The sequence below is a fragment of the Chaetodon trifascialis genome, chromosome 21 (genome assembly GCF_039877785.1).
Source record: "Chaetodon trifascialis isolate fChaTrf1 chromosome 21, fChaTrf1.hap1, whole genome shotgun sequence".
NCBI lineage: Eukaryota > Metazoa > Chordata > Actinopteri > Chaetodontiformes > Chaetodontidae > Chaetodon > Chaetodon trifascialis.
Window position 1 is genome coordinate 5,956,642 of NC_092076.1, and position 121,160 is coordinate 6,077,801.

The 121,160-nt window shown below is 43.8% G+C and overlaps 4 protein-coding genes across 7 annotated transcripts; 3 read left to right on the forward strand and 1 right to left on the reverse strand.

Annotated features, from left to right (window-relative positions):
* Nucleotides 1–1,304: 1,304 nt before the first annotated feature.
* On the forward strand, nucleotides 1,305–7,691 carry myoz1b (myozenin 1b). Its single transcript, XM_070991010.1, has 5 exons — nucleotides 1,305–1,386; nucleotides 4,571–4,737; nucleotides 4,826–4,895; nucleotides 4,985–5,171; nucleotides 7,000–7,691. Exons 1-5 carry the CDS (start codon nucleotides 1,305–1,307, stop codon nucleotides 7,232–7,234), a joined length of 741 nt encoding a protein of 246 aa, XP_070847111.1. The 3' UTR covers nucleotides 7,235–7,691.
* A 1,342-nt stretch (nucleotides 7,692–9,033) lies between these two features.
* On the forward strand, nucleotides 9,034–60,321 carry usp54b (ubiquitin specific peptidase 54b). Of its 3 annotated transcripts, XR_011603456.1 has the most exons (21): nucleotides 9,034–9,180; nucleotides 18,508–19,100; nucleotides 27,927–28,019; nucleotides 33,922–34,056; nucleotides 35,451–35,564; nucleotides 36,150–36,232; nucleotides 38,035–38,140; nucleotides 41,504–41,650; nucleotides 46,063–46,212; nucleotides 46,858–47,050; nucleotides 47,253–47,435; nucleotides 47,744–47,963; nucleotides 48,536–48,922; nucleotides 49,220–49,347; nucleotides 49,435–49,593; nucleotides 53,489–53,636; nucleotides 56,045–56,868; nucleotides 57,046–57,173; nucleotides 57,256–57,387; nucleotides 57,605–57,744; nucleotides 59,329–60,321. XR_011603456.1 is itself a non-coding variant. In XM_070990143.1 (20 exons), exons 2-20 carry the CDS (start codon nucleotides 18,945–18,947, stop codon nucleotides 59,413–59,415), a joined length of 3,573 nt encoding a protein of 1,190 aa, XP_070846244.1. In that variant the 5' UTR covers nucleotides 9,034–9,180; nucleotides 18,508–18,944; the 3' UTR covers nucleotides 59,416–60,321. The 3 variants fall into 3 exon arrangements, 2 of the variants coding, with proteins under 2 accessions (XP_070846244.1, XP_070846245.1); XM_070990143.1 differs by lacking the exon at nucleotides 57,605–57,744; XM_070990144.1 differs by lacking the exons at nucleotides 9,034–9,180; nucleotides 18,508–19,100; nucleotides 57,605–57,744 and adding an exon at nucleotides 20,511–20,723.
* Nucleotides 60,322–80,695: 20,374 nt separating this feature from the next.
* Nucleotides 80,696–84,581, reverse strand: LOC139349784 (GTPase IMAP family member 8-like). The gene is made up of 5 exons (XM_070990773.1): nucleotides 84,505–84,581; nucleotides 83,715–84,392; nucleotides 82,367–83,128; nucleotides 81,503–81,736; nucleotides 80,696–81,410 (listed from the first exon to the last, which is right to left on the reverse strand). Exons 1-5 carry the CDS (start codon nucleotides 84,527–84,529, stop codon nucleotides 81,208–81,210), a joined length of 1,902 nt encoding a protein of 633 aa, XP_070846874.1. The 5' UTR covers nucleotides 84,530–84,581; the 3' UTR covers nucleotides 80,696–81,207.
* An 8,232-nt stretch (nucleotides 84,582–92,813) lies between these two features.
* On the forward strand, nucleotides 92,814–118,589 carry LOC139349977 (melanopsin-A-like). 2 transcript variants are annotated; one of them, XM_070991063.1, is made up of 11 exons: nucleotides 92,814–93,029; nucleotides 99,462–99,598; nucleotides 99,829–99,962; nucleotides 103,291–103,494; nucleotides 105,497–105,668; nucleotides 106,092–106,253; nucleotides 107,424–107,531; nucleotides 109,644–109,815; nucleotides 109,929–110,120; nucleotides 113,079–113,150; nucleotides 115,942–118,589. In XM_070991063.1, the coding sequence occupies exons 1-11, from the start codon at nucleotides 92,907–92,909 to the stop codon at nucleotides 116,137–116,139; spliced, it is 1,674 nt and encodes a 557-aa protein (XP_070847164.1). In that variant the 5' UTR covers nucleotides 92,814–92,906; the 3' UTR covers nucleotides 116,140–118,589. The 2 variants fall into 2 exon arrangements, with proteins under 2 accessions (XP_070847164.1, XP_070847166.1); XM_070991065.1 differs by lacking the exon at nucleotides 113,079–113,150.
* Nucleotides 118,590–121,160: the final 2,571 nt, after the last annotated feature.

Sequence of the window (121,160 nt, forward strand, 5' to 3'; positions counted from 1 at the left end):
CTGAGACTTGACATATTTAAGCATTGGGGGAATAATGCTTATTGATTATTTAAGTTTCTCTTGTAATATAAATTAAAGTGAGGCCAATTATGTAGAAATAATAGAGTGTATTTAAATAACTCATATTGAAGTGCTTTAGAAACAATTAAAGATACAATACACAGTGCAATGTAATATACAAAGTATTTACATTAGGTTGTAATGATAATATTGAGTGAGTGCTACAAACCCATTTGGGGTGTTTTCACACTGAAAATGTGACATGCTGGTGCATTTAATGCAGATTAGTCAACCAAAAAGTTTGAAAAAGCCTCACTTTGGATCTGAAGACAGCATCGATGGGCAAAAGCTGAAGCGAGATTACCAAGAAATTGTTGTTACCAGGCTAATTTATTATGTGTATGTCTGCATTAATTGATTTTTTGGCCACTTGGGGGCAGTGCAACAAGCAAGTCCTCCATATTAAATTTCAAATGTTTATTATAGTCCAATATTTTGTTGACTACTTCGACTATGTGGACTTTGTCACCTGACTTCCTCTCGCTCCCATTGAACTTCCTGTGGCCATGGCTTTGTCATTAGAATGTGAACATATCGTGTTTCAGAGCACTTGCTGAAATGAACGACGCTGTCGTTATTCTTGGGAGGACAGTTTCCTGTAAACACAACGCTTAAATATCATCACCTCATAAAGATGCCTATTTACACCTCCAACATACATGAAACAACTTAAAGCCAACATTTCCTCTCCTTTGCTTTTGGTCTCCACCAACTCCTGAGGGAAATATCTGACTGCTTAGCTACAAACCGCCCCACTCTTCTTCTTCCACGCTGTACAAGCTAGCTGCTAACTTTGACAAAAAAGATTCGAATGTCAAGATTTTTCTCACCCTCTACCCAATAGGAGCACAGAATGCTGTAAACAATATTTCAGGCTTTTCTGAATAACTTATATCACAAACGCCACCGTTGTTTGTTTACATTCTTGTTCCTGGAAGTCAGTCCCTAACGCCTCCTTCCCAGTGACATCACAGATGTCATAAAAGACCACAAGCTATGATTGGTCGAGGACCAACAAGTAGTCTGTCCTGTCTCAGCAAGAATTCATGACTCTATAACTGCCTAATCTGACATGTTGAGCATCGCAACAGATGAAACGATGGACTTTTATCAGTAGCAATGCTGATGAAGAAGGTGAGGTGCTCTTGAAAGATCCAGAAAAAAGCTGGACCCTGCCTTCTCTTTTCGGACTGGAAAGGTTTATTTTCTTGTAATTCTTCATTTCTCTGGTCTGTCCCTTAGCCATGTCTTTCACAACTCCTGCCCCTTCTAACAAGAGGAAGGCCAACAAGATAATCACCGACCTGTCCAACATCTCCCAGAATGGTAAAACGCACACACTCACACACAAACAGCATACCAACCACACACCATAAAAACATGAAACACTTTGCCGGTCATCTTCTTCTCAAAGAGCTTCCTCTGTCCCCCGTATGTTCTCATTATCCAGCTCAGCAAATGTCAAATCCATTTGTATGTTTTGCTTTTTGGCGTCTGTGTGTGTACATTGAATTATGTGGGTGTAAATCGTTGCATGTGGTCTTATGATACTACAAATCAAGTAAGAACACACACACACACACACACACACACACACACACACACACACACACACACACACACACACACACACACACACACACACACTTGTTCCAAGCAGTAACAGAATATCTAACATGCATGTGGCATCTCCTGCAGGGATGTGGGTCATTATCAGATGGCAGAGAAGCCACAAATCTGTCACCATTAGAGGCAACACAAAATACCAGATGGTGACTCAGCTCCCACTATATTTGTTTGAGGCTGCGTGTAAGCGGCAACTGAAGTGGAATCAATGCAACTTGTGAAGCTGTGGGAAACGGTTCACATCTCGGCATTAAATCCGCAAATGCAAAATATATTTATATAGTCTGTTATTCCAGCCACATCTTAAGATCCGAGGAGTTAAGTGTAATCTTTTTATATGCTGTTCTTTGTTGATATGGTGACTGTCAGGGGTGCACTTAACTTTTTTAGTCAGGAAATGGTATCTCCCTCACTGTCCTCCACTTCAGCTTCCTGCAGATAGATGATGAAGATGCACCTCATTGTTCCTGGTTGAACTTCTGATTAGCCGTCTGCATCCAAAGGTCAACAGCTTTTGGTCAAATGTCTCTGTGGTCATCTTTGATGGTGTGATAGATCTAGCGGATTAAGATCTTTATGGCACGCAGTGGAGGAAACATGACCACTTTTGTCCATAGGGGGCGCCAAAATCAACACAAAAATGAAAGTTCCTTGTAGTTATAATGTTATAAAAACTACTGAATGGATTGCCCCGAAGTTTGGTAGATATTATGTCTACTATGTCCATTTGAGGATGATCTGCAATAACTTTTCTTGTCTAACTTTACATCTAGCACCACTGTTATGCTTATCTAACATTAGCATGTTAGCATTATCATTGTGGACATGTTAGCATTTAGCTCAAAAGCAGTGCTGAGCCTGAGCAGAGCCTCACTGAGCTGCTGGCATGGCTGTAGACTTTTCTTATTGTTGTAATAGGATGTCGTGTTTTTCTCAGCAAAATTGACATTAACTTGTTGCATAAGAGATTATTTCATAAAAAATGCCGGCAAGGTATTATCTACCAATCTCTGAGCAAACTGTTCGTCTTTAGCCATTTGCGTCCTTTGCTCTTTGACCATGACCACTCTGACACTCCTTCTGCTGTCATATCTGCACATCTGTATCTTTCCACCAGTTTGTTTTCAGTCAGTCAGTCATTCAGGAGCTTATCCCGCTTATCCCTTATTTTGCTCCAGTTAATGCCCACTCATCTACCCATCATCCCCGCCACTGTCGCTCTGTCCTGTGTCCCATGCCTCTGTCCCACTCTATTCTGTCTGTCTGTCCTCCCCTGCCTCTGTCAGTCTGTCCACTTTCCTCCCAGTCAGCAGCCAGCTCCAGTTTCACATACTTCTGAATTAACGCTCTAATCAATATCCCCATGGGAGAGTTCGCTCTGCTCAGCAGCCTCAATTACTCTCACACACACACACACACACACACACACACACACACACACACACACACACACACACTTAACACACACCCACTTGCGCAAGTCTGATTTACGAGGCACTGCTAACAGCTCTCCGCAGCATCGCAATGCCAACTCCCTGCTTTATAGATGTGATCGTGGGAGTGTGTGTGCGTGTGTGTTGGTTTATGGCTGGACTCCAGGTGTTATGAGTGATATCAGAGTGTATGTGGTGGATGAGGAGAGTGTTTTATGAGGAGGTCCGTGGAGCAGTAAAATCCATCAGATCTCTCCATCTCTCTCTCCGAGAGCGAGGCGGTGTGTTACAAGGATTTCCCTCCATAAACAGTCCTACCAGACAACCTGCAGTGGCATTCCCCAGTGCCCTTTTCCTCCATAATGCTTTGCCCTAGTAACCCCTACGACTCCCCTGGTCTCACACACACGTCCTTTAACACCGCACGACAGGTTTCAAGACTGTAATTCATCACAACAGGGAAAGTATGGTAGCCAGGGGATAAAAATACACCCTTTACAGTCTTATACATCTCTCATTCAATATCAGACATGTAGTGGAAGGTAAACCCACCTTTTAATTTGCCAAATGGATTCAGCTGATAAGAGAGAGCACATTTCAGAGAGTGTACACCACCTCCGCCAAGGCTTTAATAACAAAAAATGCTTAAAAAATCTTAGCCCGCACAGTGATAAATCAGCATGGGATACATGAGCCAGATTTCTTTCATTCAGGTAAGTGAAGTAGTTGAGAAAATGTTTAAAAAACGGATTTTAATGTTAGCAGGTAATGTTTAAAGGAATAGTTAGGAAATATGCTTATTTCTTCTTTATTGAGGGTTAGATGAGGCAGTTGATACCACTTTCACAGTTGTCTGATTGTCTAAAGATGATGCTGCACCCAGAAAACATTTAGCTTAGCTTAGCTTAGCATAAATTCACTGTAAAACCATACCTTCTCATTTTTGTACTTTGGCTTCTGTACACATGATTTACCAGGTTAATCAGCGAGTTCAGAGGTTCTGGTAGGTGTATTTTATAGAGAGACCCAGGTTAGCTGCTTTTCCAAACCTTTATGCTAAGCTAAGCTAACCAGCTGCTATTAGTAGCTTCATATTTACTGCACAGAAATTAGAGTGGTATCGATCTTTGTATCTAACTTACAGCAAAGAAACCAAACTACTGCTTTAAAATATTTTTCAATTTGCACCAAAAATCACTGCAGAATTTCCCTCCACCTAAGTTTGTCTTTTTTAAAATGACAGAAGTCTTAAATCGGTCTTAAAGTCACGGTGTATCATATCGTCACAGGATGTCTTATCAAATAGGATTGTAGGTGTTTCTATGTGAATAAAAGCTCTTACTGTAAACAACCTTCCACCATTACCGTTTGCAGCTCATTATCCAATACACTTTATGCCACATCACGGTTTTACCACCAACCGTGACAGTTTCCCCTCCTCTCCATGTCAGATGAGGAGTTGGACCCTGAGGCCTCTGAGCTCGACCTGGGCACCAAGATCAAGACGCCCAAGGACGTGATGCTGGAGGAGCTGTCCCTGCTCAATAACAAGGGCTCCAAGATGTTCAAGATGAGGCAGCAGAGAGTTGAGAAGTTCGTTGTGACCAACGAGAACACAGTAAGAGTGAGGAAGAGGAGTGTGTGTGCATTGGTTTTGTGTATATGCGTGTTCTGATCAGACTATATTTTGCTCTTTTGTCTTCTAGCAGAACCTCCAGAACCTGCTGATGTCCCCTCCCCCTGTTCCACCAAAGCCTGAGATGCCAAAGGAAGAAGGTAGCTTGTATTCAAGATGTGTTCCTTCTGCTGAGATTTTGCATTATTCTCTCTGGTCCTCCCCTCATCCGTGTCCCTGTGTGTCTCAGTGGTGGAGGAGACAGTGGACGAGGAGGCGCAGAGGGAGAAGAGGAGGGCGGAGTATGTACGCACCTACATATCGCCATGGGAAAGAGCCATGAAGGGCAACGAGGAGCTGACAGCCACCATGAAGGCCTGCATGCCGGGACCCATCAAGATGCATGCAGATCTGCCTCTGTACAAGAGCTTCAACAGGTACACACTGAATTCATTTGTTAGTATGTTTTTTCCAACCGTTCAGCCTTTGAAGAGTCAGAATGAACACATTCAGTTCAAAGTGATTTAAAACATAGAAAAGCAGCATAATCTCTCTATTTTAGTTGTATCTTCAATGCATAAAGTCATTTAACTTTAAATTGAAAGTTAAGGGGGTGCTATTTTGACGCTGCAGTAGCTTTATAGTACATTTATTCGCTTATGTCCGAGCGATGCAGAAATGAGGTGCAATCCAAGCCACAGGAGATCAGACAGCAGCCATGGAGAATAACTTTCAATTTCCACCAAGAGCTACAACATCGCATTGCATAAAGAAAAACACAAGCGCAAAGGAAATTAGAAGGAAATATTCAAGTGACCTCGGCTAGAACATTGTCACTTGATTCTCAGAAAATACCGTTGTTGGTGAAGCAGCGCAGGAAAAATTATCTCACCGCTCTGGGAAACCATTTCATTTGTCTTAAAGGGACACTCGTGCAATTCAACTTCCATAAAGTTGGGCGACCAGCGAGAAAAGAATTATGAACTACATCAGCTCACTTACCCACATCACAGACAAGCTCAAGTTTGCTGCTCGATCAGCAGTAAAAGCGGCTTCCTCCCTGGCTGAGTTTCAGTGGCTTTACTCAGCACTGACGCAGACTTCACATGCTGTTCCACATCACAGAAATGCGCTGTTACACTTAGACAACATTTCATTCCAGATGTAATCATATTAATCCTATTTGAAGCCGACAGTGGACGTCCGTCTGTTGTACTGTTAGTGGTTGTTGGAAGAGTAAGAGCAGCTGTCTCCTTTGTAATTACTAATCAGTCTGAACAAGCAATAAACAACTAGCCAGATGGATTATTAGACCACGGGCCCCTGGGCACACATATGTAAAAGGCCCCCACCCCTCCTGCATAGTAAGACACCCGAAGTGAAGGAAACACTACAGTAACTTTTTGAAGCTAAACCAGGACTCTCCCAGAGAAACAAAAATCACTCAGAGATGTTGTTTGTAGTCATTTTGCATTTCTTTGCAGTTGTTTTGTGTCTCTTTGTGGTTGTTTTTTTTTTTTTTTAAATCTCTATGAGGTTGTTCGTGTTTTGTTGTAGTAATTTTCTGTTTCTTTGTCGTTGTTTTGCATGTATCTCCAATCATCGTGAGTCTGTTTGTGATTGTTTTGTGTCTCTCTGAGATCATTTTGAATCTCTTTGTGGTTATTTTGTGTTTCGTTATAGTAATTTTGTGTCTCTGTAGCTGTTTTGAATATCCTTGTGGCTGTTTTACCTGCCTTTGTGGTCATTTGCATCAATTTGTGGTTGTTTTGTGCCTCTTTGTAGTCGTTTTGCATCTCTTTGTGGCTGCGTTTCTTCTCTTTGTTGCTATTGGGTCTCTTTGTGGTTGTTTTGTATCTGTTTGTGACTGTTTTGTGGCCCTCTCTGGTCATGCTGCATCTAATTCTAGTCATATTTTGGCTGTTTACAGTTGATTTGCATTTCCTTGTGCAGCTTTCAAATTGAGTTTCGCGTAGTCATTTTATTGACTCTCTTCATACCGCAGTGATTCATCCACGCAACCAGCAAACCCTGTTCCCAAACCATGGGAAATAGTCTTTGATCAAGCACGTTTGTCAAACTTCATCTTCTGGTAATTTGTAGAAAATCACAGGCAGTATGTTGATGTTTTGTGTGTCCTTGTAGCAAAATCTGAAAGCTGAAAATTATTATGCTGCATGTTATGCTTACACAGCACCAGAGATGTTCGTCATGGGAATACCTTGTGTCTCCTCAGCTTCCTATTTCGTCCTCTTTTCTCCGCAGGACGGCGCTGCCATACGGCGGCCAAGACAAGGCGTCCAAGATGCTGACCTTCGAACTCCCAGAGCTCAACCTCGACAACGAGGAGCCGGAGCCTCTTCCCAGCCTGCAGGCCGACATCCGCTCACGCCCCTCATTCAACCGCACGCCCATCGGCTGGGTCTGCAGTGAGGAGAACTCACACATCCACATGGACCTGGACAACATGCCCTTCGACGGAGAGACAGACGACCTGTGAAAACGCATGCACACACAGGCAAACTGACAGTACACGTAGTCTGAAACACACAAACATCAAAGTGCATGCACTGGAACTCATGAACACACACACATACACCCTCATATGAGTGTATATATGAGAGCATTAGGCACAGTTCATAATTTACACCACAACCACTGACTACATAAACTCTGTTAGAACTGCTGAGACTCCTGTGAACACGTGCTGAAACGTACTTTAATTACATGCAGAAGAAAGAAACAAAAATGATTTCAAAATGACTTGAAATGATTGAAAACAACAAAGTGTCTCCCCTTGTCTCTTGTGTCCTTTCTTACATTTTCCTCCCCAACTATGATTGAGTCTTACTATAATTTTGCATACTGTGAGCTAATGCAAGACCTGTGTGAATAGATATAGATAAGCACTCTGCACTCTTAAAACAATGTATTTATGCAATAAAGCTCCCCTTTACAGAATGCCTGTCTGATTCTCATTCTAACACTGCATATACCTGGACCACCTGATTAGCTTAGCTTAGCATAATGACTGGAAACAATGGGAAGCAGCTAGCCTTGGACACAAACTACACGTGGTTATGTACTGGACTAACTCCAGGAAGTTACTGCTCCTGGATTTCGTTATCTTTGGATAGGCTAGCTTTTCTTCTCTTGTTTGCAGTGTGAATAAGAAGCTAAGCTAGTGGTATCGATCTTCTTGACTTCTTGAATTATTTCTGTAATGGCTAAGCCAAATAATGTTTAGCTGGAGACAGTAGACTGGTAGACAGAATGAATGAACTCAGGATTTATTTTAACAGCAAAGGAACCAGTAAACAGCAAACAGAAAACACACTCTAACAGAGCAGATCTATTTAATAAACAAACTGCAGGTCAGAGGCAGAGCCTGACACTGGAAGTGGCTGGAAGGCACTGAAAGAGAGAGAGCGCCACCTTATATACTGCTGGTCTTAATGAGGCCCATGTGCAGCAGGTGCACAGGTAATTAGGACACCAGCAGAGAGTGAATGTGGCCACACCCAGCCTCAGACAAACAGGGGGACAGATAGACAAATAACATGAAGGGAAAACACTGGGGACACAGAGGTGAGCACCCTGACAATTTCACAGTTGTTCCATCTGTACAAAAAGTGTAAAGATACCACATTGCGACAGGAGGCTATTTTCTGGACTATTTCTTGGACGGGAGCAGTCACTGTGGACCACGCCAGCCTAAATGTTCCACCTGTTTCCAGCCTTTGTGCTAAGCTAATTAACTGCTGGCTGTAGCTTCATATTTACCATACAGGCCTCAAAGGGATATCAATCTTCTCATTTAACTCTTGGCAACAAAGTGAATAAGGGTATTTTCCAAAATGTCAACCTAATTATGCTGCTCTGTTGTGTTACTTTTCGGTACTTTTTATTTCTAAAGCCACCCTCTCTCACTTACAGTGGTATTAAAAATCACTGCCAAACTAACAATGTCCCCTTGACCTCTCTCACCTGCTCTATGAATAGCCGTGAGTTCAGGCTGTGACTGTAAACTGATTCTGGCGGGTCTCCAATGACACCAATTAAACAGATGTCCTCTACGTGTTGGTGGCAGCGGGTTACACCTGACAGCGGAGGTGTGTGCGCGAGAGAGGCTGAGAGCACGAGACAAAACAGGTAAGGCCGCCCGGTCAGCTACGGGATGACATCACCACCACCCCTCGCGCTCTCTTCGCCTCGTGCCCAGAAGGCGGCGGCATCGGGCCGAGCAAGCCGCCTGATAAAACCGCTACGTCACACACTGGGTCGGAGAGCTGGAAGATGGCACGGTATCGCGAGAGCGGCGTGCCGCGACCGCAGCGCTGGATGGCGCTGGTGGGGGCTGGATGCGCCCACGGCTCGCCCTCTCTGCCGTTAAATCACACGGTAGGACACGCGATCGGACGGAGACTGGCGGCGACAGCACCCGGGGTGAGTAGAAAGCCTGCACGGTACGCACTGCACGGGCTCCATCACAGATAGAGAGGCCAGGGGGGGACGCGCATGTGACCGGGCAGAATACACCGTCAGTAGGTGTGAGTGTGTGTATGGCGTGTGTGCGTGTGTTTATGGGGGGGCAGTCAGCGTGTCGGCCAGATGTGATCCTCAACAGATGTGTTCTCGTGGCAGGCACTGGATCATCTTCCTCTCTGTCATCATCATCTCCATCACTGTCATCATACTCTCATCAGCAGCACAAGCAGCGCCTTTTCCTCGTGCTGTGTCCCCCCCCCTGTTGCTCTGTATCTCGTCAGTTTTAGTATTTTATCAGGTGGTCTCGGGTCGGTAATCCCCCCCTACGCAGCAACTCTCCCTCGTGCTGTACACTGGTTGCTCTTTAACGGACGTCAGCATCCCTTCCCTTGAAGTTCACCCCGGTTGCAGCACAGTTACAGGTGTTATTGCTCGGGCCGTCCCATCCAGCCAACCAGGTGCGTGCCACTGCTGCGCTCGTGGCCCCTGCCCCGTAATGCGCGTTTTGGTCTCGCGCGGAGCGGAGCGGCGTTTGGCGGACCGTGCGCTGTGTTGGACTTGTTGATGGATGGCCGAGGGACCGCAGGCTTTTACCGAGGCGGATTCACGCTCCGCTGTCATCGCTCCCGGGGGCCGCTATCGATTCAGCGTTGCGGTTTCGATCCGCGTGATTGATGGCTTTGGCCCCTTACCGGGCCCGCATCACCGCCAGCCTTGTGCCGTCACATCAGCGATGGTGACACAGCCCTCCGCCTCCTGTCTCACGCGCGCGCTCACACGTGAATACCCCCCCCCCCCCCAAAAAAAACAAAAAAGGATGGGGCAGCCGCCATCCCCTCATTCTCCTCATTAAGCAGCAGCATATTTTGTTTTTGGACACTTCTGAGGACGCTGCACAGGCTCACAGTGATTCCTTAAGCCTGAACCCAAATCAAATCCAGAGCCTGACCTTTCCCCAAAACCAGATATTAACCCCAAAAGAAATCCTTAACCTTGCAGAGACTCCAGATGGGAGATAAAAAGTGGCTGGTGGAGCAGGTTTATTCCCCAGCAACATTTATGCACACAGAAAACACACACACAAGGACACACAGCGGCTACAGCAGCACCTCCACCCTCTAAACCGAGCTGAAATGTCCGCTTGGCATTTAAGTTGGGCTTGTCATCAGTTTTGGTTTTTGGAGATGAAACCCTCCGGAAGGTTTGCTTTGTTCTCCCTCTTTTTGTAGCTCCCATGCTTTGTGTGAGCATATGGGTGTGTGCATTCATTTTGCTTATCTGCTGCCTGCAAATGTGCAGTACCCACTCACCCTGTTTCAGCCTAAAAACGCTATTTGTGCTGTATTTAATATGTCCTCATATACAGTGCTGTTTCCATATTTCATGACCTGTCACTGTAGCTCTGGCATGGCGTTCTTGTCCCACAGCCTTTTATACTGTGTGAGTAGGAGGGATGTCCTGGAAGGTAATCTCACATTACCCTTGTCTATAGAATAGTTTGTTCTCCGCCTCAGTCCAGTCGACCACACTGCCAGAAAAGCCTCCTCTCTCCTCTCAGAGCGAGTTTACCTAGGGGGTGTTTCTACCAACATCACTTGAATAGCCACACCGCTGTTAAAATGGTTTCAGTGGAACCAATCTGGAAGATTTATGCAGCTTGATGCTCCTCAGGATTTTGGGTCTTGGATCTACTTTCATGTTCTTGTTTTTAAATCAGTTATCAGTCTGTATGTGATTTCATATGATAAAGACCAATTTATTTCCTGTATTTCAGTCTGATCTGTTGGAAACATCCAGGCTCTTAACTCACATCCTCCAGAGAACCGCCTCATCATCCTCATGCAGGGCCACATGCGCTGATCTTTGAGAAACAATCAGTCTCAAGGTCTCATTGAGTTATTTGCGCGTATTTGTGGACAAACCATCATGTGGGGAAACAATAAGTCTATTAAATTCTGCTTAAATTGACTTAATTGGTTTAAATCCTCGGAGTATTCCTTTATAGACGAGATCATGTGTGAATAATCGGCTTGTGTCTCGGTTTCCCAGGGCGTTCATCTATTGTTGATGCTTCAGTATTTCCTGCCTCAGTGGTCAGGCTTGGGTCCACATGTACGGGATTATAAGAGGGTCGAGGTATAAAGATGAGCAGATTATCTTCTTCATCACGGAGGATGAAGGAGGAGGAGAGGGAAAGAAAGGCACGCTCATATGTCTCCTTTGACCTTTACCATCCGCTGTACTGCTCTTTCTCTTTTTCCTGTGACTGGTCGTCTTTGACATGTGGTTGTTTATTCAGTGTAATGTGCTGCTTATTCCTCTCCTCTTTTTCTTTCCTTCCCTTCCGTTTGCTCCCTTTCCCCTTTTTGACTGCCCTGCTCTCCTCTTTTCTCTTATTTTTTCTTTGTCTCTAATCTCTTCTTCTCTCCTTTCTCCTCTTTTCTCATTTTCTTTCCAATCCTTTCCTTTCCCTTTTCACTCTAATCTCATTTATTTCCATTTCCTTTCATTTTCTCGCCTCTTTTCTCCTTCCCGCTCCTCTTCTCTTCTCTTTTCTTTCCTTTCTTCTCCTCTCCTCAGCTCTTCTTTTCTTTCCTTTCCTTTCTTTCCTCTACTCTCTTCTCCATTCCTTTCTTATTCCTTCCCCTCTCCACGCTCCTCTCCTTTTTCCCCTTTTCTTTCCTTTATTCTCCCCTCCTCATCACTTTTTCTCTTTCTTCCTTCACTTCTTTTCTCTCCTCTTTTTTCCTTTCCTTTTGCTTTCCTCTCCTTTCCTCTTTTCCCTCTGTTTCCCTCTGTTTTCCTTTCCTTTCCTTTCCTTTCCTTTCCCTTCCTTTCCTTTCCTTTCTCTCCCTCAACACTCCTTCCTTGTACTCTCCTTTCCATTCCCCTGCTCTCCTCTTTTCTCCTTTCCTTTCCTTTCCTTTCCTTTCCTTTCCTTTCCTTTCCTTTCCTTTCCTTTCCTTTCCTTTCCTTTCGCTCACCCCTCCTCTGTTCTCCTTTCCTCTTCACCATCTTTCTCTCCACCACCCCAAAACCCCTGTTTCTCCTCCTCTCCTCTCTCTCTGTACACTGACTTAAACTGTAAAAATCTCACATGATTCCCAGCATGCATCGTAAATAAGGATGGTTATGTAATAGCCTAAACATTAAGCAAATATTCACCCCTCTTTATATTTTCTGCTAATAGGATTGAGTGTGCACATGTGCCACGGCGATAATGGGTTGCATCTAGGTTATAACGTGCGTGTGTGTGTTTGCCTGTGTGCATGCAATTAAGTGTGTGTGTTCACATGTATACTTTAATTTTACAGAGTGTGAGCAGGGAAATGACCTTGAATCGTGCAACAAAAAAAAGATCTGTCTCGGTAATATGCTCACACATGCTGCTGCACGTGCGCCTACTGTATGTTCACACATTCACACACACACACACACACACACACAAAACGCGAAACACGCACGCACATATATGTATAACTTCTCTTTAGATTCAAAGTGGGAAGAAGAGGAGAACGAGAGGCACAGAGGGGAGGATGAACTCTGGGCTCTCCCTATTGTCAACTAAGGCTATTTGAAGTTACACATAACCTAGTTCCAGGGAAAATACTGTGTGTGTGTGTGTGTGTTTGTGTGTGTGTATGAGAGCACATGCATAAGAGGTGAAGTTTTTCGGAAACAGAAAGGAAATAGACAGAGATGAATGGGGAAGAAGTGGAGAGAGTGAATGAGAATGGAAAATAGAGGTCAGTGGAAGAAAGTGAGAGACAAGAGAGCAGGAATGAAGTGAATGGGAGGGGGAGAGGAAAGTGCAGCCATAGGAGACGGAAAGAGAGAGCGCCGTTTGTGAAAGGGAAGATCAAGACTTCTCTGTTGTTCAGGGATATATAAATATACTTCTCGCCTTTATGTTTGCTTGAGAGGGAGGGAGACAGCGTGAGAGACGGGCTATTGTCCTCGGGGACAGTATCAGCTCTTTGTTCAGCTTGCATGACACCGGTGTCACTGTCACCAAGCCACACTAACCCACAGCAGAGGGAGAGAGAGAGAGAGAGAGAGAGAGAGAGAGAGAGACGGTAAACTCAAATCACAAAACGCCGTCATTGACAGCATTTTATTTCCATCCAGCTCTGAGGCCGGTTGTTGAATTCCAAAGAGTTTTCCCCTCAGCTGAAGGGAATAAACGGGATTATACAATGAGCAAGGCGCTGATTCGTCATACGGTGTCTGACGATGAAAACAATCAAACTTGACCTTTCTTGGAGGTCAGATTTTAGATGTTGGACATACACAACATGGCCAAAAGTATATGGACACACCCTGCCCACATGCTTTTCTGTAGTTTGATCTCTGCCCTTTGCTTCCAATCCCAAAGAGGTATGGATTTGAACACTGAACAACCCCATGATTACCTGCTGAAGAAGATCACGTGATAACATCAAGCTCCCGAACCTTATGGTCAACCAGCATATAATGGTGTGCTTCCAACTTAGTAGCAACGGTTTGGGAAAGACAGTTTCTTATTTCAACAGGACCGTGCCCTTGTGCACAAACCAGGTCCATAAAGATGGGATTTTCCCAGTTTGGTGTGGAAGAACCTGACTGGAGCAAACTCCCCAAACCCAAACCCCAAAATCTGGAAGGCTTGAACGCCTGCATGGGTTTAATAGTCACTTTGTTTGGGTGTCCACATACTTTTGGCCATACACTGTATTTTGGACCAGTGGTTCCTGACCCCAGGACTCAGGAGCTCCCAATGGGCTGCGAGATAAATCAATGAAAGACAAGACAGGATTTTAGAACTTACAGTCATTCTGCTTCTCAAATTATGTTTAGTTTTTCTCCAACTTTGCTTTTTTGGTGAAATACTGGATAGAAAAACAATCCAAGTAAAACAATCTGACAGCAGAACATCACTATTTGTCTTGGCTGCTCACAACTCATAGATTTATGAAACCTGTGAAACAGTGTCGCAATGAGACGTTACTTTAAAGGGTCACCAGCCAAAATGTTACCACCCTAATGTTCCCATCCTCATTTATGGGGTAATTGTATTTGTAACATGTGCAGGAGATCCCAGCTTTTCCGATATGATAACATCATGCTCGGAATACTTGGATGGAAACCCAGCTGTTCCATTAAAGACCACAGTCTCATACTAAAACCAAACCCAAGGAGAGATGAAATGAATTAATGTAAGAATGTACCACCAAAACATCCTTCTCATGTTCTTTCCACAGCACAGAGAGACATGATAGCAGGGGGTGAGAGAGAGAGTGAAAAACATGAAAAATAAATCACGGAAGATGGAAAGAACGCTCGATCCGTGTGTCCTCTGTGGTGCCACGGCTCTCAAATGTTGATTTGACGTGGCGGCGGAAAGACTGATGTTTTCGCTGAATGTTTACATTAATCGCAGAGATGTGGTTCAGAGAGGAAGCGTCACAGTGCCCCCGGGGATCAAACAGGCGTCCAGCCATCCTTCAGATTCCAGACGTTCTGAAGAGAAGAGGTGAAAGGGGAAGCAGCGGGTTGGATAATGAAAAGGTAAAAGTGAGAAACGCAGTAGTAGTAGTAGCAGTGGTGACAGATTAGTGGAACCATGAAAACAGCTGTCTGTCCTCCATGCTCCCAGCTGTGCCCTCCCTGACTCGTATCGATCCACAAGTAATCATCTGCTGTCACACTGACACACACATTCATTTAGATACAAACTGAGAGAGACCCCCACCCATCCCTTTGAAGTTCGACATAACACCAGAGTCAGAACTCTAACTTTATTAAATATTTTAAGAGTCAGATAAAATGTTCTTTCGGTCAGTAATTTCCAAAAACAGCAGGGCACTGTCATTTTTAGCAAGTGTTACTCAGATGTCTGTAAATAGTGCATTTGTTGGGGACTATTTTGAGCGGTGGATTAATACACATTTTGGTGCTCTAGTGAGTGTTTCCAGCAGCAGGATGGTGTGTTAGGGATTGACTTAAAGTAAACTACAGTGGCTTTGTTCATTGTAATGAAGGAACATGTCACCCAGTGCAACGATGTTGCTCATTGATGTTTTTTTAATAGTTTTTGGGCAACAATGGGGCTCTGTGGCCTCGAGGAATAAGTTATATCAGGCTTTGGCTACACTCACAATACTTTTTTGGATCGATCTGCTGATGGTTTTGGTCTTTTCAAGGGCTTTATTGGCAAGACGAAAAATATGAGTCATCCTGTAATTAGTAAATCATCGTCGTGGTCATTTTGAGCTTGTAGTTGTTGTTGCACTGATTAGCGTGAATAGAGTAAAAGGGGACAAAGTGTTAGAAATACCTGTCAATGTAATGCATGCACGTCAAAGAAGCCAGAAACCTTAAGATCTTAAGAAAAGTGTAAAATAAAGTTCTGAGGGTTTAAATAATGCTGGTTTTTCCTCCTTACTGCTGAAGTATGTAACCATGTTAATAGTTTCTGTTTTACTTGCCAAGATTGCGATCTGGAATTTCATTTGTGGTGCGAAGAGCAGTGAAAATGACATTTAAAAGCCTCTGAGCTGCTCCTGTCTGCTGTCTTTATAGAGATGTTTCTTAAGCAGAGTGTTTCCAATGAAGACTGTGGACAGTGAGGTCTGCGAATTATCCAGGCCAACACACACTTCTGTCTTTCAAACATAATTTATGCTGTGAGCACCACAAACAAAATTCAGTTCACCTTGATTGTACCAAGTTGGCAGCAGGAAGTGAATTTTTCTTCCTAATTTAGGTGCATCAGCCCTTATAATCTAAACTAAACTTGGTCCTGATTCTAAACCTGACCCTCCATCCACATCCTGACCCTTGAAGAAGTCAGGGCCTCCCTTTGTGACACCTTCCCCGTGCTTAAAGTTAAACTGGCATTGATTTCCGTCGGCTGAGAAGATGCAGCCACATACGTGAAGGCACGCAAATGTTGTGTCTGAGTCTGGACGTACAACCGGCGTCCTCACCTCAACGTCTCACGTGGAAAATGTCTTTCATGTGCGGTGGCTGTCTGGACTGCGACCACAGGTTCTGGTTTCCTTATGCCTGCCAGCGCAGGGTCAGGGAGTTTGATTGACTTGTGCCTTGACTCACTCTGGCTTCCAGGAACTCTCCACCATCAATACACATCATCATCACTCGCCAGCCGTGTGTGTGTGTGTGTGTGTGCGTGTGTGCGTCTGTCTGTGTGTGCTTTCTCAACCAGTGCAGCACAGTGTGTCTCTCAGTTAGATCACATGGTTCGGCTTTTCCCCCGCGTGCCTGCTGCTTGGCCTATTTCCATGGTAACTAGCCGAAGATGTGGGGACACACACACACACACACATAAACACACACATTAACACACACACACACACACACACACACACATGCAGGCCACATAAACAGCGCTTGTGCAAGGGCTTGCCAGAGCAATCTCGGTTGTGTGTGGCTGTAGGGTGCAGTCAGAGAGAGGATGTGTGATCACACACTCCACACAGGCTCAGCGGGAGACACACACTCGCACGCATACACACAAACACATGCACACACACTGTATGCTGAGACAGAAGCTCAGGATGCTGTGCTGTAGAGGAAAAATGGCACACAGGGGCATGCCAGCCAAATCCCTTTATAAATCCTCTGGCAATTTGGATTTGTTTGTTTATAGATGAATATATTGAATGTGAATTTATGTTTTTTCATGTGCATCGACCGATAGATAGATAGATAGATAGATAGATAGATAGATAGATAGATAGATAGATAGATAGATAGATAGATAGATAGATAGATGCTGGGATTTGTCAGTATGCGGTAGGAGTGTGTGACAAGTGGATGAACTGACATTGCAATGTTGCAGTTGCATAATGTTTCCTTCCTGCCTTTCCCTCGCCATCCTCGTCACGATGTCGCCCCTACCTCCATCCCACCCCCTCGTCACCTCACCCTGCCACCCCAGTCCCATGTGGCCATCACCATAGCGACAGCCCACGCTGCCCGCCGCAGCATCCCTGCGCCCTCTGGCCTTTCGCCAAGGGGGTGCTGTGGCGGCAACGCAGCCCGGCAAACAGGCGAGGGAGCCATGCCAAAAGTGGGGAAGATATAGGGGAGGAGAGGGAGGGAAGGGTGGCGGGGTTGAGGGGTGGGGGGGCACTGCGGATCTGTTCGCTACTGCCCTGTGGTGTTATGCAACTTCATGTACGCACACCCACGCACGCTTACTGTAGGGTGACAAACACACACAGGCTGCCTCTTTTTTTCTCGTTTTCCCTCAGATAAACACACTCTCTCTCACACACACACACACACACACACACACACACACACACACACACACATCCGGAAGCTCTATAGCAAGCATAAGCTCTAGATAATGTCCCAAAGTACCGATTACGACATAACAGATTTCTCCGAGCAGTCCCCGTGTCATATCACTGATGCAATGTTACCCTGACTAACGATGTTGTGTTGATGTGATGATTTCACGAATCTTTATGTGAAAGCGATGAATTATAAGTTTAAATGAATCAATTTGTGGCCACTAGGGGGCAGAAGAACACCAAAACATCCTTTGCTTTAATATTTTTAATGGATAATTTGTTAGCAAACTCAAACATCAAACAGACACAGGGCAACATAAGCTTCCCTTTAGTGTTGTCTTTACCTCCAACAAACCAATGAAAGTCCAGTATTCACGCCTTTTGGTCTCCACCAACTTCTGAGAAAATCATCTCTTTAACTGTTTAACGTTCAGCTATCTCATTGCTGACTGTGTGTGCTGTTTCGTGTACAGTAGGTTTACCAGAGCTTGTCTGTGTAAACAGGGGCCGTGAGACTAAACTGCACAGGGAATGTGCAACAAAACCAAAACAATGAGCTAAAAAGGCTAAAAGGCAACAGAAACTTAATAAATTAATGCAGGTTTAATGTTTGTTTGACTTCTTTCTTAAAGAAATATTTAAGAGACAATATCCCTGCCTGCCAAATGCATTTGAAAATTAACCATGTTTTTGGGCTAGGCTAGTTCAGTAGCCCACACAGTTAGCCAGCTAACACTATGGTGATGAAGATAAATGTTTCTTGCAATTTTGAGTTTTTATCTGTGTTGCTAACAACGTTTGCACTACTGCTGGAACTCCCCATATGTGGTTTATTGTGCAGAATATACAGTTAATATTAATTAAATAATTTTTTTGTGTTTAAGCAGTTTTTGCTAATACTGTTGTTTCAACCTGCTAAAGGTAGCTCTTGCTAGCTGTTTTGGTTGAGGCGACCTAACGTGTTGGTCTTTGTGTCTTACAGGCAAAGTGAAAGAGGAGAAGCACTGAAGGAGTCCCCACATGGGACATCGACGTTTATCTGACGAATCTGCCAAAGGACGCTTTGGACACGCTCTCATGTCCTCTAACACAAACTGCTAAATCCAAGGAGCTAAATAAAGACAAACAAAAAGCCGACCGCTGGCTCCAGCAAGTGGACAGATTTTAAAGTAAAAACACGGCTGGAGAGGGGGAGGGTTGTATGGGTGCCAAATCCCCATCCAAGACACACCGCATCTCCCCGATCTGCCACTGCCGCCTCCCTCCTCTTCCTCCCTCCATTTCCTCCTCCTCCTCGTCAGCCTGTCTCTCATTCTCCCTCGTTCTCTCTCATGGGAGTGACATAGAGGCCGTCGCTTGGTCTGCTGCCCCGCCCCTTCCCCGCCCCGCCGTGGAAACACCGGGGACGTCCAGGTAGTGATGTCGTGGAAGAGGAACTACTTTGCGTCGGGTGGCGGAGCGGTAGGCGGGGTGCAGGGGCTGGTGACCCCGAGAACCATGACCTCTATCGCACCCAGCAAAGGCCTGAGCAACGAGCCGGGACAGAACAGCTGCTTCCTGAACAGCGCTCTGCAGGTCAGTCGGATAACCACACACACACATGCGTGCGTGCACACACACTGTGTCAGGGCAGTCAGCATTAATGCAGGTAACATGTTTTAAGTAACATTTTTAGGTCTTTACTGGTCAAGACTGAACTATTTGTAGTTGGGCGTGTTTAACCAAAGCAAATTTCATGAAAGTGAAAGAAAAGCATGGCGTAGTTTCGGCATATTTTATTGCCAGTTTTATTATCTATTTTATTACCGTTTTTATTTGCCAATAAAAATGTCAAAGCTACAGTATTCTGAGCCTTTCGGACAGTTAAGCGAGTGCAAACGTTTTCTTAGCTTGAAGACCAGATGAAGGCCAGAAAGCGTCTGACAGACGCGAGAAGCGAGGGTGGCTGCGGTGCAGGCCTCACAAGAGGAAACCAAGCGTCGGCTGAAGTCTGTGGACCAGAGAGTCACTGAAATATTAAAGATGATGACTTAATTTGATTTTATGTCACTTTAACTTGTCCAATTACTTTCTATCCCCTGAAAGTGGACAAATGTGGAAAAAAGGGACACAGTTCCTGAACTGATTATCTGATGAGGGTGTGAATATGCTGAAAATCAGGATTCTCATCATTGTTTCACTACATGCCCTATGCGCTGGAGCTAAAAACACACCCTTCCACGCAAAAACGACGTCAAAATAGAAGCTTTTACACATGAAACTGCGCATTTTCAGGCCTCTGCCAATGGTATTGGGCTTTATAGTGACAGTTATAGTGTTGGGCTGAAGCTGTGTGTCTCATACTCTTCATACTTGCATATTTAATTTAAAAAGATGTAATTTTGTCATTGTAATGTTGAAGACTCTGGTGTGTGTGTGTGTGTGTGTGTGTGCATTGTCGCAAAGTAAACTGATGCTACTTTCTAATAAGGCAAGTTTCAAAAAGGGTTAGTGTCCATCCCATGTCCATAGTGTGGTGATTTGCACAAAATGCACTATGCTAGCACACACTCATGCACCCACAGTTCACATGCCCCCCCCCCCCCCCCCCCAACACACACACACATACACACACACTGCAGTAATTTGATATTTAAGCACGGCAGGGATGAGATTAGGACCATATTAAGGGGTGTTTGCGTGTTTCGGTGGGTTTTGGCACTGCTGCCGGTCTGGCTTCAGTGTGGACATCAGTCTGTGTGTGGAGATGCTTACACTGCGCTGCTACTGCTGCATCTCCTCTCTCTCTTTACACACACACGAACACTCGCTTCCCTCCTCCCAAGACTTCCAGCTGGCACAGACGTACCTTCTGTACACACACACACACACACACACACACACACACACACACACACACACACACACACACACACACACATAAATGCCTCTTGACTACTGGCTTGAGAGAGAGAGAGAGAGAGAGAGAGAGAGAGAGAGAAAGGGAAGAGGAGAGAGCAGTTGGGGTAGGCTGAGGAGGGAGGGGGTGATGAAGCAGAAGCTTAGGGAGAGTTGAAGCGAGCAGATGAGAAGAAGAAAAGTTGCTGAAGGAGGAGACGAGAAGAAAGAGGGATGAGGAGTATACAGTATGAAAAAACTGAGGAGAGGACCAAAGGGGATACCGTCGGGAGAAAGAGTGGAATTAAAGAGTCGAATAAGGTAGGAGCAAAAAAAAAAAAGAAAAAAAAAAGAGTGTTTGTGTTAAGGGGGAGGAGGGAGGGAAGAGTGCGGAGGAGGAGGGAGGGACGCATGAAAAGACAAAGAGAAGGACACAAAGTTTATTTGTGAGATGAAGAAAACGTCTCAACAAAGGCATGCAAGGTGGCTTCAACGGGGAGAGAAGTGGGCCACTTCAAGGACAGACACACACATGTACACACACATGCACATACACACACACACACACACAGAGGACAGAGGATGCAGGACACCTGACGACAAGCCGAGGGGACGGTTTGAGATGCTATTTGATGCTGCTGATATGCATATTTCTGTGTGTGTGTTCATGTGTGCATGTTTGCTTATATTATATTAATAGATTTAAACAGCGTGTGTGTGTGAGCACTTAGCATGAGGTGAAGTAAATGGGGTCAAAGTTCAAGCTTAGGGTCGACTCGCTCTGTCAGCAGTACAGCTGCGACTAAAAAGACTTTAATTGCTGATTTATTTGTTCACTTTGTCTATAAAATGTGTAAATGTTAAACAGTGAAATATGTCACATTTTCCCAGAGCCCAAGGTGACGTCTTGAAATTGCTTGATTTGTCAAACAGTCCAAAACCTAAAGATATTCAATTTACAGCGATGCAAAACCAGAAAACAGCAAACCCTCACATTTGAGAAGCCGTGAGCATCTAATATTTTCTGTTTTTCCTTGAAAAATGACTTTTTGGTGATTAATCGAATATCAAAATTGCTGTCAACAATCCACAGTTTCTAAGAAGGCTCTGCAGTGTTTCCACCTCAGTGCACTTATTGATAGTAAGTGAAACACTCTCTGCTTCCTCCAAGGGCCCCTGAGGGGCCCTTGGGCAAGGCATTTAACCCCCCCGCTGCTGCAGTGGAGCTGCAGGGTGGCAGCAGCAGCAGCAGCAGCAGCAGCAGCAGCAGCAGCAGTGATGGTTGTTCTGTGTGAACGTGTGAAATTTAATGAGAGCGAAGGAAGGTGCTGCGAGGCGATGCGTGTGTCGCTCAGCAACTTTTCACTGTGTAAACACAGGTGAAAATAAAATCGCTAAAGGAGTCATGGAGTACGCAGAAACACATGGGCTCACTCACCCAGCAGCATCTGTGTGTGTGTGTGTGTGTGTGTGTGTGTGTGTGTGTGTGTGTGTGTGTGTGTGTGTGTGTGTGTCTGCGGAGAGGGCTTGAAAACGGAAAATGAGCATGAAAATCAGCAAGAATACCTCGTTCACTTAAGCTCAACAAGATGAACTGTTAGCATCCAAAGTTTTCTGGAGTGTCTTGTTACCCAAAGCGAATCTTAACTTAACTGAAAAGTTTAACAGTCGTATGCATTTAGCTGTGCTTTTAATCATAAATACAGGTTAAAGGACATTAGAAAAAGAGGTGTTGATGAATCTGGATTGACTTGGGCACAATCACACGACAGAGGAAGCTACAATCTCCCGCAGTGAGCAAATAAACAGAAGTCTGAATTATCTGACAGAGCAAAAGAGACTCAAAGATGAGGCCGGATCATTTTCATTATACAGCACGTTCGCAGCTGTCAGGCTCCACTGCAGCAATCCTGTCTCCAAGAAATTGCATTTAAAGGCGTTTATATGGTGTTAAAGAACGCACCTGACACGTCTCAAGATCGTTGATACTGAATGCGAAGTGCTCATCGTCATCATTTGTTTTTATTTATGACAAAATGTCCCAATTTTGTTGCCTGAACCCTGGAGGCTAAACTCTGGTGTCAAATCCTGCACTGTGCACGTCCACCATCCTCTCCAGCTTCCCTCCTTGTGACTTGCAGCATGATACATAAATGCAGCTCTGCATTAATTAGAAACAACCGCGCCTCTGAACATAATCCAGGCGGAGATTACGCTTGCCATCACGGCGTAATTGGGAAAACAGCTTCAGTAATATGGAAACATCATTTCTAGGAGACGGGGTTGCGCTGCAGCTGAATGAACGCCAAGAAAACACTGATTGACATTTTCTAGCCTTATTGCTGATGGTCTGCATTAATGTTTCTGTGAGAGACACAGTGGAGGGTTCAGCACTGTGCACTGCTTAGTCTGAGCAGCAGTGCAGGATTGAGCAGGAAGTTAAGAAAATCAGTTGTAATGTTTCTGGTGGGTGATGCAGGTTGCAGGGAGAGGCTGTTTTATATATACTCAGCAGTCAGGGGTGCAATGTAGCTAAGTACATGTACTCATGTACTTAAGTATACTTTTGAGGTACATTTTGGAGGCAAATATTGCACTTTTCCACTTTCCACTTCATTTATTTGGTAACTTCAGTTGCTAGGTACTGTGCAGCTTCAGATTATATTATACAAACAAATGAACTAGTTAATTATGATGTACAGTACTAATGAGCCCCACCTTTACCAGGTGCAGCATTGACAAACATGTGAATGCATCAGTCATTATAATCCAGTCCTATTTTATTCTGAAAGGGGCCATTCTGCGCTTTTGCTTTTGGGTGCTTTAAGTATGTTTTGTGCTGTTCCTTAAGTAGGATTTTGAATGCAAGACTTTTATTTCTTCCACCTCTGTTAGCAGAGGAAGAAGATACTGGGAGCAGGTGCAAAGGTCGGGGGGGGGGGTCAGGTGATGATGGGGGAATAGCAGGAAAGCCATTAAATATGGACCGAAGACATTTTGACATTAGGAAAGTAGGAAAAAGCGCATGCGTGAATAATCAAATGAGTGACGGCTGAGTTCTGTTGAGCTGCTTCAGTGTCAGGGTCCTGGTGTAGAGCATGCTGGCTCTGAGTCGCTGTTCATGCTATGTGCTTTTCCCAGCATGACAAGTCAAAATGTCTGCTGTGAAAACCTGCTGTCAGGTACCTGAGGTCAGAAAAGTTAAGAACTGACGCCATGACAGTCATATCGTGATCCATGAAACGCACAGAGATGCGGACGCCATGTGGGGTGATAGGAGAGCAGAACAGAGGGCAGATATCAACCAGCGCAGCCAGTGGCAGCAGTGTGAGGCAGGCGGAGCAGATTATGACTGAGAGGGAGAGCTTGTCAGATCAGACAGATGCCCTTATTGTATTAATACAAGCGGTGGCTTGTTAGAATGGGATTTCTGCAGCGAGAGCGATCTGAGGCTGATCAGCTGATGCACACGACCTCAGTAATGTGCCAGAAATCACACCTGAACGTGACAGCAGTAATGTTTCCTGTCATTGATGATGGAAACCTTGTCTCTAACTGTGTTCATGCTCGTTCTCTGAAATGCTGAAAGAAAAATGTCCTTTTAGATTAATCTATCTATATAATATCTATGTAATAAGGCAATAAGACTTTGTATTAAGGGACACATATTCACCATTAACTAGTTATATATTAGCTTGAATATTAGTAGCATTGTCTCTTTATTAGTGCAGAATAATGCCTTATTTTTCTCTCAATAAGCTCCTAATTACTTCTTATTGATAGTAATAAAGGCAGTTATTGGACATGAATTACAACCTTAACCCCTAAAAAAAGGCATTAATAAGTGCTTTGGAATGACTCATAGTGTCAATATGCTGCTAATACACATGCTAATAAACAACTGGTAACTAATATAAAGTTTTACAATAAAGCTATATAATAAAGGGTTTATAAGCGTCAAACTAATGGCTGTATTTATGTGTATTAACATATGTATCATATTGATGTATTTATGCTATTATGAAGCCATTAATTGAAATAAATGTTTTTTTTTTAGCTCTTTATCAGGATGGTACCTCCAATGAACAGTTTTTACTTAACATATTTGACCTGCAGAGCATCAGGAGCAAAATCTCTTCACTGCTGACAATTAACAACCTCTAAATCCTTCATAATGTGTGCAGAACTGAATCTGCAGGTTAGTTAAGCTCCACTTTTGCAAGAGAAGCCTGAAAACAAACAACTGTAGATAATACATAATAAATATGATCAATAAATCTGTGTGACCTGTAGCTTGTGTTGGCTAATGTTAGCAAACTTTAGGACTCTTCTCTGCTTGTGCCACTCTCAGAGGAATGAAGATCTCTATCTTCTGGGTGTTTGCGGTCGTACCTCTCCCTCAATCCGGTCTTTGTTACTGTATGTGTCTAAGCAAGTCTCGCTCAAGCAGAAGTCTCGTTCTGAAGTCTCGCGAGAGTTGAGTTGTTATAGGAAGACATTGATGGAAATGTGACTGAGAGTTGGAGAGCGGGAAGATGTTTGCGACAACGAATACACTGAAAATCACAAATACTTAAGACGCAAAAAAGTGAAGAGTTTGTTGTGTTGGAGTGCAGAAAGCATGACTTAATGTTCTCTTAAAGTATTTCAGTCTCATGGCTCAATATTCAGGTTTGGCAAGTCTCTTCTCGCGAGACTTCAGAGCCGTAGGGACGTTTCCATAATGTTGTCCAACACTTAGCATAACAGTCGGCGTCTGTCAGTGGTAAAATCAAACACTTTAATGGACGTACATTGACGCCTGGAGGGATTACTTTGCTGGCCATTCTGCGGCTGCAGACCATACTGGACCAGTTTCAAAAATTGTCGTCCCCTTTAGTCACTTATATATATTTGAAAATAGATTCCAGGTTTAAAGATAGGTCGCTTATAAAGAGAGTGAACAGTGAGGCTGTTATACACCTTTAAATATCTCTGCAACTTCCACGACCACCACCTCCAATCAGACGCTGACTTTTCTATATCAGTATCATTGTTCAGATTTGCCTTCAGCTCAAATTACAGTGAGGAAAAGCTGCTGGAAGACGATGACTTCCTAAAAACATGAGCAGATGAGCTCAATTTCCATGCCAGCTATGCTTCCATCACTTTCTGCGTTTGCTAGTCAGACAAACTCTTCTTCTTCTCTCCGAGATGCTCCTGCAGATAAAACGAGAGGGGGAGGAGGAGGAGAGAGAGAGTGAGGGAGGGAGAGAGACGGGTGATACAAATGGAAGAAGAGAAAGAGATAGAGGGATGTGTTTAGAGGAGGAGAAAAAGAGATAAATAGACAGACAGCTGCTGATAAAGAGAGATGGGCATGGAGCGAGTGTGCCCTCCTTGTGGCTGCTGCAGTGCTGTGCAGGGAGCCGATTCATCACGACCAAATAAACTACAGCGAGAGAGGAGGGGGGAACAGAGGAGGGGGGGAAAGGTAGAGCGCATACACCCGCGTCAGCATGCAGTCTGTCATCCTCCGCCCCCTCTTTCCTCCACCTATCACTCTCTCCTTAACACACACACTGTGCAGACTTGTATTGCTACAGTCGCCGAACATATTGGTTTTGTGTGTGTATGTGTGTGTGAGTGTGTGTGTGGTCTTGTGCACCAGTGCTGCAGATCTCAGTCGAAGCCTTAGGGACAGTGTTGTGTCAATATTATCTTTCAGCATGCTGAATGAATGTACTAAGAGCTCTCTCCTCTAATTGTGCACTAGAGAGAGAGAGGAGGACGGGAGGAGGTCTGCCTCATGCAGTCCACTTCTACTTCTGCTAGTTTTCATGTGCTCTTCCTCTTCTGTTCTGGTCGTTTTCCACTCGCTGAAAATACACAAAGTAGAAAACGCACTCAGCGGGAGCTGCTGGGAAAACAACAGTTAGCTGAAAATGGATGAAAGCCGCACTGAGCTGCAGACTCGATTGTCTGCAACCGTCTCGCATTACAGGAAGTCATTTGATTCAGTGTTTGTGTAGCAAAAAAAAACTTCAAGCCACAGGGAATTGATTAAGCGTCGTGGTTGTCCCTCTAAATCTGCATATGAATGTGAGTCACTGTCCATCCAAAGTTAGACACAGCATCAAATTAAACTCGTGAGCAAGCCACAGCTGCCATGGCAGCACCTGAACCTTGGTACGCAGCGTTAACGTAGCCTTGAGCTGTTTGTTTGAGCTTTTAACCCCCCAGAACTGAAATATCACAGAGCGGCTTCACCATTTTCAGCCTTACATGTGACTTAATGGAGCTTTGTGATCTCAGTTACTGTGTAGATTGAATTCATGCTGCTTGTTTGCTCAGCGGCTGAGCGGCTGAGCAGAGGAGCTGAATTTGATTTTGACGATGACATCTGAGATTTGACATTTGAAGTATTCACATGCTTTACTGAAGTAAAAGTACTAGTACTGCACTACAAGAAAAGTCCTGCTTTCAAAACCTTACTTAAGTGAAAGTATCTAAGTATTATCAGCAACATTTAGTCAAAGTATCAAAGTAAAAGTACTCATTCTGCAGTAAAATGTGCCCTGTCAGAGTTTTACTGTTATTTCTGATGCTTTTGGATTAATATTACTGCTGCATTAATGTTGCATTTTACTGCTGTAGATGTTTAAGGATGAGCTGCTTTATATGCTGATGGCCAGTTTAATCTACAGCAGTGCATCATCTTCTACAAGATCATCACATGTGTGTAGTGTTGCTGTCCTGTGAGAACCATGTACCTCTAAAAAGTCATAAAAACAGCCTGTTTTCAGCTTTGTGACGACGCATTTTCCAGCTAATCTGAGACGGTTTTTAATAGTTTATTCATCTTAAGAAGAAGGAGAATTTATTTTTTTTAATCCTTCAGTTTGTCAGAAGATTTCAAATTAAAATCAACAAATTTGGAGATACGTGGTTTTCACTTGTCAGGAAATATTGGAATCTGAAGAGCAACTAAAGCTTTCAGACAAATGTTGTGGAGCACAAAGTACAATATTTGCCTCTTAGATGTAATGAAGTAGAAGTATAAAGCTGCAGAAAATGGACATGTTCAAGCAAAGGACAAGTACCTCGAATTTGTACACAAGCGCAGAGCTTTAGTAAACATGGTTACATTTCACTCCTGCACGGCCCCTCGTCATGATAACTTTTCCTCTCAGATCTCGTCTGTCAGTCGCTATTTCTGACTGCCGCGCGCCCGGAAAGCATGCTGTGTTGCCGTGGCAACCATGAGCTGTCATGTCACCAATCTCAGCTACACGGCTGCATATTTAACAGGGTGTTTAAAATGGCGATTCCAACGTTTATTGCTTATTTCTGGTTGAAAACGTGATATAAAATCATCGCTAGCGACAGAAGCTGACATGTCCTGTGTCACCGTTGGACTGAGGGAACCACTGATCCAGATTCAGGGCGTGTTTTTAATGTGTAAACTCATAAAACTGCATTGAAATCCCAGCTGAAGTGTGCGTTTTTCTCTGTGTGTAAACGTGTGTGTGTTTCGTCTCTCAGGTTCTTTGGCATCTCGACATCTTCCGCAGAAGCTTTCGACAGCTGACCACACACAAGTGCATGGAGGACTCGTGTATCTTCTGCGCTTTAAAGGTAAAAAGCACACTTCACGCTCAGACGTGTTCAGCCTTTTTCCCTTCGTTCCCTCCATCTCTTCATCCTGGATACGCCCGCTGCTAGGTGAGACCGACCTCCTAATAAACACGGCAGGGGAGATTCTTGCCGCGGGTTATGCAGCCGCTCTCCAATACTTTCGATTGCTTGTTTCAAGAAAGGAGAAACAGCATTCCCACACGAAATGAAGAAGAGTGCCGGCTTCGTTTATACACTGCAAACAGTAAATTATATATGTATGCATATTATAGCGTGCTGCTGCGTCTCTATCTGCTATTAATCCCTTTGTTCTAGCTTTCCTTTTCTTCCCTCTCTCTGCTTTCTTACTTTATTTCTTCATTCTTTAACATCTTCACTTCTCTTTCCCCTTTTTTCTAAACTAAACTCTCCTCTCCCTCTTGTGCTATTATTCAAAATACTCTATTTCAATGCAGGAGGAAGACTTTTTCTCTTCCTCCGCCATTGTCACACACATCATGCGCTGTGCATCGGACGTGTTTTCCCGGTAAAGAGCGACCTCACAGGAAGCGTTCAGAAGCAGCGCGTGTAATTGCTTTCATAATGTCGTCGCAGGTTGAATGGCTGCTGTGTTCCCGCGGCCGCTCGGAGAAAATAACCAAACAGAAGATGAAGATCTGTAGCATCATGAGACCCTCATAATGAACGAGCCTTAAGCAGCTCTGTTCCAGCCATTTGTTGCATCAATGATGACAAATATACGTCTGAGCGAAGGGAGGTGTTGTGTGTAATGTGCTGTGTAGTAGCGTGTGTGCGTGCGTGCGTCTGTGTGTAGCAGTGTTGATGTGTGTGTTCTACACGCTGTTCTGTCTCCAGCGCTTCTCTGTAATTAATTGGCTGACTGAAAGCGCTGAGCTAGCAGAGCCCACGCTGGGAAGCTACACACACACACACACACACACACACATGCACACAGATCTTACTTGCATGCTGCACACGTTAGGCTGCTACACACATGCACCTTGTCTTACAATGCTGGGAGGCTACGCACACACGCAGGCTTGTGGGTGTGTTGCGTGTGAGTCAGCTGTGTGTGGGTGTACGTATCAAAGGTATTGTCACCGTGTTAAGTGTTCACATTTTCCTGTCAGTTTTCATTAACCGTCCTGTCACTGACTCTCACAAACCAGCAGATGTAACGTTGTTCCTGCAGTCTGTTTGTAGCTGCGGTCCCCTCGGCAAAGCAGATAAAACTCTCTGAATAACCGGGCGAGACGCGCACCAAATGAACTTTAATGCCGTGTTAAATTTTCAAACGCCCATTTCAGAGAACCGAAGAGATAAATGTTGATCGTGGGTTCTTTTATTTTGGAGGGATTGTGTGTGAATTTGGGTTTATCTGCAGCAGATAAAGACGCCCGCCATTGTAGTAAACATAAGTTCAGAGGCTGCCTGTGGCTATCCCTCTAGAAATCACTGCAACACTTTATCTCTCTCAACAGCAAAGCACTCTCACACACACACACACACACACACACGCACACACACGACGCAGATACCTGAACACACACACTGCAAGGAATAGGAAGAGAGAAGAAGAAAAGGAGAGGAAGTGGGAGAGAGGAAAAGAGAAAGATGAATGAATGTTGGAGTTGGTGTAGATTGCTCCTGTCTTCACACTTAGACTCGTGCGCGCACACACACACACACACACACACACACACACACACACACACACACACACACACACACACACACACCTCCCTCTCTTACTCACTCTGCCTCATCCCTCCCCGTTCTCCTCCCTCCTCCTCCTCTCCTCTCCTCCCTCCCTCTCTCTGTAGGGTATATTCCCCCTCCATTCTCCTTGGCGCATTGCTGCAGTCAGCACAGCCACCATAACACACACTCACACACACTTTCACACACACTCACAGACACACACCCTATTGCTCACACAGTCCCTTTTTCCTCTTCTCTCTTTCTTTGTTTCCCTTTCTCTCTCTCTCTCTCTCTCTCTCTCTCTATCCCTCTCTCTCTCAAACACACACACACACACACACACACACACACACACACACACACACACACACACACACACACACACACACACAGAACTCCCTGTCAGAACGACTGCATTACCTTTCCCATTGCCAACCCTCAGCCTGCTCACGCTCAGCTGAAGCTTACTGCTTTATAGCACTTCCTCTCCATATGATCACAGCCATCTTCTTAAACTGCTTCAAAAATGTCAAATGTGGCTTCTGAGATTTTAAAATAACCAATAATAAAATAAAATAAAACAGCCGGGAAGCAACTCCAGGAATTGTTGACTCGGAAGCTCCTCGTGAACCTCGTGATCCTCGCCGCCACAACAGGTGCTTCAGCCCCGCCTCCTCCACAACGTGGTCACATGCTAAAAATCTGCTTTATGTCAAAGTGTGTTTCCACATCTTGGAGAGCGCCGCTGCCTCCAACATACATCTCTGAGGTTGGAGATGTATGCTGTTGTCGTAATAGCATATGTGCAAAAAGTCATATGAACCCTTTTGTGGCTCCGGAGGCATTGCCTCAAGTGATGTCACATGAGTCAGCATCTGTCGGGGCTGAAGAGAAATTAAGTTAAGAAGCTCAGCAGCCCGCCGCTCCTCAGCTCTGCTTTAGGATAGCGGCTCGATGCTACATTAGCCGCTACTAGCATAATAATGTCTTACTGAAATGTCTGTGGCTGAGTTGCATTGTGGGTAATGTAGACGCCAGGTAAGATTTGGTAAACAGCTACATCTCTGGTTTGTCTGCATTGATTTTTTTAATTTTTTTAAATACTCCATTGTGAGTCTGATGAAATTATTGCAGTGCGATGCTAATTTGGTAGAACTTTGTGTTCATGTGTTGTTTTTAGGTGAAGAAGAATTTGGTGCGTGTCATCTCTTTGCTGTAAAGCTGTTAGAGCGGCAGTTCTTGCGTAAATTTAACATAAAGGACTAAGTTTTGGTCCTTAACATCACTCACTGTGGCCTGTTTCCTCAGCACTGACTGGCTTCAGGATTAATGCACTGTGTTTTTACAACTACTGCTAATTAGGCGCCTTTTCTTAACACAAGGCCATTGTGTTAACTACTGAGAGCCCTCTTGTCACCAGACGTGACTGAGCCATTATTTTCCATCAGCGCTGCTGTCTGACTTCCACATCAGCACACTCACAGTCTCTGACCTGCAACATTTTTTTTCACATTTTTTATGTTTCTGAACCATTTAAATGCCAGTTTATGGGTGTTTCCCTCTGTTACCCTCTGCATGTAATTCTTTCCTTGTTCAGCTTAGTTATTGTTTTATTTATTAATCACAAACCCACAATCGTTAGTATATATTCTTATTTCTCCATAAAGTTTGAGTCTTGTAAGTATCAGACACTCGCTTCTTTGAAAGTGCTGCTAAAAGTTGGCGGTTTTGAAATGTTTTAATGCTCGTATTCTTTTCTCACATCACCCCTGCAGCATAACCTGCTCCTCCACCGTCCAACCAAATGTTCACTGTGTCCCAAATGTTCACATTTTCTCTGAAACATGCCTAAAAGCTCCTCTTCCTGTGTGGTTCAGTGAGCTGCTTCCATTGCTTGCTTGTGACAAACAGTCATGAGCGAGAAAAACAAATGTCGATTAATGTCTGTTTTAACTTATTTTAGCATGTTATAAGAAGTTTATCACACGTTATGCTTCTGTGGATCCATTAATCAGTATCTGGTTAAAAATAGTGATCCTAGCTTTGAATCACGCTTGATTTCAGGCTCCACGCTGATGAAGTGTGACTGTGTTTGAATATCTGTCACTTAATTCGGTGTTTCTCAGTCTTCAGGACACCTGCTGGCTTCCAGTCCAGCCGTCTAATCAGTGATTGAATTACCGCTGGGACAGAACACCAGCGGAGCACCGACCGCTGCTCCGTCATGTCACACTGACTTGTGTTTATTTCCGTCCGGGGCTGTTTTAGCGCTGGTCAAAAAATAGTTGCTCGGTTTTGCTTTTTCCAGCTGAGAATTCTTACCAACAAAAAAATTAGGTCATTTTTATCCGTTGGCAATCTGGAGAAAGTTGTCCATGCTTTTATCTCTCCCTCTTTAGACGTCTGCAGCTCTCTTCAGTCCTGGCTCAGGCAGTTACTCCCGCTGCCTCTGCCTGAACCCAGTGCTACTTTTTGTCCTCATGTTTGGACTTAAATAACCACATTTGAAGCACAGATTAATCTGGATCAACCCACATGAGCCGCACAGTAATTTCCAAGACTACTACTGCTACTAAAGCTATTATTACTACTCGTGCAAGTGCAGCTGCTGTTAAGACAATAACAATAACTTCAAAGCAGTCAGAGAGCACACACCTCCAGCAAGGCAACAACACAGCAAGCTAAATGTGTCGAAAGATTGAGAAATTTATATCCTGCAGCTGCATTCAGATCTACAGTGAGAGTGCTGTTGTTTTGGAGAAAATCTAAATCCTGTGCGGGAATATTGTTATGACCATATTGTGAGTTAATATGATACCTCTCAACCAAATTTTCTTCTAAGTATGCAGTGCACTCAACAGCTGAGGCGGTGATAAAGGAAACTTTTTTTTTTTCACGTCATCCAAATGTTTTACTGTGTAAAATCTGCAGAATTTGTAATTTCGCAGTGTTACTTGAGCACCTCACAGTTCAGGACAGTGATTTCCAACCTGTGGGTCGGGACCTCTCCGGTGGATAAATCTGAGGGTTCTCGAGGTGATTGAAGGGAAAGAAAAGAGCTAAATTTTGTGTTTATCTCAAATGTAGTATCATAGAATTTCTTAAACGTTTCAGGGCAACATTTTATGCCTTTTTTGGACATGACAGGAAAGGAAAGGCCCCTAATCGGACTCTGGGGACCGGCGATGTTGCTGATTGTTACTGTCTTAACCCCAAAGCCACCGAGGCTGCTCATGACTTAATCTGTTTTCTGGATGGCTTTACCTCTTCAGGATGTGAATGTTTACTCAAATGACACAATCTGTTGTGAGTTTTAGAGGTGGAAACTCAAACTCATTACGGTTTCAGGTGGACACAGCTTTATTTTAAGAGGTCATCAGCAAAAAAGTTGGGACTAAGTGGTTTTGGAGATCTGAGCTGCTGTGAAGTGCTTTATAAATAAGCACATGCTGCGTCCCTCCTCTCAGCACCCAATTAGTGTGAATAAATGTTCCTCCTTGCTTTGCTTTTCACCAGATGTCACATATGTGTGTCATCTAGATTCTGAGATATCCTGTTAACTAATTGGAGAAACAAATAGGACTCAAATCACAACCTCCGTAGCAGGTGTAATGATAATCATAATAATACTAATAAGGGGTCATAATCTGCCTGTTAACAGTGTAAACAGCTCTGTCTTCTCCAAACTGACTGATCCTCCCCTTCACGCTCCCAACGCTGCCCTCAAAACACACTTCAGTGGCCTAGCTTTCTCCCTGAGCCCCCTGCAACAGTTTGATTTGGTTCCTATTTTACTGCTACAAAGCACTCTGAGAGCTGTTTTTGTCGGAGAAAAGTGCACTACAAATGCCATTTATTATTGATATGGTCTGATATCGAGGCCAGCTGTGCTGTGGCGTTTGCTTTAGTCCAGTCTGGGTTTGTTGTGCAGCACTTTAGTTGCTGACAAGTCGTCAACTAGTTCCCCTGCTTCTGTTTTATGGGTCAGTTGACAGAACACGGTGCCGATTTGCAGGACAAATGTGTTTGGAGAGTTTTGTTGAAATAAACACACAAAGACATCAATGTGTGCATGGATGCATACAGTGAGTTTAAGGGAAAGCATTTATGGCCCAGTGTGTATTTGTAGCAGTGAGGTAATTAATGCATTTCTGTGTGTGTATGTGTGTGTGTGCATGTGTGTGCGTGTGTGTGCGTGCAGAGTATCTTTGCTCAGTTCCAGTTCAGCAGTGAGCGTGTGCTGCCGTCAGATGCACTGCGGAGCGCTCTGGCCAAGACTTTCCAAGACGAACAACGCTTTCAGCTGGGCATCATGGACGACGCCGCCGAGTGCTTCGTGAGTCTGAGACACAACATGGCCACGCATGTGCGCGCGCGCGCACACACACACACACAAATACAGGAGGGTGAGGGGTTTGCCTTAAGGTTTATCTGAGTGAGTGTCTGAGGAACTCTGAGGAAATCTTCCTCTTTTTCCAGAGCAACCGCAGAGAAACATGTCTTTCACCCAGCGTCCCATCATGATCACGGCATTGCATTTAGCCGCTTTCTATTTCGAGCTGGAGGAGACCAAAAACAGAGTTAAAGAGAGTGAATATTGGACAATTATGGATAAATATTGGAAAATGAATGGTGATGATGTTTAGCAACTGGACACATAAACAAGCAGCTGTATCACCTTTCTAAGGCGATGACACGTCAGTGCTGTGTTCACACGTCTCCAGTGCCCTGAAAGAGAGTTGAAGTGTCAGGTGTTACTTGCATATTATTTAATCTCACTACCCACAAGGCTGCAGATATCACACGCATTCACACAGATGGCAGTAAGGACTTCATCCCAGCTGCAACAATTAGTCGATTAATTGTGAGTGAAAATAAAAATGAGGTTTTTCTTGCTTTTACTGTAAATTCAGTACTTTTATAATTTAATGATTTAATTAATTTAATTTAATGATTTAATGATGATTTAATGTTGGTCAAATAAAGCATTTAATGACATTTTCTGGCTCATTTATAGTATTTTTTTTACTTTAAGATATGTTTTGCAGACCAGATAACAGATTTTCGTAAAATATTTGAGTTTTATGTGGACCGGATGGTAATATCATCCAGTCATGCTCCTCTTTATTGTCTTTATTTTCATATTAGAGAAAACTTCATGCCCTTTTTCCATATATTATTAGGAATTTACTTCCTCAGAAGCATTAATTAGTGAGTGTGATACATTCCTCTCATGGTTGGTGTCTAATTTTTTCACTTCATCATTTATTAAAGAGGAAAACTAAGAAAAAAAATATCATTAGTCACAAGTTTTGTTCTGTCTTTACACTTCCTCATCGTCTTCTTCTCATCAGCCCTTCCTGTTGCTTTGTCTCCACCGCTTTCAGTCTCTTTCTCTGCCTCTTTCAGTGTGTGTGTGTGTGTGTGTGTGTGTGTGTGTGTGTGTTTTATGTGTGTGCATGAGAGGCGCTGTCTGATCGATTGGTAGTAAATGTGTTCAGTCAGGGAATCCGTCGGCTTCTTATGAAATATAGATGCTGCTCCCACGGTCAGATTAACAAGAGCACCAACAGAGAGGAACGATCAAACACACACACAGACACACACACACAGACACACACACACACACACACTGTACATACGTATCCAATATAAACAAGCACATATGCCCTCTTAGCACACAACACACACAGATTAATAGATGTCCACTCTGCCTTATGTGTTTCTCAGGAGAACCTCCTGATGCGCATCCACTTCCACATCAGCGCGGAGAGTAGAGAGGACATCTGCACCGCCAAACACTGCATACCACACCAGAAGTTTGCCATGACGCTGTTCGAACAGGTAGGAGGCTGTTCCTGATCTGCTGCAAGGTTCACTTTTGTGGCTTGGATTAAAAAAATAACACCAAACGGCAGCACTGAAAAATGAAGGTGGAAGTGCCAAAAGTATGAGGCTGGCTCCAAACGTGTGTCACTCCCCATAGACCCCCATATTACATGTCCAACTTTACAGCAGAAATAAACACCGTAACAGCCTGGTACAAATAACTGTTTTGGCCTCTAAAGCTAATTTCCATGTTCATAACAACTGCACAGGAGGTGATGTTTTATATAACTCACTCATTTAAATAATATTACGGCTTAAAGTGTTGCATAATTATGGGCACGGATGTTTGAGTGACAGCTAGGTTTCAGCAACCCGGCCTGCCTCAGCTCCACCCACGCTCCATCACTTCAGCCAGGAGTTTTGCGGAGTCAGGTGGTGCCAAGATGGCGACAGCTGGAGCTTCACAATGGCTCCTCAGAAACCTGCGGCTGACGTCACGGAGACGGCGTCCATGTTTTGTACAGTCTATGAGCCTCACGCCAACGTTTTTAAAGAGCACGACGCGCCGCGGTCAATCTGAAAATGTGTTTGTGTTCGCAGTGTGTGTGTAACAGCTGTGGAGCCACATCAGACCCCTTGCCCTTCATTCAGATGGTTCATTACATCTCCACTACATCCCTCTGGTAAGACCAGACACACACCTACACACACACTCAGCGCACACACATACACACACACTGCAGTAAATCTGGCAGCAAGCTGAGGCTGGGTGGCAGTAAAGGAAGGTACAGCGTGTTCTCTTCTTCCCTGCGCGGGTCCCTGCTGAACACTGAACTGTGAGCGCACACACATAGCGCACACACACGTGTATGTTCATGCATATGCAAGGGCAGGTGAGCTTGCGCATGATGGCATGTTCAGGTAGACATTAGCGCGCAGGTGAATGCACACGCAGGAGAGGTGTGTGTGTGCGCGTCCTCGAAGCTGTTACATAAAACTCGCACACGTTCTCAGTCAATGAAATAAGGAACAGGGGAAGTAATCAATCAGCTGTTTGATTCAGTGGACCCAGGGGGCGACATAAATCTATAAGTGGAACAGTGGGTCGGAAAGACTGTGAACGAGAGGGAAATAAGAGGATATATCACTCTGTATCCCTTTTGGAAATGGAACGCGGCGGAGGAAATAGAGGGATGAATGGGGGGCAAAAGAACAAATAAACACACTGTGTCAAGGTAGTTGTGGGGCACAGCGGTGCCGCCGCTCTGTGTTTGTGCCTGTTAGCGCTGCCAAGCTATTTTTACCCCGAGTGGAGCCTGTTGTTTACAGTCGAGATAGCCAAATATGCAAAAGTCAACAAGAGTAAGATAATCAGAGGGCAACAAAAATACAAAACAAACGTCTGGTTCAAGCACAATTCAGACTTAAGTAAACAAGTGTGCTTCTGGCTGGTGCGTCGTTTTTTTCCCGCTTTCGTAGCCTCGCGTGAGAGCAGAGGCCGAGCGAGGGGTTAAGCCGAGCGGGAGAGAGCAGAAGAGAGGTTGAGTTCATTTCAGGCTAATGGAAGGGGTGAGAGCGAGGGGAGGGGGGGAGATTCGGACGGGTTTTAAAATCATTATTCTTAAAGGAATACTTCACCAGAAAAACCAAAAAAAACCAAAAACAATGCTGATTCATTGCATCACATAATCCCACGCGTGGTCCCGAGCTGCAGACGGGCTCACACGAGTTCATTTGGTATTCACAGATAATAATAACGTATATTTGAGTTTGTCCTTCAGAGGACAATTGTATTCAAAAGGGATAAATGCAGCTCAGTATTAAAGTGTCGCTGCATTAAGCCTCGCTGAAGGAGATTGTCTCCAAAGTGCAGTTTTGTTCCACAAGTAAAGCTTTTTTTCATGAAAGTTATGAGTTGTAGATGAACTTCTCCTTTAATAACCGTAACAATAATAATATTTCTGTGCTGTTATTGCTCCCTGGACGGAAGTTATCTTTTAGCTCGACCATTTCAGGAAGGTCAAAGATCATAATCTGCCAGCAGAATTGAGAATTAGGAATCACAGCCTTAATGACTATAATCTAGATTTGTTCTTACTTTCACGTCTTTTCTTTCTGTTTTCTTTTTTAAAGCTTTTGGAAAAACCTTGTGGGACTGACTCTGAGTCAGCCTAGATGTGTGTGAATGGTTGCCTAAGCAGTACGCACGGCCAGTGAACAACACACTGTATAATTCAAAGATTTTCAACAGATTTTCAGCCAGAAATGCAGCAGGAAGTCGAACAGTTGTCTGCAGATTACTGCACGGCACCACAGAGCAGGCAAACTTAAAGTTTCGAGAACGGAGGCGATGTTAGGTCTCACTCTGGACTGCGTGCACATTTACCGAATGTGTCGTTTATTGTCAGTCTTTGTGTGTGTGTGTGTGCGCGCGCGCGTGTGTGTGTGTGTGTGTGTGCGCGTGTGCGTGTGTCCAATGCTGCAGTAACCAGGCAGTGAGGATGCTGGAGTGCAGAGAGAAACCTACACCGGACATGTTTGGAGAACTGCTCCGCAACGCCAGCAACATGGGAGACCTGCGCAACTGCCCTGTGAGAGCACACACACATACACACACACACACACACACACACACACACACACACACACACACGGGTTTTGTTTTTCAAGACTAGAGAAAAAAAATCTTTTTTCTGATATCAAAAGATCTATGGGTAAAATAAATTAAAAGTAGGGTGAATTCAGTTGTTAAAAATATAATTTGCAGCAAACCGCTTCGGTCGTTTCATCATTACGTGTTTGTTTTTCCCCCTCTTCTTTCTCGCGGGGCCTGTGTTACATAATCAGCAGTTCATTTGCATCTTCATCCCGTTTTTCTCCCCACTTTCTATTACCGGAAGCATTTTCTGAGTCGTCGTCGCCGACCTCCTTTACAGTGAGCCACAGTGATCGGCGTCTTCCTGCGGCAGGAAACAGCAGAACATTTGTTTTGTGCGGGGAAAAAAAATCATTTGAAACGAATACGCTCGTGTTTTGGGTGATTGAAGAAGAGAGATTCCGGTCAGAGGAAGCCAGAAGAGGTGCAGGTAGTGACGGAGGTGGACAGCGTGATGCCTTTGTTCTGCAGCTTTGTGTGTGGTGCTGCCACATGGGAAAGGGCCGCTGCTGAATAGCTCCAGCTTGGCCTCGCTCAGCCGCCCCTCTCTGCCAAAGTACCCCCACAAAGAGCCTCCTCAGCTGGCCCTCTCGTCGCCCAGCAGCGCCACCACAACCTCCACCTCTGCAGCTGCACTCGTGCACACCCTTAGCTTATCCACGGCCCGGATGCTGACATCGTGTGCGCAGTCCTGCGGGAGTCACACAAACCTGCCTGTGTTTATCTTCCATCACTTGCGGCGCTGATCTTTTGTTAATACCACGCTGGGCTTTGCTCAAACAAAGTGATGGTCTTTGGACGGCTGCTGGGAGATACTGTAGGTGCCAGATTGATGATAGGAGAGTGTGAGGATGTTTGCTTGGTGCCAAAGAGTTGACAGAGGAGGCTGACATGTTTGAATATATAGATGCTGTGGTGGAAGGAAGTTTTCAGTTCTTTTACTACTTCAAAAGTAGCGTCATGAAAGTGTAAAATATCTGACTTAAAGGCAGTGAAAACGTATTTTCCAAGCCGGCTCCGTACTGCAAGTGGAAACTGCATCAGAGAACTATTTGTGTTCTCCTTGCTGGTTTGAAGTGGGCTTTGTTGGAAAAAGTGATGCCACATATCCTGATGTACCAACCAGGATTTAGCAATATAGGCTAAGTTTCCAGGTGTAGTATAGTAGTATAAGTACAGAAGTATTCATGTGAAATGTGGCTTAATCAGTGCATCATATTTGATAAACTCACAATGTTTTGTATGTAAAACCTGCAAAGGATCTTGTAACTGTTAATGCATTCACATGGATTCTGGCAGACTGCGGACAGCAAACTGGATTTTATTTAGTGGACGAGAGCAGTTATTTTGGTGGAGCAGAAGCCAGAGTTTCATGATCAGAGCTTGATATTACAATAAATAACAGCCCATGTTGGAAATGAATGAATGACTTTACATTTTGGAGCGAATTAAATTTTAAATTTGCAGTGCAATATTGAGAGAAAGCTGCATTTGATAGACATGTATGACTAGAATGATGACATACAGTAAAATGACAGACAGTTATTTTATTTAACATATTTTATTCCTTTCTTTTGTAAACAATGTGACGTCACCACCATAAAATCATGCATATTTTGTTTTCACGTCCTGCCATTTGTTTTTGCTGTGTGCCTGAATCCAAGCGAATGCGGCGTGTAGCTTTCAAACAAAGGCAGAGGAGCAAAAAGCAGGATGTTCCCCTCTCAAATGCAGGCAAACAACAACAAAAAGCCACACTGGTGACACTCCATGAGCGTGCAGGATCCACAAATGCATCACTGCAACCATTTTACGACCCGTTCACAGTTGCCTCGTGATTCGAAAGCTAACCCGGCACTACAAGTTCATTTGTTTGCAGACAAGCTTTTTCTTCTGGAACCGGGACAGATTTGGAAATAAGGGAGCTCGCATACACGCACATCCGGCCTGGCCTCATCTTCTTCTTCTGTTGAGCTTTATGGCGGTTGGCATCCTTAAGTGTTGCATTACCTCCATCTGCTGGGCTGTCCCTCGCCCCATCTGTTCCGGCTTTGCGGTGGCATGTGTGAAAAGGCGCAAGAAGGAAATGTTCCTGAACGTCGCTGCATGTGTGAAGGGTGAAAATCACTAGCGGAGCCTTAGAGGATAACCCAGAAATTTACCAGAAACTGTGTGTGTAGGAGGCTTAACTTTGCACCTCTGCATGGTGGTTTCACTGCTCAGTCTGCCTCTTTAGCTGTCACTACACTGATAAAAGTAGGATTGTCTCTTTGCTCCGTCGCTGTGTGAGTGGCGAGGAAGCATAAGCACAAACATTTTCCAAAAGTTGTTTCATTTTGCTCTGAAGAATGCCATGATCAGCATTCTGCAAACCTACAGTATCCTTTGACCAGCAGCACTGTTATATAACTCACTCTCTCTTGGAAAGGCCTGCATAGCCACAGCAAAAAAAAAGAGAGAGAGAGAAAGAAATCTTTGCATCTAAAATTCAGAGATGAAACGGCAAGATCAATGTTGTATTATGAAGCAGAGCGAATCTGTTTGCACGATCATTTGATGAATGATGTTGTCACCGGCTGTTCTCAGCGGAGACACAGCGCAGAGAGCTAACAGAGGCTGTGTGTCCCATCGATGTGTCCTGAGCTAACAGATAGCCCGTGTCTCAGTTGCTGTGCTGTTTGGCTGCTGCTCCCTGGCTTGTGTTTGTGTCCCTTTCTGAGAATTGAGAAGCAGACCCTGGCAAAATACCTTCCTGCCATCTCTGGTGCCAGCGCAAGACAGCCCGCCGCCCACAAAGGGAGAGTTCTGTGTGTGTTTGTGCATATGTGTGTGTGTTTGGCAAAGTGTCTGGTTGCCAGGGTGTTCTCAGGCTGTTTCCGAGCGCGCTCTGCCAGCACTGCGTGCATGCTCGTGTGTGTGTGCATGTATGTGTGTGTGCACCAGCTCCGCGGTGGGTCATGACTCAAAGGAAGGATTCAGAACACACGGTTCTGAACTCAGCAGAAGGCCCAGGGGACAAATACAACTCAGCACAGCGCTTCTTCCTCTGTCGTTCTCTCTTACGATCCTTTCATCTTCTCTTTTCTCCTGCCTTTTATCTGCTCTCTCATTCTGCTGCCGTTCACTTCATCTGTGTGCGGATCTGCATGCGTGCGCGTGTTCATCGCTGCCAAATAAAGGGCTGGTTTTAGCGACGTATGCCGCTGTCACACTGCCTCATAACACTGGATGAATAAACCTGTTTGATCACACGCTTTGCTTTTTTTTAACCTCCCCTCCCTCCCTCCCTCCATTACAGAGTAACTGTGGGGAGGTGCTGCGTATCCGCCGGGTGCTGATGAACTCACCGGAGATTGTGTCCATCGGGCTGGTGTGGGATTCAGACCACTCTGACCTCGCGGAGGACGTCATACACAGCCTGGGGACCTGCCTGCGTCTGGGAGATGTAAGGGGATCACACACACACACACACACACACACACACACCACGCACACAAACACTACACGGTCATTATACCACATTAGCATATGTTATGTCTGCCTATGTGAGCAGCCAAGCACTTCCGCCCAAACACTGACATAGATACAAACACAAAGCTCTTAATTTGTTAGTGAAAAGAGGTTTTTGTGTGCAGCGTCTGCCAATGACCCAGAGGTGCTAGCAACAGTGAGATGACCATCAATAGTCAGAAACAACCAACCAGAAATGTTTGTGGTGGCGACTGCGCCCACAGAGCCTCATGAGGCTCCTTTGAGGCTTCAACAATAAAAGATGTTACAGTTAAAAAGGAAAAATACACAGTGGATTTGGTCCAGACTGAAATATTTGGACAAATGTTGGATGGACTGCCATGAAATTTGGTGCAAACATTCATGGTTTCCAGAGGATGAAACCTGCTGACTTGATCCCCTGGACTTTTCATCAGGCAAATTTTCTCTGTATTACTCAAATAAAAATGGTTTATGACAAAATACCTGCAAAACTACCATTTGTTTTTGCTCACATGCTAATAATGCTAATCTTTGATGGTGACAGTGTTCAATCAAACATCAGCGTGTTAGCATTATCATAGTTAGCATGCTGAGTTTAGCTTTTAGCTAAAGCACCACTTTGGCTGTATGGACTCCAGTTTACATTTAAATAATTAAATAATAATTCATGAGAAAACGAATGAAAAACCCCAAAAGTGTCCATTCTGTTTGAGTACTTGCATTCAACCTGACACTGTGTTTCGGTTTGGGGGGAAAATGAGTCCCGCTGACGTCACTTTCAATTGACATGGAACAGTCTACTAGTTGACCCTTTCTTGGAAGGTTAAGAAATCCTTTAACCTCTTAAACCAGATCCCAGTGCGTATTTCAATCCCTTCATTTCAAGGCTTATGGCTTACTCTTGCTAAACACTTACTTTCAAAAGGGGGAAGTCAAACCGCATGATGTGTCGTTGCCTTGTTTTAAAGGCTGTTTAATGATTTTGTGGATTTCTGAATTTCGTTGTCATGCTAGGATGAAGGACAAGGTAGACAAAATGTGATTTGAGAGATTTGGAGACGGCATTTTTAAAAATACCAGCTTTTGAACATGGAGCTGATGTGAATGTGTATGAGTGGACTTCAAGTGGACTTTGACCACGACCTCATTTGATGGCTCAGCAGTCACATCTCATTTTATTTTCAAGACAAGTTTGGCTACTCATCTGACAGAAGAGTGATACCAAACATGCTTGAGGATAGTTGCTTTAAAAGTGTTTTGTGTCCAGAGAGCCAAAAGGTTTAATACGGTAGATTACTAGATCTTCAAATGAATGCTGATCCCAAAAAACGAAATCCCTTCAGATCCCCTGGCCCGCGGCTGAACCTTCCACCTACAGAGAGCCGAAGTCACTTCCTGTGTCGCCTTTGTTCCACTGGCTTCTGTAACTTGGTGGAATCTCATACAGCATTTCTTTCATTGGTCTTTCTGAAAGGAAGAAAAGAGGTCTCCTCCTGGAGTTTATTTTCCATATTCTGAGATAAATCCACGTCCACTGCAGCAGAAACTGAAATCTTTGTGATTTTGTTAAATTACTTCGTGGGGGCAGAAAAAATTACAGCCATGAAAATTTACAAGCACGGCAGGGCGTCATCGTGACTCAGTTTAATCCACATCCATAAAAGTCACGACAAAGCGCTCTGCTGAAGTCATTTTTAGGCTGTGGCCTCTGCATTCGCTCCTGTCTGTTCTGCTGGTATTGCAGACATGTCTGAACTCTCCCCGTCCCCTCCACTCACTCATGGACTCGCCTCTTTTGTCGAGCTGCGACATTAAAGGCTGCTAAGAAGCAGAAATGTGAAATAAGTGATATTTGATTGTTTTTCAGAGAGATGCTCTGCTCTGAAGCTATTCGGTTATTAAAGTTCAGACTTCACTTTGTGTTTTAATTGAAATTTGCCAAAGCAAACAGGTACCAGAAGTTTCTCTTCTCATCTCTGTTCATCACAATTCATATTTAGAACCTTTTCCCTTTATGCCTTAAAATGCCCGAGCATACCTGTTCACCTTCAGCTCTTCTCATCAAACACACACACATAACACACACACGCTTTCTGGCAGCTTTCTGCCAGAAAGCTGTCTGACAGAAAGCACTGATGGAAAACTTGTCCCACATTGCACATGTGCTTGAATTATCTTACCATATCTTGCTAACACTATACTAGCAACCTGTGAGGAAAGGCTTTCTGACAGAAGGCTTTCTGGCAGAAAGCCCTGAAGGAAAACTTGCCCCACGTTGCACATGCACTTGAATTACCTAACTATCTTGCTAACACTCTACTAGCAGCTTATATAAACTGTCCTGTCGGTGTTTGACACAAATTAGTGTTAGCTAACATGAACTAGCATGCAGATTTGTTAATGGATAAAACACTGTGTCCCCCACGATAAATGGATGGAACAGTATCGGGTTTCAGTATAAGTTTTGATAAGATTCGTCTGTTGGTGTTGAAAACAGTGCTCTGGACAGAGGCTACTGCAGGCTACAGTTTGGTGCTTAGATTTTTGGATCTTTTGGTGATACATGAAGGTGCAACATTTCTCTTTCTGCAACTTTGTGAAAACACGTCTCCCATCGTGAAACTAAGCTTGCAAAATGCTGACATGTGACTGGCCCTTGTTTCACCATAGCTGCAGGTTGATGGGATTGGTTCCTTAGGTATGATATATGAAACCATGGCTGTCATTGGTCCACTGCAGTTACAAGGTGGAAATGCTTAAGTGTGGTGTTGGCTGCTCATGATATTTCTTGTAGCAAACACCATATGGACATGTTGACCAGGCTAAAACTTGATTTTCATTGGCGCTGGTCTTCAACCTCCAGGTCAGAGGTGCAAATCCCCAGAGGCATGTTCATACACACACTCACACTGATGTGCCATGAACACATGCAAGAACACACATATAATCCTAAAGACACACACGTGTAAAAGCACATCTGCAACACACAAATACACTCTTAATGACACAAATGCAGAATACGAATGTGCACACCCTAACGTCCAATGAACTCCACTATTCCCGTCCCAACTCCCAGTGAAAAACAACAAATTACAGCACACACGACACACTCGAGCTGACCTCCATTACTCTCATATAGCGCCCCTTGCTCTCCCGCTGCAGCTTTCACACCTCGCACACACACGTGTTTGGCCTCTGATCCTGCGTGTCATGACTGAATAATGTCGATGCATTTTAATGCCACTGTAACATCTCCAGCCACATTCAGAAGTGATATCTATGAATAATGGATCAGCGAATATGACTGTGTTATAGTGAGTCAAATTCTTTCCTCTATCTTCTATCTTCTGTCTCCGCCTGCTGCTGTCTCTCTCGTTTTCATCCCGCTTTGCTCAGATGAAGCTAGTTGTTAGATAGGAATCGGAGGCATAATCTATGGCATTTTCTGCTTTTGTTTAGTCATTCAGATCAGGAGAAGTGAATCCATCTGCCTCCTGTATCCCTCCTCCTCTGCCACTGCTCTCACTCTCTCTCTTTGTCTCACTTCTGCATCTGTTTTCTCTCTTTTCTGCTTCCCTGTTACTCTTTTGTGCTCTTTCTCTCCACAGACCAGATTATTTCAGTGCTGAAGCAATTAGCCAGTACAATATAACAATAACAATTTTGATTGATTTTTATTTATCAAGCATAAATGCTGCATACTTGCTTGTTCAAACTTTTCAAATATGAGGATTTGCTGTTTTTCTTTTGTTTCTTTTTATCTTTGTAAATTGAATTTCTTTTAGTTTTGTGCTGTTGGTCGGACAAAAGAAGCAATTTAATGATGCCGCTTTGGGTTGTGGAAACTAGTGACATTTTGCATACTTAAGTAATCAATAATGAAAGCAATTGTTAGTTGCATGGCTGGATAATTTGTCATTTTACTGTATTGAACCACATGCAGCAGAAGGTAAAGATAGAATGAAGGTTATATTAACATTCCTAAACCAACAACTTCAGCACTTATAGCACGATTATCTGTGCATATGAAATGTGCAGCAGTGTTTTTTGACCTTAATGGGACATCAGTGTGAGATCTTGCATCATATCTGCACGAAAAGCTGCATGTGCAGCACACACTGAAATGGAAATGAGGAGTAAAGGCAGCGTGTGAGGGATTACTGCATACAGCATAGTATACTAGGTGAGCAAAAATGTGCTTGTATTCACATTTACTCCTCTATCTCTATCTCATCCCCTTCTACTGCACACCTCTCCCTCTCTTCCCTGCATCTCTCCCTCCCTCCCTGTCTCCTCCTCCCTCCCTCCCTCCCTCCTCGCTCTCTCTCTCTCTCTCTCTCTCTCTCTCTCTCTCTCTCTCTGTAGTTGTTCTACCGTGTGACAGAGGAGAGGGCTCGCCAGGCGGAGCTCTACTTGGTGGGCATGGTGTGCTACTACGGCAAGCACTACTCCACCTTCTTCTTCCAGACCAAGATACGCAAGTGGATGTACTTCGACGACGCCCACGTCAAAGAGGTGAGACACAGTTTGGAGTCTGCATGCTGCAACACGGGGAGGGGGGTGCTGTACAGTATCTGCTGCATCTCCAGTTGTGCCGGTGAGAGCAGCAATGACAAGAACTGTGCTGTATGTTAGTTTAAGTGCTGCATGGTCAGCGGGGGCGGCTTGAGATTGATTATGTGTTTGAGGTTTAATCCCTGTCTTTGTCTCCGTCTTAGCGCAGGTTTAAGCGCTAAAGCGGGTCTTATGCTGTAATACTTCACGATTCAAGCGTGAGTTATGTTCCATAAGGCTGGAAAATGATATAAATCTTCCCGTGGCTGAATCGAGGGAAACTGGGTTTGTTTGTGTCAAATTGTGATATAAAGTGAATCTACACGTCCTTGACACCTCTATCAGTCACAGTGCACACTGACAGTCAGATTAGATCATTGAGCAAATGAAAAAGTGTGATAATATGATATCAATAAGGGCACACAGCAGCACAATGTGTGTTTGACCTTCCACGTTTGGTGGAATATGCGTAATGTTATATCTCAAAACAGATAGATTTACTGTCTCTTTGTGTGTGTGTGTGTGTGTGTGTGTGTGTGTGTCCGGGGGTTATATGTATGTTTATGTGTGTCTTTATGTGTGTGTGCTGCCCTGCTGCACCTCCAGATCGGCCCTAAGTGGAAGGACGTGGTGTCTCGCTGTATCAAAGGCCACTATCAGCCCCTGCTGCTGCTCTACGCTGACCCCCGTGGGACGCCGGTGATACTGCAGGAGAGCCCCAACCCCTGTACCAGCTCCAACCCGCAGCTGGAGCTCCAGCACTGCAGCAGCAAGGCTGGTTACGACAGTGAAGACTCCGGTACAGCAAAGATGACTCTGCTACAGATTATATCAGATTACTGTGTTTATCATCAGGAGCGTGCGAGTTTACAGCTTTAAAGCTCTAACCTTCAACCCTCTAATCCAACTTCTGCTTGGGCACACTGCAGCACATGAACTTATTTGACTGTAAACATATGAAGATGCAGCATTAAATGAAAGGTCATCTTGCTGTCTCCCAGGTCGCGAGCCATCCATATCCAGCGACACTCGCACCGACTCTTCGACGGACAGCTCGAGTCACCGTGCCTCTCGCAGCCGATCGCTCCACCAGTCCACGGGCAGCCACCTCTCCAGCGAATCCCAGACCACAGTGGTCTGTAATTACGACATCGGCACACCGCCGCACGGTGCTGACGCCGGAGGTAATACTGCATTTGGGTCCAAACGCAAAGTTATCTGTGCTCTCAAAGTAAAGCTGCACCTTGACAGCTCCAAACAACTGCAAATACTCAAGTGACCGCAGTGTTTTCAGGGAAAGTACTGAACTGCTTTACTTGTTGTAGGTACAAATCCAGTAAGAGCAAACAAAGGTCAGTTTTCAAGTTTTAGAGCAAGTGAAGTGAGTTCTGCAGACTCTCATATTGCACTGCTGCCTGCTTAATTGCCCCCTGTGGGATGAAAAAATAAAGTTATTGGATTTGCTCTCTGTCCCTCTTCTTCCCACCTTCAGAGTCAGCGGTGGAGGGTCCTCCCCGTCCTCCCTCTCCTCCTCTGCCGGAGTACAAGGAGACCGCCGTCTTCCTCCTCTCCTCCCGCCGGCCACTCACCTCCTCTTCCTCCTCCTCTCGTCCCCTGTCCTCCTCCTCTTCGTCAGGAGTCGGGGGCTGTGAGGGAGGAGCTGGTGGGCCCCACTGGGAGGATGAAAGCACCAGCAGTGAGAGCAAGTCCAGGTACTTCACCGCTGATACACATCGACTTTAGACATCCTGCTCTTTAAGCTGTAATAATGCATTTTACTTTATAAGGTTAAATTAAGTAACTTAAGTAATTGTAGCGAATTAGAAAGAACAATATTTCTAACAGAAATGCAGTGGAGTGGAAGTTCTCAAAATTAAGTTTTTAAGTTCAGTACTCGAGTAAATTCATTGCTGTTTGAACAGGAGTATTAGTCCTGCTATCATGAATTAAATAGAGGTCAAATAAAATGTAATTTAAGGGTTGAGAGTAGCTGCTGATCATATCTCAGTGTGTGTCAAGCTCAGATTCGTTGCAGAGCAGAACCACACTACAGAACTAAAATTTGCATTGTTGGAGCAATAAATGGTTAAGAGCTCTGTGTGAGTGTCGTGACTGAGCTGTATTTAAGTCGTTTTGTAGGTCGTGTATTTTTACATTACTACCCTCTAAAAAGAGTCATTCTACTTTCTTTAAAGGAGGCACATTTGCAACTTTTTGAGTAGTTTTTAGCAGTCAGGTAATTTGTGTTACATCCTGTTCAACATCTTCCTCTCTTGCTCTCTAGTTCTTCTGGAGGCCGTTACAGGCCAACCTGGAGGCCCAGGAGAGAGGCCCTGAACATCGACAGCATCTTCACCCGACCGAGAGGCTCCTGTCTGGGCTACAACACCCTGCCTGGTCCCTCTCTCCCTCCGGAGCCCCACAACTCCTTTCCCTTGGCGGGACCCGCTCCACCCACACAGCTAGGGTTGCAGGAGGTGGAAGGGAGGGAGGTTGGGGAGTTGGAGGCGGGGTTTGGGCTGGTCGGGCAGCCCAGGTCTCTGGGCAGCGGGCGGACGATGGGTCCCCCTGCCCCTCCACCTCTGAGAGGGGTGGAGCACCAGCCACGTCTGATTCAGAGGATGGAGAGTGGCTACGAGAGCAGCGAGAGGAACAGCAGCAGCCCCGACAGGTAGGAAACTCACAAATAACAATTACTGTCTCTCCCTTTCTGTCTCTGTCGTTCATTGCCCTTCCCTCTCTTGGTCTCTCTGTCTCTCTTGTTTTTCCGTTCAGTTTCACTTTGTCAGCATGAAATACGAATGTGACATTAACTACGACAAAATCGTCCCGCAGTAGTAGAACAGATCAATCCGTGGACGTATTTGTCTGGAGACATATGATCTGCGCTTTCAACATTTTCCCCTTTTGTCTCTTTTTCCTTGCTCTCTTTCTCTGTGTGTGTTTTTTTTCTTCTCCTTCTCAACAGGGAGGTGGGGCAACAGAAACGGGTGCTGATGTCAGGACCGTCATGGCGTTCGGTGCCCAAGTCAAAGAGCAGTGGTGCCATTCTGCAAGAGCTGCCCTCCCCCAGCTGGGGCGGCGGCACCAACGCAGGTATGTATTTGTGCAGGTATTTGCTTTTACTGTAACTACTGTACGATACGTATGATTTGATTGATGATTTCATTTGCGCAGATTCAGGCTCAGGGCGCAGTGAGCTGGACGAGCTGCAGGAGGAGGTGGCGAGGAGAGCCCGCCAGCAGGAGCAGCAGAAGCGGAGGGAGGCAGAGCGGGAGGCGGCCATGGGATTCAACCCCAAACCCAGCAAATTCATGGACCTGGACCAGCTCCAACACCAGGGTATGGAAGAAAGTAGGGGTGAAGAGGATGACAGGAAGTGGGAGGGTGGAGGAAAAATGTTTGGGAGGTTTGGAGTTTTGAAGGAGAACAGAAGAAGTCAGTTCACCCAATTTACAGAAAACATATTACATCGCTTACCTCTAGTGGTACCTAGCAAATTTTAAGATATTTGTCTCCGCTTCCTTTGCAGGGACTATTTCTTTATCAAAATGAAAGCTGTTCACAGCGAGCTCCAAATCTCTATCTGCATGGCTAAACCCCAGAATCATAACTGAGAATAAATGTTTTTTGTGAAATTGTGTGAACTGGCCCTTTAAGAAGAAGGGCAGACTGCATTTAAAGCTGCACCTGGCAACTTTGCCTGCATCAGACCGCAGATATCAAAGAGCCAACACTGACTTCTCAGGTAATCCTGGCATTTCAATTGGAGGAATGTGACACTGGTTTTATGCTCTGCGTCATTTCAGTGTATTTTTATGTTCACATTTTGCCCGGTGCAGCTTTAAGGTCACATTATCACCTGTTGTCTAGTTGAGCAGTCACAGTGACTTGTACGTCCGTGGTTCTGTCTGACCTCCTCTTTGTCCTCATTCCCATCTGTTCGTCTGTCTCTCCATCTGTCTCCCTCCATCAGTATTTTTATTTGTCTAGTGCGTATTACTATAACTCATACTATACATACTGGGTTTTTGTGTGTCATCCATGAGTGTTATATGTCAGAATAAGTGTGTGTGTGTGTGTGTGTGTGTGTGTGTGTGTGTGTGTGTGTGTGTCTCATTTCCAGCTGAGCTCTTGCTGAGTTCATTGTAGCTCGTCAAGCAAATCTCTGTCAGATCAGTCCCATGAGACGTTTACTGACCGGCACTGAGTGGCAAACTCTCCCAGGTTGATTCCCATTCAAAATCTCAATCCCACTCCAAGTTCAGGGCTCCGATGTCCCGGCCACACTCAAGGGAATTCACAACGTGTGTGTGTGTGTGTGTTTCGTAGCACAGAAATACATTATGAGTGCGTGTGAGTGTATGTTTATGTACATGTTAATATATACATGCATATAAATAGTTATGTATGTACCAGTGTATCTAAATGTGTGTGCGAGATTGGTGAGACGTTGACTTCAGACTTGGACTCAGGTCATAATCACGGAGTTCCTGAGGCTGCACAGTCTTCTGCGGCTCTGGTGGAGCTTTGTCAATTCTGCCGCAATTAGTCAACTTACATGAGCTGAGTAAGCTCATTTCGCGCTTCTAGAATACAAATGTACATGATAAACTGGGAGCATGGAGTTTTGAAAGATCTAGGCTAATACTGTACAAGCAATGAAGGGTCTAACAAAAGACTCATAGAGGTGCTTTATGGGAAGTATAGGATCCATTGTTTTTGGAACTTGACTCATACTAAGGACTGAAAGTTGGCATATCTCAGCCTATGCGTTAGTTTTTCAGATTCTTTGTCAGCCATGCTGCCAGTATGGCTCCATGCAGCAATGTCGGCCCACCAGTGTGGTCCAGACTATTGGATGGATTGCTGAGAAGAATTTGCACGGACCTTCATGCAACCATCGGTTCAAATTCTCCATTTGTTAAATACTTTAAGACCAAATACATTTAAAACCAATGACATTTCCATCAGCCTCATCCTTATTTTGGTTTTAGAGCTAATTAGCTAATGTTAGCATGCTAACACAGTAAACTATGGTGGTGAACATGGTAAACATCATATATTTGTTTAGCATCAGCAAGTCACTGTGAGTATGTTAGCATGCTGGCATTAGCATTTAGCTCAAGGCACCTCAGTGTGCCCACGTACAGGCTCACAGAGTTTGGCTACCTCTTTCCCAGTGTTTCCAGTCTTTATGCTAAGCTAACTGTCTGTAGCTTCATATTTTACATACTAAATCACTCAAGTCACAATCAGGACTTGAGACTTAGACTTGATTGTTGTGAGAGTTGACCCACTGAAGACATAAAGGCAAATCGACAAATAAATAAGGCATTTCGAAGCCACTCACCCTCTTTTATTACATTAGCTTTGATTAGCTCTGACAGAATAGCGTTCACATGCTGTTCAACGGTCAACATTCAGACACCTGACTTGCACTTTGCAGACTTGTGACTTGACTTGACTGAGACTTGGCATCAGACTCCGAGAAACTTGTGTATGTGTGTGTGTTTTCATGTATATTTGGTCCATGCACTTACAAATTCTGTTTTTCTGTGTGTATGTGGGGGGTGTGTGTTACTATTTTCAGAAAATGTGTGTCTGTGAAAGAGCCTTGTATGAACTGCAGGTGTGCAGGTTTTCCCCTCCAGCTCAGCACTAACTAAATCTATATCAGAGATTATTATGTTGTGTCCTGTCTGTCCAACTGTGTGTGCTTCAGTGTGTCCAGCCTCATGTACCTGACACACATGCACACACACATACACACACACACACCCCTGTGAGTACACTCAACCTTGATGAAGTGGAAGGACGACTTGCGAATGAACAGATGGCATCACTATCAGTGCAATTACGTAACAGAATTTGGGTTCCCACATCCCTATCGATGGTTTCAGGCGGACTCCAGACAATCTGCCTCAGTGTTTTAGAGGACGGTTACAGCCAACAACAACAGAGCTGCCATCAACTTTCCTTTATTCTGTCTCTATCAATCAAAAAGTCTGTAAGCTCAAGCCAAGACGGGTGATGGCTGCTCTTCTGTTGTCCTCTTCTGCATCTTTTTTTATAACCAACTAACACCATTCAAGGTGCGTTCACAAGGCTATGCACCATAGAAAGCTCTGTGCGAAGGAAACACTTCTTGTCTTTTTCTCCCTGTCTGGTGTCTGTGGCTTCATGAACGTAGCCTCAACTTTGCTCCTCATTTATCTAATCTTGACTTTTTGACTTACTAACTACAGGACAAGTTAACATATTGATGCATTTACAATAGAGTTGCAAAGCAGGAGGAGATGCGGGGTTTAAATGTACTTTTCACCACGATAAAGTCTTCTCATTTCAGAGTTTTCTTCTAACGATATCAATGACGTTTGTTAAATGTAATAACTCCACCAAAGCCACAGGATAATGGTAAATGGTGAGCATCCTGTAACAGTACAGTAGCTCAAGTAGACTCAGTAATGTCTGTTATACAGCAATGTTAAGTTTGCTAACATTAGTGAACATTAGCCATCATAGGCTACTGGTCATACCAGACCAAGTAAGCTGCATGGATAAATTTTATTACTTCTGAAATAAAATAAAGTGCTGTTTCCTCTTTCAAAATTGCCATAATGTAGTTTTTAACATACAGTATGTTGGTGATCATCAGTTTTTGTGAAAGAATAAAATACTAGCACATACATGCTAAATTCATCTAAAACTGCTTTAGCATATTTCTACAAAGTGCGATTTTTAGCAGAGCACATACAGTAGCTGAAGTTTAAGCTTTTAGCAAAATGCTCCTTGGGAATCACTTTGACTTTTTAGCTTTTTAGCTTTAGCCATGTGTTTTCTGACCCAATTGCTAATATTTTGCATGTATGATTTAACCAATCCAAGTAAGTTCTCCAGCTGTCACTCACCCAACATAAAGGAAGTCGGGGATGAAATAAATCCTCCCACTTTGCAACTCTATACATGTATAAAATACACCCATGTTGACTTACAGTAGAGGAGCGTAATGCATGCCGGCCCCCTCATAACCACTCCTTCTGCTCTGCTTCTATTTTCTCCTTTTGTCTCACCTGTTCTTTCATCCTCATATTTTGTCTCTTTCTTCATCTTTTACTCTCCGTCCTTCTTCTTTGTTGTTTCCGTTTCCCTCGCTCTTTCTTCCTCTGCCACTCTGTCGTTATATCTTTCTGTCTTTTCTCCTTTTTATCTCCCGCTCTGTTGTTAACATCCTCAGCTGTGCTCAGACCCCTGCATGAGGCTAACGCTCATAGCGGATTGGCTGTAGCTGCGTGCATGAGGAGCACTGGGGGCCCAATCAAACGCAGGCAGGAACAGGAAATGGAACGGGAGACAGGAAGCGCCCGCCCACAGGGGCCTCGCAGGTACCACCACTGTCCCCCCTTATGTGTCCGCAGCGGTGCCTGTCTCCAAACCACCTCAGACCCCCTCCCTCCCTTCCTCCCTCCCTCACTTCGTGTGTGTCCTCAGCTCAAGCTGTCCTTAAACCCACCTCAGGACTCCTCTGTGTGTGTCCTCTGGGTGCTGGCTGCCCGAAAAACACCTCAACACCCTCATGTGTGTGTCTTCAGCTCTGGCTGCACAAAATCCCAGAACCCCCATTTTTGTAACCCCTAGCACTGCACTCTCACACCCTGCTGTATGCGTATGTGTGTCTGAATGTGCGTGTGTTCTCAAACGCACACACCTGACTATACACAGTAGCTTCTTCTCCCCTTTGTGTTTGTGTGTTTGTTGCAGTGCGGTAAAAAACTTGCTTTGCTGGGCTCTGTGTTGCCATCGAGAATAAAAAGAGAGAGCCAGAGTTGCTCTCTGCTTCTCCGTGCTTCACTGCTTCCCTTCATTGTTGTTGTGCTGCTCTTTGTAGCTGTGTGCTGCCGAGGCTTCCCTCTGCTCTTTGTGCGCCGCTGATCTGTCCCTCTGAGCGCCGTGAAGCTGCAGTCCGTCACTGTGTTTCTGTCCTGTGTGCTGCCGTGCGATTGCACTCGCGGATCCTGTTCAGTATCCCGTTTGTTTGTTTTGCTCCTCGCTGCCGTGCTTGTGTGTTGCAGTCAGTCTCCTCCCGATGTGTTAGGTTGACTGTGAGCTTCAGCAGCCAGGTTTCTGGAGAGAACAAAGGTCCTATTTCATATTTTAGGAAAGGGAGGCAGCTCATCTAGAATCTGAGATAAAGAGCTAATTACGTTTAATGTGTTTAAATGATGATAATAAGTAGACAAGTTTAATCAAGTCCAAGCATCCTGTGGATTTCAGGAAACTGAGTATCTTTGGGTTTGTGGCTGTTGGTCAGATAAAACAAGCAAATTAAAGAAGTAAACTCGGACTTTAGGAAATCATGACGTTTTTATGCATTTTTCACTATTTTATGATGTTTTATAGACCGAAATTAATCAAACAATTCATGCAAAAAAGCACATAGATACAATAGAAAGTATTAATGCCATAAAAACACAGAGAGACACGGAATAAAAGCTATTTAAAAAGATTTTAAGATGACGTGCGGGATTGCAAAGGCCCAGTCTCCTCTGGTTTTTATCCTCGAGGAGGTTAAACTCAGGCTCAGACGGAGTTAGCAAGTTGGAAATATAGTCAGTATCCAGTCCCATGTGTGCCTTAAAGGTGGTCAGATCCTAAAATCTACTCTGAAACATCCTCCCTTTGGATCTTGTTACTGCGGCACTTTGAACCAGCTGAATTGATGGTAATTACAAAGGTAGAGACAATGATCGGATTTGTTAACTTATTCATGTTAATGTCGGGTTTAGTCATCCTGGCTTCATTAGAGCTCGGCTTAAAGCAGAATTTCTTAAAAATGAATAAATTGTAAATCCAAAGTGTTAACAGCCGGATGAAGGGAAGGAGGAGGAGGAGGAGGTAAAGCTCAGCGCTCAGCCTCTTTTATTACCTTCCTCCTCTCCCCTATTGATCAACACAAGCCTCTGATTTATAGCTTGCTGCTGCAAAGCCTGCTGGGTAATTACTAAGGCTGAAAAGAGACGGGAGAGTTAATGTGGGGGATGGGGGCTGGCGCTCACGTAGACACATACAGGTTTTGCGCACACGCTGTCTTTAAAAATAGACACACAAATTTACAGACTTGCTGTTCACACATACCAACACACACACTAGTTTAGTACACACACTGCTGCACTGATAGAGTGCAGAGTGTGTACCACGTCTCTGCAGAGAGGACCCACTAATGTTCAACATATATCATATCCTCCACGTAGCAACGTATGTAAATCAATAAAGTAATATAGTGGCCCGCTGAGGCTGAATTACTCCAGACTGTTGAGGCCACATTTATTTTCGGGGCTGATAAACTGCGGCGGTGCAGCAGAGGGTAAACTGCTGCTGTGAGGATCAGATCAAAGTCAAATCTTTGGTTGTTTGGGCCGAAGACGATCAGGAAGTTTGGTGAATCTGCAGCGTTCGGTCAGTCGGTGGAGCTGAGCTTGTGCCTGACTCATAAGCAGCATGGCTGTGAAATCCCATACACAAAGCGATGCTTGCACAAGGCTGCATCTTTGTGTGTTCATAGCTGTTTGTTCTGTATGGAAGTGAGCTTGTGTGTGTGTGTGTGTGTGTGTGTGTGTGTGTGTGTGTGTGTGTGTGTGTGTGTGTGTGTGTGTGTTTTCTGCTTGTTTATCCTGGTATGCTGTTGTGACCTTCCCTCTATGCAGTAACTCACCTGACGTCAGAGCAGCTCTGGTTTTTTTGTTTTTTTCGTGCTGCTGGCTGAGTGACACCCTCCCTCTCTTGTGTTCTCCAGTGAACAGCCTGGCCCGGTCCAAGTACTGCTGACGCCCAATCAGGAGGAGGAAGAGGACCAGGCAACGCCCAACCAGGACGCTGCTCTGGGCCCGGACCGGCCCCCTCCACCCTATCGGCCTGCTCCCCCTCGACCCCCGCTCACCCTCAGCATCCCTCACCCTTGCGCCCCGTCCAGCCAAGGGGAGGAAGAGGAGGGTGGGTGCACGGGGAGGCGAGGGGAGGAAGGCGAGGATGGGAGGGAAGGGACGGGGGTGAGGCTGTGTGAGTTGCTGCAGGCAGGGGGGGTGAGTGTCAGACCCCTGGGGAAGCACTTAGCCATCTCTCTGCCCTCGCTTCCTCTGCGTCTCTGGGATACACACACCACACAAACCGCACACTCCACACACCTTGAACCTACACACACACACCCTCCCCCTCCGTCCTCTACTTCTCCCCCATCTTCCCCTCTGGAAGCCTCTGGGCAAAGGAAACCTCTCACGCCGCTCTGGCAACCACCCCGTCCCCACTCCCCCACCGGTGCCGATCAGCATTGGCCAAGGCACGGGGCTGCCGCCGACAGCGGCACCCGTCATTGGTCCTCCTGGAGTTTGGACCGGCCCGACGCTGTGGTGACGCCGTATGACACACCCCCAGACCGCTGCGTTCCCATCAGGCCGCAGGCGTCCAGTCAGTGCTACAGCTACAGTTGCCAGTCTTCTCCAGGGCACTACAGCTCCCAGCATGCCCCAGGGCAACACAGTGATCCCTGCTGTGACCGGGAAGAGGCTGAGCTGTCTGAGCTAGACTCCCTTTACCAGGCCAGTCTGCTGGCTGGAAAGACAGGTACACACACACACACACACACACACACACACACACACACACACACACACACACACAGAACATGTACTGAATCTATCAGTGACACTCAAAAACTTGTACTAAAATGGCAGAGCACATGTTTTGGGTGCTTGTGTGTTCATGTGTGGACCTCCAGCCCTTCCTGTGTGTGTGTTTCAGGCTGCAGCCCATCAGAGAGGCTCATATCCAGGGTGGGAGGGCAGGCTCGCTCCAAGACCCCCAACGCAGACATGGAGAGGAGTGTGTATGGGGCGGACTGCGCTGGCACCCCCACCTACCTCAACAAGGTAACATCCACAGACAGAACCCCCTCACGTGTTCACAGATCCTTCTTTTCCGGCGCCTGACTGACACTTTCTCCCCCTGCAGCCAATGATGTTGCGGGATCTGCGTTATGGGGCGGAGCCTGATGATGGGGAGAACCTGAGGCGGATTGGACGCAGCCTGAGCGGCACAGTAGTGACCCCGCGCCGCAGCCGCCTGACTGCAACCCGCAGCTTTGTGAGTGTGACTCCCTGTGCTCTGCTGCCTCCCTGTGGCTAAGCTGCTGAACTGCACCTGCCTGATGTCCCGCCGTGGCACTTTACACATTGCTTTTCCCTGTGCTCTTCTCCCCCTGCTGTTTGTCTCGTTTCTTCCTTTTGTCCTGCTTTTCGATTTCCAATCTGTCCTCCTCTCTCTGCTTCTCTTCCTTCTCTTTCCCCTGTCTCTCTCTAAGGTGAAGCAGGCTGATGTCAGTGCCTCTCCTTGCTTACTTCCTCTCTTCTGAGTCCCTGTTGCTATTCCACCACTATCATCTCCTCCATCCTCCTCATCACCAACACCTTGTCATCACCACCTCCCTCCACTGCTTCACAGGTAAACACTGCGCTGAGCTGGCGTTACACTTGTAGTCTTTAAAGGAAAACGGTCCTCATCTGCCAATGGCTGGTGAGAGTGTACATGTTTCCTTGGCTGAACTACTTCCAGTGCCAGATGAGTGCGTTTCAGAGCTGATTTTTAAACCAGGTCAGAAAAACAAAGTGAGCATTTTTTGATATTTAAAACATTTTTTTTGGTGATCGTTTTACTTTCTGGCAAACCAGACTCATCTGGCACAAAAGTAGGCTAAGCCCCTATTTGCACATAGCTGTATCCTGGGGATGTGCACTGATTTGTAATGACTGAGAGCCAAAGGTTATTTTCATTTATGAGAATGTCTGTGGTCATATTTAGTTAAAATGTCCAGTAGAAATCACATACACTTTGAACCCTAACCTTAAACCAGAGGCACATTTTCCTTTTAAATCCTCTAAAAAAAAAAAAAAAAAAATACATATTTCCTCACCGTGTTTGGAAAAAACACCCATTGTTCCTCCTTAAGGACAGAACATCCAGAAACAACACGGGTTATTTAGTTCAAAGCTTTATTTCATATCAAAATGACACAGAAAGTAACTGCAGATCTGTCTGCTTTGTGTCATTTAAGGTCTCTCGCTCTTTGAGAGACTTTTTATAGTGTTTTTTTTTTTTGTCACATCTTGACTTTCAGAGTGCAAAAATCACAGCTGAGGCTAATGCACATTGACCTGAAATATTTTCACGAGGTGTTTTATGCCAGCGCCTCTAGTAGGAAACACTGCTGACACTGTACCCATCATTACAAGTATTCATTGAACAGAGACTTTATGTTTCAGAACACATACGTACGACTCCGATTCCAAAAAAATCAGGACTCAAGAAACGTGAATAAAAACAGACTGCAATCATTTGCAAACGAGCTTACATGAAGTGTTCCTGAGCTCATGTAGTAATATCCTTCATACAATCAGTGAAGCTGATGAGGTAAAACATTAAATATATTGTCTTTGTGCTGTTTTAATTGGGTGTGCTTATTTGTGTTTCACACTGCGTCCCAACAATATATGGATACTGCTGTTATGTTCCATGTAAAAGTCGATCACAACCATCTATTTGTTTTATTCTTTACACATTATTCAGTCTTTATCCACTGTTCAGTACAAAACATCGAAGTCTGTACCCGTTAAACCTAAACCCTTCTTACAGCATGTGCAGAAAACACTCTTTCATCATTAAAAGTCGAATGTTTTTGCACACAAGTCGCTGCACTCACTGCTTTTTGCTTTTTCTGCATGTCAGCGTAGCGTCCCTGCTCACAGAGCTTCATATTAATTAGCAATTCTGAAGCTGAATCAGAGGAAAATGTGCTTCAATTGATGTTTGAGAAGAATTTTTAATGAATTAATTCAACTGAAATGGTGCAGCCGTAGAACAATTTTGCTGTGAAAATAAATAAATATTAATAAATGAAAAGCAAATCCTGAAAGTCCCTTTAAACAGGCGTTAGTTTGGAACCGTTTTCACTGTTCAACCCTCAAACTTGTCTCATGGTCGCGTTCGAGGTGCTTCTTCACGCTAATCTGAGCCGCTCTTCTCGTCCAGGAGCTGTCGGGCGGTGCAGGGACCTTCTGGCTGTGTCTGACGGGGGTCAAGCTGTCTTCTGACCAGAGTCCTGCTCTGCTTCACTAATGTCTCCACCTCCACACGGGGCAGCGGCGCCGGGGTCCTCGCCGGCCCGGCCTCGACGGACCTGGAATCGGCTCAGGAGGATCAAACTCCTCTCCCGTTCCTCCTCCTTCCCCCTCAAACGACATGCACACGCAAACACATGCACGCACACATGCACATCTGCACTGACGTAGAGCCTCCCTCAGCGCCTGCAGCACCCTGCTTAGCCCCTCCTTGCCTTCCTCCCTCCCTCCACCCCCCTGCCCTTGACCTACTATTCTGTCTATGCAGTCACTCTGACCCCCAACTACAACCTCAACCTTCCCCCCTACTTCCCGGGACTGTTGTTTCTCGTCTCCCCCTGGGTTTTCAGAGGGACTCCCCTGTGCAGTCAGCCTGGCGAGCATGCCGCTTTCCATGGTGTTGTCGGCGTGGTCACTCACCGGCCGGGTCTGACTGGGACCCGGGCTCTCGGCAGACTCGTCCTCCACCACCCCCCCCCACAGGACCCTCAGCTCAGGGGGAGGCTCTTACCAAGTAGCCACGCCTCTTCCTCTTTCTTCACGGGCATTTCCTGTTGGACGCACACGTAGCCAAACTGGGTCTGTTTCAGATGGACAGCCATATTTTTTCTCTTTTTGTTTTTGGGTTAGTTTGTTTTTTTCTTCCTGTGTGCGCGCACAGTAAACCCGCCCGAGACCGAACTCTCTAATAACTAAAAGTCATGTACAGAAAAACTCATGTATGAAACCTGTATGTTAATTAATAAGACCTTATGGAATGTTGATAATGATAATTAACGAATATTGATAAACTTAAAAGTGGTACTTCCTCATGTCTGCATTTCAAATAGGAGTGGAGTGCACTTCACAAGTGTCTAGCTGGAGTTTCCGCCCCACCCCACCCCCCGACCCCTGACCCCCAACCGCTCGCCGACCTAATGACAGCTCTCCCGTTTCTACCGGGAGATTAAACAAGAAAAGCGCTTCCTTTTTTTTCTCTGCCTCTTCCCTCGTCCCTTTCTTTCTTCCCCTCTTTCTTTCTCGCTGTCTTTTATTCGCGCTTGCTTTTCTTCTTCCAAACAGGAAACAGTAGCACCAGAAATAGGCCAGCAGGGGAGGGACGTCGAGACGGAACGGGAGGATGTAGGTTAGGAAACCCTTCTCTTAGGCTTTATTAATGAAAATGGAGATGACTCAAGTGCGCTTTGCAAGGTTACTCGGCAGAAGTGCACTTTCCGAAAGGCTATTGGACCGAGAGGCGACGGCGTTCGTTTCACTTAAAGGCCTCAGGTGAACTTATGAATTCACTCTTTATTTTTTCTCCCTCCCACTGAAACTGGTTTTCGAGACCTCAGATGTGAATAGAAAATGCTCATCTTCAGCCTGAGACAGTGACATGTCTAATATGAATATGCTTTATATGATATCTGTGTGTTAGAGGTATATCTGCAGCCTGTGAGCTGTCGTCTTCAGAGATGTCAACCATTCCTCAGTTGTATGAAGAGTTATTACACAGTTTAACTTCATCCACTCCCCCTTTACTGAGGAGCGTCTGACATGTGTATATGCTTTATTCTAAGAAATATCATATAAAATAACAAAGTCCTTATAAAACAACTGGCCAATTTAAACTTCTCCAAGAATTTACTGATGTTGATTGATCGTTGTTACTAAACCAAAGGTTGGCACTTAACTCAGAGAGCGTATTTGACATTGCTGTTTTTATTTTCCTTCAGATTTCTGTTGTTTTTCTGTTGGTTCGTTTGTTCTTTTTGGGTTCTGGATGTGGGAGAATGTAGCCAATTGTAGCGCATGAGTCCGCTATGCAAATCAACCTTCCCTCATGATCCTGTATCAGAGACAGTCAGGAGGCAGACACACCCACCCGCGGGCGCTCTCATGGACTCTGGCAGAGACACGCAGAGGAGGAGGAGGAGGACGAGGAGGAGGTGGAGATCTCACGTTTAATGCTGCTGGTGAACTTCGTTGTTCTGCATCTACTACTACGTTTTAACCAATGGAATGCAAAAAGAGAGCAACGAGGAGGGAGAGAGCAAACGGGAGAAAGAGAGCGAATGAATGTAAAGTAAAGGATGAAAGTGTGTGCTTGTGATGTGGGCAGAGACAGAGAGGGGTGAGGAGTTAACCGCTGCAGGTGGTGTTATTGTTTGTGGGTGTGTGTAGACTGTGTGTCAGTTCTGGGGTGGTGTTGCTCGGGGAAAGAGGGAACCTGTATTTTTGCAATAAAGTTATTACCAATGCACTCCCACAGGGGGCGTAACCACCGTACAACGTGTGTGTGTGTGTGTGTGTGTCGTTTGTCTGTGGAAAGATCATCAGCCCAGCTGCAGTGACCTCCGGGAGCACAGTTTATGCTACAAAGCAACGCATCACCTGCATTTCTTTTTTCCTGTAAGTCCAGCAGAGAAAGAAGTATTCAGATCATTTACTCAAGTAAAAGTACTAATACTGCACTGTGAAAACCCTCCACAAGTAAAAGTCTGGCATTCAAAACCTTATTTAAGTAAAAGTATGCAAACAGTATCAGCATAATTTACTTAAAGCATCAAAAGAAAAATGTTTTCTGTCAGTGTTTTAATATTTTATGTGTTACTGCTCCTTTAATGTTGCATTTTAACATAACTGTTGTTTAGTCTACAGCAGTGCATCAAATTCTATAAGATCGTCATGTTTGTCGTGTGGCTGTCCTGTGAGAAGCACAGACCTCTGAAAAGTAAGAAAAACAGCCTGTTTTCAGCTGTGTGAAGATGCAATTTTCAAGAAGGTTTTTAAATAGTTTATTCATCTTAAGAAGGAGGAGAATTTTCTCAACCCACAAAACAAAATTGAATCGTCGTTTACTTGAAAAATGTAAAATTGTGGAAATCACTGGACAGGAAGAGTATGGAAAATTGTAATCTGAAAAGTAACTGGTAGAAGGATGAAGTTGCATGAAATAGAAATAATCTAGTACTTCAAGTTTGTTCTCAGTACTTGAGTAAATGTACTTAATTACATTCCACCTCAATTACTTTATATATTTTTAATGAACTACATCTTGAAAGTGCACACTTATAAATATCCAGATATCCAGATACTTCTTATGCCATAAAATGTACATTATTTTTGGTACGGTGTAGGGATTTCAACTTAACAGCTGGTTTATCCCCATATTTTGCAGAGCTAGACATTGTTGAAGTCTTTAAGTTGAATAAACAGATTCTAACATTGCAATGAGGAAAGTCTGTTTGATTCAACATGAAGTAAAAAGCACTGCAGCTCATGACCTGAATTTGTTAATTCATATGTGAATCAGTGGTTTTGCTATAAATCCGATCATCGTAGGCTCTATCATCTTCCATAATTACCACTAATTTTACTGGTCTGTGAAGCCCTCAGTCATCAGTGTGTTATGGTGGCCAGTCTGCAGTTTGTCCCTCTACCACTAGATGTCAGCAGTGACACAGCGGCCCACCACATGCGTCCACACAGTGCTTCCAGTCTCTCCCACTCACTCACAGCAGGACTAACACAGTCATTACAGACACATAGCAGCACACACAGCAACACACGCACTCGCTGCTCTTGCGCAGGCAGACTTTTGTTGTCAAAGTTTTTCTTCTAGGTCGAGGTGACAATTAAAAGTTTGCTGAAGAAACAGGAAGAAGAAAACTCTAATCCCTGCAGAACAGAGCAGAGAAAAGCTGATGAATCAATAACCATTACCTTTCACATACAACTCTCTCTGGTACAGGGAATTACACTTAATGGTTCTTTCACGTCATTGCGTGCTTATATTTGTCCTGCTATCCTTTTGTGAACCAGTGACCTGAATTCAGGGTCAGGATGTTGTTGCCGTCATTTTTATTGGTTCTTTCTCCTCATTATTTTCAAGGGCTTGAATGTGCATCAATGATTACATCCTATCTTTCTATCTAAAAGACAAAATAACGCCAAATAATCTGTAGAGCAGTCGGTTGACAGTGCAATGATTGGTGTGGTGAAGGCTTATAAACACTTCTATGTCACAGAGGTGAGTGGGATCATTTCTTGTTTAATAAATTAGACGTTGCTAAGAGAGGTAGACATGTCTCTTAAAAAATGCCATTAGCATTTGTGCAGCATCGAGACCACCGCAGGCCAACTGAAACCGTTCATGGGGAAGATGCTAACACGCAAACACACACAAGAGCAAGCATGCAGATGCAATAAAACAGTGGTGATCCAAGCAGTTACCTCCAGGGCTGAAGAATAAAGCCAAAGTGGAAGTGCCGTAAACTGCAGTTCCTTGAATGGCCACTTGAGGCTGGCTCCAAAAGTGGGTCAATCCCCATAGACTCCCATGCTAAAATGCCTGGTACGAAAAACATTTTGGTCTCTATTGCTAATTTACCCTTTCACGACTACTTAAATATATTAAGGTTTCAAGTTATGCATAATTATGGAAAATACCATCTTGAGTGGCAGCTAGCCACAAGGTTTTCCATTTTGGATTAGCCAGGAGTTTGGTGGAAAGGAAAGGTACCTCAGGAAACTTTACTCCCTAGAGCTCACATTGTAGGGTGTGATGTGGCGCTGTAACGACGAGCACGAAGTGCAAACATTTCTCCCTGTAACACCTGGGCTGATACACCATGACGTCAACATACCTGTGAAAGGGGACGCATCCGAGATTGGATTAGGAGCAGTCCGCCTACAGGAAGGAAAAGCTGTGAGCCGTGGGTGAAACAGCACAAACTAAGAAAGAAAAAAACAGACAGATTTAATCCATTTTATGATTGGATTTTGACAAGCTGGGACGTCTCAGTCGCGGCTTGTCTCTACCTCATCAGAATTGGCTCAGTCTTCATCAGTTTAAGCTTTTCTTTATCAGCTACAGCGACGTTTCACTCTCACCTGTCCTTCATCTTCTTCAGCTCGTCAACCTCAGCTGTCACATGTCAGCCTCAGCTATACTTTTATTTGACCCAAAATTCATTTATGCTTATTTCAGCATGCAAATATAATATATATCTTAGCTTAGCATAAAGACTGGAAATCTAGCCTGGCTGTGTGCAAAGCTATACCGACCAGAACCTCTAAAGTTCATTAATGAACACGTTAAATCATGTCAACAGGGAATCCTTAAAAACTTGGTATTTGACCCTGATCGACATGGTTTTTCACGACATAGCAGCCTATGCTCTGAATGCATGTGTGTTTCCTGTAATTTGAATATTCGGTTTTTCCAAGTCTTTCTGGCAAACATCAGCTCTGTTTGAAGTTATAATTAGGCGTGAGGTCTCCTGTTGGTTTAGTCATGTGGTTAAGGCAACGATAAGGTTAATAAACAACTTGTTAGGTTGGGTTAACGTTTGCTAGCTGATCTCCAAAGTGACGAGATGACCCAGAGCGAGCCATTGGGAACATGTGTCCGGCACACAGCACTGTGATGTAGGAACATAAGGCTGAATGGAAACAGGCCAAGATGTTAATGAGGACTGAACAATGCAAATATGTGAAGTATGAACTTAAACTCTTACACTGGAACCGTTAGCATAGCCCGCTAGAATTATGGAAACACTTTGCAAATATTTAAGCAAGCTAACTAAGAATTAGTATGCTAACATGCATGCATTGAGCTCAGAGTACAGTTTAAGATGACAAAGGCCAGCTGAAACAGTTTATACTGACAAGATAGAGCTGAGCTTGATAAGCTGCGTCTAAAGCTCTTGGTTTAGCATGAGCATAAATACTCGGCAGACGCAGGATCTAGAAGCACATACTGTACAGTGTAATTGCAGGATAAAAATACCTGTCTCTACAGGCAATTTGGGAAATATATTAAAACACGCAGACAATTAAGAAACACATTGTGCACTTAGACAGATGGTGCCGAGAAGAGGAGCCACGCTCCTACACGAGCATTCAGGACGACTGGAAATACAAAGAGATAATGATCTCTGATGGGATTCTCTTCAAAGGAGACAGAATCATTGTGCCACAATCACTGAGACAGGAAGCGCTTGATTGCATTCATCAGAGTCAGTTTAGAACTGAAAACTGACTGTGGAAGAAAACCGTATCTTTCAGTTAATGGTCCAAAGAAATAAGAGTGAAAATGAGCAGCTGTTAACACCCAGAGAGAGACAGCTCGAAAAGCTACAGCAGAGCACTCAAGAGGCCGTAGGAAATGACTGGAGTGGATGAGTTTAAAGCTCTATGTGATGATTTGACATGCTGACTTTTAATTATTTTTACCAGTTTCTCTCTCCTACATGATCTAATGAAGCGTCCACAGGAAGTGGTATTCATGACAAAAAACAATATTTCCATTCCAAAGGATGATGTGAATGTCATTAGATCTGCAGGAATTTGGGCATAACTCAAAGCATTGGGCAAAATGACCTGATGGTGGCGCTACAAGAGAAGTCGAGAAAGTTCTTAAAGCTCATCATGAACGCATTTGATGGTAATCCATCATACGGTTGTGAGACATTTTACTAAAATCCAAAACCTGCTGGGAGCGCTGGAGGAAAGCTCGGAGGATCACCAAAGCCTCCACCTGATCCTCTGGAGACTGTGTGGGTCTGTACGAAATACCAAGACAATCCATCCAAAGGCTTTAGACGCAGCATTTCAGTCCTCACCAAAGTGGTCAACTGACAAAGAAATCCATTTCATTTCACACGAATGCCTCCTGCAGTCAAATTAAGTTAAAACGTCATAATAAAGAAAATGTACACAGGTGACAGTGATCCAGCTCAGTTCCCGAAGGTGTCTGAGAACAGATTCCTGCAGCACAAAAGCAGATGACAGCTCAAAAACAGCAACCAAGCCAGTCAAACACAGGCTGACGAAGAGCTTTAGAAGTAAGCCGGGCTCCTGTGGAAGTTAAAAAAACAACTGCTGATCATACACAGTGCAAACTCCAGATGGTGCACAAAACAGAAAATCCCTTCTGAAAATGAATGAGCTGCAAAGATCCAAGGATAAGACTGAGGACTCGTATCAAAACATATCGAACGCTGGTAAAACAGGAAGAAAATCCTGGACGCATTCCACAGAGAGACACGTGTGGTCCTGCGTCTCAGTCAGCACCTCCAACCCTCGAGTGGGAAAACAGAAAACCAGGGAGGCCCGAAAGGAAAACCAATGAAAACTTACAAATACTGACGATGGCCGACATTTAAACTGTGGATAAAAGTTATTTATGACCTCCAGAACGACGCACAGAAGAGTTTTCTCGTGTCAGCAGGACAGAACCATCACAAACCCCAACGATCATCGTGGTGATAGAAGAAACTGTCATTGGCTGAAAATGGCCGACAACAACACACTGCTTCCTCTCTTGCTCTCGATGGTCCCAACAGCCATAATTCAAACAAACCTCTCGGCCTTGTCAGTGTAAACAAACGTTGCTTTGGACTTTTGCCGGGGCGACTTTTAGCGATCGTCCACCTCCACTATGAAACTTCAGAGAAACATCCCATAAACTACGCCTTCCACCTCGTCCCCACGGACCTCTCAGGCCCTCCACAACACAAGCTGTAGCTCAGCTTGACATTACTATAGTTTTTCTTGCTGAGTATGCATGATTGATTTTTATGCTGTGTACCAAATAGTCTTGTTAGACTGTCTGTGAGACTGATGTTGCTGTTTTGAATCACCATGACTCCCAACGAGTTGTGCTTGTCTTAATATGCGTGAAGCTTGCTCTTTTTCAGGATTTCCATTGAGAAACTGTGAATTCATTAATGAACTACTTCATCTTAATGTGTGGTCATTTACAGACACATCCCTCATTACCCACCACTCTAACAGCAGGATACACACAGCAGCCTATAGCATCCGAGGAGAAGAGACGCTGTCTTGTTAAAAAAAACATGAATTTGTACAAAAAAAGAGAAATGAAAGCAGCAGTTATTTCATTTCGTCTTGCTTTTCCCCACCGTTTCTTGAATAAAAGGCATCCATCCATCCTCCTGTCCTCCTCCTCCTCCTCCTCTCTCTTCCCTCTCTCTCCTCCTCCCCGTCCCTCCTCGCGCTGGCGTGGGTACCGGCGGCGGTGCTGCGGGTCGTGTCTGACGCTCGAGCTTCCTGTCACGGAGAGGAGCCGCACGTGCAGGAGGCTCACGTGCGGTTCGGTGGCAGACAGGCGCTCACGCTCCGTGGAGGAGAGTCATCGTGGGCTAAAAATAGAGCACCGGCGGAGGAGGGAGAGGAGCTGGAGAAGACTACCGCGGGAGAGAAATAGAAACTTTGGGGTTATTTTTACCTCCTGCGTCAGTCTGCTGCATCCCAGGCGTGACTTCTCCTCTGTAAAAACCCTTTTGTTATTTCTATTTATTGTCTTTGCGCGCGCTCCCTGGCGTCTAAATTCTTTGTGCAGTTGATCTAGGGAGTTTTTTGGGTTTTTTTCCCCTCAAACAAGTTGTGACTCAGGGTGAAAAAGTGAATGTCTGACATGCTGATTCCTTCGTTAAAATACGCCGTCACTTCCAAACTTCCTGAACACGCTGCTGCACTTTGAGGAGTGAATGAGTTTGCGAAGAAGAAAAATATGAAGCTAAGTCATATCCCTTGGTTGCCATGGCAACCGTGACTTGCCAATTAGCGAGTTACACGTGCGCAGACCGGGTCATTCAGTCTTTCCTCCATTCATCAATTCATTCATCCAGCCATTTAACGACTCCTTCAGTGTTCTACATTATTTCATCTTTTTCTTTGTCTCTCTGCCTCACGTTTATTTTTTTTTTTATTCATGTTTTTTGGAGATTTGTGAAGACACTTTGTGAAGACTTACACTGAGCGTCCAGAGGAACAGAAACCACTGTACACTGTACTGAAACCCAATCCCACAGTCCCGTCATGTACACCTGCTTTGTGACACAGTGGCAGAGAGGTGTTGATCATCAGGACCCTTGTTGTCATTTTTTAACATGTAGGGCCTCATCGATAAATATGCAACGTCCAGTTAGCAATGTCTGGCTAGACTCTCACAATAAAGCTTGCTGGGAACAATAATAAAGACGTCCTTGACGTTGTGGAGCAGCTGTAGTTAGGTTATGCTTTGGAAAAGACCGTGATTTGGCTTAAAATAAGTACATTAGTTACATACGTTATGAGAAGAAGAGAGAGAAGAAGAAGAATCCTTTATTGATCACCACACAACATGCATAGTTATAGAGGGGGAACTGCACACGCCATGCTTAAGTGAAATTCTTTCTCTGCATTTAACCCATCCTGGTAAGTCCTTCCTCCATGGCAGACCAGGAGCGGTGGGCTGCCCGCCGACAGTGGCGCCCGGGGACCCAGTTCCTTTTGTCACCATTGGTCAGGTGGTGATCTTCTTGCATGGTTTTAGTGGGGTTTTTTGTGGAGGATACTCCAGGTGAACACGGGGAGAACATGCAAACTCCACACAGAAAGGCCCCTTTCCTCAAGCAGCAGGTACTAGGGACCCCACGGCGGGAATCAAACCCAGGACCTTCTAGCTGTGACGCGATAGTGTTACCACTGTTTCCACCGTGCCACCGACTTGTGTATATTAGATTGCGTGCATTTGTGTCACAGAAGAAATCAACTCTCAGGTGAAGGTCCTGGGCTGGATCCATCCAACCATCCCAAAAATCTCCATAAGTGGACTTTTTTGCTCCTTATACTACATCAATTAAGGCACTGGGAGTGAGAGTGGGCTGTCTATGAAAGTCTGTCAGACTACCATGCACACTGAAAAGGGGGATGCTGAAGGAGTACCCAGTCCCACAGACCAACACCAAGGGGTCCCAACCAAGCGACAAGCTGGGAGTGGTAACAGGTTCAGTCCGAACTCCCTTCCTCTGCAGCGGTCCACCGGTGCTTCCAGAGAAAAGGGATGCGTTTTGTTTTTGTGAAATCTCCCCCTCATCTGTGCAGGCTGACAGAGAGAGAGCGAGACTGAAGAGATTTAATGCAGGCTGCGCAGTTGAGTAGAAAAACAACATCACAGGAATAATGGCTGGGAGATATGCGAACAAGCAGTAATCACTACAATTATTATTATCAGAATAACCGCTTTTGATTTCAGCCCTCGGCAGCACACTCAGCAGCACAGTCCCTGCTGTGTGTGTGTGTGTGTGTGTGTGTGTGTGTGTGTGTGTGTGTGTGTGTGTGTGTGTGTGTGTGTGTGTGATGGAAGTATTCCACTCCCTGTTGTACATTAACCCTTAATCTGTCAGAATAATGCTTAATGCCAAGCAAGGCCATCTACTCCCTGCAAGCATAATGTATCTCTTCCTTAGTCTATCTTAGTCTTAGTCTTGGTGGTTCGATGCCTGACCTCAACAGTCCAAAGTGTCCTTGGGCAAGAAAGATACTGAACCCCAAAACTGTGAATGTGAATGTGAATTCATATGTGCATCGCATTGGATAGAAGCATCTGCCAAATGACTAATTGTAATCTTTATTTATTCTTTCACCTATTTTCCTCCTCCTCTCTCGTCCTCTTCGCCTTTGCCTCTTAAGTCATTCTGTTATTCCCTCTGACTCTGGCTCTTTTCTCTGCATTCACAGTCCTCCCTATTTGTCTCCATGTTCTTATCCATTTCAGCCATCCTCTCCATCTCTCTCCTCCAGTGTATCATATTGCTCTGCTTCATCCCTCCAGATCAGGTAGCTTAACTGCTCCCTGTCACTCATGCAGCAGCTCCAGCCAGAGGGCACACTATTAATAAAATACTGGAAAAATCGATTGAAATGTTGCCTGAAGGGGGATTTTTTTTTTTTTTAATGTCAGACAACATGAGGAAAGCGGCCATACAATAAATGGCAGCTACAGTAAGGTTAAAATTAGACAACTGCAACACCAATTTCTTGTTGTGGTGCAAGCTCCACCTCTTCTCAGCTGTTCGGCTCTGCTCATTTTTGCAAATTCAGAAACTGTAGCCTCGTCAGCTCGTGACTCATGACTATGGTGGCCCTGAGAACTCGACGCAATGCAACTTAAGAAAACACGTGTGGACAAAACACAAGCAAAGTAAGGAAACATCTTCAACAATTTGACAACATGTGCCCAGAATTTACAAAAAATGCAGAAAAGTGCTGCAAGAAAAGAAATTATGTAAATTGGTGAAGATGTGACAAAAAAAAGTGTTTTGTCTTTTTGCAATGCGTTTTCTTTCATTTCAGTATATTGAGCTGCCAGGGCCACCATAGATGTGCCCTATATGGACAGTTCGGGAGTGGAGGTTGGGGCGGTGGATGGCTTTGACTTGCAGGAGACACCATGTTGCATATTATCTTACCCATATCTTATTTTCCATAAGCACCATCTGTCATGGTTTTGGTTATTATTTTGTTATTTCCTGTTTTATTTTGAAGGAGTTCCCCTCATGTATCATCATTTGTTTAACTTCCTGTGTTTTCCTGCCATTGTGACTGTTGATTTGTTTCACCTGTCCTTCACCAGCTTTCCCTCCCCAGTCTTTTTCAGTCTGTGCCAGTTTGTCTGACTGTTGCAGCCCTCTCCAGTGGTTTTGGATTATGGCTTTGTTTTTTCCAGACCTTGCCAGTTTTTGGACTTTTTCAACTGGATTTGTGTGCCTGTTTGGACTACCTTCTCTGGGTTTGATCCTGACCTCTCTCACCATCCTGTAAGTCGTTTGTATATTACCATTGTTATCAGAAATCATTTGAAGTGTCTACATATCACCAAATGCGATGAGGCTGCCAAGCTCTGCTGAAGCCTCTAATGGGTCACCTTTGGTCCCATGCATCATACAATCATAGCTTTCCCTGTTGCAGTTGGTGCAACACTTCAGAGGCTACGTCTGAAAGGAAGGTTGATCTGGAAGCATATTCTTGGTATTATGGTGCTGTATTTAAGCCGTCACTGCTCCGCTCAGTCTTTTGCCTCCACGTCTGCTTCCTCAACACTCACCTGAAAGCAACACTGACGCTCTGCTACTGCTGCCACCCCTGCTGCTCACATAGCATTTCATAAGCCCATTACTCCAGAATCCACCTGTAGGCTCTGAGTCTACATTCCCCTTTGGGGGGATTATTATCGTCACTCCCCACTCCCTGCCATGCTGAGCCTGATGCTTCCTTGTGGGAAGTGAAGAGGACAGAGTGTAGAGTATAGATCTGGGCATGCCCCAACCTTTCTCCATGCTACATAAAGCAATAAACTCCTTACTGCCCTGCACGTAGATTATATCCAACATGAGTCCCAGAGATGCTGGGCTGATTTGACCATGTGTTTTTCTGTCGTCTGTTGTGCTGCTGCTTTTTCTGCTTTTCCCGAGGGGATGTCGTAAGTTTGAGTTTTGGGACTCAGTCTGGTGCTGTGTGACTACTACTACAGCTGAGAGACACAGTTGGCTCTTTTAGTCCTCATCGCTTGGTTGGCATTTCCTTCTCCTCAAGAGAGACTTATCTCTCTACCTAAAGGCTTCCATCTTCCATTCATCTTTGCTGACTGGCTGAATCGCCCTCATCCTGATTCCCGCCTAGCACAGTCATAATTAGATGAACAGCAGGATACCATCCAGATTTTGTGTGCACATAGCATGCATACCGCATATACTGGGCCAATTTAATGTGGACGATTAAAAGATTACATGAGGACATCAGCGCAGCAGCCTGTGAACCAGGTTTAACCGGCTCAGTGTGACATGTTTACATTCGATCCATCCTGATCTCCACACAGATGGACCACTATCCCACTATTCTTCCCTAGCTCCTGTTTCGGCCTGGTAACCAAACCCCATGATATCTTTGACATTTTCAGCTGACCTGTCATCTTAACTAAGCCAAGTTAGCAGCATATCTGATAAGCCCACAGGGAGATAATGTAATCCTGTAGCAGCACAAAAGGCTTTGGATGCCACATGCCACTCCTTTGCCTTCTGGATGAGAGTTGGATGAGAATAGTGATACCATTTTCATTTATCCATTAAATGTGAACACATCCAAGGGCGGGCTGCACGGTGGTGCAGCAGGTAGTGCGCGTGCCTCACAGCAAGAAGGTTGCCGGTTCGATCCCCGGGTCAGACGGGGCCTTTCTGTGTGAAGTTTGCATGTTCTTCCTGTGCATGCGTGGGTTCTCTCCGGGTACTCCGGCTTCCTCCCACAGACCAAAAACATGCTCATTAGGTTAATTGATGACTCTAAATTGTCTGTAGGTCTGTAGAGTGTGAATGTTTGTTTGTCCTTGTATGTGGCCCTGCAATCGGCTGGCGACCGATTCGGGGTGTACCCCGCCTCTCGCCCATTGTAGCTGGGATCCCCCGAAAGGGATAGGCGGTATAGATAATGGATGGATGGACATCCAAGGGCTAGTTGGCTTAGTCTAGCATAAAGACTGGAAACAGGGGGAAACAGCTAGCCTGGCTCAAACTGCCTGGTAAAAACTGCCTGCCAGAACACCTAAAGCTCACTTGTTAGCACGTTTTATCTCCTTACAAAAACAGACGTGTAAACAAGCTGTGGTTTTATGAGGGTTACACAGGATATTTTTTGTCCAGGTAACTTGTCATTTTGGTTCTTCAGCTTCTATGTGGATTAATCGCACACAATACGAAGAGTCGTAGGTGGATTCTGTTTCCAGTCTTCATGAGAGTGATATCAATCTCCTCATCCAACTCTCAACAAGAAAGTGAATAACAGTATTTCCCAAAATGCCAGCTATTCCTTTAATCACCTACAAGCTTATCACAAAAAGTACTTTGCAACTATTCTGATAAACAGTTAATCGTCTAAGCAAGCACAAAAAACTGTTTCCAGCTTCTTGTAATGGTTAATCAATTGATATATAGTTGTGAAAATAATTGCTAGTTTCTGTCAGACTGAGAAAGAAATGGAGTAGAAATACCAGGCAGCAGTGTACAGTAAACACTGCTGTGTGTACTTCATGTACAGATGGGCAAATCTTAGATCTAATTTATATCCTTTTTGTTCCTTTGTTGTCAGATTTAGTAAAGAGGAGTCTCTCAGTGTCTCAAAATGATGTTTGGATTTGGCTGTGCTGTCCACCCCCCTGCTCCTCCATTGTGCTTCCTACCCACAATGCCATGCTGTGAATGCTTCACTTCAAGGGTCAGTTGGGAGCAGACAGGCTTATCTGGCACGGCCTCTTTTGTCAAAATCTGTGTACCTTTTGACATATTATCATTTTTTTTCCTGTGAAAGTCAATTTTTACTTTCATTTTTATTTTAAAACCTACTCCCACGCACTTTCCAATTCTGCCCTTTGCAAAACCTGATGATTAATTTTTCTCTCAGCCATTCAGTCCCTTTCGTCTAATCTCCTGTTTTTATAGACACACATAGATGGAGAGAAAGAGTCCAACTTGCTGTTTGCCAGTTTTGACATGCTCTCATTCATCTCATCTGCCAGCTGTATGAAATCACCTCCCCCGCTGTGCCATTTTAATCTGTTGTATGCCATTTTAATCTAATCTGTTTGCCTTTTATGCGAGACGTACGTGGGGCAACCAGATGCTTTTTTGTGGTAACTCCATCAAATGAAGGCACATCAGCCGTCATGCTGTTATTAAGTGATGTCCTCTGTTCCATCCACTGCCACCCTCTAAGTCAGTACCTCGTACTGTGTGTGTGTTGAAAGACGTGAACACACAAACATAATGCTGTACAGTCTTGCACACTGCCTGTCAATGTAGAAAATGACGTGATGAGCATGTTATCATCTCCAGCATCAATATTGCAATTTTCTTCTGATCAATTGCATGCACACTGCACGCCCTCTATCCAAACAAAACAGATGTTTTTGCAGATATTCTCTGCTCTGCCAGGCATGTTGAGTTTATTTGGTTTTGCCCTCCAGAGTTCAAAGTCAAAGGGTCCTTCTCCTCTTGTCGGGATCTGCTCTGGGATTGCAACGTTACACCACTCCCCTCACATGTGATTTAATGTTTCCAATGGCGCAAATCAATCCTCCACCAAAGCATCAACTCTTATTTGCTCTGCAGCAATCATTTACTGGAAAATGTGCAAATGCAGCGTTGACAGAGGCAAAGCCTTCAATCACATTTGCAGAATTTATTTGAGTATAATTGTTTGTTTCGTGAACATCTGTGGAAAAACCGAGCGCATATTTGATTTATACAAACATCTGGGAGCCCCCTGATTAATGTTTGAGGTTTCAAAGATGCTGCTTTATAATTACACAAATTGACCTCACTACCACTGAAGCATTCCACCGCTGTCGAAGGAAAGCTGAATCTTAACAGATAAAAGAAATTCCAATTTTCTCAGTGTTGTCCCAAGAAGAACACCAGAAACAGTCATTTCAGCAAGACCTGTAAAAAGATCTGTTTGCGTTGAAGTGAGCCCTCTGGCAGCAGTTTGTTTCCAGTTTCCAGCAGAGAGATTGTCTCTTTAAACCTGGATCACGATCGCTCTATAACCTTAGCCACATGGTCATTATTGTAACCATGATGATGAAGCTCCCCAGACCTTAAAGTGGTCACTGTCCATGTTCTCGTTCTTGTGCATAAACTTAACCAAACCTTAACACTGTGACTCATAAAACAGATTCGTATTTCAGTGATGTGAAACTGTTTCCCGTCAACAGTGTTGTTCTCTATGTGTACCTCTGGAGAGCAAACGGCATATTTTGCTGTTTACTGGGAAGGACTTGTTGATTTTCTCAGCTCTGAAAACAGCAATTCAACTTATTTAATAAGGTAAAAAAAAAGAAAAAAGAAAAAATACCCACCAAGTTAGAGAAACATGGTTTTCACTGAACAGCAATGAATTGTTATTAATATGGGGGATGGTTTCTCTCCTGCTCAGTGGGTATATGTGGGAATACTCTTTAATTGTTAATTAATGAACAGCTGTTTTCAGTGAGCGTTTTCACTTGCACAAATGCTTGAAATGGTAGACAAGTAGCATCTTGTAGTTAGATAAGTTGAGACTGTTTTCTCCATAAAAATAGCAGCATTGGTTGTTTGTTGATTTGAAACATCTCTGTTTGTTTTCAGTGGCAAAGCCTGAAGGAGCGTCATGCTGTTAGCGTTGGCCGTTTTAGCGTCTTTCAGTTCATTGTTGTGGTTTTCTGGCTCACAACTCTACTGTTTTGCTTCAGTCTCATCGCTCTCATTACATTATTTTTCTGTGCTTAAAAACCTCCCTGTACGCTACCTGATCAGCACCAAACCGCAAATAGGCACAGTCAGCTAACGGCTAACGAGCCAGATATTTTCCTCTGGAGTTGGTGGTGACCAAAAACTGAGCTAAAAGGAGAGTGAATACTGGGCGTTCATTCACCAGGTGTACAGAAACACAACTCCAAGTGGATGCCAGTATTGCTGTGTATCTGCTAGATATATAAATGGCCTTGGTTTGGCTGACAGGGATGGTGTTCCCCATTTTAATGAGAGGAAAGTGAAGGGTGAGTTTCAGCTACTGTGGAGTCACATACTCAGTGTCTCCGGTAATAATGCCTAGAAGAAAAAGAAGACTTCAGGCTATCAGCTGTTTCAGAGCAGCTTTGCAGAGTCTGCTCTGGTCTCAGGTTTTGTTTTATCTTCTTGTCGATGGCTCAGATCCAGAAAAAGCATACCTGTCAACATTGGTTTTTGAGAATATTTCCCAGTGCCCCGCCTGGGCCATCCCACCACCCTTAAGGCTTCACACAGTGAATCTTAAAATCACCACTAGGCAAGCAATACCAGAGCAACAAGGATTGGGTTAACTACTTCCTACATTTAAAGTAAGTGCCTGCAGTTAGGTGGTCAGAATCAGACACCTGGTTGAAAGGAAAGAGCAGTGAGCACCCCTGTATTAAATAAATAAATGAAAACTCGAAGGATATGTGCACATCACTTACACATCATGCTTCAGTTGTGATTTTGAGAGAGGCTACTGGTAAGAGAGGGTGATTATGAAAAAGGACAGGAGAGATAATATATATGCAATCATTGGTGGATTATTGCTGCAGATTTGCTTATTTTCCCTGAGTGATTCACAAGAATTCATGTGGCGCACAAAAAACATGACTTTGAGTGACTGCTCTTGAGAAGAATGAAAGAATCCCGGGGAAAGCTATTGTAATACTATTGTTGTATTGATAAAGAAGTCGAGCAATAATGGGCCTTTTTCTATGGTTCTGTGAGCGGCTGTAATCTGAGTTTATGCTGCACATGGCATCAGCAGAGCACAGTGAAAGGAGGTGATTGGTGGAGGTTGTGCAGCCTGTTGCTTTAGTCCCCGAAATAACAAACACTTGCATTTCCTGTGACTGCTTCATAATAAAAGTCAACCTGTGTTTTGCCAATTTAATGCTTTAATTGTGAAGCTGCAGCAGTAGAAAGGTTTGGTTAGCATTAGCAGTAACTTAATTCAGCCTCATTCACAATAGATTGACTTAACATTTATTTTAATTAAATTCTTATTTTCTTGACAAAGCTACTTCTTCTGTAAAACTATAACAGCTTGTTTTTTTTCTTTTCTTTTTTTTTTTAAAGCCATTTTCCAACTCACAAACCCCCCGTGTTAAACTGGATCTCTCTTTGAACTGCCTTTCCCAAGGACTCATTTTTTACCCCGAAAATTTTCTTGTGTTCTTAGAAAGTTTGCCTCTGGGACATTGCTGCTGTGGGCCTGTAAAGCCCTTTCAGACATTATTTATAGTGTTTGAGTTTTAATAATAAACTTGATTTGACCTGTGGTCACAAGCTTTGGGTAGTGACCAGAAGAAGGAGACAGACAGACTTGCCAGGAAGAAGAAACGCTGCTGACCTCTCATCCTCAGACTGAGCACAAAGGGGACTTTCTTCTTCGTCTTTGTCCGTCTTTCTCCCATCATCTATTCTCCTGCACACATGCCCGATATCGTGGGAAAATACTGGCTGGGAGTTTTGGTGAGGTACCAATGAAAACTGCAGATTATGCAGACATGCATAAGAAAACTGAAACAAGTTCATTAAAAACAGGCTGAAATATTCTTACAACACTAATTAAGAGAAAAAAGACTTTTTGCTGCACTGAAATTAATGTTGATTGCACAACAGAACGGCTAGGGCAGGCCTCCTCACACCAGACAGTTAAGTTTGGTGTTTTCCTTCATTGTGTATTTAAAAATAAATGTTACGACCTTATAGGTTTATGTTATGACCAATAGTTTTAATTATTCCACTGTGCTCTGAACAGCTGGTGGATTATCCTGAATATCTGTGTCCATGTGTAAAGACAAACTGAGCAATGCATTGTTTAATCCATTGACTCAGTCATCTGTGTGACAACAACCAAAACGTTTTCAGCCATCCGGCTTTCATCAATGTGTACAAATGCAAGGATACAATCTCTTGAAAAATTACTTTTACAATTGGACAGTTATCGGATTCATCATCTGAAAACCCTGTGGCTGGTAAGAGTGAGGAAAACCGTTTGATCACTTTCCTAAAAATTTGCTCATGTTGGATATTACATGTGGCTTCAACTGCAAGTTATGTGTCTGTTTGACATCATGATGATTGTTAGATCCTGAACGATTTGTTCACCAGCTATTGGTTTGATCTGTTTAATGGGGCTACAGTGATCACCATCGATCTTTTGAACATTTAAAGTATTGATAAGCTTCAGAGATTTGATGCAGAGCCTTTTTCTCACTTCGAGGTTAATGTACAGTATGCCTATGCTGGGTCAGATTGCTTGATGCTCAACTTCACCTGTCAAGTCTATATTGATCCATTCTAGGTGAACTGACACAGAATTCAAAAGTAAATTGACTGAAGCTGTAATCCTCAGCGTCCTCTCATCTTCACAGAATTTCTCCCTCAAGGTTTTTATGTTCACAGGCTACCTTGACTTTTTATCGACGAATGTGTGTTGCTCGTGTTTTGTACTGATGATCCAACCAGGAGAGTTTCATGCTGATACAAGCCTTGAAATTCTCCAGCTGTGACTCATGTAGCATTGTTGGTGGGAAAATGGATGACACTTTCACTTTCATAAACTTCCCGGCAGCACTTGAAATGTCTCGTTTTGAAACACAATTGTGGTGTCAACTGATGACTGGCAGACATTTGGGTCAAGGTACAACTTGACGTAGGACAAGCTGACCCCAAGACCTGCTGGAGCCTTTTATAGATAAAGGTATTTTCTTTCAAAAAAAAAATTAAAAAGAAAAAAAGTCTAAATGTAATGATTTCTTTATGATGAGGTGAAAAGAAGAGCACTTATTTTTCTTCCGTTTCAAGCACTGAGGATCAGTTGTCTTTAGGATGTGATATCGTGCCTCAGTGTGAGCCCACATGCAGATGAGTGTGTGTAACAAAAACAACGACAAAAAAAAGGACTATAAAACACCATGATAGACAACATTAATGAGCGACGTGTCAAAGGAGGAACGCTGCAGTCTGACTGATTGTGAACTGCCTCAGACTGAGCACAGAGGGAACAGATGTCATATACACAGAAACCATTATCACCACTTTCTCTTCTTTTTTTACCTCTGACTCCGTTTATCATCCTCCCACCTCATTTCTTTCTCCCTTTTTAAATACACACCAGTTGGTCTTTTACGTGTATGTGCATATAAGACCAAGGAATGTTTAAGGATGCATTTATATTGCCTGCTCAGAATTGTGTTTGTGAATTATAACAGTGGCTTCAGTACCACCCAACCCCATCTGATAGGGGGGAATTGGTGGATCTTGGGGTAAATCCCAAGTTTATTTTGTGGATGAACAACTTCTTCAGTTCTGCTACCACATCCCCCAAAATCATTAGGCTTTGAGAGGGAAATTTAGAAATAACTTGTAGTCGAAACTGGTTTTCACTTAAGATTCAATGAATGTGGTGGCACGGTGGAGCAGTGGTAACACTGTTGCATCACAGCTAGAAGGTCCTGGGTTTGATTCCTGCCTAGGGCGCTGTGGGCGCTGGGGGGCGTGTCCTCCACCATGCCTTCGGTGCCTTGTCTTGAGAAAAGGGGCCTTTCTGTGTGGAGTTTGCCTGTTCACCTGGGGTATCCTCCATAAAAACCCCCACTAAAAACATGCAAGAAGATCACCACCTGACCAGTGGTGACAACAAGGACCTGGGTCCCCAGGTGCCGCTGTCGGCTGGCAGCCCACCGCTCCTGGTCTGCTGCGGAGGAAGGACTTACCAGGATGGGTCAAACACGGAGGAAAATTTTCACCAGAAAGCATGACATGTGCATGTTGTGTGTGTTGTGTTCATTGATGCATGACATGTTGTGTGGTGATTAATAAAGTATGTATCTTAAATCTTATCTCTATCTATGTACATGGAACAAGTCTGAGAAGCTGCATCAGAGACTGTTGTTTCTTTGGGAAATGAATCACTTCAGAATACACCGTCAAATCCTCCAGATGTTCTACAAATCAGTTCCGCCTGATCACCATCCTTAGAAATAAGCATATTCAGGATCACGCCTGATTGCGGTGCAAGATTGAGACAGCAAGTAGTATCCTTGGGGTTGATCGGCTGTCTGCAACACAGCTGTATCACAACCTCAGATTTAAAAAAAAATGCGAATCAGATCCTGCATGATCCAACCAAAAATTCAGAGGGAGTAGCAGGTCAAAGAGCCAAAACCTACGGCAGAATTAGACCAAGGTACAGCGAATCACTTGTACCCACATCAACTAGACTATACTGTATACTCAGACTATTTGGTTTGTGTATATTTGGATTACACATGTATATTGGTAGCATATCATGTTGATGTGTGTGTCTGCTCGTGAGTATGAAAAGTAATGGAAAAAACCCCCAAAAAAACTGCATCTGAAAATTTGATCCAGCTTTATTGTTGTAATCACAGCGTTCCAAGCGATTGGAGCGATTGGAAAAAGCGTCTTTCAGTTAATACAACAGAGCAGAAAGACATACACATCACTAAGAAGCATGTTGAGATACGAACAACTTAAGATCCTAACATGAGCCTATTTTTGGTGCTGTGTATATTTTGGATTTTGTGCATCTGTTTATTGATATTTTCATGCTTTTTTTCTTTTAAATTATATTTGCATTCATTTTACTGTACATGCACTGCAACTGCTACACAGTTTTCTACAGGTGTAGTTCCTGGAAAATGAAGCAGATCTCATTTCCCAGTATTCAAGCTCCTCATCACATCACACAGTCTTCAACACCTCAACATGCAAACCTACAGTAGAGATTAACGAGAAAATAAATAGCCAAATAACAACAGGCACAGAAAACAATGACAGAAAGGCTGAAACTTTCCAGCTCTGATTGAAGAGTGTGTTTAATCTTCTTACGATCTTGGAAGCTTTTCATTTATGGCCTGCGCTGCATTGTCTTAACAAAAAGCTGCCTTAAAATGTTACCAAATTAATTTGAAATTCAATGTGCAAGCTTCTTTTTCAGTTCTATGTTTTCTTGTCATTGTTCAGCAGACTGAACCATATTCCAACTGAAGAACAAAGCTATTTATTTTTTCATTCAGAGATGTGAGGCTAATTCAGTTTTAGACTGAAGTGGCATGGAGAACTTAATTGTCGGAATAATTGTGTGTTTTGATGATGGCTCTTAAAATGTCTCGTCTAAAACCACCTCTTCCAGGGAGCAGTGCTTACATCAAAGTTTCTCAAAGTCATTTTCACTGTTGTCAGAAAACCGTGACATTCAGTGTGCAGCGCAGAGGTTATGAAGAGAAAACTGATGGGAGTAACATCCATCACTGCTGCTGTTTCCTCTCTGAAGGTGCTCCACTGGAGTGACCTGAGCAGCTCCTGGACTTCTAAGTGCTCGGGGCTTGGTTAAAGTGTTTTTGTGTTTCCTCAAAGCAGACCATTTAAATTTGTTGAGGGTGTCATTTAGCATCCAGCCACGGTTAGAACGACATGAACCGAGCTCGCACATGCCCATCTTCATAACTTCTTAAAGTGCTTCTTCTTTCATTTATATTCTCTTGCTCTGATATATAGCTGGTGTTGGAGGCTGTCCCATACCCAGATGTTTTTTGTTGGGTTTCCATCCACATTGCCACTTTTTCTCTCGATTTCAACAGCTGATTGTTGTCTGGCTCAGAGGTGGCTGCAGTGGGGAAACCAAGAACCAGAATGTTAAAGCAATACAAAGCTAAACAAGACAGAAGTTGCTTGCACAAAGACGTTTGATATATTCACCTGCATATTCGGGATCGTAGAAATGTCTCCAACAGGCCTGCTCCATGGCCACCTCTCGTCTGCTCCACTCTCTCTCCAGCAGTTTCCTCCATTTGTTCAAAGGGCCAGATCCTGCATCTTCTTCACTTTCTGCTGCAAAACCAAAACTTGTCTGAAACTGGGCATCTTGATGTTGGTGCTCCATTTGTTGTTCTTCTCCTTCTGAACCCTCAGAGTTTCTCTCATCGTCACTCACTGGTTAGAAAAGACAATTATCAGAAGAGTTCTACAAGGGACAAACTAATTTAAGATACTGCTGCAATATGGTGCAATTCATAGAAAAAGTTAGACTTTATACTCTAGAGGGCAATGGTCATGTAAACCAGTGAAGAAAATCACTTCAACAACACTTCAACTTGATCAACCGTAAATGTGAAACTACGTCAACTGTATCTTACTTATCTTACGTACTAGTTTCCCTTTCACACTAATTTCTAACTGCAATGACAGATGTAATTTATAGCATTATCACTCTTTTTACTTCAAAATAACTTTAAAATGCAATTTTTTTGGTCAAGGTGCACTTTTCCAGGAATTTTATGGTTCTCAAAGTCTATAAAGAGACAAGACATAATTTGTGTTTGAGTGTCAATGAACTGGAAGGGGTTGACTTCCTGTTGACTCCTGACCTCAGTTTTTTGTTTTTGTTTTTGTTTTTTTTTCCGCGGTAGTGGTGAAAAAGCAAATAGCGTGTCATCATATCGAGGTTCTGATCTGATCTGCTCCGCTAGGTGCCAGACTTTGGTGCCAGTTCTACTGAAGTCTATGGGAGGTGCATGGGGATGGTGTTTTTAAAAACATCTGTTAATGTATCTGGATACTTACACAATGGTGGTAATGACATACTTCCTTTGACAGTTTTGACACCATGGTGTTTTTCCCAATTCTTTCGATCCCATTCGATGGTAAGTTGCTCTGTGATCTCTTTGGTGCTTTCATGTTTGTCTTCAGTTTGTTCGTCACTTCTGTCTTCCTGAGGTTGTGGATCATCTGCATCAGGGTAGGCAATGAGGTAAAAAGAGCTGTTTCCTGCCACCATCTCCTCCATCTTCTCCAGCAGCTCTCTTACCTGGTCGTCAGCTGCACTCCTGTTGTTCAGGACATGATACCTGTTTCCACATTTCTCAATGAGCCAGCGGAGTGGCTTTCCTTCACTTTCAATATGTTGCTCAATCGTTTTGTCTCCTAAAGTGTCCCCAAATGTGAACAGCACGATAACATGTCTCCACACACTCTGTCCAAGTAGCCTCATGTTGTCCTCTGTGATTCGTCTTTGCTCATCGGTAAACGATGTGTCGAGCGGCACAGCCAGCAAAATGACATTTGGCGATGGTGAGCACATGGAAACCCCTTTTAAAATCTCAGACTTCAAATGAAAAGGAGTGAACGCCGCTGGGAAGAATTTCCACCATCCAGGAGTGTCCACGATGACGACGTCTCTTTGCATCACCTTACTCCTTTGCTTTAACGAATGCACTGTTCTGTCCCCAGACTGAAACACCTCAGCGCTCAAAATATTGTTCCCGGAGGCGCTTTTCCCGGAAAACACCCACCCGACCATCAAGATTCTCAGGTTGAGTGTTGGCTCTGTAATAACACAACGATTAGAAAACTGGTACTTTTAAAAGAATATTCTTGTTTATTACAATGTGGGTATTATTTTTGGAATTTTGGTCCTCAATTAAGGTGAAGTGAAAAGGTCTATTTAACTATGTCTAGATGTGGCTGACACCTTTGGGAACCTTTGAAGCTTATAAAGATCAAGAATTAACTTCCACTCTAATTTCTAGGAAGTCGGTCTGTACCGTGCGGCTGATGTTTACAACGTGCAGTTTGAGTAGTAATTTGTAGTTTGCCTTTGTTTCCTTTTCCGAAAAGGTTCAGCTAACAGAGGTGTTATTAATGTTTGTCGGTTATCTTTAGTTAGTCTTAGTCACGTGTCAAATGTCCTTGTTAGATTTGATCATATTTAGTCCTCATCCTGTTTTTTAAAGTCAAGTTTTAGTTAAGCAGTTTGTCTGAAAGCTGCTATATGTTGACCCTTTGGAATTTATTTGCAATGTTCACAGATCTCAGCAAATACCAATTGGAATCAGGGCCAAAACTACAAAAATAAAACCCAGTAATTCTTTCTTTAAACTTACATTTATGCACTCAAACAACGTAAACTGACCTGTTATGAGACTCCTGAGTTTTTTCCTTTGTTGCTGTGACTGCAGGTGTAACTCCTCAGCTTTTTTTTCCACTTCCTGCTTCTCCAACTCAGCATTTTGCATCAGTGTGCTGTCGCTTTCATAGCAGCCATTTTCTGCCACCATGGCGTCAATCTTCTCAAACAGTTCTTTGACTTTCACCTCGCTGTCTGTGCCATCATCGCAGAGAACGTGGTATCTGTTACCGCAGGCCTGAAGAAGCGACTGGAGAGGCGTCCCTTCCTTCCTGATGTAATCCTCGATGGTTTTGTGGCCCAGATGGCCTCTGTGGCTGAAGACTACTGTCGTGTGATCCCACACCTTGTCACCAAAAAAGTGTTGCAAGTGCTCCTTCGTTGCCTTCTTGTACACGTTCTTGAACGGCTGCTCAGCATTAATGACCAGGATGAAAGCATGCAGTCCAGGTGGGACGCACAGAGTTGCTTCTGTCTTGAAAAGCTGAGGTGTGTTGCAGAGGTCATATCCCCGCAGCCACCCGGGGGCTTTGACCAACGTGACTTTGCGCCCGCACACTTCTCCCTCTCCCCTCTCACAACTGAATGTTACATCTCCTTGATCAAAAGCCAGTTTTCCCAGGATGATGTTTCCAACCAGATATTTTCGGGAGCTGTTTGATCCCACAAGCACAACATTGAGCTCTGAGAGAAAGAAAGCGAGACAGAGATAGTAGCATGAAAAATAATGCTTGAATACAGAAAGACTGTTGATAAATCACTCGTTCATGGTATGAGAGTTACTTTATGGACTCACCTTTGACAGATGTGCCTTTCTTCATGTTTCTTGCCGAGTATGATTAACATACACCGCTTGTACTTTCATTTCTGTGTCTTGTTGACAGTTCAGTGACAGCTCAGACAGGTTTTTTTTGTCGTGGCAACTCCCTCCTTCAACCTCTAATAGCAAGCAAGCCCAGCAGCAATTCAATGCAGACGACACAAGATGAGTGGCACAACCTGTTTTGAGCCACATTTCCAGGTTGCATGCTGTGCCAGTAGCCCTGCGATCGACTGGTGGCTGGTCCAGGGTGTACCCCGCCTCTCGCCCGCTGACGGCTGGGATAGGCTCCAGCACCCCCCGCAACCCCGAAAAGGATACGCGGTATAGAAAATGGATGGATGGATGTTGTGCCAGTAACTGACACCTACCTTGATTCACCTTGTTTTTTCTCCATTTGTACAATCAGCAACATGTCAGGGGTGCGGGGCATCATCGTCAAGTTCACAAATTTATCATGAAAGCTGTATTTAATAGGACAAATGCCAATATACTTACTCCTGTGTATCTCTTACTGAGAGGCTTTGTGTTGTTTTTTCAGCCATCCCGCCTGAAATAGCAGATCCAGTATCTTGAACCTGCTCGTTTTGTTTATTACAGACTTTATGGATGAGGTTGTGCATTCTCTGTATGCCTTTTGTATTTAACTTGTTGATACAATGCACGGATAAATAATCAGTTTAGTTAAGTAAATCAATTTTCTCTTCAGAGTAGGCCAGATTGATACTTGATTAACTGACTGACCTGACATTTCCCAACACCCCTCTACTTGTTCCAGGTTTTCTGTGCCCACACAACCTATTTCACCCCTAACCTGTTTGCATGCCTGATATCTGAGTATGTTAGACCCTGTAGAGAGATCACATGGACAGCCAGGAGAGCAGATAAATCTGTCTACTTCAGATGTCATGTCCTAGAAACTCTGACATCAGTGCTGGTATGTTGTTAAACTGCTTGTTCTGGAGTGATTCCAGGTCCCAGAGCAGCTTACTGGTGTCAGGTACAACCTGCAGCCTCTGCCAGCTCCCTTGCCTAATCAAATTAAAAGGGACACAAACATAAATGCTGGTTAATGTATTCCGTTTCTTATACTGTATTTTAACTGTAAAATGAAACACATTAACCATATGTTTCCTATTTCCTGTTTGGAGTTTACTGTTGTTGGTTTATAGGAGCCCCATTAGCCACTCTGTGGATGCTAATGGGTCGTTTTAATGTTGATACTCTGTTTCATTTCAAAATGTTATTGACTCAATCTGTGAGCAAAACACAGTGGAAATCTGTGTTTTAATAGCTGGTACATCTAATACCAGTATAACAGAATGACCAGTAAGACCCCAGTAATTCCATTTCATCTGTCCCAGTAACTATTCATATTAATCCAGCTCCCTGGAGTTAAACAGGGCCGTGCTTACTTTGGACATTGGTGGTTGCTTTGTGAAAATCCTCTCTAATGCTTGGCTGGAAATGAGTACAATGACACATCAGCAGAATTTGCACAATACTTTAATCAGATCGGTCTTCTGTAATTTAAATGACAAACCGGCCAGGAGGTTAAATGTCGACTAAAGCAGCATGTTTTATGTAATCAGGACTAGGATCAGGAAGTATCATATTTCATTTTATGAGTTCTTATCTACAATATTTTTCAGGAAATTATTAAAAAGCTGTCTTAACAATTATTATTAATTAATTATTAATAGCTGAATACAAGAGTTTGAGGGTTTAAATGCTGGTCAGTCAGTTTTGCTGCTCATTCTGGGGTCGCTGGTGCAGTATGCCTTTGGTATCTTTACTTTGTCCAAAAGCTGTGTGTGTTCATCCAGCAGTCTATGGTGGTATAAAACAGGGCAGTCAATAAAATTAGTTTTTCAAAAAATGTGCAAACATTCATTAAATGTGCATGAAGTTATTCGGCTGATGGGTCAGTATGTGAGATTAGCTGGCACTGAACCTGGAGATAGTGAGATTGTGAGTGCAGCTGATTGAGGGTTAATGGCCTAAAGGCATTAGGTAATACAATTAAAATACAACAATGTGTTGCTGATGAGTCCCTGAACTCTTGAAAGGTGTTTTTTTTTGCCCTGAAAGGTCCAGAGCTGAGAACAAATTGCATTTGGCATCATGAAACTAACAAGAAACACTCCCTTTAGGAGCCTCCTTTGTACTTTCTGGATCCTAAAGGGGAAGTTGCTATTGTGTTCCCTCTGAAACAGGTTTTTGTCTTGTTTGTTTTGCTGTTGGGGAAACTCCTCCTCCTCTGACCTCCTCTGACCCTTGTATCCATCCAGGGGGCAGGATCTCGAGGTGGCTGACTCCTATAAATACCTCGGAGTGCACCTGGATGACAGGCAAGAGTTGCCTGGAAACACAGGGGCCCTCTACAAGAAGGGCCAGAGGTGGTGCAGAGGCTTCAACATCTGTGCAGATGTTCTACCTTTCTGTAGCGACCAGCGCTAGCTTTTATGCTCTGTGTGCTGAGCGTGAGATGCTAACAATACAACAAGCCAGTTAGAAAGGCCAGCAGAGTGCTTGGATGGGGAGTTGAGCTGAACTCTCTGGAGGTGGGGACTGAGAAGAGGATGCTGTCAAAGTTAGTTAGCGTTCTGAACAACGTCTCTTCAGAGTATCTTCCTCAAGCAGTACAGGAGATTATTCCTGCCAGTGGTCATCAAACTATTGAACTCACTCTGTATGGACATCAGTGGACAGGGCGGCTGCAGAGGGCTTGCCGCTGAATGGACTTGCAAATGCAAATCCATCCATCCATCCCTGCTCTGTCTCCACACCTGCACAGCCTCCCAGTCCTTTCACAGGTGTATTTATATGACTCAAGGTAGAGGAGAGAGATCAGGGAACTGGGTGGCTTGTCCAAACGCTAACTGACATGACGCCTATTGCATCTGCTGGACTGGATGCCCTCAAGTGTCTTCGTCTGTGTCTAGGTATATTTATGCACCAACACTGTCGCTGCATGTGGGAATTTCTCCTCCTGTTTCGCTCCAATTTCTATCTTGCAGCATATTTTCAGTCACACACACTTACAGTGCAATAGGATGTTCTCAGCTCTTAAAGCCACTATGTATAGACTTTTATTGTGATTACAGCATGTCAATGTTAACTGCTGATGTTACTGGTGTCATGGGCAGATGTAAGCATGCTAACGCACTCAACTGAACCTGCTAGATATCAGCATGGTGGCACTGTCACTGTGTGTATGTTAGCCCACTGATTTATAGCATTTCCTTGAAGGCACTGCTTCGCCGAACTTGCCTCAGCTGCTAACGTGGCTTTTGACTCCTTCTCAGTAATGTCGGCTTGTTAATGAACAGTATTGTTTCACAATCCACTATATTTTCTTTTACTGAATTGACCTGTCCTGAATTTTGTAAATGTCAGTCTCTCTTTGTTGGTTTCGAGCCTGGTTGTTGTGGTCTCATCCATTATTTGCAGTGAGTTGTGACCACACTGACCCTAGATGTGTCTGGCCTGCTGCCCCACATCCAGATAGATTCTCTTCATTTCAGTTTAGGTATCTTGTCTGTAATGACGCTAACCTCAGCTGTCACATAAGAAACTTTCAAAACTATTGACTACAGTCCATGTGTGTTAGTTGTCTTCTTCTGAATTTAAAAACAAGATCAAACTATCGCAGAACTGTCTCCAGCTCACTGATCCACAGCCCCCACTTAAGGACAGATACTGTTGCTCAAGGGAGCAATTTAGTAGCTCCCATAGAGAACAGAGAAAGAGCTCTTGTTACTTACTGGAAAATAAAGATATAAAACCAGATATATGAGTCATATCTTGAACCTGCATCCACCCATGCATTGCCTGTATGGCCCTTTGGATGAACACACTGAAAAAGCTACTGGAGCTTGTGCAGCTGGGCAACTGCTTTACCTCTACAGATTTGGAAGATGCTTACTTTCACTGCTATGCCACATCAGTTTGCTGGAGATTGATGCAGTGGTGTGTTTGCCCTAACATTTGCAGCATCTCCCGAGTGGCAAGGATGTGTCAGTGAGGACCGGCAGCTGCAAGGTGGAATTTTAAATGAGCAGGCAAAGGGGGGAGTCTGGTCTGTCTTGCTGTTGAAAGGTGGAGAAAGCTTTTGAATCTAGGCCTTGGAGACGGTACACTTTTGTGAAGCTCTCCACATACTCTGCACCAGGTCCAACAACACATCTAGAAGCAGACCCCCACGAGACATCAGGAGCCAGCTTGTGGCTCAGTTGTGTCAAACAGAAGTGGCTCATTGCCCCCTACAGTTCTCCCTCCTCTCACATCATTGCCATGAAAGCTTTTTCATTTACCATCTGATGGCTCTTCTCTTGGAGAGAATTAGACAACTACCAATCATTGTGGCAGCACCTTCTTGCACAAAAGCCCTGTTGTTTAACATGCAGAACTACATAGCATAACAAAGTACTTTTGGGGGGCCTCGCCAGAAGCAAATGGTGCCTTGATATTAAAATTGTGCATGCTTGGCTCACTCACATGGGGCACGAAGTGTAAGTTAATACCAGGCTAAAAATCACTTTTTCACTGCACTCTCTGGTTCAAAGTTTCCAGTCTGTTGCATCTCTGTTGCATATGATTCAAAAGTGTGTGTGTGTGTGTGTGTGTGTGTGTGTGTGTGTGTGTGTGTGTGTGTGTGTGTGTGTGTGTGTGTGTGTGTGTAACCACACCTGCAGTCTGTGGTTACAATAACTTGCATGATTTGCTGTTGTCATTAAATGAAATAAATCAGCACTCAGCTGATTCTTTGTCACAGACTGATTACCATTATTACCGCATTAGTTGAAATATTTGTACTATATAATGTTTATGTGCAACTTACTGTGTTACAATTTGCTTTCTCTGTATGTTTCTTCAATGGTTCATTTGGTTAGTTATGTAGACACATTGTTTATTGACATGTGCAACAACAGACAAACACATCTGCAACATCCTGCTCACAATAACTCGCCTGACCTGAAACTGGGCCATTGGATTTGAAGCGAATGAGTACTATTTTCAATTCTGACCTGCGCATGGACGACGTAGGACCACAGGATAAAAAAAAAAAAAGACCCCTATTTAACCTGACGGGGGGGGGGTCAAGCCACACAGAGTGGTATTGTTTTGGCCTTTGCATTAGTTGTTTTGTTTATATAATGCTACTGTTGTGCAAGTCCAGACCCAGATTCTGATCCTCTTAATATCAGCCAGAACTCTCTGTCATGGGACCAGTTACTTTGTGGGTCTTGCAGCTGCCAGAGGGCTGCGCTTCTTGCAAATACACACACTGTACACAGAAAGTCAAAATACATAACACCCGTGCAGGAAGGATGTGTTTGTTTGCGGAAGACTTCAGGGAGATGGAAAGAGGATAGGAGTTAAACGTTTAAACATGTTGCAACCTCACATGCAGTGTGTGTGTGTGTGTGTGTGTGTGTGTGTGTGTGTGTGTGTGTGTGTGTGTGTATACACTAGTTTTTTTAACCAACAGAGTGAGGACATTTGTGTAAGTGAGGATTTTTGGCCTGTCCTCACATGCATCATGTCTTTGAGTGTCCTCACAAGGATGGAAGTACAAAGATCTGTGAGGAATAGCTAGCTTTTAACTGCAAGTTTGAGGGCTTAAACTTGGTTTTAGTTAGGTTTAGGTTAAATTTAGGTTAGGTTTAGGGGCTGGAGAATGTATCGTGTGAGTGAGTGTCCTCACAAGAATAAAGTGTGTGTGGATGGATGTGTATAACTTATGTTCTGGGGACATAAATGTGTTTGCACAGTGACATTATGGAAACTCACCTCCTTATGGGGACATAATGCAAAAGTCCCCATAAGTCATTAACTCTCAGTGTGAAGGCTTGAGTTAAGGTCAGGGTTAGGCAAGTGGTGATTATGGTTAGGGTAAGTCTCCAGGACATGAATGCAAGTCTATGTAACGTCCCCAGAAGTGATGAAAGCCTAGTGTGTGTTTGTGTGCGTCACGTGTTTTTGAGGATATCTGGTGATGGAGAAATTGTTGAAAATAAATGCTTGATTTGGTGCTGTGACATGAGAGACGCAAACGTGCAGAAAGCATGGCGACCTCAAGTGCACAAGGAGAAAGGCACTAGATACACAATCCTTTCACTCACCTTTCCTGTAACTGGGCAAAAAAAAAAAAGTTAAAATTGATCTGCTGTCGCCCAGAATTTCCTCACACCGTATCAACACTTAGCATTCCAGAGGTGGATTAACTTCATCGAGTTTAGGGGAGTTGAAGAGGCAGTTATTCTGTATTATGGAGCATTAAACAGCATTAGAGAGTATTAGAACTATATTGTTGTTGAAATGGAAGACTTCAGAATAGGACTTTATGCAAGCAGTAGAGTGGGTTATGAGGGAAGGGGTCGGTGTGCCTCAGTGTACACAAGCTCGAAGGCAAACAGAGTGACGGAGTACGCAGAAAAGGAGGTTAGGGAATCTATGAGAGGCATCATAAGACGTTAGTCTTCCTGGAAGATGCTCAAATTCCTCAACATCCTTCTTCTGCTGTTCACAATCGGCCATTATTCCCAATCCATCACTCAGCCTCTCTGCCGCTCTCTCCGTCCACATGGTAGAGCGCTCTCGGCTAAATGTCATCTTGGATGTGTAGAGATGAAAAGCTGGCTGTATTGTTCACCCGGGAGCTGTTGCAGTCCCAAACAACCACGTTCCTGCTGCAGGTCGCTCTCGCTCTATGTATCAGTTCAGTTGTACCCTTTCTAGAAATCATGAGACTGAGAAATTAGTGCAGGTACACGCAGATTAATGGATCTCTGATCTCGATCAATGCCCTTTCTGTGATTCTGTCCTGTGGTGGCCCTGAAATAGCATTAGCATTAAGCTGTGTGTGCGCTCAAGTGCACAAATGTGCTTTATTATAGGTCAGCGGTACATAGAAAAATGTAGTTCTTCATTTAGAATTTTCTGAATTATATTTATATGTCTAGATTTAAATAACCAGTATTTTTTTATGTGAACAATAGACACAACTACCTGTATGCGATAGGGGTCGCAGTCCACTCTCATGTGGTCATGTACCGACAAACAGGTGAGTGACATCATGCGTTCATCTTCCTCAGTGGCTACTTTTCAGCACCATTCAGCAACACCTCTCTGGCAGGTGTTTGATCAGCTCCCTGAAGATGGATATCTATCACTGATCCGGTGCATCAGTTATTGCTGCTTTAAATCAATTTACCCAAAAGAAAATTGTCCTGTTTTTCAACTTGTATCCTCATAATTAGAGTCCAGCTAACATGGCACTCACCACATATATCACAGAGATCAGGTTAAACAACAAGTATCGATGCAACAACATATCACGCTTGTTTCTAAGTCTGACTGAAAGGAAACTCGACTCATTAATTAGCCTTTTTTTTTGCCAGCTAACTGCTAGTCAACTACAAATTCATCTGCAGTAATGTGAAATGAACAGTAGCCAAGTTAGCATGACCAATAGAGAAGAATATGAGAAAAAGACTCCTTCCAAGTCTTCATGTTTCTGTCTATATTTTTTTGTCTGTATTCTTACTTCCTCGCTCCGTCCTTCTTTATCTTGGGATTAAAACATTACATACACACTGAATATATGACCAAATCACCCCAACCCCTCCAAAAAACAAATACTTTTTAATCCTTCCATTATCTACTCGTTTCTCCAATCCTTCTTTAGTCTTTGCAGTTGCATGTTCTGATGACCTCGACCTTTCTCCACAGATGCGTTGAGAAGCCAAAGCCTCTCCCTGCCCTAATGAAACACACTCCACACTCCAGAGTCACATCTCTGCAATGCAATAAATATAGATTTTATTCGTTATTGCATGAAAATGGGCTCCTCTTCTGGATCAAGGGAGTCTGTGAATGCGTTCCTGCGTTTGATGCTTCTTTGCATGACAGTAGTGTTCATTTTCACCCCTTACTTGTCTGTTAGCATTGGAGCGAGCACAGGGGAACTGAAAATGGGAAGGAAAGGGCAAAGAAAACATACAAAGGGGGCATTGATGTGAGAGGAAAAGCTGCTCCATTGATTCCTTTAAGTTAGATAAACAAACAGAAAAATGGCCACTTCTATCTATGCACACATGCACAGGCTTACCGACGCATTCAGAGGCATCCCCAGAGCAGGGATTGGACAGAGGGAGGGAGGGAGGGAAGGGGGGAGAGAGAGGGAGAGCACTCCTTTCCCACCCTTCCACAGCTGCTGTACTACCAGTAGCCCTGTCAGAGTGAGACATGAGAGCAAGGTGGCAATGATGTTGGGCCACTTGGACTCCTAGACCACTTCAGAGAGACTCTTCACCTTTCCGGTCCACTTCTCTCACACACAGCCGCTTTTCATTAACCACCGTGGACCGGGAATGGATTCCAAGCTGCTGACTGGACCGGGGATCCCCACGCCGGACCCGACCGCCCGGGCACCCTGGAACATCAGCTCCATCAGTCCGCACCGCCTCATGGAGCTGACGCCGGTCGCTACAGCTGTAAGTATCACTCCCCATTTTTTAATTCATATTTTGTTTGTTTTGTTTTGTTTTTGGCTACTTGGAGGAATACCCCGCGGTGTGACCGGAGAGCCTCCGTGCGCTGCAGCTATGCGTAACCGCTGCAAGAGCCGATCCAGAGCAGCTAAACTCCCCACATCTGGCGAAACAGCGAAGAAACTGTCGGGTTCATGCCTGCAGTGGTTGCTTTCATCCCTCCACCAGGTCATTCATAAAATTTGAGGAATATCGTATGAGGGGAGGTGTGTGAGGGAGAGGTTAACTGTGTGTGTGTGTGAATGAATGAATCGCACCATCCTCTCCTGCGCGTCTGCGCTCCGTTCATTCAGCACCGGCCCTGAATGAAGGCAGGAGCAGAGCGCAAATCCCCTTCTCTCCTGTGTTTCTTTAGCTCGTACTATTGTCGGAAATGACTGTAAATCGCTGCAGTGTGTGTAGGTATTTGTCACCTCCGCGTGCGTTTTTTTGTGCCCGCGTCTGCGCGCGCGTCAAAAATACCATTCATGAATTTCTGTTACGGTATTGCTCAAAATTATATTAATTCGTGGTCTGTTGGTGGATTTCATTGTTGGTGACTTTGGCGATCTGGTGATCTAAATAGCGTCTATAGACGATTTTGGTCATTTAGCCTGACAGCCCCATACAAACCCTGTGACAGACTTCTGTGTCCTGATCTTAATTTACCACATTTCAGCTGCAGGCTAAGACCACTTCAGATCTGTATTGTCTCACAAGAACAAATTTAGCAAGGCAGCATAAAAACATGAACCAGCTGATTTGTGTGCTGATTTGGACTGTTGGCTGTAGTTAAAACACTTTAATTTAATTTAGTTTAATTTAATTTAGAGGCGTGCAGTCGCGCCCTGACATCCTTCACATCCCCTCTGCAGTCTCACTGACACATTTTCACTGCTTAGAGATGTGTGGTCACCAGCAGGAAGAATCTATTCATTACCAAGTCTCGTGAATGAATCAGAGTCCATCTCCCTGAGTCTCCCTCTGTGTCTGAGAATGGGATTAGTTTACGCATTGCTTTCAGGGAAATCCTTTCAAAAAGATGCATATCACCTCTGTGGTGTATGTAAAAAAAACAAAAACAGAAAGCATAAAAAAAAGAAAGTACAGTCCCAGGAGCCTGGACATCAGCTCTGATTTGAGAGACCCAGCTGTTTGAAAGGCATACTGAGGAACACATGGGTGCACCGCTACAGTAAATGCAGTTCAACAAGTGTGAACGTTGACTTTGAAGTTCAGTCCTGCAGGCTTCAGTCTCTGCAGCTTTTGTGGTCTGGCCTTCATGGTGGGAGTGCTGGGAAAGCCGATACTGAAGCGGTGCCTGAGGCGAGCTTCGGCTGAGACAGATGGGATCTTCTATAAGTGTGGTTTTCATTTAAAACCCCTTTAAAAATGTTCTCTCCAGAGCCCTCTTTCCCTTTTACCACTGTTTGTTGCTTTTTTCCCCACATAATTATCCATCAAATCTACAATTGCTGGATAATTAAAGAAATATGGGTCGAATTTATGGACGCTCATATTTGCAGGTGTGTATGCACACACACATTTGTGCAGGGGTGTGTCTGTGGAATGAAAATGATGTGAGTGCTGATGTGATTGTATTGTGGATTTGTGTGTCTCCATAAAGAGACAGTGATAGATTGTGTGTGTTTGTGGGGACATGTTTTCATGTTGTGGGGACATAAATCTGTTCTCACAGCCGCACTGTGGGGACTTGCCTTCCTTATGAGGACGAAACACAAGTCCCCATAAGACAAATCGTTATGTTTTAGGTTGAAGACTTGGGTTAAGGTTAGGGTTAGGGTCAGGGGCAGGTTTAGGCGAGTCAGGGTCATGGTTAGTCTCCTGAAAATGAATGTACGTCTATGTAATGCCCTAAAAAACACTAAAACACAATTGCACGTGTTCTCCTTTGTGATCATGTTCTCTGACCTGCAGTTGATTAGAGCGTGGTAAACAAATGGCTTTGCCTCTGAAGTCACAGATAACATTTACGTGCAAACTCACTGATTAATGACTTGACGCACGGCAGATTCAGCAGGCAGATAATCAGCTGTGCGGTTAGTGAAGCATGAATGCTGTGAAGCCTCTGGACAACTGAGAAAAGGGTAGCAATCATTTTTGTTTTTTTCACATTAGCATTCAGTACGACAAAAACGTGATAAAAGGTAAGCTGAGGGTTTAATGTGTGCCAGTAAATAAACTAAAACTAATGAAATAAAGACTCCATTGGCAACTTGTTGAAATGTTTGACTGTCAGTCTTTTAATTTGTGTGCATTTTCGGCAAAATGATGGAAATCAATAACATCGTATATAAAGAAAATATCATTCCAGTACTGCTTTAAACGAGGATATGACAAATGCATGCAGAATCACTTAATCATTTCAGAGCAATTAATTTGGTTCCGCTGTTATTCAACTCATTTTGTTTTGCTTCTTGATTAGAATTTGCTTGGCGCACATTATTTTGGAACGACAATACCTGCTTTGCCTTAGATAATTGAAACAGATGAACAACCTTAAGAGATTTAACAAGTACCTCCATCAGAGGTGCCTGGTCATACTGCCTGGTTACTAGAAATGAATAAATACGTGCCAGCCAATGAGAATGCAGAATTCTCACTGACACTGAATTGTCGCCTATAGCCGCACAGTTTCTGCATGAAAGTGAAAGCTCTTCAGTGAAGTGTCACGTTGTTGCTCTCTGTTGTAATCCGACACCTAAGCGGCCACAGGCCTGTGTCTAATGAAGACACATTTCTCTGCTCTAAATGAACCTTTGCGCTGATTCACGGTATGATGGTGGTGTTTTTTTGTGTTCAGAGGGAAGCCCCTCAATCGCATCAATTGAATTAGTCTTGGGTTTTATAGAGTGATGCAGTTTCCTGCATTTTGCCACACGTGCACACAAATTCATCCGTTTGGAAGCGCTCAAACACATGTGAGCACAGCTGTTTTTGCTTACATGAACATGCTTGCATTTTAATTCAGATTTAATTCCTCCAATGCATGTTTAATTTTCCTCCTCTCCTTCGCCCTGTCTTTCACTTATTTGTCTTTGCCTGGTCTAAATCGCTGTCCATTAGATAACCACAAGACCAAGAACAGTCATATTACTTGCTCTCCACTGACGAAGGGAAACCCAGAAACGCTGCCACCACGGCTTCAGTGCGTGTTCACAGAGGAGAGAGTAAAGAGAGATATAACCACCCACCGTTTCCATCTTTAAATCCCACACAAACATACAGCGGAGGAGACTTCACTTACACAGCGCCTCTCCTTCCTCCTCACCGTGTGATCGGCATTAATCTGGCCCTGAGCCGCTAGAGCTAGGAGAGAGAGAGGGAGGGAGAGGAAATGAGAGAAAGCAAAAGGAAGGAAAAGAGCGATGGACACAGTTAGAGGACAGAGGAGCAGGCGTGAAGGGGGAATTAGGAGGGATCGGGAATCTGAGAAAGATCCAGCGGGGAGAGCGGCAAGAATGTGGAAGGTAGAAGCGAAGCAGGGAGGGAGGGAGACCTTGAGGGTGATCCACCACATCACAGCTGACAGCATCAGGCTGGAAGTGTGTTTACGTTCCACACACACATATGCACACGCACACACCACATCTGCATATCACCTTCACTCACTGCACTCGCCGTTCCCTCAGTAACACTGTCACTTTTCTCTCTGCTAATCGCATGTCCTCCTTTCAGTAACAGGAGCTTGTGACTCCGCAGAAATGTAGGACTGCTGAGACAGATGTCAGACACCCAAGCACATGTGTGTCAGCAGATGCGCACACACGCACACGCACGCTTAAACGCGGCAGCCAGGATTAACGAAAGGAGACGTGTGTGTTCCAGTGGAATAGGGAGATTTAGCTCAGTGGAAGTGTCCTGGCGAGTGGGCGTGTGCGTCCGTGTGTGTGCGCATCTGTGTGTGCGCGTGGGCTTGAAAGAAGACAAAAGGAAGGTGTGAATGCAGGGGAGTGTGTCACCGTCTCTGGAAGGAATTCTCAAGGGAGCTGTGTGCACTGAGGTGAAGCAGCGTCTCACAAGCTGAAAACTCAATATTAACAAAAAGTCAGCTTTTAGGGAGTTATTTTTTAGCACATTAATACTTAGAATGAAAATACTGGTCATTATTCTGAAATGGGTACTTTATTTTGGTGCTAATACTTTTGTATTTTTACTTGCAACTGAGTCTTTCTACACTGTGGTATTGCCACGGTTGCTTAACGTAAAGATCTGAGTACTTCTTCACCACTGCATATAGGCGTGTGTGTGTGTGCGTGCGTGTGTGTGTGTGCGTGTGCGCGTGCGTGTGTGTGTGTGTGTGTGTGTGTGTGAGTGAAAGCTCTCATCCAAGGTTAAGCTGTCTGGGAGTTAACAATCCGAAACAAACGTGGCACCTTCAAGCATCTTGTCCAGAGTGAGTTGAAAGTGTATGAGATATTTTCGGATGAAAAGTGCAAATACTGCACTTCAAGATGTCTTGCGGTGTTTTCTCGTAAACAAACAAAAACTCTGTTTCCGTTCAGTGTTCCTCATCAAACCACGTCGTGTCAATCCATTTTCCCTCCTCATAAAACAAAAGACGGTTTTTGAAGTATTTAAAATTGTTAACATCCATGTTGACGAGCTTCTTCTTTGCTGACACATTGGACTTTACCGCCACCTACTGTTGATCACACATACATTTTAGACAAAATTTGATGATAAACGAAAACATCATGGGTCAAAATACGTATGTCACTGTTTCGTATGGGATGTAATTTAAGTACGTTTAGTTAAAACAGATCAGTGTTGATTTTTGCTTTCACACGGGACATGGACAGCAGTCATCCTCCGTCTTCATGCAGACTTTCTTGCTCTTTATGTTACATCGCCGGGTCGCTTAGTATAACATTGGCTAATCCTCACCCTGTCGTTAACTAACTCCATTTTTTTGTAGAATAACTTGTTCCTTTGCCTCTCTTCATATGGACACGTGTCTTTTGTGTGGACTTTATACATTTCAGATGATGATCAGGCACTCTAACTGACAGTAAGCTCATGTGCTGGAGGCCTTGTAAAACTTTCTGTTGCTGTCAGGGATCAATAGACGTCAGTGTCTTCGTGACCTTCAAAAACAAAACCGTCACTGGAGCATAAAGCGCAGATAGATACTTTCATCTTCTCTCAGCTCATGAAAAAGGAAGAGCTGCTCAGAGTGGGTGTTTCTGTACTGTGTAGGTCGCTTGAAGTCCCAGAGTGATGTTTTAAACCTCACACTAACATTGGAAACCAATTATTATTACCCTAATTATATTACTGAATGTCCTTTTAAACCATAATTTGAATGGAATGTATTTGTGGTTTATGGACTGGGCTCCGGAATAAATGGATTTCTCTCACTCCAGGGATTTGTCTAACAGTTGTTGACACTAAGTAATGCATACCCACCAAACCAAAGCCACATCTGGAGTCATCATGGTCTGGTACAGATCCAAGCTTAAAATACAAATCAAACCATACATAAAACCAGTCATTGTAGTTTTTTCGAGGCAGTGGTAGAGTGTAAATAAGAACATGTACTCAAATACTGTTCAGCACAATTGAGGCACTTGTACTTTACTTGAATATTTCCATTTTATGCAACTCTACTACATTTCAGAGGCAAATATTCTTTTCACTCCACTGCATTAGCGTGGCAGCTTTAGCTACTAGTTCTGTTTCATACCATTATTGTCCAGCGAAAAGTGAAAACCATGTATCTCCAGCTGTGTTTCTGAATATAAATTGTTCCTTTCCGTGTTTCTCCAGGACAGAAACTCTACAAACATCCTGTAGAATAGATGCATTGCTGTAGATGAAACCACCTGACAGCATATAAGCGGCTGAATTGTGGTATTAGTACTATTAATGAAGTAGAGCATCTGAATACTACCAAGAACACTTAGACTAAGATGGTTTCTTTATTGATCCCAATTTGGGAAATTATTTTGTTGCTGTAGCAATTAAACATACAGCAAACACAGGATGTACGCACAATTATTTAGAAAAAGTAACAAAAAATATAAACAAGTAAAACTAAATATAGTTATATAATATCATATAATAAAAATACAATATAACTAAGTATATAAACAGTATTTACCACAAAAAAATAGCAAAAAATTTTGTGCAAGTAGACCGAAGAAAGGTTTATTTTAATGAGATGTGTTGATTTTATGAAACTAATAATAAAGTTGTGTGATATTATAAAAGTGTTACGTTGTTAAAAACTTTGCGATCCAGTGATAATTACAAAATACATCATAATAACATGAAGAATATCTTGCTATGATGCATTATAGTGCGGAAAGTTTCTCATAATAACAAGAAATGGATTCTGATACCACAAATTCCTTCCTGTTTTCCTGTTGCTAGGGTTCCATGGTTCCGAGCCACCCGTTTCCAACGGTAGACGTTCCAGACCATGCTCACTACACCATCGGTGTGGTCATCCTGGTCGTGGGAATCACAGGCATGCTGGGAAACGTCTTGGTCATTTATGCCTTCTGCAGGTACTGTAAGCGCCCTTTAATGAACTTGTTCAGTCACATTCTTTATGTATCTGTGGTAATGAGATGACTGCTTTATTCATAGTTCTAATTAGATTAATGGTAATAGTTCAACAGCTGTGTGTGTGTGTGTGTGTGTGTGTGTGTGTGTGTGTGTGTGTGTGTGTGTGTGTGTGTGTGTGTGTGTGTGTGTGTGTGTGTGTGTGTGTGTGTGTGTGTGTGTGTGTGTGCAGGAGCAGGAGCTTGCGGACACCATCCAATATCTTCATCATTAACCTGGCAGTCGCAGACTTCCTCATGTGTCTTACTCAGACGCCCACCTTCTTCATCAACAGCATGCACAAGCGATGGATCTTCGGGAAGAAAGGTGACACAGAGCGACATGAAGGATGAACATTTCAACTTTACGACGTAACACACGCCACAATTTTACACTTGTATTATATTTCAACGACAACCTGAACGGACTGATGATACACTCGTTTACACGCATGTGCACACATACACATCATTAACGCTCATGCACACACATGCACTTTAAATTCCACAGGGACCTGTGTTGTTTGCCGACCCTTTTGAGTGTGACCTTACAGTTCAATTAAAATTCTGCACACACATACACACACGCACACAAACCTGCCATCCCTCATCACCCTTTTCTGCCTCAGTTTAAAAGGGTTACTTTGAGAGTACCCAAATCCCATCGATCACAAAGAGCAAGCAAGAATGCATGTCAGTCGTGTGTTTTGCATGAGTGCGTTCGGAGGGGGTTGTGCTATAGTGTGTGTGATACGCCAGCATGCAACCTAGTGGGAACAGAGATAGAGCGAGAGTAAAAGAGACTCCACACTCTACTGATCAAACGCTGATAGTCAGAGCGCTGTGTTTTCCTTCAGGAGTTGTCCTGACCTTGATGAAGACAGCCAATCATTGTCAGATCTGGTGCTCAGCTCTCAACGGTGGTTAAGAGGACTCTCGCTTTCTTTTTTCCTAACCACTTCCAACCCCCTCAAACACCGAGAAAGCTTTTTTTTTTTTTACCTCCTGCCATTGCTTTTTAAAAGACAGGGAGAGAAAGAGGTGTGGATCATAAGAGAGGTCAGTAATGAATCAAGAGCCACAAAGCAAAAAGCCAACTGTGCCCAGCCTTTTATTTGTCTTTATTCATCCTGTTGTACAAGAATTCATAGAGACTCCCTGTGAACTCTTTAATGGTAGGGCTTATTAGTAGCACTGCGGCTTTCAGGACAGCAACACCCAGTCTGTGATTTGTTCATTTTTAACAGAGGCGATGGACCAATGTGAAGGTTAGGGTTAGAGCTAGGATTAGCTAATGCCCATTTTCAGGAGCACAGAAAAACAGTACATTATAGGAACACTACAGGCAGCAGTGTGCCTCTGTGACTCTCTCGCTCTTCCTCCGACTACACGTTGCGATTTGTCACTTTGATCATGAACATAACAGTTCTATAAAGTATATAGGCAACAATGTAGTACAGAATTGAGTATTTGTAGTAGATAATATAGTAGATCAGAGATGAAACTGACAGAAGGGCAACAACAATGAACAATTTGGTACAAGACACTCACTGTTGCCAAAGGATGAATTCAATATCAAATCAATATCAATTCATGTCTTCAGTGACATTTAAGCCAGATGCTTCATGTATGCCATGATTTATGTCTGTTTCCATTGTGCTTTGTCTCATTTTGGTTTTTGTCAGTACACCAACCAACTTCTTTTTTGCAATATTTCTTTTTTTTTGGACTGAAAATTTCCGCTTTATTTTTGTTCAAATTGAAAATGTGCATAAAATCTGGTGTGTGGAAACACACATACTGCTTAATGCTTCCTAAAAAACTCATCATAGGACCTTACTGAATGACCTTTCCATGTCTGAGATGTTTTACATATACTTGGTGGAGTATGTTGATTTGACCACAATGCAGTGATCTTTGCTGTTAGACAAAATGCTGCAGGACTTAATTATTGTTCCTCTCTGGAGAATATCTGCTGTTCTTTGGGAGTCAGTCTGGACTTCATTAGCTTCAGTAAGGTAACAAGGGCTGTCAAACACACGCAGACGGTCAGGATGACAAACGTACAGGCTTTGTGATTTATATCAAACATTTCACATTTTGGATGTGAGGACTGTGATTTCAGGATGTGTGACAGGTCGCTGGTAATCACACTCAGGGCCTGAAGGGACAGCAGCTGATAAAGTGATGATGGAGTGTTTGTATTGTCTCCATGTGTATTGTGTCTGTGTAGGCTTGCACTTAAATCTGCAAGCATGCATGAACGTGTTCATCCGATTTCTTCATACATAATGGATTCATGTAGCATGACGATAAACCATAGATAGACTGTGGCAGTCCCTGAATGAAACCATGCACAGTATGGCAGCCAAAGAGTTTAGGTTATAAACTGTTATACACGCAGTTAGTATGTTCAACTTGTACTAAATATTCCAAAACTACATTTAATATTTACATTTTTAATCACTACTATGCAGGTTGTACATGCTCCACTTTCTCCGTCCTTCCCGTGTCCTCCCTATTTGTCTCCATCCATCTTTTATCATGCTGCTACTTGTCTTCGCCTGACACCCTGACTCCTCCTTCAGCTTCACCTCCTCTCGCTCAAACTCTTTTTTGCCACCCCTCTCTCCTTTCCTGCCTTCTATCCTTCTTTAATGTTTTAAGCTCCCTCTCTTACTCTCTCCCTTCTCCCTTCCGCTGAACTCAATCCAAATGGGCTTTTTTGCAATTACATACAAAATGCTCAAGCAAAAGATATAATTGAAACTGATTTTTTTTCACCAAACGGAACATTAAAAGTGAAAAGGAATGCAATTTGGAAATGCCTAATAAGTCTCAAAACAACCTTGGCTCATATCTCAGAGGTCTGAATATGCTGCGCACAGTGTTTAATTAGAGAGGAAGTTTATATGCAAGCAGTGTGCTCAGAAAAGACTGATGAAAAGGCAGAAAGACAAAACAAAACTGGATGACAAATGAATCAGTTCCTTTATAATTCCTTCATCCCTACGAGGGCAAGACTGACCAGAGGGCAGTCATGTTGAGCTAATGGGTTAATACTAGTGGTGCTACATGTAAATTCAGAGGATGAACAACATCATTAGGCTTTAACAACGTGTCGCCCCAAAAGACTTTTCTCTTTGGCCTTTCTTGTCATCTATCACACAACACAGTGGAGTCAGTCAGTCCAATTAAAATCAGCTGTTTGTTAGTTGGCCAAGTAATCAGGATTCAAACATGTCAAAGAAAGTGACAACTCCTTATCATCATTGCTATTGTTTTGATGATTATCAGTATCACATTATCGATTATAGCTGCTTTAATGCTGCGTGTAACTTCTTGCCATGACAATGTTCTTAAAAGGAGTTATGGAACATGGGTGTGGCACATGTTCTCTAGCGAATATGATGTTAACAAAGAGTACGATAGATCCACTATGGCAGTAAGATGATCACGACAAAACCCCATTGAAATTACCCACAAAACGATCCGATACGGTCCACAAATCTGAGGCGTAGGTTTAGAAACACAATCAGCCACATTATTCCCAGCTGTTGTTCAATACCTATACGACCTACTGGTGCAGCTACAGTCAATAAACATTTGTCCATCCTCTCCAACCCCTCTCTCCCCCTCCTCACCTCTCTCTACAGGTTGTGAGTTGTACGCCTTCTGCGGAGCGCAGTTTGGTATTTGCAGTATGATGACACTAATGGTGATTGCAGTGGACCGGTATGTAGTGATCACCAGGCCTCTGGCCTCCCTGGGGGTAATGTCGCACAGGAAAGCCATGAGCATTGTGGCTGTTACCTGGGTCTACTCCATGGGCTGGAGCCTGCCCCCCTTCTTTGGCTGGAGTGAGTACAACTGAGACGTTGAAGCTGAGTCATCATTGATCTGTGTGATTCCTCTGAAGGATTCAGTTTGTTGAGTCTGTCTTACTGCTTCTCTCTGGATGCTTTCATTTGTGTCAGATTCCTGCTGAAAGTCGTACTATGTCGAATGGATTTGAGTTTGCCTTTCGCCAACATGCCAAATACATTTCATGTAAAATAAGTCATCAGACGCTGGATCACCTCATGATTTCCTGTAGCTGACAGGCCAACGATAATCGATGATGAGGTGTCCGACTGGCTTTTTTTTTCCTTTGTTGTATGTGCTCCCAAATATCTTTGTACGTTGGTGTTAACCCGTCAGCATCTATTAGGTTACTAAGACTGTTCTACTCTTTCTACCATCACGTTCAACACATGCTGCTGTCACGGTCACAGGATGTCATTTGTCATTTTGATTGCCTGACTATCTTTAATTGGGCGGGCACTACCTAATATAAGCCTGTCAGAGGGCAGATGCCAGAGAGATGGAAATTAAATTCCCAAGGTCTAAGGACAAAGACACTGTGTACTGAACTTTTAAAATAACAGCAAATGGCTCTGTGTTCTCAAAACGCAATTTTACAATAAGGTGTCTGTCCAAAGAGAGCATAGATTATGGGAGAGGCAATGGGCACAACAAAATACTGTACGTTTTAGTTTACGAACATCACACACGTTTGCACTCAACTGTATATATAATTTAGACACTCATTTAGTGTCAGCTGTTTAAGATTTGAAGGTCTGTATAGTGTCGCGTGCAGAGAACAGTGAAGGACCGAGTATAAAGCCCTGGGGAACTCCACAGGACAAAAGAATCTGTGATGAACTCGAAGTTCTTTTTGAAAGAGCTATGAATCAAAGTTCAACCTGACGCTGAGATTTATACATACAGTACTTATGCAAGAACATTCACCATTAATTATTAGGATTTTCTTGTGGACAGCATTTAGCTATAGGCTCTGTCTCTATAATGTGTTGCATTCTTGTGGACAGTCAGTTATATCTCATTAGTTTTCCCTTTGTTCCTTACAAAAAAGAGGGTTCAGTTCCATTTCTACATCCACTGAGCAGAGAGACTGGACAACAAATGTAGGAGGTCAGAGATGTTGTACATATTCAAGAAATTGTATGTCTTTCGGACACGTTTTGCCACCCTGCTGTGGCTGTTTTCCACTTAAAAACCTCTCTGAGGGTTTGGAGCCCCACTGCTACAACAACTCAACACATGTAATAAAAGTGACTTATGGCTTCCCTCCATGTCTGGAGAAAAGGGAAGTGTTTTCCAAAGTCTGCTGCTATGTGATAGTTAGAAATCGTTATGTGTGTACGTGCATGGTTTGTTGTGTTTTCATGTGTGAGTAGTGGTGCCTCTAAGCTTGTGTGTGTTTTCTTTGTTGATTTTGTGTGAAATGAAAGATGTAGTCCAATATAGAAGGATATAGCATACCAAACACTGCGAGTGTTAGTAGAAACAACCAGAGAGCTCCAAAAGCTTTTTCTGATGGATTATGCACATGGGCCACTTAGGTCCCACAGTCATATATGAAAGCCTCAGCTTGACAGGTGGTGTTACATAGGACAAAATGCTGCATGAATTTGCATGATACACTTTTAGTCAAGCAAGCTGCTGTAGGTGCTTATTAGCAGTGTTAATAGCATGACTCTACGGTGGTAATGTCAGTTGGTCGGTGTGGTGGTCAAACAGATGACTGAGGAATGTCAAACGAGGTACAAATTCTACTGTACCTACACGTTTATCGTTATCAGGACTGCATACCGGAGGACAGTAGGATGGATGTGTCCCTATTACTGATGCAAGTAGTTCAAGGTCTTACAGATAGGGAAGAAGCAGGAAGTTATACAATACAGAAGCAGAACAATAGGAACCACTAATGTGTGTGTGTGTGTGTGTGTGTGTGCGTGCGTGCGTGCGTGCGTGCGTGCGTGCGTGCGTGCGTGCGTGCGTGTGTGTGTTCTCCCACAGGTGCCTACGTCCCAGAGGGTCTGATGACGTCGTGTTCCTGGGACTACATGACGTTCACCCCTTCTGTCCGCTCCTACACCATGCTGCTCTTCACCTTCGTCTTCTTCATCCCCCTCTCCATCATCATCTTCAGCTACTGCTGCATCTTCAGAGCCATTCGACACACAACGCGGTTGGTACATGCACGCACGCATGCTGTGCACCTCTTCAAACACACACTCCCATATACATCACTAAACACATGGGTGTCTGACACCAGGCTGTGCAAGTGTTGACACTGATGTCTTGTTGATTAACAATGTGTCTGGGTTTTCTATTGATTTTCACTGATGTCTCACTCAACCTGAACACTAATACTGCCTGTGCAGGCAGCGCTGGCAATGAAGTTGATGAGGAAATTGTGTGTGCGTGCGGACGAACAATATGTCTAAGTCATTTACCTTAGCTGTCAAAATAGATTAACTGAAAAGAAAAACACAATAAAAGCCCTTGTGAGAGAAGAAAGATTCGAATGGCAAAATCTAAAGTTACAAATTACATTGAAAGCAAAAGCAAAAAAAAAAAGGCTTCATAACTATGTGTATGTGTGCGACAGGGCAATAACAAAGATCAATTGTGAGGGAACCAGAGACTCTGCAAAGAGGTTCAACAAGATGAAGAGCGAATGGAAGATGGCCAAGATCGCACTCATCGTCATCCTGCTATTTGTCATCTCCTGGGCCCCTTACTCCTGTGCAGCCCTCACTGCATTCGCTGGGTAGGTGTGTATGTGTGTGTGTACCTAGCCTGCAAAAGAGACATTTTTACAGTCTGGTGATGTCAAAACATCTCCATAGGAACTGAAAGCCGGCGAGGCACTTTATCTTTCGGGACTGTGGTTCATGATAATAAAACAGTACTGGTAAAGGTCATCCATCGATCACTCCAGTTTAACTGGGAAGGGGCTTTGGAAGCAGGAGAGAACATTCAGTGTCAAGGCATACATTTACTTTGTGTTCAATCTGGATGTATCTTGAAGGATTACAGTGCCTGCAGTTATTTCAACCAAGCCTCAAGCCCCCGCATGTTGGTCGTTGCGCTGACATGCACTGAGAGCGCTGGCTGCCTGGAAGGTGGGATATTAATCCTGATGCAGGCGCATTTTTAGATGAAATTGTGATACAGTTAGATTAGTATCTGCTGTTTAAGGGCGCTCTAAAAGCATCCGAGCCGCAGCGAGGATTCTGGGAAGGCTAGACTCCGTGATAACAACCATATATGTACATGAACATGGATCATAGGACAGGTCTTAGTTAAACAGGTTATAATCATGACATCTTTTTAAATGGCAATGTGAGAGGCGTCTGTCATACTGATGAAGCTGCAACGAGTTATCACCTGAATCTGCAGCCCCCCTTTATGGAGCTTCACAGCGACTGACAGCTCTAAAAAGAAAACACTGCACAGTACCTGCTCAGCTAAACAACAGACAAGCATAGTTAGCGACTCGCTGGTGAACGATGTGGATCATTTAGCAGCTAAAGAGCCAGACTCTCCTCTGGAGTTGGTAGAGACTAAAAACAGAGCTAAAAGAGAGGGAATATTGGACTTACATTCATCCTTTTGTTTCCTTTTGAGTGTTGGGCTCGGGGGAGTCAGACAGTCAGCTGTTGGCTAATGGAGCGAAAGGCAGCTTATTGATTGGATGTTACACCTACTACAAAGTAAATGAAAACACAGTTTTCAGTTCAAGTGCACATTTTGTGGGATCTTCAAACAGCAGCATGAATCCAGTGAGTGACGTCCCACTCCCTTGTCACAACATTAATTCCGTACCAGGAAACACACCCACCACTGCCCTCCTCACATCAATGTGTCTCATTTCCTTCTCTCATTTCTCTTCCTCTTGCCCACATCTGTCCCCGCTCTCCTCTCTCCTGCCTCTCAGGTACGCCGACTTGTTGACTCCGTATATGAACTCCATTCCTGCTGTGATCGCCAAAACATCTGCGATCTACAACCCCATCATATATGCCATAACGCATCCCAAATACAGGTAGGATGCACGTCTGAAGTGTAGCGTTTTATTAACAGCTGATTAAATTAATGGTGTTGAAATAACATTAGGCTGAATTACCGTTTACTCAGGCTTTAGTGGTGACCCAATCATGCTTCTCAATCTCTCTCCCAAATTCTAGTCTGTTTAATTTGTGTGGCGATAATTAAGCACAGCATTGCCGATGCAAGAGGTTCACAATGCAAGCAGTGGTGTAGCCCACCCTGCTGCCACTGAGCAGTGACAGTGGAGGTCCGAGGCCACATATGGTACCACACTGCTTGTCAAGAATAGGTGTGCAACTGTTTCTCTCAGACTCTGTCTTTCAGTTTTCCGCTGCTCGTCTAAAACAGGCTGCATCAGCGTCCCATTTCTGTAAAATATCAAAGTGTTAAGGTGCTAAAGGTTTTCAGTCCGGATGCTGTAAAGAAGCTGCTGATTGGTGTACCTTTCTTCTTCTTTGGCTACAAGAAAAAGGGCTATTCTGAGGTCGTGCATGGTTCAGATTTATTCTTGACTCTAAGGGTTAAGTCTAAGGCCCATTTATACCCTCCGGATCCGGACGAAATCCGTCCATCCGTCCCACACGTTGCCTCCGTAGGGGGCCTTCATACCTCCGTCCGTTTTCAGTGTTTTGTCAGTGTGTCCTCTAGGGGGCAATGTCGAGTCATAAATTACAGAGCCGTTGTCATGGCAGCTGATGCCTTGTCAACGCTTCTGTCAGCATATACCGGCATCAGTAATGATGTCAGTAGAGGAGGTTATTATAATGACAGTACTGAGAAATAGGAAAAAAAAATTAGATGAATCTTTTTTTTGACGTAGAGCCGGTTCTCTTCTTCGTCGGTTTTTAGTTTGACTCATTTTGCTCATTTTGACTCTACACTGCCCCCACGACTTCCGGTGGTTTCGAGTGGTTTCGTCCGGAGAGCTCCGGATGGCTAAGCTCAGAGCCGACGGACAAACTGATGGATGAAACAGCCTCCGGATACGGACGAAAGCGTCCATATCCGTTATTTACGGAGGGTATAAATGGGCCTTTACTGTCCTAAACTGGATTTATAGTTCAGTGTCGGTCATTGGTAGCACCACTGGAACACTTCTTGTATGTAGTGTACACGATCATGTCGGATCACGTATAACAATGTATTCCTTGTAGTAACTATATAAAAAATTTTTCATTCGTTATTTTGTGATACAGCGTGGCTCGTGCTGTTCAACCATCAGCGCTGTGATTGAGAGCGACAAATGGAAAAGGCTCTGCTAGATGTGTTCTGAATGACCGTTTTTCATCATTTCATGTCGTCTTCGTTATCAACGATGTCAGAAACACAAGCAGCTGAGCGACCACAGTTGCAGAATAGAGGAGAATAGATGTCCCTGTGGAGAAAGTTCTGAATACAACACATCCAATATACAGTTAAGAGACATATAATACGATACATGTAATTACGTTTTTGACAGCTACATCATGGTCTACGTAGTCTTCACCCGTGGTGTGCGAAGGAGAGATACTACAGGTCCTTCCTTCCTGCTGCTCCCAGTAGACCATGCACACCGAAACTGACAAATCACCCATGTGTGAAACCACTAAACTGCAATCTCAGTGTTTCCTCTGCGTAATGATGTGAACTCAACCAGTGCCTTGTTTTACTGATGTTGTTTATTTAAGTATCACATCTTGCTTTTTAACTGATGCTTTTTATTCTTAGACTATCCCCTCTGCCGCTGTAACACTGCAAATTACCCTGCAGTGGGAATAATAAAGGATTATTGTATCTTACATGGCGTCTAAGTGACTCAGTGGCTGTGCCGCAACCCCTTAATAGCACAACTATAAACCAGCTGCCTGAGGAGGTTTTTCTCCATTTTCTCCTCATGGCAGCGCAGAGCTGCGTAATGCCGCCACTAGGGTCACTGGTTTTAATGTGTTGGAATGTGTTTATTGTAGAATTTGATTGCTTTTTTTTAAAATCCTAATTAAAAGGTGGAAATGACCTAATTTATCTCGGCATCATGTGATGTCAGAGGGCCCCACACCTCACTATCATATAATGTTTGTTCAATTATGGTTTGAGTGTCTCTCTCTCTCTCTCTCTCTCTCTCTCTCAGGTCAGCACTCAACAAGTATATTCCCTACCTCGGGGCACTGCTGTGCATTACTGGCAGAGACCGTTTCAGCAGCAGCAGTTTCCTGTCCACCCGTCGATCAACCCTCACCAGCCAATCAGAGAGCAAGGGCCCCAGCAAGCCCCGCAACTCCTCCCTGTCTGAGAGCGAATCAGTGAGTGTATCTCATATCTAATATGGTATGTCGCTGTCTTACACCTCCCACGACAAATGCATTGAGTTACAGGTTGATGATTTTAGTCTCGTGTGTCTGTGGTTTTGTCTCAGGCCCACTTCTCAGACACGGAGGACGACTGCTCGTCTCGGACGCCTGTCAGTCGTCAGTTGTCCAGTGATGTCAAACAGGTGCGTCATAGCAGCCAGAGGTCAAAGGTGAGAGGTCACAACATGGGGGAATTTGATAGAACTGCCGCCCACAACCCCACTGACCCGGCCATATGTCTCCTCTCACAGATCACGGTGAGTGCTGGTGCCTGGCTTATATAAACATACTGTTACTTACTTTAATATGCTCCAGCATGTATTAAACTGAACATTTATGCAATCTTAAAGTCATACGCGTCGGGCTCTACTTTAAGTGTGGTCAGACTGAGTGTCATGCAGGACTCATCTGAACTGTTCCCACAATGGTTTGATATTTTTGACGGGATGCTTTGCTTCTGTTTTGGCATTACGTCAAGACTGATCTTAATCCTCTCCGCCTAAATTTGAGAAGTGAGGTCATATTGTTTTAGAGTCCTGTTAAATTCAATAGACGTCATGTTTATGTTTGGTACTCACGGTGAGTAACGCCGTGAGGTCGGGTTAGCTGGAGGCCTCTTAAAGTCCAGGCTGAAAAGGATTCCTTAGGGTGTAATCTGATAAGGTCATGTTGCTCTGGTCCCCTGTGGCAGTACTGTTTGATTTTGTGATCCCAGTGCTTCAGTGTCTAGTCCCATGTTGCTTTGGGTTCTGGTTAACACTCTGACCTGCAAGTATGTGGTCCTTAGTATGCATTTTGTTTATTTTATTAAGTCACGAAAATGAAGGTTCCAGACAGAATCCGGTTGCACCCAGACGAGCATGACTTCTACATGACTGTCTAAAAGGCACTGCTAACCCCCATAGACTGGACTAACATGACCACATGACGTTAGGCTAAATGCTTTAAAGGACCAATGCGTAAGGTGTAAGCAGGCCACCATAGGGGAGGGCGAGATGAGGGGTATTCAGCTGGACCTCCACACTGGACCTTCAACGCCCTTATGTGTAGAACTTTTGAGTGATCACAGCATCTACAAAGTGATTCAGTTATAGTTTCATAAAGGAAGTAAAATTAATAAAAACATGACAATCCCAGTTCAAACTGGTGCAGTCTATGTGTCGTTTTCACCCTTTCCAGTGTTGTGGGATAGATTCACTGGAGGGTATCAGTGTTTTTTTGATACTAACACGAGTACACACCAAAGTCAGAAATTTCACATGGGGACTTTTTTACAACCTGGGATTTTGGATTTAAGGCCATATTCTGAACCATTTATTTGTAAGTAAGTCATCCAGGGTGTTTTATATTAAGAAGGCATTGAGGACATTTACCCTTTTATCCAAAGGCATTCTTTCGTCCTGACTAAGGGTCCAGTTTTGCTTGTTCTGTTGTCTGACCACCCCATCAGAACCACTTAATGGATGGTCAAATAGCTTCCAAACCTCCCTCCTACCACACCTTTCTGACATCGACTCAGACAGTTTCCGTAACGATCGGACACTCACGCCATGATTGACCAGCTGATGAGAGGTGACGTTTTGAACTTCTCTCTCAAGTGCTCATTTTCCATTATTCGCACAACTATTCCTGTGCAGCAGCATGAATGACTTCCAGAGGAGACTGTCAGAAAATTTGTCATTCCCATCTTCAAACAATATCGGATGGATATGGCGGCGAGCTTTTCACCCTGCCGTCACGTCCCAGGCAGTCCAAGACCCATTCACACCTTGACTCATACGACTCTGATGACTCTCACATGGCAGCCAGGTGGACTTTTGACCCACACGTGAACTCAACGGCTCTCAAGGAGTGATCGACCTTACAGAGGGTAAATGACTTTGACTCACCACCAGTCAGGCAGAACGGATGAAGCCTCTTGATTAGAGGTCAAACATCAAGAGGACAGCGTCAGTTTGGCCGAGCATGGAAGTCTCGCCTTCATGAGCAAACAGGCAGGGAAAGGATGGAAAACATACATTAATAGCTACTTGATATTGGATTGTTAATTGAAAAGCTGTAGAGCACTTTTTATTGAGCGGTGCATCTCGGCGAATGTTCAAAACATTTCTAAGCATCGTGCTGTCGGGTCAGTGGAGAACAACAGGTCATTCTGTTTGGGCATCTAATATATGGAGCATTTCCGTCTCTCTGTAATCATCTTAGTTCACAGAAAAAACACAAGTAAGCCACATAAGCAAGTGTGCACACACACACACATACAGGCACACTGCCATGCAGGTCAGGTCCACTGAGGACTCCATTACAGAGGGTCCAAAGACTAATCCAATAATCTGGGTGTTTCGGTCTTAATCCGCAGCTTGCATGATGCAGCCCTGTGTTTCAAAGTACTGCACTTGGCAGCTGAAGATGGATGATTGTCTAGGAGTCTCTGACCTCCATCTGTCTCCATCTTTGCGCAGAGCAGAGGATATTCACTTTTACTTTTGTCTGCAATCACAGTTTACCTGCTTGTTCTCCTGCAAACGGTGTCATTTTGTAAAATGACAAAGAAAAGTGTGAAAATGTACTTTACTGTAAAATACTGACTGTGATTAGTCTAACCTTTGCCATATTTTGATTTTCTTCAGTTCAACACATTTTTACTTAATTGTTTTTTGATGCAATTTTTCCCATTTTTGAGCGGGCACAATAACTCTGAAGTACTTTCACTTTCACCTTTACCTGATAATTTTGGCCTTAAAGGAGTTTCCTTCCTTCCTTTTCCTTTCCTGCAGAGTTAAATGAGAAGACGGATACCACGCTTGTGTCTGTACACTAAATATGAAGCTACTGCTGCTTAATGACACAGCTGCTGGTTAGCATAGAAAGTGGATACAGGGGAAAACAGTCAGCCTGGCTGCGTCTATCATCTTTCCAATGCGCTTTAGATGAAACTGTAAAATCCAGTTTAATAACACCGTGGTTTTGGGTGCCCCTGTTTTCACTGCGAAGGGCGCATGTGGTTGTTACTTGCAAGCTGTGAACTATGGGAAGAAACATCACTACGTACTTTTCAAGAGAGATGCTCCTTTATGTGAAAGGTCTGTGTTCAAATCCCCGATTTGAAGTCGCTCCATATGTAGTTATGATGTGACCTGGAGGCTCACGCAGTACAAAAGATCTTGTGATTGTAGCCAACTCTAAATGGCTGTGTTTATGTGCGCACTGTTCAGACTCTGACAGAAACTGAAGACATCTTCATGTCGGACATCAACCTGCAGCCAACCAGTCATCTGCCTGCTACTGTAAGAGTCCATCGACCGTCCGCCTCGTGCTCTGTGCAGTAGATGTGGCATCTGTTGTTTTGCATCATGAAAATCAACAAATCCCATGAAAAGAAAACAAAATCATATTTTTTAATTACTATTGTCCGTGTAGAAAAGCTTGACGTAGCCTGTATGTATGTTCCAAAGAACTCCATTGTTGTCCAATATCTAGTCATTCCAGTGCATTGCCCTGTTTTCATTGTATTAGTTTTGTTCATCAGGCTTTTTGTTGTGGTGTAGTCCAGCCACTCACTCTAGTTCAATTTCAATTTTCAAAATCAATGCTGCTGAAGGCCTTGACAACTCCACCTAGTTTTGTTTTTACTGATTCATGTCACAGTAAATACTCTTTAGTCTCACTTAGACTATATAGTGGTTGTATATCTTGCAGCAGTGTCTTGCTGACAAAATTATATAAAAAATTATATAACATAATGAAGGTTTTCACATTAGATATTAAAGCGCAAATCTTTTTAGAGAAGAAACTAATCTTAAATGAGGAGGAGTAACATAATGCTGCTGTTATTAGACTGAGAAGTGTTGCCATTGTTATTAACTATACATGTTTCAGAATAAACAGTACAGGCCATGCTCATTGTATTGAAGGAATATTGTCAGTAACATTATGGATTTGTATTTTATTTATTGTTTTTGGACAACAATGGAGTTCTATGGGACAGAGTCATAACAGTAACGTTTTTAGGTTTGCGGGGGTTGAAAAGATGATTAATCGATCAAAGTCAAACATGCAATGGAAACAGAGTTTGTGAATAATCTTGATGAACAGCCACCGGAGAGACTGTAAGGTTCCTCAGATTCATGCGTGAAACAAACAGAAATGTCACATTTCCATCGTTTTCGACATTGTTTTTCAGCGTAATGAGCTCATTTATTTACATCATATCTGTTATGTCATCAGCTCCTATAGGTTGCTTGCAGTCACATGACATTAAATTCAGACGGAGGGCCGGATGTGAAACCTGCAATGGATGGGCTAGTTTAGATGAAATTACGGGAGAAAGGTATAACCAAAGTGCTCCGGGATGACTGTCGAGAGCAACAAACTCTCAGCGCTAAGCTAACCACCAGCAAAGGTCTGGTGAAATGCCACTAAAGACGCGGCTCGTTGCTAATAAGACAGGGTACGTTACTTACATCCAGCTGTCTTATGTGAAACCCTTGATTTAACAAGTGTTAGTCCTGTTGCATGTAGCTGTTACTTTAAATCTATAACCATAGATTTAAAACAATAGCTAATGTTACACCATTTCCACCATTAGCCCACTCGGTTCCTCCTATTAACAAGCCATTTTTTTTAAGCGTTTTTCAGTCAATTTTTCCCCTTTATGAACAACTTTTGGTACTCAATAAAAGCTCCTCGTGGTTTCTCGGTTTAATCGATTTGAGTAACCGTAAACGACTCAAAACATCTGCATCTTGAGCGTGTGTTATAGCGCTTCCTATGCAGAAAATCACTGCCCTCCGTCTGCGGTTTGGGCCACAACAAAAGAATGATGTGACGTCCTCTGTAAACAACCTCTTAATTGCGCAGTGGTAGTGGATGGAAACATGCATCAATTCGCTTTTTTTGTGTGTAGATTTTCTTGAAATGTGGCTAAAATGTGAGCTTCATGTCGCTACTAAGATAATTTCCTTCTTTGCTTGGTCCTGTTAAGGAATTTGTCCACTATAAAAAAAAAAGCTCCACTTCCCACATGGTTGGCATATCTCTTTTGTCCTTCCATTTTTTTCCTCTCCTGCCCATTCTAGTTTATCCAATCAATCGTACTTTCCGTTCCGTCCGATTTCATTCACTTCCTGCTGCTCTGACATCAGCGCTAATCAAACCTCGTGGAAAATCAAACGCGAGGCGCTTCTGCCTTTCATAATCTGTTCGTTTTTCACACCCACACCCCATGTTTCTAATTGTGTAATCTCTGTTGGATGCCCCCTGCTGTCAATGCAGAAGAGTAAATTGATGTAAAGATTGATTCCTCACAGACATTATTGACTGACCGCTCTACAGAAATGAAAGGAGTGTTGTACTAAGAATTAGCCAACTTTGAATAATACTATTGCCTGCTATACAAATAAATCATCATTATACTTCTATTTAATGACTTCCTCCCTGTGTATCTACAGACAACTTTGGAGGTGCTTGAGACAGGCTAACTGTTTCCCCCCATTTCCAGTCTTTATGCTAAGCTAAGATAAACAGCTACTGGCAGCAGCTTCACAATTCAGTCATAAGAGTGGTATTGATTTTGTTATTTAATTTGGGGAAAAATGCAATCAAGCGCATTCCCCAATCACTAGAATCAATCACTCTTTTACTGATTGTAGCCAAAAAAAAAAGACCAAAGCTGTAATACAACAGAATTAACCTTTCAAAACAAGCCACTTAATCATGCTCGGTTAGGGCACTTTGCTCCTCAAGAGCGTAGCCATTGATCTCAGGGGTCAACCCTTTGATACAGTCACACCCAATCAAGAATACTGTGGGAGAGCCATTCATCAATCCAACCAATCAATGCCTTTAATTAGCTGTGACTGGTTCTTGTCTTTTGCTGGCAGGCTGAATGGAGGAGAGCTGCATTGAGCCAAATCCCAGCAACACTTCATTTTCTCCTTTAACCTCCATCTCCATGTGTTTTTTTTTTTTTCTCTCTCTCTTCCACACAAGCATTCAGCCACCTACTCACATTCAACATGCCGAGTTTCAGCCACAACACCTGAACGTCTCTGTCTCTCCCTCCCTCTGCCTTCACAGCTGGAGAACGTGATGGAGGAGTCGGGGCCGAGGACTGCGCGTAAGACCTCATCCGTCATTGTCACCTCTATATCCAGCCCGTCCATATTGCATAGCCCCCCAGGTTTCCATGGCAACCTGAAATTGACCAAAACTTACAGCCCGGTTGCCAAGGAACCCCTTGATATCACCAGACTGGAGACGACAGCATTACCATGAACAGCTGGACAAAAAGAGTAACGACAGTATGTAATTGTGTGTGCGTGGGAGTGTGTGTGAGTTTCAGTATTTCCCCCCCTGAGACTTTTCTGTACCAGCATGCTGTTTGCTAGTAATGCTAATTGAAAACCAGAGCATGCTCTTCTTAATTTTTCTTTCTTTTTTTTTTTTGCACAGCACCGTGTGAGTATGCCAGCGTGAGTGCTCAGTAAATTTAAATGCATGTGTGCATATTTGCGCACATGAATGTGTTTTACTTTTTCCGACATATCTTGGTGGCTGGAGATGGTTTACCTCAGAGCCGGAGGCAACAAATTAGCCTTAAGAACACAATATGAAAAGCTCTTTTTGTCCAGGGTTGAGTATCAATTGGATTTTTTATCATCACAGTTGAGTTGAAGAGTTATGAATGATAATGTGTTTTCTTATTTTTTCAGTTTCAAGGTGAAATCTCTTTGTATTGCCATTCAGAATGAATGTTTGCTCTTCAAAACATGTTTTTTCCTTGAGGTTTGTGCAGTACGGTTAGCTGATTCTTTGACTGCGACTGTGGACTTAAAAAAAAAGTTTATGAGCCATATTTTAAACACTATATGCTTTAATGCATACCCAACTTGTGATGCAGACAGAAGCGCAGTAGGTCCAAACTTTATAAAAACATCTTTTTTCACCAACCTTTTAATATGAAAACATTAACAATTCAGAACCAATCCTCAATACCCAACCCGAAGCCTTTCTATTGTTTGTATTCTTCCTTTTTCTACTGTACTTAACAATGTGAGACTAAACACACTGACATCAAAAATGCATTTAGCAGGAGTTTTTATATTAACATTGAATAAAATGACTCCTGGTAGCACTGCTATCCCACTGTGAATCAACACCGAACTTTGCATCTGCATGCAGATTGAAGCCGCTTAGAGCTCACTGTTTTGGTTCTCAAAACTTAAACCATATGAAACTGTGTGCATGCTGACCTGCAGCCTCCACCGGGCACGGCTGTGTTGTGTTCTGGCTGATCGCACCCATCCAAGATGATGCTTGAGACTCCACCTGAAGTGCTGCAGTGCATTTCAGAGGCATCCCAGCAGCGGCTCTGCTCTGAAAATATGCAGAGGCGTCAAAAGCACAGAGCACATCGAGCTGGGCAAGCAGTCAGACAACCAATTTTCAAAACATCTGCCGAAGATAAACTGGGGCAGGCAGAACCCTCCGCTTCTGAAATGCTCCCAGCAACCACAACATGACACATCCGTGCACGGTGGAATCACGTCGTAACTGCACCTGCATGATGCAAAATGTCAGTTAGAGTAAACAAATAACAGGTGATGATTGTCGCAGATTTGGTCATGAAGAAAGGCAGAACTCTTGCAGCCAGAGCTGAAGTGACCACATTGAACAGGTGAACAGGCAGAGACCTCCACAGGGAAGCTCACGTTGCTTTGTTTCTACCAGTAAACGCTTTTTTTTTCTAGCACCGGTACATTTATTTAAAATTGCAAAACTTCAAAAACAACCTCCCTAACGCAATGCTGCTGCTCGCCCAGCTGACTCTAAAACAAAACTACTGCAAATGAATTAAAATTCAAATTCAGCCTGTGGGACAGTCTGCCAACACGGCATGTTAGCAAGGAGAAACTGATCGCTCGTCTCAGTCCTTCTGCCCCCTGCTGGTCAAAAAAAGCTTTAATGCAGCTTTAACATGAGGCGAGTTACAGTTGTACTTCTGAACCGAGTAAACAGACACACATGCACGCACACGTCAGTTTCCCCTCTGGCTCTTTCTCATCGATTTTTCCATTCCAGTGACATGAAGCACCACAGAGCAGACAAATCAGGTCACATAGGTCTCAACACCACAGTACATCAGCCAACACTGTAGTGTGAGAGCGAGTATGAATGTGTGTGCGTGTGTGTGTCCGCACTGAAGAACTGGACTCAGTACTGTACTTCGCATTCCTCTTGATGCCATACTTTGCTGTAGTATCTGTTAAGATCTACAGGTGAGCTTGCTAAATGGCTTTGTGGTTTCAGGACTGTCATCGCTGACCTCCTCATAGATGGATGCACAGATCTGCTTCACGTTTTAATGTCTTTTCATTAAGCGCCACATTTCCAAACCTCAGTGCGTTGCAGAGATTTCTAAGACTGCTGCATCGTTGACTATGATTGTAATAACCGTTCTGCTCTCATGTCGGATTAAATCTGACACGTGGTCATTGTTATGTTTGTTAAATGATAAACCGTCAAATTAAAAGGGCAACAAAGGTCGACGCATTCCCACTGTTGCTCATTTACCCCTCCTGCCCGTCAGTGAATGTACAAAACGACATGAAATTATGGCATTATGACAAAGCTAGCGTGTGATATTATATATAAGTATGAAATTGAAACTCTGCTTTAATTAAGTGATATTTTATGAAGTGGTGGTTCCATGTTGATTTTGTTTTCTTTGTACAAAATGTTTTGTGTTGTTATTTATTTTTCTAAATAAAGGTTTTAAAAATGCTAGGTTCTGGCTGCGTCTCCATGTCTTTGCCTTCGTCCATCACAGTTTCAGTATTCAGTTTTTTGTTATAGAAAGATACAAAAACAGCAAATACTCGTACACAAAAGCTGGAACCAGAATGATCTTTGCTTGAAAATTACTGATGGATGATCTAAAATGTTGCCAATTAAGTTCCTATCATCGACTGATTAGTGGACAAATCCTCTCAGCTCTATACTGAACGTCCTTCAGTGCATTACACCATCCATCCTCTAAAGAAACAGTTGTTTCACAAAGTCCATCTAAATTCACACACATCCATCTATGCATCATCTGTGTTGACTGACCTATGCTCTCATTGGTCACTGGATCTGTTTCCTGAATGGAAGAGGTCCACGCAGCACAGCAGATAACAGCTGGAACATCCTGATCTCAGATAACAGCGTGGCATTAGTGCAGGTCATATCTGTCCAACGTGTGAGCAGATATCATGGACAATTATCCTGCTGGCTGTTGGACCTGAACAGACCTCCCTGCAGAACTATGGCGCCCTGCAGAGGTGAGCGTTGGTACTCAATTTGCATAAGTAGAGGGTTTTAAGTGAGAGGGGGCAGACAGGTACACAGAGATTATTCACTCATTCGCACACATTAGTATCATTCAGAAGGTTGTTATCTGTTAAATGGATGTTTTTCTTCATTCCTTCAATAGTAACGATCCTGGAGTTGTCCTCAAAAGATGAATATTTAAACAGTTAAAACTTCCTTTTAGTCCCCACATTGTTGCATGATGGAAGAATACTGTCGCGACCATTTGTCCCCTAAACAGCCTTCGTTTTTAAATCTGTTGTCCGGTCCAGAAACGCTGGAGTGACCCTCGCTCATTACTGAACCACGACGGCGCTTCCAGTCGTGCTCTGAATGTTTTGGGAGCCGGTTTGTGTTTGGGTCTTCTGCAGCGTGCTCAGCGGTTGGATTGAACGGGTTTAAACTCTGATTTGTCTTCGTTCAGCCAGTTGAAAGAGCGCTAACCCCAGACTAATCTTCTGTGAGCAACACGTCTGTTAATTCCAGCCTGTTAGAGGAATTATTCTGCACTCGACACTGAAAAAGAAACCTGTTCCTGATCTGATGGTAACAATACTGCAATATAGAAGTAAATACTCAAATACTAGTAAAAGTCCTGGGCTGTAAATATCACATAAATAAAAGTGTGGAATCTTATCAATATTTGCTTTAAGTATCAACAGTGAAAGTACTCACTCTGCGGATTTCCTTGAAGTTGCAGTTGTATTATCACAGTACATGTTACTGCATTATTAGGCCTACAACACATTTCTGCACAACCCTGATTCCACATAAATAAAAGCAGATAATTTGCAATCATTTCCAAACAAACTGTGTTCATTGACAGAAGTTTTACAACGTTTTGCTGCATCAAAATAGAATAAGCAGGTTTGATTTCATGTGATGTTCTGCTGGATTTCCCTTAAACTCCAGCATAATTTGCTGCTTTCATGGCAATTTCAGTCTTTTTCCTCCGTATAAACATCGAATTTTGTCTTTTGGTCTGAGAGCATTTTATTTTGGAGGACAATATGCTTCCTCTGATGCGTCTTTCTTTGCCCTCTCTGTCTCACTCTCTTAGAAATCTCCATGAGGTCACACTACATAAGCAGCGCAGCAGGCTCTTTGGTGGCCACTCTTCAACAAGTGTGTGTGTGTGTGTGTGTGTGTGTGTGTGTGTGTGTGTGTGTGTGTGTGTGTGTGTGTGTGTGTGAACTTGTGTGATGTGCACAAATGCGACAAGACAGCGCTACAAAGGAGCATCAGTGGCATGTCTGGTGTGTAACTGTGCTCGTTATCCGTCACACCTTTCCTGGAAAGTAAACTCCACTGAGCATAAGTGCTCACGTGAGTGTGTTTCATTGTGTGTGTGTGTGTGTGTGTGTGTGTGTCTATGGTGGCAGAAATGTGTGCGTGTGCGAGGGGTTCTGACTCTGATTACTGTCCCCGTGTGGAATAAAACAAAAATAGACAACATAGAACAAAGTATAGAACATATATATATATATATATATATATATATATATATACACATATATATACACACACACATGCATGAAGAGTGTGAGGTGTCTTGTCTCCAAGTGTTTCTTCCTCCCAGTTCTGTGCAAAGCTATCCACCATCTCATCATTAGGTGGCACGGTGGTAACACTGTGGCTCACTCACAGCTACAAGGTGCCCAGTTCGATTCCCGCCTGGGGCGCTGTGGCAGCTGGGGGTGTGTCATCCACCATGCCTTCGGTGCCTGCTGCCCTTTAAGGGGCCTTTCTGTTCTGTTCTCCATAAAAACCCCCCACAAAGAAGATCACCACCTGTCGGCCGGCAGCCCACCGCTCCTGGTCCTTCCATGGAGGAAGGACTTACCAGGATGGGATAAAAGCGGAGAAATAAGTTCACCTCAGCATGACGTGTGAAGTTTGGGACTCTGTAACTCAGCATGTTGTGTGTAGTGATTAATAAAGGATTC

Bases quoted from the DNA above. Each gene is read 5' to 3' on its own strand.
- myoz1b (XM_070991010.1), top strand. From the start codon at position 1,305: ATGTCTTTCACAACTCCTGCCCCTTCTAACAAGAGGAAGGCCAACAAG. The intron at 1,387-4,570 runs GTAAAACGCACA...TCTCCATGTCAG, and splicing joins GTCCAACATCTCCCAGAATG to ATGAGGAGTTGGACCCTGAG. The intron at 4,896-4,984 runs GTAGCTTGTATT...TGTGTGTCTCAG, and splicing joins TGAGATGCCAAAGGAAGAAG to TGGTGGAGGAGACAGTGGAC.
- usp54b (XM_070990143.1), top strand. From the start codon at position 18,945: ATGTCGTGGAAGAGGAACTACTTTGCGTCGGGTGGCGGAGCGGTAGGC. The intron at 47,436-47,743 runs GTAATACTGCAT...TCCCACCTTCAG, and splicing joins GCACGGTGCTGACGCCGGAG to AGTCAGCGGTGGAGGGTCCT. The intron at 56,869-57,045 runs GTACACACACAC...TGTGTGTTTCAG, and splicing joins TCTGCTGGCTGGAAAGACAG to GCTGCAGCCCATCAGAGAGG.
- LOC139349784 (XM_070990773.1), bottom strand. From the start codon at position 84,529: ATGAAGAAAGGCACATCTGTCAAAG. The intron at 84,393-84,504 runs GTGAGTCCATAA...TCTTTCTCTCAG, and splicing joins GAAAGGCACATCTGTCAAAG to AGCTCAATGTTGTGCTTGTG. The intron at 83,129-83,714 runs GTCAGTTTACGT...GTGTTATTACAG, and splicing joins ACTCAGGAGTCTCATAACAG to AGCCAACACTCAACCTGAGA.
- LOC139349977 (XM_070991063.1), top strand. From the start codon at position 92,907: ATGGATTCCAAGCTGCTGACTGGACCGGGGATCCCCACGCCGGACCCG. The intron at 99,963-103,290 runs GTGACACAGAGC...CTCTCTCTACAG, and splicing joins ATGGATCTTCGGGAAGAAAG to GTTGTGAGTTGTACGCCTTC. The intron at 105,669-106,091 runs GTTGGTACATGC...TGTGTGCGACAG, and splicing joins GCCATTCGACACACAACGCG to GGCAATAACAAAGATCAATT.